Genomic DNA, 135,216 nt, shown 5'->3' on the forward strand with positions numbered 1-135,216 from the left:
CTGGAAGGTCCGTCCTGGTTCAGATGAGGCCGCGCGAGGCGGCGGCCCCGCCCCGGGACCCTGGCCCCGCCCCGTCACCGCCCGGCCCCGCCCATCACCGCCAGGCCCCGCCCATCACCGCCAGGCCCCGCCCATCACCGCCAGGCCCCGCCCCATCACCGCTCGGCCCCGCCCCAGCTCCCCTGGCCCCGCCCCATCACCGCCCGGCCCCGCCCATCACCGCCCGGCCCCGCCCCATCACCGCCCGGCCCCGCCCCATCACCGCCCGGCCCCGCCCCATCACCGCCCATCACCGCTCGGCCCCGCCCCAGCTCCCCTGGCCCCGCCCCATCACCGCCTGGCCCCGCCCCATCACCGCCCGGCCCCGCCCATCACCGCCCCGCCCCATCACCGCTCGGCCCCGCCCCAGCTCCCCTGGCCCCGCCCCATCACCTCCTGGCCCCCATCATCGCCTGGCCCCGCCCATCACCGCCTGGCCCCGCCCATCACCGCCCCGCCCCATCACCGCTCGGCCCCGCCCCAGCTCCCCTGGCCCCGCCCCATCACCTCCTGGCCCCCCATCACCTCCCGGCCCCCCATCACAGCCTGGCCCCGCCCCATCACCGCCCGGCCCCGCCCATCACCGCCCGGCCCCGCCCATCACCGCCTGGCCCCGCCCCATCACCTCCCGGCCCCCCATCACCGCCTGGCCCCGCCCCATCACCTCCCGGCCCCCCATCACCGCCTGGCCCCGCCCCATCACCTCCCGGCCCCGCCCATCACCGCCTGGCCCCGCCCATCACCGCCTGGCCCCGCCCCAGCTGCCCCGTCACCCCCAGAGCCCCTCCGGGAAGGTGCAGCCGGAGCCCCTGGGGCTGGCACGTGGCTGCAGCCCCTTCACCTTTGACCCGCGGAGTGGGTCGCCGGGAGCCCAGCCCTGAGGCGTCGGGGTGCCCCGGCCTGCGCCCCCACCGTCTTCCTGCCGCGCCCAGGCCCGAAGCCCGCGCCCGGCCCCGCGCGGGTGTGGACGCAGCGTCCGTGTCGGGCTGAGTCGCGACATCAGCCGTTTCAAAATGTGGGTTCGGGGGCGGCCTTCGGCGAGCGCCCGTGCGTGACCGTCGCCCCGAGCCCCGGCGCCCCGCCCGGCCTGGAAGCCGCGCCCGCGCGCTGGCCCCGCGCTGCGCCCCCCCCCCGCGTGCGAGCCCCCCCCGGGCCCCCGCCCCCCGCGCTGGCCCCCCCGCGTACGAGCCCCCCCGGCCCCCCGCGCTGCGCCCCCCCCCCGCGTGCGAGCCCCCCGGCCCCCCGCGCTGCGCCCCCCACCCGCGTGCGAGCCCCCCCGGGCCCCCCGCCCCCCGCGCTGGCCCCCCCGCGTGCGAGCCCCCCCGGCCCCCCGCCCCCCGCGCTGGCCCCCCCGCGTGCGAGCCCCCCCGCCCCCCGCCCCCCGCGTGCGAGCCCCCCCGCCCCCCGCCCCCCGCGCTGGCCCCCCCGCGTGCGAGCCCCCCCGGCCCCCCGCGCTGGCCCCCCCCGCGTGCGAGCCCCCCCGCCCCCCGCCCCCCGCGTGCGAGCCCCCCCGCCCCCCGCCCCCCGCGCTGGCCCCCCGGCCCCGCCCTGGCCCCGCCGCCGCCGCCGCTGGGTAGTCGGGCTCCCCCGCCCCCCAAACCCGCCGCCCCGCGCTGGCCCGCAGCACGCGGTCCCGCTCGACGCCGCGTCCCGTCCCGCGGGCGGCCACGTGCCGGCCAGACGCTGGGCGTGTGGGCGCGGGTTCCGCTTGGCGGGTCCCTGCGGCGGGGCCGCCGTGCGGTCGCGGGCTCCCCTCGGAGGACATGGCGGCTGCCCCCAGCGGCCCGCCGGCTCCCCGGCCTGCCCGCGCGGGCTGCCCCGACGGACTCTGGCCGGCGGTGTGAAGTGGCCTCGGGGCGGCCGTCCTCCCGTGGGCCCCTGTGTGCCCCTGTGTGCCCCTGTGTGCCCCTGTGTGCCCCTGTGTGCCCCTGTGTGCCCCCGTGTGTCCACTGTGTGCCCCTATGTGCCCCTGTGTGCCCCTGTGTCCCGCTGTGTGCCCCTGTGTGCCCGCTGTGTGCCGCTGTGTGCCCCTGTGTCCCGCTGTGTGCCCCTGTGTGCCCGCTGTGTGCCGCTGTGTGCCCCTGTGTGCCCGCTGTGTGCCCCTGTGTCCCGCTGTGTGCCCGCTGTGTGCCCCTGTGTGCCCCTGTGTGCCCCTGTGTGCCCGCTGTGTGCCCCTGTGTGCCCACTGTGTGCCCCTGTGTGCCCGCTGTGTGCCCCTGTGTGCCCCTGTGTGCCCCTGTGTGCCCGCTGTGTGCCCCTGTGTGCCCCTGTGTGCCCCTGTGTGCCCGCTGTGTGCCCCTGTGTGCCCCTGTGTGCCCCTGTGTGCCCGCTGTGTGCCGCTGTGTGCCCCTGTGTGCCCGCTGTGTGCCCCTGTGTCCCGCTGTGTGCCCCTGTGTGCCCCTGTGTGCCCCTGTGTGCCCGCTGTGTGCCCCTGTGTGCCCACTGTGTGCCCCTGTGTGCCCGCTGTGTGCCCCTGTGTGCCGCTGTGTGCCCGCTGTGTGCCCCTGTGTGCCCCTGTGTGCCCGCTGTGTGTCCCTGTGTGCCCGCTGTGTGCCCCTGTGTGCCCCTGTGTGCCCCTGTGTGCCCGCTGTGTGCCCGCTGTGTGCCCCTGTGTGCCCCTGTGTGCCCGCTGTGTGCCCCTGTGTGCCCGCTGTGTGCCCCTGTGTCCCGCTGTGTGCCCCTGTGTGCCCCTGTGTGCCCCTGTGTGCCCGCTGTGTGCCCCTGTGTGCCCACTGTGTGCCCCTGTGTGCCCGCTGTGTGCCCCTGTGTGCCGCTGTGTGCCCGCTGTGTGCCCCTGTGTGCCCCTGTGTGCCCGCTGTGTGTCCCTGTGTGCCCGCTGTGTGCCCCTGTGTGCCCCTGTGTGCCCCTGTGTGCCCGCTGTGTGCCGCTGTGTGCCCCTGTGTGCCCGCTGTGTGCCCCTGTGTGCCCCTGTGTGCCGCTGTGTGCCCGCTGTGTGCCCCTGTGTGCCCCTGTGTGCCCGCTGTGTGTCCCTGTGTGCCCGCTGTGTGCCCCTGTGTGCCCCTGTGTGCCCCTGTGTGCCCGCTGTGTGCCCCTGTGTGCCCCTGTGTGCCCGCTGTGTGCCCCTGTGTGCCCGCTGTGTGCCCCTGTGTGCCCCTGTGTGCCCCTGTGTGCCCGCTGTGTGCCGCTGTGTGCCCGCTGTGTGCCCCTGTGTGCCCCTGTGTGCCGCTGTGTGCCCCTGTGTGCCCGCTGTGTGCCCCTGTGTCCCGCTGTGTGCCCCTGTGTGCCCCTGTGTGCCCCTGTGTGCCCGCTGTGTGCCCCTGTGTGCCCACTGTGTGCCCCTGTGTGCCCGCTGTGTGCCCCTGTGTGCCGCTGTGTGCCCGCTGTGTGCCCCTGTGTGCCCCTGTGTGCCCGCTGTGTGTCCCTGTGTGCCCGCTGTGTGCCCCTGTGTGCCCCTGTGTGCCCCTGTGTGCCCGCTGTGTGCCCGCTGTGTGCCCCTGTGTGCCCCTGTGTGCCCGCTGTGTGCCCCTGTGTGCCCCTGTGTGCCCCTGTGTGCCCCTGTGTGCCGCTGTGTGCCCCTGTGTGCCCCTGTGTGCCCCTGTGTGCCCGCTGTGTGTCCCTGTGTGCCCGCTGTGTGCCCCTGTGTGCCCCTGTGTGCCCGCTGTGTGCCCCTGTGTGCCCGCTGTGTGCCCCTGTGTGCCCACTCTGTGCCCCTGTGTGCCCCTGTGTGCCCGCGTGTGCCCCTGTGTGCCCCTGTGTGCCCACTGTGTGCCCCTGTGTGCCTGCTGTGTGCCCGCTCTGTGCCCCTGTGTGCCCCCGTGTGTCCCCGTGTGTCCGCTGTGTGCCCCTGTGTGCCCCTGTGTGCCCACTGTGTGCCCCTGTGTGCCTGCTGTGTGCCCGCTGTGTGCCCCTGTGTGCCCCCGTGTGTCCCCGTGTGTCCGCTGTGTGCCCCAGTGTGCCCCTGTGTGCCCCCGTGTGCCCCCGTGTGCCCATGTGTGTCCGCTGTGTGCCCCTGTGTGCCCGGGAGCGGGGGAGGACTCACCAGAGTCAGAGTGGGGAACAGAACAGGCAGACTGACGAAGCACACTGCTGAGGGGAGCAGCGGGTGAGACAGGAGAGGTCTGCCTGCCATGTGGGTCGCTCCGAGGCTGGCGAGGATCGAACCGGCATTGCAGAGGCTGCGGACAGCCTCACAGCGCCGCGCTCAACCACCTGCGCCACCAGGGAGGCCCAAGTCTTTAATTTTAATAAAGTCCAACCACATCTTGTTTTTCTTTTCTTGAGTTTTTGGTGACATGAAGGGATAGCCCTCTGTTTTCTTAGAAAGTTTGATTTTCATTCAGTTTTTTTAGATTTTGGGGTTTTTTAATTGACGCACACAAGAACTGGGGTACAGGCCAGAGTTGCGGGGGTGGGAGGACTCCCCAGAGACAGAGTGGGGAGCAGAACAGGCAGATCTACTGAAATACACTGCTGAGGGGAGCAGCGGGGAGACAGGAGCGATCTGCTGCGCCCTGTGGGTCAGCCCCTGGCCGGGGATCGAACCCAGGCCACGGTGGTGACAGCCAGAGACTGACCCCAGGCCTCAGGGAGGCCCTTTGGCTCAGTTGGGAAGTGTGGTGTGAGCAGGGTCGAGCCCCGTCTTCACTGTGTTTGCTGGGGAGACTATGCCTTGACTGCAGGGCCTCCCTGGTGGTGCAGCGGGTTGAGCGCCGTGCGTCTGCAGCCTCTGCAGCGCGGGCTCGATTCCCGGCTAGCAGGCGAGAATCCCACATGGCGCAGCAGACCTCTCCTGTCTCCCCACTGCTCCCCTCAGCAGTGTCCTTGGTCTGTCTACCTGCTCTGTCTCTGGTGAATCCTCTCAACCTCCCGTGCCTCTGGCACCCCAGTTCTTGTATAAATAAAAATAAATCTAAAAAAAAAAACCCACTCCCTTGGCAGCAGTGTCTGTTCTCATGCCACATTTTCTCCCTTTAGTGCTTAAAAAAAAAAATCAATAAAACTTTATTATGGGAAATTTCAAATCTTTTACAAAAGTGGAGGGATTCATCCACCCAGACCGACCCAGCTTCACTTGAACCCCACTCTTCACCCTGCTCCCTGGATTGCGTGGAGCCTTTTTCTCTCTACAATGGACTTAGAAATCAGAAAAGATTCCAGAAGAAGGAAAGTAATATGTAGAAATTATGTGATGTAAGAAAGAGAAGTCTAAATTAATTATAAAATGGAATAGAGTGATAAAAGCTATGATGAAGAGAAACGTTTTGTTTGATTTATACTTAAAATGAAGTTTTTTATTGGTGACTTGGAAAACAGCATAAACGTTCACGCGTTAAATAAGAGTCTCAGGTCCTTGGCGGACGCAGCCAGCTTCTAACTCATCTGTATTCTTGACTCCATGCTTTGTCTGACTGGAGAGACTAGCAGGCGCAGCAGCGCTATCTGCAGCCGTGGAGCCCCGCACAGGAGGGGCGCGTGCCCGGAGCCTCACTGGAGAAGGCGCAGTTCAGGCCCGGACGGTGCAGCATTGCCTGAGCTGCTGGTCTCTCCATGGCGAGCAGGAGTGGGAGGAAGGAAGAGCCCCCGCCAGGGGACTTGCCTTACTCTTGCGCCCCCCTCCCCTGTGCTGGTGGCAGCTTCTAACTAAAGAGGAGACAGAGGCGGCGCTCAGGGGCCCGCCCGCCGCTGGGCAGGGGGCCTGGAGGTGGAGACGGCACCGCCGGCCTCAGGCCCCCTCACCTGCATGACCCCGCCCTGCGTGACCCCCACGGCACTTGGGACCACTGTCTGTTGAGGACGTGGGTACAAGGAAGCCCCTGTGCACACCTGCCCTCGGGGGCTGCTGGCTCTGCTGTGCCCTCCAGGTCGGCCCCGCGCCTCTGCCCGCCCCCCCTCCCCGCCCCACCAGCGCGCACACCTCAGGGCCGCCTCCCAGGACAGTGTCTCCGGGGCGAGAATTCCTGCTCTGGGCCCACAGTCGTGGCTGCCGGGCGGCCCTGTGCCCACGGGGAGCGGCGCCTCGGAGGCAGCCCCTCTGTCGAAGCAGAGAGTGGGCAGGAGGCCACGTGGGAGGACTCACCTGGTGCTCCAGAAGTGCCGAGCTGCCCCTGCTGTCCTGCTCGGGCCCAGCAGTGTCCGCCTGCTGCCCTCGCCGCCCTGCCTTGGCCCACGCCCGCCGCTCGTGCCGGACTGCAGAAATGCTGCTGGTTTTGCTTCCTTTCCCCGGGCCTGGCCTAGACGGGTGACTGGTCGCTGATCGCTGTCTATGTCCGGGTCCTTCCTGGCCCTGTCCTCTGCGGGTGGCCAAGCCTCCCGTCTGCCTCCCCCACGATGACGTGTCCCCTCTCCTGGCGCGTGCGGTCGATGCCCAGCGGGAGGGGCGCCGGCCTGGCCCCAACCTCCCTGCAGGTGCCCGCTGCCCGTGGGGCACTGCCGTTTGTCGGCGAGGGCCCCTCGCTGGATCTGTGGGCGCTTTCCCATCGGGATGGCCGTCCCCTCCGAACACAGCCCCAAGTCGGCAGATGGCCGTGGCAGCAGCCTGGCCCTTGGAAGTGCTGGACGGCCGCCCCGCGCTGGAGCCCGTTGGCTGACGTATAACGGAGGGCGCGTGTGTCCAGGGCTCGTGTCGGTGGTCGCTTCCTGAGGCTCTTGGGGCCCAGCGCCAGGCCTGCGCTGCGCTGACCGACGAGGGGGAGCTTTCTGTCTCTGCTGGTGGGTGCAGAGCACGGCCGGCTTCCTCGGCGGCAGGACTCGGCCCGGCCAGCGAGCACGGCTCCGTGTTTGGCTGTGGCGGGGACAGGCCTGGCCGGGGCATGGGACCCCCATCGTCTGTCTCTCGGGGAGCTGCTCCGTTTCCCCAGCTGTAGAGATTTGTGGGGACAGCGCTTGTTACAGACGTCGGCTTGGGCTGCCACAGGCGGGCTCGGGCCCCGGACGCTGGCGCCCCGGCTGGGGTCCCACGTCCAGAGGGGCTGCCTTTGGGGCTGGCAAGGGCGACAGGTGTGCTCCTCCCCCTGCCCCCTCCTGTGCTCGGGCCAGGGCCCTCGGGGTCGGAGGCGCCCCCAGGCGTTCATTCCCCAGCGCGGCAGGCGGGCAGGGGCGCCGGGCAGGGTGAGCAGTGGGGTGACGGGTGGGGGGGGCTTCTGTCCCCCCAGGGTCTGCCTGGGGACCTTCTCCTGCCCAAGCGCCCCCCGTGTCTGTTCTGTCTCCCCCAGTCCAGCTAGCGGCCAGTTCATCTTGTCCATCTTTTCAAAGAACCAGCTTTTGGCTTCATTGATTTCTCACTTTGTTCTGTTGGGGTTTCATACACGTTCCCGCTTCGTTATTTCCGTCCTTGTGCTTGATTTGGATTTATCTTACCTGTTGATAAGTTGTTGAAGTGGAAGCTTTGCTTCCTCACTGGCTGCCTGGCCCCTGGTGGCGCCCGCCCTGCCGGCCCCCGCCCTGCCGGCCCCCGCCCTGCCGGCCCGGCCCGCGGGCACCGCTCTCTCCATGCAGCTCAGGCGCCTCCGAACGTGGCTACGACGCTCTGACCGCGGCCTCACGCGCGGGCCGCTTTCCAAGCACCCGGGCTTTCCCGGCTTGTGGGCTCCCCGCGCCGCCGCCGCCGCAGGGGGGTTGCTGTGTGGGCGCCGGGTCTGCGGCTGCTGGTGCGTCGGGCGCGTGGGGAAGCCCTGAGGCGCGGGGCTGGCTGCCGGGTCTCCCTGCTGCCCAGTCTCCCTGCTGCCCAGTCTCCCTGCTGCAGCCACGTCTTTGCGGCTCGGTGGTCTGTGCACGCGAGGGCCATGTCTTCGGGGCGATCGGTCCATCTTCGTGACCTGACGTCCCTCTGTCCCTGGCGCCAGACTTTGACCGCTCACCGCGACTCCTGTTCCTGTCGGAGGAAGGAGGAGCCGCCCTCCGGCGCCACTGCCGGCGGGGTCTGCTCCTCTCCTTTCCCTAATCAAATTGTGCTTTTAAAACGCAAAAGTCAAAAGGAAAAGGAAGCTGCGTCTTTTCCTGTCCACCTGTCATCCACGTCTCGCCTGCACGCTGGGGGTGGCGGCGTGGACGCTCCGCACAACGGCCCTGTGCGGTCCCTGCTCCTGGCTGGTGAGCTCTGGCCGCCTCCCCTCTGGCACACGCCAGGCGCTCGGATCACTGCCTGTGCCTGCCGCACGAGGCCAAGGGCTCAGGGCCTTTAGGCCCCAGAGTAGGGACGGGGTGACAAGCCCGGGGCCTGCACAAGCCCGGGCTCGTGGCTGAGTCGTGGCCACAGTGGAAGCCATGGCCCAGAAGCCGGGATGGGAGGAGGGAAGTAGCATGGGAGGGCGGGTGCCCAGGTGCTGCCTCGGGGGTTGGCGCTGCCCACCAGCCTGCGCAGCTTCTGTCCCCAGCAGGCTCACCAACCGCGGGAGCCAGGCTGCCTCCCAGCGTCCCCGCAGAGCCGCTGGACACTGCCTCTCCACCCGGGAGTCCTGTGCCAGCTGCACCAACTCCCCTCTCACCCGCAGGTGCAGGGCCATGATCCCGCCGGGTGAGTGTACCTATGCTGGCCGGAAGAGGAGGAAGCCGGTGCAGAAACGGTAATGCCTGCCTGGGCACGCGCAGAAGGGTGGGTCTTCACGTTTCCCCTGAAAAAATGAAATTAGGAGCCCAGAGAGCCAAGTGACAGCTGGAGGGAGGGCCGGGGTGACTTGGGGCAAGCCTTTGGAGCCGCAGGGAAGCCCACCCCTCACTTGGGGTGGCTGGTCCCCTGGGTGCGCTCCAGCTGCGTAGGAAGGCGGGGCTGACCAGGGACCATCCCCTCGGACATAGGGAGGATGCCCCAGCCACTCCCCGTCTCTGAGCGAGGACCCTCGGGCTGCAGGCCTCTCTGAGCAAGGAGGCGGAGTTCCCCTGAGGCCGGGAGGGTCACCCCACTCCCGCCCTCTGCCGCCTGTGGACCTGGGCCTCTGCGTGGGGACCGGGCCGCCACACACCAGTGAGATGTATCCAGGCGCAAGCCTGTCTCTGCACACAGGTCCTGCAGCCTGTGGGAGTCCCTGCTGCAGGGGTCTGCACGTGCCGCTATCCTTGGGGTGTAGCTGAAGGGCACTCCCTACACAGATGACCCTAGCGAGCAGGGCCAAAATCCAGACAGACACAACCCCAGCCACTTTGTCCCCCTCCCCCCCAGCCTCGCCCCCCCAGCCACACCCTCCATCCCCCACTGATGTGTCCCCCCTGCCACTGTGCTGGTCCCTGGGGCAGAGCTGCCTTTGGCCCACCCAGGCCTGCACTCTCTGGGTCTTCTTGCTCTCACCACCCACCTGATGCATCAAGTGTGCCCAGTGTCTGGATATCACCTGCAGGTAGACACCAGGGCTGCCCCAGTGCGGCCCTCACAGAGATGCAGCTGCGGGGTCCCCATGAGCCCCTGGGGTGCAGGCCCCGCATCCCAGCAGGTGCGCTCACTCCTGGAGGATCCACCTGCCAATTCTGCCCGTTCAGCCCCAGGGCGCCTGTCAGTGTGGTAACATGTCCCTGCTGACAAGGGGCGAGGCTGGGCCCTGCTGCGCCTCTGTGGGGGCGTCCCCGGGCGTCACTCTTCCCTCCCAGGCGGGGAGTGCCTCCTGTGCCCTTCCCTGCCACGGGCTGTGCCCGCCCCTGCGCTGCGTCGCACCCTGCCCTGGGCTGCGCCCGCCTCTCCCCTCACACAGGCCATCGGAGGTGCTAGCTTAGCGGGGCTTGGAGCAGCTGCACTCGTGACCTTGGCTGTCTCCGAAGGGCAGTGCTGGGCCCCCCATGACTGCGTGGGTGTGGGAATCAGCTTGTCACTGTCCGCAGAGAGGTCTCTGGGTTTCGGTGGCGTTCCTGGGGCCTGGCGGCCAGTCTGGGCCATGCCCGCACCTGCGGATATGGAATTGGCACCCGCTCGGGTCCTCTCCTACAGGGCTGCGTGCGCCAGGTGTCCGGGGACTCCATGCAGGAGCCGAGACGGTCGCAGGTCTCCAGGCACGAGCCTGGGAACTGACCTGTGTGTCCGCCGGCACCACGAACGCTGCATGGGGGGACCTGCCCCTCCCAGGGCCAGGGACACAGGCGGTGGGGGGCGGGGGGGTGGCTCAGGGGGGTGGGCTCAGGGGGCAGGCACGGCGGGGGGCGCTAGGTGCAGGTGGCGGCCATGGGCGGAGCCAGCGTGGGGAAGTGCAGCGTCTTGGCTGTGGCACCGCTGTCACCCTGGCACCGGGCACTGCGTGTGCAGGTCGGGGCAGTTAGGGCCACGTCCCTGCCGGATCTCAGTGGAAGAGAGAAGCGGCTCTCAGCCCAGGAGGGCTCCCTGCAGAGCGGCAGTGTGGGGCCTGGTCAGCGCACTGACTCATGGGAGCAGCCAGCTGCAGAGCAGACCACTGGCCACTCCGGTGCCAGGACGCCCAGGCCAGGGCCCCGGGGCCAGGCCTCCATGCCACACCCAGGACTCCCGTGCCAGGACTGATACTGGGCACAAGGGGCACTAAACTGGCCAAGGACATGCCCAAATAGTTTACCAGTCACTGTGTGAGCTTTTCACCCACGCACAATTGCCAAGATCTCTCAGGCTCAGGGAACAACAACAATGGGATTTATTTAACAAAGCAGGGAAAAACAAAGAGTTATCGAGGCCAAAAAATGGCCGTTTACCTCACCCGAAGCTGTGCCCAGTGTTTTTCGATCCTAAACCAAAGCAGCTAAGATGGCGCCTTCCCACCACTGAGGATGCGCATAGCCGGATTACAGCTCACGAGACAATACGTGACACAACAGGAGATGCCCAGAGCTGCATGGGCGCCCCGCACCACTGACGAGGGACACTCAGGACAGTGGCCGCAGTGGCCAAGCCACCCACAGACGGCCCTACGCACGGCTCAGCGAGGCCCCGCCAGGCTCCCCCCGCCAGGCTGCCGCAGCAGCAGAACCCGGGGCAGCGTCAGTCGCTCGGCGGCTTGCAGAGCCCGGAAATTTCCCTCCCCCGGGGCTGGCGGCCGGAGCCTCTCCCGCCCCGCAGAGCCCGCGCCAGCCTCGGGGAGATCCGTGGGGGCCAGAGTCGCTGATGACCCAAAAATGCCGAATCCCGAAGAGTAAATGAATCTGTGCCCCCTTCTGCAGGCCCTTATATTACTTATCGGCCCCTCCCCCACCGATGCAATACTTTTTATCATTTTCCCTGGGGCGCTCTCCTCACCAGCACCCCCCCCAGGGGTCACCACCTGTGACAGTCTTATGGCTTCAGCCACCGTTACAAGACCAGGCCCCCTGTGCCAGGCCCCCCAGCTTTGTGGTCACGTGCACCCACATGTGCACATGTGGGGGGTGGGGGTGGGTCCTCCCACTGCAGAGGACGTGGGGGCTGGGGTGGAGGCCCTTGGACACGGGCTGCATCTCTCTGCACCCCCCACGTAGCCACGATGTCCAGGTTCCGTCTGGGTGTGGGCAGCCTCGGGGGGTTTCCCAGAGGTGGCCCCAGTCGGGCTTGGTGGGTGGGGGCGGCCGTGCTGAGTGAGGGTCGCTCCCCGCAGGAGGCCTGCCGTGGGGGCTGAGAAGTCCAACCCTTCCAAGCGCCACCGGGACCGTCTCAATGCCGAGCTGGACCACTTGGCCAGCCTGCTGCCCTTCCCCCCCGACGTCATCTCCAAGCTGGACAAGCTCTCCGTCCTGCGCCTCAGTGTCAGCTACTTCAGGGTGAGGAGCTTCTTCCAAGGTAGGCGTCGCCCAGGCCCCTCCACTTTGCTAGGCTGGCCAGTCTCGCCCACCTAGAGCTCTGCTGATGGCTCCAGAGTGCAGTGGAGGGGCCGGTGGTCCTCCTGCTGAGCCCCTCCCGGCTTGCAGGGAACAGCTGGGCTGCTTGGTGGGGGCAGGACTGAGCCACTCCTAGCTCTGAGCTGCCCAGTGCAGGGGCCCCTGTCCAGGGACACCCCAGCCCCTCTGCCGGCTGCCTGGCATGTCAGCCCCAGGAATGGGTTCTCCCACCTCCCACTTTGGCCGAGCCTCATTCTCCTGGCGGCTCCTGGGAAGAAATGGGGGTGTCGCTGCCCTGTTTCAAGGCTGTGACTGCCACCACCACTCCTGAATTCAGTCTGGACCCCTCACAAAAGCCTTAGCTGGTGATGTTTTGGGAGCAGGTTAGAAAAATGCCCGGGGGGCATCATGGGGGCCAGGACCCACCTGAAGGTGCGGCTCTCTTCCCACGGCCTCACCCTGCTGCGCCCAGGGGCCAGGGGGGGGGAGTCTGGACCCTGATGGAGCCCAAATGGGGGGCCCAAGGCTGCACTGCGCGTGGGTGCTGTGTGCACTTGGGGTGCCCTGCTGGAGCTGGTCACATCCCCATCCCAGCTGGGGGTGGGGTAGCGCTGCCCCAGGGCGGGCCCAGAATAGGCCTTTCCTGGGCGCCTGTGGCGCTGCCTGAGCTCGGGGCCATGTGGGCTCTGCAGCAGGGACTGGGCCAGCAGGCTGGCGGCCAGCTGCAGGGCCTGCTTCTCCCCAGGGGTCCAGTTTGCTTTGAGGCTGCTGTCCGCCTGGGACCAGCCACCAGGGACATATAGATGCTGTTCCCAATGCATCCAATGGAGATCCTGAGCCCATTGGACCCCTCCCCTGCACCCAGGGCCCCACACCACCTGGGCCCCACCCCACCTGGGCTCTCCACGCACCCCCAAGGCTCCACCTCTACTTCTGGGCTCCACCCCATGCCCAGGGCTGCTGGGCAGGTGTTGAGCTCATGCAGCAGGAGGCTCCGCAGTGCTCACACTGGGCAGGTGAGCGCGGCCCCAGCAGGGCTGTGATCTGATGCAAGGTTGGGCTGCCATCCAAAGTGTGGCTGTCGCCATCACTGTGTGAGATACAGGGTGGGAGCAGCCCCCACTTGTGCCCCACAGCCCACTGGGTCAGCTGTGCCGCCAGGCCCAGGGGGTGCCTCAGAACCCCTGATTCCTGCAGATGGACAGCTGCCTGGCCTCCACGGTAGCAAGGGCTGAGACTGCCTATCCTGCCAGGCCCCGGCCCGGGGAGCAGAGGCCGTGGTCCTGGGGCCTCGAGGGCAGGTGCTGCTACAGGTGGCTGCAAGCTCTCTGTCACACGAGCTTCCCAGGACCCCAAAGTGTGTGGCCCCAAGCTGTGTATTTCCTGAGGTCGTGTCCACTGTCGTCCAAAGTCGGGCTGTGAGGAGTGGGTCCTAATCCAGCGCCTCCTGCCTGAAGCGGGGGCTGAGTCCGTCAAGGCCTCAGCGAGTTGCTTTTTGAGGGGAGCTGGCCCAAGGCCTTCACTGCAGACGCCCCGGGTGCTGGGCAGGCGCTGGCCTGCATGTCTGTTGCACAAGCAAGGGCCCCTCTGTGTCTGCGTGTGGCTTCCCTCACGCATGTTCCTCAGAAGGCTGGGGTGCGAGCCCGCGGGGCGCTTGACAGGCCTGTGGCAGCGTGGACCTGGTCCTTCGAGCGAGAGGCCAGGGCACTGGCAGGGCCAGGGGCCCCTGCTCCAGCCCAGCGGTCAGCGGGGGTCACCGCAGAGTGGGCTCATCAGGAATACTCATGGTCAGAGGGCCACCTAACCTGAGAGGAGACCAGCTGCCCGCAGGTGACAGCAGAGGTGTCAATGTGGAGGTGCAGGGCCAGGGCCGCGAGCCTGGCGGGAGAGCACGACGTGGGCCTGCGGGGCCGTGACCCCGCACTCACGTGACCGGCCGCCCGCGTGAGGGCACAAGGGTGTGTGAGGACTTGAGGGTGAGGGTGTCGCCAAGCAAGAGCTTCCAGGCAGGGCAACGCGCGAGGTCACCACACAGAAGGGCAAGGTCCCGCCTGAGCGGCCGCCAGCCCAGCCCAGCTCAGGGGGGCACCTGCCTGCTCCCGCGGCTCTGCTGAGGCGTCACCCAGACCCTCAGCCGGCGCGTCCCTCCAGCGTGCCGAGACTCACAAGTGCCTCCACAGCTTGCCTGCTCGACGCCCCTCTGCGGGGGAGTGCGCCGTGGCGCTCCCAGCCCAGCCTGAGGGTGCGCCCCAGCTCCTGGGGCTGAAGGAAGCGGGGGTTCAGCTGCGGGGCTGGGTGGTGGAAGTGGGGTGCCTTCCAGGCGTTTGGAGCCCGGTCGCTTGTGGAGCTTCACGGCTGGAGTGGGGAGCGGGGGGCTGCAGCCTGGCCCTGAACCTGTTGTTGTTGAGGCACCTGCTTTTGTGGCCTGAGGTTCTTGGGGTCCACTGGTCCCTTCTCCCCACGGCTGCCTGCCAGCCCCACAGGCCCCTCTGCGTGCCGGGGCCTCTCCCGCCCGCCCCCACCCCCACGCCGGTGAGCCCTGGGCCCCTGGGGCCACCCGCCTCTGAGCAGCTCAGCTGGGGTCTCTGCGGCGCTGCCCCCAGAGGTCCCTTCCCGGCTGGGAGGCCTCGGCTGGTTTGTATAAAAACTGCCAAGGAGGCCGAGGACATAGTCGACGGGGAGCAGGGTCGCAGGCGGACCGGGTCGGGGGCCGGGTCTGCCCAGCGCTGGGGCTGGGTCCTCTGCACGGGCCTCCCCTGGATCCCCGCAGGCCGGCAGCCCTGGTGGGGGAGATCCGGACAGCCCTGCATCCCGCCCCCGGGCTTCCCTGGCCACGGAGGGCCCAGACTCAGCTCTGCCGGACTCCGGGGGCGGGGCGGCTCCCCGGGCTCCCCGTCTGGCCGCAGGCTGGGGGCGGGGCGCCCGCTCGCACGCGAGGCCCTGGCTGGGGTCCAGGCGGCTGTCACTGTGGCGCTGATGGCCCCATCGCGTGACAGGAGAGGAGGCGGCGGGCGTGCCCCCTCCGGAATGTGGCTGCAGAGGAGGGGAAGTGGGGTGCCCGCGGGGGGGTGCACGCGATGCTGGGGGGTCTGGTGTCCTGGTGCAGAGGTCGGCCTGGAGAGAAGTTGGGGGGTGGTGTGGGGGCCAGGCCGGGACTGGGGTGCCTGATGTCCCAGTGCAGACAAGTGGGAGAGGGGAAAAACGTGGCAGCTGGGGTTCCCCACTTGTGCCTTGTGTGGAGGTGGGCGGGGCCTGTGACCCCCGGGTCGGGGTCTGCAGGGAAGCAGAGCTCTGGGCCCCAAGCCTGCAGCCCTGGCTGAGGCTCTGCTGGGGAACTCTGGGGGGCGGGGCAGGAGGAAGGAGGCTGCTGTGCTGGAGGTGGGGGTGTCTGGGCTGCACGGGCACTGGCCCTCCCTGGACTGCTCGCTCCTGGACCCCAGTCTGCCTGGTGCCTCCCAGCCACGGAGGAGAGACGTGGCCTCCAGGCTGGACGGCAGCCTCTGGGTGGCCCGGGGTCCTCTGGAGGTCATGGGCCCCCCCCACTCCTGGGGGCACGATTGGGGGGAGGGGAGTTGGGAGGGGCGGGGAGTGGGGGGCTGGGAGTGGGGGGCGTGGGAGAGCATCTGTTTCTCCTATGCTGGCAGAGGCAGGAGTGGGGGTGTTTTTCTTTCTTTAGGTCCTGGGGACCCACAGCCTCTGGGCAGCCTGTGCCTGCCAGGCCCCCTGGGGCCTGGCACCCCTGGGCGCTGCCCCTTGGGGCCTCTGAGTGCAGCGTATTTATGACTTTTAATGCCCATCAGCTGCTGAGTAACGGAAAGGAAGACAAGCAGACACCACGATGTCCCTGCTCACGCGCTGTGTTACCTGTGGGGGGCTTCGGGCTCTGCGCAGGGAGGGAGGGACCTCGCTTTCTGCCGAGGGGCTGTGGGAGGTGGGTGAGGCAGCACCAACTCCCGAGGGAGGGTGGCCTGAGAGGCCTCTGCCCAGGCCCCGGCCGGCCTGCACGGGCCCCCACCCCGCCCGGGAACTGGGAGGCTAAGGAGGAGGCCAGTGTGGCCTCTGCAGGGGGTGGGGGGTGGAGGGTCCTGCAGCTCAGCTGTGCAGCTCAGTGGGGCGGGGTCTGGGGTCTCTGTCCCTGGTTGGCACGGGACAGGGAGAGGCGCTGGGCGCCTCAGGCCAGGGGTGCACCCCAGGCCCTGGTACAGCAGAAGCCGCCCTTGGGCTGGGGCCCGGGACCTGTGTCTCCCTGGTGGTGGAGGTGCCCTGCCTGTGCTCTCTCTAGCCTGTGTGCTCTCTCTCAAAGGCCTGTGCTCAAGAGCAAATGACCACGTCTGTCATCATGGGCCTTGCGCCCTCCCAGGAAGGCTGTGCTCCCTGATGGTGGCTGGGGGTGGCCGCAGGGGGTAGACAGGGTCGGTTGGTGCTGGGACTGCGTGGGCTGAAGCTCGCCATGTCACGGGAGATGCCTGTGACCCCGGGGGGGAGGGAGGCGCTGAGATGGCACCCCAAGGCCACCACCATGGGACGGTGAGCCCTTATAGGCCAGGTGAGGCTGCCTGCCTGCCCCCACTCCCCCCACAGCCTGGCCCCCCAACCCTATGCAGGGGCACATGGAGCAGGTCAGGTTCACCATGATGGGGAGGTGAGGCCAGACCTGGAGGTGGCCCAGGGGGTGGGGTTGTCCTGGTGGGGGCAGAGTCCGCCTATGTTTGGGTGTCTGGAGGGGATACCCTGAGGCCAGCAGGCTGAGCAGCTTCAGGTGGGGGGCTCCTGGGGTCCAGGCCCAGCCCTGATGCCCAGACCTCAGCTGGGCCGCCCCCTCCCTCCCCACTAGCCGGCACGGGGCTGCGGAGCTGGGAGGGCCGGTCAGCGCAGGGCAGGCAGGACCCTGGGCCCAGGGGTGCTGAGTCCTGTGCTCTGTGCCCTGACAGCCATGCAGGCGCCCAGCCCGCAGCCGGAGGCCGGTGCCCCCACACCAGGAGACAGATGTCCCCACGGGGGGCACCCCGTGCCGGAGGGGAGGCTGCTGCTGGAGGTGAGCCCGGGCTGGCGGGGGGCACCCTGAGTGGGGCGTGGGGTGGCCACGGGTGCCCTGGGTGGGGCGGGGGCTCAGACCCAGCTGGGCTCCCACGCAGTCACCACGGCCTCCACGCTCTGCCCCAGGGCTCTCTGGGCTCCACTCAAGCTGTGGCTCCTGGTCCCCGGGGCCCCTCTGTCCGTGGCACCTTCTGTCACCCTGCGCTGTGTCCAGCACTCACCACTCTGCCCCTGCACAGCACCAGTGGGCGCCCAGAGGGTGCGGGTGCACGGATGGACAGAAGGATCGGTCTGAGGGGAGCAGGAGATGTTTACAGCACGGAATCTGGGTGCTGGATGGGGCTTGGCGCCTGTGTCCTCAGCCCCCGCAGCCCCCGCAGCCCCCATGGCCCCCTACTTCTCTGGCCCCACTGAGGACTTGGGTGCTCTTCTGAGGATTAACGAGCCTATAGGTCATTTCCTTTGTAAAGAATCAAAGCCTGAGGGGCCTGCGTCTCCATTTCCAGGGCGCCTGGGGAACATGGGGATCCGCCATCTGCTCAGTGGGTCCGCTGGGGCCAGGTGGGCCGGGGCAGAGCCTAGGTCTGCAGACACTGCAGTCCGCCCGGGGAGCTCTTTGCAGAGTTTGTTATCTATCAACTCTTAAGGAAGCAAATTCTTAAGTACTCTTAATTATTTTTCCTTAAAACTGCCTTTTTCTGCCAGCTTTGTGAGTGAGCTGAGCAGGGACGGGGGCACCAGTCAGGACGTCACTGCTGGCGGGAGGCCCGGCTCTGCTCCACATCCTGCGCGCAGGATGAGGCTGGCTCTGAACTGCGGTGCAGGCCGAGGCGCCTGGGGTCAGCCGGGCCGCTCCCAGGTGGTGGCACCGTCAGCGCAGTACGAGGCCTCTGCTGGACCCCTGCCAGGGCACTGCCGCCCAGAGGATTTTCTGGCACCTACAAGTTTGTGCTGAGCCTCCTTCTTGGTCCAGTCCAGACCAGGCTGCGGTGCCCGCTGTCCCTGCTCCGGCTGGGCATCGCTGCTGCTAGGGGCCTGCTGCCTGAGCCCTGGGGCCTTTGGGGTCTGGCCTCTCGTCGCCGCCCACAGAGTCTCCCAGGCCTGAGGTCCAGCCTGGCAGGACACGGGTGCCTCCAGGGGCCACACATGTGGATGGGCCCGTCCAAACCTTGATCTGAATCCGCACGGAGGTCTTGTCCCGTCTGCTGACCCCGCACTGGGCCCTCTGACTCTGCTTCCCAGCGTCACTGGAAGGGGAACCACTCGCCAGGCTGCCGTGGGTGGGGCCGGCTGTGTGGCACCTGGGGACCCCGCCGGGGGCACCGTCACCAGACTCTGCGTCTTTTCTGTGGCAGTGCTGAGCCACTGATGGGAGTGTGCCTTGTGCTGTTGCCTCCGGGGGCCCCGGGAGCCTCGGGCCCCTGTAGGACGTTGGGCTCCCCTTGGGCCCACCCCCGTGTTCCCCTACAGCCTGCACTGGCTCACGCTATCCAGAGCCCTGTGGGGAGGCCTTCAGCAGAGTCCAGCATATCGGTGCATCATCTCTGAGAGCCGCGTCTTGAAGCTCTTCTCCCTCCAGCCCCGAGGCGCCCGCCACGCCCTGTCCGCCCCGCGCCCGGGGCACGCGTCTCCCGCGTGGCTTCCTCACGTTGATTTTCTTCAGAGGCACAGCCTTGGCTTCGGGCTGCCTGCCCCCTCATCTGTATTTTCAGGTCTGGGCAGATGCGGGGCCGTTGGAAGGTGCAGGTTACCTCAGTTCTGCTCCATCGGGGGTCCTTGTTCTGCCCCCATCTTCCCGGTGGTTGCTGCCCCCACGGCTCTTCCCGTGGAGTCTTTGGGAAGCGTCAGCACACGCTCGGCCTCGCAGGGTCGCCCAAGGACGGGCCACTGGGGTTCTGAGTGGAGGAGAGTGTCTCCACGGGCCCCGGGAGGCCCCCCCATGCTGCCCCCTGTGCTGGCTGCAGGCGCCCTTCCTGGCTTGGTCCCCACATGTCCTTCTTGCTGCGTCTGGTTCTCAGCCGAGACCCACTGCCTTTTCTCCCTCTCCTGAGAGGTGCCTCCCGGCCCCCACAGCCGGGCGGCCCAGCCCCTCAGAGTGGACGCTGCTCCCTGGGGCCAGGCTCAGCCCCGGTCCTGGTCCTGCGCGGAGGCCATCACCTGGCCGGCCAGGCGGGTTCAGAGCTGCCCACACCCCAAAGCTTGGGGCCCCTCGCCTACCTGGCCAGGGGTCTGGGTGAGATGGTGGCCGGCAGGCCCCGGTCTCACGAGGGAGAACCACTGGCTGCAGTCAGGGGCCTGCGTCTGCAGAAGCGCAGAGTGAGCCACTCGGTGGGCCCTGGGCACACCCGGAGCTGGCGGGGCTCGGAGGAGGGAGCCCCGCCCTTGCCAAGGCACAGGCTGCCACCCCCCGTGGCGGTGACTTCCCAGCTGGCCAGAGGCCCTGCTGGCCGGATTGTTCTGTGACCCACCAGCCATGGCCCACGCGGGCCAGCGGGCCGTTTCTGTCTCCTCCGCAAGCCTGGTCTGGCCAGCAGAGCCCTGCCTGCCCACAGTCTCCCTCCCCTGCCCACTGCAGCACCCGCACCGGATCGAGGCCCCCACTGCTGGGCGCCGTCCTCCAGCTCTGGCGAGTCATGGGTGTGGCGGTCAGTGAGGGGCCTCGGGGTGGCAGGGAGCTGGTGGGTGGCACCCCACCCCAGCCACCGTCGCCATCGTGGATGAACCTCACTGCCTCTGGTGCTGTCGGCCACCCAGTGCCCTCGCCCCACAGAGGTCCAGGCCTGGGGTCAGCCTCTGTGTCCTGGGGAGACCAGCAACCAGGGGGGTGATCCGGCCTGGCCTCAGCCCACTGGGCCCCGCAGGTGGCCAGGCTGCCAGGCGGGATGGTGTCCGGCGGAGGCTGGTCAACACAGAAGCTGGCAGAAGGCGGCATCCAGCAAGTGTTTCACGCGCGTGTGGCACCAGGAGCCAGGCTGCTTGCCCGGGCGGCCAGGCACTGGCGTGAGGTGGGGAGGCCGGTGACCCCCGGCTGGGGCACCCTGGGGCAGGGCACACGTGGCGCAAGCAAGCTCCCGGCCCGGCTGTCCTTGGCCATCAGGGGGCCCGTGACCATGCTGACGAGGCTCCAGGGCAGCCCAGTATGGGCCTTGGGGGCCAGGTAGAGAGGGCGGTGGCCAGCGGCTGAAAAGTGATTCTAGACGGAGGAAGCTGCGGCGTGTGGCCATAGCCGTGCGATTTCACACACGCCTTGGACCCGGGGAAGAGGCCATGGGCAGCGGTGAGGCCCCGCAGTGCAGGCCCAGGCCCCATCTCCCGAGGGGCCGCTTCAGGCGCCCAAGAGCCCCTGCGGGCAGCCAACGTGCCAGGAGCGGTGCAGAGGAGGGGCCGGCGGGGACGGGGCACAGGGGCTCCCAGCCTGCAGCCACACCTTCTGGAAGGAGGCAGAGGGACAGGAGCGAGCACAGCCGGACGCAGTGGGGACACTGGGGCCCGCCATCTGCACCCCTAGTCAGGACAGCTGCCGGGCACGGCCGGACGCAGCAGGGGATGCCGGGGCCCATCGTCTGCCCCACGGGACGGGACGGCTGCTGGGCCTGCAGGCTGGCGCGGACGCCTGGGAGGGGTTTCGCCAGTTCAGAGCCACCACCATCTGCTGCCCCTATGGACGGGCAGCCCCGTGTGGCTGAGAGGCCTGGGCAGCAGGCGTGGCCTGTGAAAGCCCCGCATGGCTCTGTCAGGGAGACCCTGGCAGCCACACCCACAGCTCTGACAGCCTGGACACCGGCCTCTCCCCGCTGGACGTCACATGACAGGAAGTCGCCTGGACGTTGGGTGAGGCCCCACCCCACCCCCGCAAGAAAGCCCCCCTATGGGGCCTTGCCTTGGCTTCTCCCCATGGCCCCTCGACGGCCGTGGCCCGGGAGGCTCCTGTGGGCGCCCAAGCCCAGGCCGTTGCTGGCGGTGTCCTGAGGGGCAAGAAGAGACTCACAAGCAAAACCAGGACAAGGAGCAACAGCAGCAAGCCAAGAGGAGATACATACAGTGCTGCCCGGGCCCAGCCCTCGGCGTCCGCTGTCACTGTTGGCCTTCACAGCCACATGCTAGGCCAGGAGGCAGCGTGACCCAGAGCACGCGGGACCACATCCAGCGCCCACACAGGACAGGCGGAGTGTCACGGTCAGACAGCTAATGCTCAGGCCATCCACAAGCATGGCCCCGGCTGCGAGCTGTCAGGCCAGGCCTCTTGTAGGGCAGCAGCCCAGGCTCCTGGCCTTCCTTAGAGGCTGGCTCAGGGGACCAGCATTGCCAAAGCCTGGCCCTAGGACTTTCCCTGAGAGCTCACAACCATCCACCTTCACCCCCCACCATCCGCCACCATCCACCACCAGCCCCGCCGTCCACCACCAGCCCCCGCCGTCCACCACCAGTTCCACCATCCACCACCATCTCCCACCATCCACCACCAGCCCCACCGTCCACCACCAGCCTTGGATGGCCTGTGGTCACTGAGCAGGCACACCGCTTTCCAGTTAGTGGAGATCACTCAGGCCTTGATCTGCTCTGGGCTCTCGCTGCCTGGGGCACATGTCCAGGCCCTGCCCCAGCCTAACTGCAGCCCCTGGAGGCAGCGGGTGGCTGCAACCCTGGTGAGGTTGCAGGTTCTAGGGCCTGGCCGGCCGTGCATGCGCCCCCATGGCCGGTGCAGCTCAATGCCCATTGCCCTGAAAGTCTCATCTGGGCTGCTGGGCACCCTGAGAGTCGGGCGGCACCCTGAGAGTCTGCTGGGCACCCCAAGAGCTGGGTGGCACGCTGTGCAGCCACCAGCCACACAGGGGGCCCTCGGATGCCTGCAGGACCCTCCCTGGCAGACGGTGGTGCGGGACCAGGCCCATGGCCGCCCCATGCGGGTGCACAGCTGGCCCTGAGGGCAGAGCCACGGCCCAGGAGGAGCTTCCTTCCCAAGCCTGCGGCCAGCACCCCCTCTCCTCCTGCGGTGAGGCAGCAGCCTCCTGGGAGTCACCGCCCACGTGCGGAGAAGCCGGAAGCGTGTCCAGGGCCAGAGTCTGTTCCAGAAGGGCTGGAGCGGCTCCCGGCTGCCAGGCAGAGGCTTGGCTGGGGGCGCTCAGGGGGCGCAGTCCCCGCCACTGGCCGCCTCCACGGGCGGCCAGGGTCTCACAGTCCACACGGCAGCACTGGGCTGAGGGCTTTGAACTGGCTGCGGGCAGGCGGGCTCGAGGCTCGGCTGGCTGCTGCAGCCCAGGCCTGACCCCGGCCCTCCCAGGTCTGAGCCCCAGCGGGAGGCCTGCTCCTGCCCGCGTGGCCCTGCCGCCTCCGAGGGCTCGGCCGCCGGGCAGGCCTTCGCCGGGTCCGCTGCCCTGGGGGCTGCAAACAGCCCGACGCTGCCCCACGCACGCAGGCCCTGCGGCGGCCACGAGTGATCCGACTCCAGCGGGCGGCAGCTGCCCGCCGCCGCCCAGTGCCCCTCGCGTGACTAGCCGGCTCGGCCTTGGCGTTGTTGCTCCGTTGCTGTGGCGACGGCTGGGGGGGTTGTGAGGGGGCGCTGGAGCTGCTGCTTTCTCCCTCTTTTTTTTTGCTCTGCCTTGACCTTGACGAAATGATCTTTGAAGTCCTCGCTGGCTGTTTTTTTTTGCCGTGGGACTGGAAGAGATGAGGAGGTTTTAAGAGTTTGCCAAAGGAAGTCCCGGCCGGGAGACACTTTTGGAGGGCCGGGGGAGGGGGTGTCTGGGGCGAGGGAGGCCGGGGTTGCCAGGGCTGAGGGGCTGGGGCGAGCGGGTGGCAGGTGCGCCCACCCTGGCTGCGGCTGGCCGAGGTGCTGCCGACAGACGTGCCGCCTGGTGCTCGGGGCCAGATCCTTTTTCCACTGGGAAAAGTGACCTCATTTTCCATGTACCATGTTGTGTGTGTGTGTGTTTTTAAAACTCTTGTAGGATTAAAAAGAGAAAGGCAGAACAAACACGCGTTCGCGATGCAAACTTGAAAGGCGGCCCACATGTGTGTGAGTGTCTGGCGTGGGGCTCGGCCCGCGTCAGCCGATATTGAATCCATATGACTCGGGAAGCAGCGTTCTATGGTCTTGAAAAAATTTTTGCCTTGTAGTTAAAATTAAGGTTGTTTTTGGTTGTGACTAATCTCATAAAATCTTTTTTAAGAAGGCATTTTATATACTCAAGCCTTGAAAATTTCCTTGGTCTTTGAACTATTATTAGCAGGACGTCATCTGTATGTGGCAGAGCGGACCTGGGGGCTGGGCGGGAGCTGGTGGCTCAGTGGCCCGCACTCACCTGGGCCTCTGGCCACACCTGCCCCCCCAGCAGAGGCCACCTGGCCCCGGCTCCGGCAGGGGCTGGGTCTCACCCTACGGGTGTGCGGGGCGGCACCGGCACTGAGTGAGCCCCAAGCCTGCAGCCCCAAGGCCCCACCCACCCCTGCCCAGATGCGGGCAGGGCTGCAGGGGCTAGGGAGGGGGAGCTGGCTGGGCTGCTCCCTCTCCTTGGGGCCGCCTGGGGGGCCCCAGCACGGCCTGAGAGGAAGGGCCAGAGCCGCCACCATGGAGCGCCCAGGGGCCAAGGGCCGAGCAGTGCAGCCTGTGAGCCTGTGGGTCCTGCGGGTGGATGCACATGACCCTCTTACAGGGATGCTGGGGTCCAGCGGTGAGGCCTGTTTTCATGGGCCTTGATCCCCTCAGGCTGGAGGGCCTCTGCCGGGCCTTAGGGGCTGTGTGCTGCTGGCGGCCCTCCCCACACCTGGCCGCCCAGCATGGCCGGGACACCAGTGCGCTCCCAGCAGCCCGGAGAGCACCCAGAGGAGACGGCAGGGAGAGTGGCAGCCGGCGGCGGTCCGCGGCGGTCCACGGCTTTGTGCCTGAGCCTGCCCGCTGTGCCCACCAGCTCAGGGGCTAGCCCTGGACCCAGCAGCCGCTGCTGGACGGACTGCTCCAGCCAGCGGCTCTGAGCACCGTCTGCGCGGGAATGAGGAAGGGGCCTGTCTGGGTGGTTGGTTGACACTGAACTTTGGGAACCTCGGGGAGATGAACACGGGGAGGCCGCGGGCCGCCCTGGAGCATGGAGGAAGCCGCGGGGGTCAGGGGGCCCTGCCCAGCGGCCTGAGGAAGCCCATGGGGGCTCACCCCTGTGGCCTGTGCCAGCAGAGGGGACCCCCAGAAGCAAGAAGGGAGGAGGGGCCCTGTCCCGAAGTGGGGCCTGGTGGCCGCCTTACACCAAAACTCCAGCACCAGGAAGGCGGGTTGCCGGCTCCCCACGGCACAGCCGCTGAGCTGCAGACTGAGCCCCGTAGGAAGAGGCCCTGAGTCCTGGCAGCTTGAGGCGAGTCCCCGACTTTCTCTGTTCTTGTGTCTGTCCCGGAGCCAGACTGGAATGTGGGCGCAGCCGGCATAGCCAGGGGTTATGACCACGCTGGGAGAGTGGGCCTGCAGAGGTCTACGGGCCGGGTGGGGGCGTGGCCGGGGTGTGGCCTGGTCACACCTGTGCACGGACACACACACACACACACACACACACGCACTGTGCCCCATGGGCCAGGACCGCATGTCTGGGCTCCCGCAAGCACTGTGTGGCCTTGACCACAGCCACGGAGGCTCTGACCAGGCTGTCCAGGCCTGGCCCCGGGCTCTCCCATGCCCTGCTGGTGCAAGGACCACCTTGGGCCCCTGGGGTGGGTGCCCACTGCCCAGGCCCTGTGTCCCATCCAGGCCGCCTCTCTGCGCCTGTCCATCTTCTGAGCTGTTTTTTGTTTTTAAAGATTTATTTATGCATACAAGAACTGGGGTACAGGCCAGAGGCACAGGAGGGTGAGAGAATTCACCAGAGACAGAGTGGGGAGCAGAACGGGCAGACAGACCAAAATAGACTGCCGAGGGGAGCAGTGGGGAGACAGGAGAGGTCTGCGCGCCATGTGAGTAGCTCCCTGGCCAGCCGGGATCGAACCGGCGCTGCAGAGGCTGCGGACAGCTTCTCAGCGCTGCGCTCAACCCGCTGCGCCACCAGGGAGGCCCCTATGCCTGCCATTCTTAATGCTGTCCCGCTACTCTCTTCATGCCTAGAGGGAGTCTTTTAAATTCCTATTGTCAGTAATTTGTGTTTTTCCTGACAGTCTTGCTAGAGGGTTGTCAATTTTTTTTCATCTTTTCAAAGAATCAAGATCTCACCATGGGTGATCTCTATAACCTGACTGCGTCAAAGAATTCTTGCTGCGTCTGCCTTAGGCCAGGTCGTGGGGGGTGGGTGGTGGCAGTTCGCGGGGGGCCTGTGGCTGTGCTGGCTCTCCCCGACCCTGCGCAGAGGCTGGAGGTGCTGGCGGTGCGAGTGTGTGTGGGCAGACCTCCCAGCCTGCGGGGAAGCACCACTGTGAGTGCCCTGGGAGACGGCCCTCCCCAGCCCCTGGAGAAGCCGGCAGGGATGCAGGGCAGCCACCGACCAATGTGAACTGGTTTCGGTCTTGCTAGTCCAACAAGTGAAAGCTAAACCAGCCACGACTTATCCACTATCAAACTGGTAAAGCTTTAAATACAAGGAAAGTGCCGTGGCGGCCAGGAATGGTGAGAAGCGGGCACTGCTGCGCTTCCTGCCTCCTGGCCCGCGCTGGCCCCGCGGGGGCACCTGCGCCCTTCCTGGGGATGCCATGATGTCAGGGCGGGGAGGGACCCCACAGGGGCCGGGCGCGCCCGGAGGGCTCTGGAGGCCACCGCAGGGGTCAGAGGGCAGCACCGGCCTCTTGCTTCCCGTGCGCACCCTGGGCCACACGCAGCAGCCCCAGGAAGGTGAAGGGGTGCGTGGCCAGGAGACCCTCGAAAGGGCCAGGAGGTGACCGTCGCAAGAGGCCTGAGCGCTGGCTCAGCCCACCCCCAGCCCCAGAGGGGGTCACGGGGTGGGGGAAACGGAGGCCAAGGTGGGGAGACCCGCTTGCAGGCTCTCCCCCGGCGCCCACGCGCCGCTCCGGAGGCCCGGGAAGGGCCGGCTGGCAGCCGTTGGGGTCATCTCCCGGTGTGGACATGGCAGTGGCGGGCCCTCCGCGCCCTCCGCGCAACCTTCGCCCTCCGGAGGGGAGGCAGAGCCTGGCGGGGGCGGCTCTCGGAGGGCAGCCCTGGGGGCGCCGGGCCGCGACGGGCGGGGCGGGGCCGGGGCAGCCCCCTGTGTGCCACCGCGGCCGCTTGCGTCTCTCCCAGTCCCTCAGCGGCTTCGCGCTGGTCGTGAGCGCGGACGGGATGATCTTCTACGCGTCGGCGACCATCCTGGACCACCTGGGCTTCCACCAGGTGAGCCGCGCGGGGCGGCGGGCGGGCGGGCGGGCAGGAGGGCCCTGGGCGCGCAGGCGGCTCGGCGGCCCCGCCGTGGGCTGCGGGCGGTGGCGTCCAGCTCGGCCCGCGTTGCAGACGGACGTGCTGCACCAGAGCGTGTTCGACTACATCCACGTGGACGACCGGCCCGACTTCCGCCGCCAGCTGCACTGGGCCATGGACCCGCCCCGCGCCGGGCCGCGCGCCGACCCCGGTGGGTGCCCCGAGCAGGGTGGGCCCGGCCCGGCCTGCTCCCCCGAGACCCGCGGGAGCCCGGGGACCCCCGCGCCCCCCCCAGACCGCCCCCCCCCCCCCGCGCCCGGGCCCGTCCGGCGGCGGCCCAAGGGCAGCGGCGCGGGCAGGTGGCCCGGCTCGTCCACCTGGGAGGCGGGGGACTCTCGCAGCCCCCCCCACGACTTTGCCGGAGGAAGGACAGGGGGGGACCCCAGCGTGGGAAGCTGCCCAAGCAGGGGTGGGGGCACAGGAGGGGGCGGGGCGTGGCCGGGGGCGGGCCCTGGAGGTGGGCCCTGGGGCAGGCCCTGGGGGCGGGGCCGGGGCGGGGCCGGGGCGGGCCCTGGGGGCGGGGCCGGGAGGAGGCGCGTCCTCTGCCCGGCCCGCGGCCTCACCTGCGTGCTCTCGGCTTCTCTTCGGCTCACCTGCGTGCTCTCGGCTTCTCTTCGGCTCACCTGCGGGCTCTGGGCTTCTCTTCGGCTCACCTGCGGGCTCTGGGCTTCTCTTCGGCTCACCTGCGGGCTCTCGGCTTCTCTTCGGCTCACCTGCGTGCTCTCGGCTTCTCTTCGGCTCACCTGCGGGCTCTGGGCTTCTCTTCGGCTCACCTGCGGGCTCTGGGCTTCTCTTCGGCTCACCTGCGGGCTCTGGGCTTCTCTTCGGCTCACCTGCGGGCTCTCGGCTTCTCTTCGGCTCACCTGCGTGCTCTCGGCTTCTCTTCGCGCGGGGCCGGCCGCTGCCCGCAGGGCCCGGAGAGGACGCCGTCCTGGGTCGGCTGCTCAGGGCGCAGCAGGAGGGCGCGGGCGGGCCCCCCGAGCTCTCGGCCTTCCTGACGCGCTGCTTCGTCTGCCGCGTGCGCTGCCTGCTGGACAGCACCTCCGGCTTCCTGGTGAGCGGCTCGCGCGCCCGGGGAGGCGCCGACCTGCGGGAGCGGGCGGCGGGAGGCCCGCGGGTGGGTTTGCTCCTCACCTCGCGCCTTGACGTCCACTGACGACTGCGCTTCCCGCGCTGTGCGGAGGGGCCTGCCCGGACCTGCCGCGCGCCTGGCTTCGGCCTTCAGGTGGGGTGTCCGGTCCCCCCGTTGGGCTCCTCACTGCTGGGGACGGGGGCTGGAGGGATATCCTCCTGGGGACTCTGCCTGCCCCACCGTGCCCCTGGGCCTCCCCCACCCACCCTGGCACTGTCTCCTCTGGGTCCCCACTCTGCCCTGTCCCTGGGCAGTAATTGAACCCCAGACCCTCAGACCCAGGGCCTAACATAGGCTTGAGCCAGCAGCACCGCTGGGAAGGCCTCAAGAGGGTGTGTGCAGAGCTGCCCCTGTGCTTTCTCCCCAGACCCCTAGACCGCTGGCCCTCGAGGGGTCCCCAGGGGTTTGCAGAAGCACCAGAGCTGGGCCAGGGCAGCCTGCACGCCCAGTAGGCGCTCAGGTGTGCATGAACTGCGGGGACTGAGGCTTGCACCTGCCCACCCACAGAGCCCCCCTTGGGCTGGGGTGCCTGCACCGTTGCCCACCAGCCTTTCCTTCTTGGTTGGTTGGTTTTGTTTTTGCATTAGTAGCTGACTTTGGATATTTTTTTTAATGAAAACATCACTTGTCCATAATAAAAATCAGTTGCTTCAGAAGAGAATGGAATGCCCTCCCTCCTTAGACCCACCCTGGCCCTTTCTCCAGGCATGACCCCGTTACATTCTCAAAGGGTTTGAAGCCCCAGCTCTCCACACCCCACTCCTCCCCACTGGGCCTGCCCTCTTGGGGACCCCCTTCCATTTCCAGACTCCTCCTCCCTAAGTGGCCCCTGGCTAGCCTCCCAGGGGTCCCCGCCCGAGATGCTGCACTGCCAGAGCCCCGCATCCGCCTCAGGTGCCGCCCTTGGTGCCCCGAAGTGCTGGGACAAGGGGGCATGCGCCTGCCATCTCCTCCTGACCATCTGGAGGGAAGTGGCAGCTTCCCAAGCCCTGGATCTTATTCTCTGGATCCAGGCGCAGCAGGGAGGTGGCTGGTGGGTGACTGTGGGTGCGTCCTGGAGCCAGTTCTGAGGCTGCAGGCCAGGCCCAGCTGGCGCTCTCAGGGGGAGCCAGGCTCTGCAGCAGGGGCCACCCCACCCACTTCCCTTGTTTGACCACAGAGTCTTTATGGGATACTATTTCATTCTGAAGCTTGTGGAAACTGAGTTATTGCTTCTTGACTGAAAAGAAATGTTCATTTTTAAAAATGAGGCAAGCAATTCCTGGTTAATCGGAAGGTCATTTCCAGACTCGGAGGCTGGTTCCTATATGGCCACACCGAGGTCAGATTAGGATGACGTGAGAGCACCCCGGGCGCGAGGCCAGCGGAGCGCTGCACTGTACTGGCCTGGCCGCTTGCCCACAGGTGCCTGCTTACACGCCGGATGGCCCGGGCCCTTGTGGGAAGCGGTGCTGCTGTGAGGGCCGCCAGGGTAGGCGGGCGCTGCATAGAGCCGGCTGCCCAGATTCCAGGCTGCAGGCCGGTCAGCAGTGGGCTGCCAGCTTGGAGCCAGTCACGGTGGGCACAGTCGCACCAAAGGTGCTGGTGGACGCCTCACACGAGCTCCTGGCCCAAGAGTCGGCATTAGGCCACCTCGCCTCAGACCCTCCACACCAGGCGTGACTGGCACACAGGTGCTTGCTCCTCCGTCAGCCCACAGGATAAATGTGCGGATGGGAGGGCGAAGGGAGGAGGGCGGAGCCACGGGGCCCTAGTCCCCTGAGGCACACGGCAACTAATGCAGCCACGTGTTTTCTCTGCCCTTTGGAGGACTTTCATTCTTTTGTCACAAGCGCCAGCTACTCGCTGGCTGTTGCATTTGTGCACGCTCCGGGTCGGCAAGCTCGTCAGGCCTGTTTCATCACTGTGATGAGGGGTGACCTGGGGGCACAGGGAGGGGGCGTGGAGCGGGCCCCGCACGTCATGTGTCCAGCAAACGCCAGCCCAGACCACACACACTGCACAGCCGGTGTCACACGTGGGAACCGCGGGTCAGACAGGGGGTGGTGGGCCGGGAGGAGGCCGGGGGCTGGGTCCCCAGGGGCAGCGTGGGGGTGCAGGAGCCCCAGCGGTGCCCCCGCACGTGGGCCACCCCTCTGTCCGGCCTGGGGCCCTCTTACTGGCTCGCTCTGTGAACACACCTTCGCCTCTGTCTTTGAAACCCAGACCATGCAGTTTCAAGGAAAACTGAAGTTCCTGTTTGGCCAGCAGCAGAAGGCGCCCTCGGGCACGGCGCTGCCCCCTCGGCTCTCGCTGTTCTGCGTCGTGGCCCCTGTCCTCCTCCCTTCTGTGGCAGAGGTGAAAATGAAGAGCACGTTCCTGAGGGCGAAGCCCAGGCTGGACACCGCGGGCGGGATGGCTGCCAAGTGAGTAGCCGCCTGGGCACTGGGTCCTGGGGTGACACAGGCCCTGTGGCCCCGCTTCTGGCCGCTCTTCTTCATTCCCAGGACAGCCGGTGGAGAAGTCTGCTGATATCAGGCCGGTAGAAGCAACTACCGGACAAGGGAATGCCCATCCTGAGGGCCCTCTAGTGCCCGAGGCTGCACACACCTGGGGGCACGCCCGGGGCAAGTGCCCAACAGACATCCCCGGGCCATGGGGACAGCTCTCCCGGCCTCCTCGGCTGGGACTGAGTCCTCTCTGGGGCCTGCCGAGCCTCTTGGCACCGGTCAGGCTGCCCGGCGTGGCCGTTTCGCGGGTGCAGCCTCAGTGCTGTGTGTGCAGACCTGGCAGAGGCCGGTCTGGGCCTGACTTAGTCTCTCCCCCATGAGGTAACAGACGCTGCACGTCTGCAGGGCAAAGGGGATGAGGACCCCTCATCCCCTCCCCGCCACTTCCGCTCTCCACAACGGGCCCAGGGCGCTTGCTCTGGGCCCACGGGTATGGAGCTGGCCGTCCAACCGTCCCTCATGCCTCCCCCAGGGCCGTCTGTGTCGCCTCATCTGCCCCTCTGATCCCCTTGGGCCCTGTTCTCAGGTGGCCCCGCCCAGCCCCCTCCTCCCGTAAGCAGTGTCCAGTCCCTTCCCAGAACCCTGCGGGCCCGGCCGGGGGTCTGGTCCAGTGCACCTGCCTGTCCGCGCACGGCCCCAGGGCTTTGGCAGCAGGCGGGGAGACAGCAGACACCCCCCCTTTCCCTTCCTCCTCTGCATTCTCACCCGTCACCCTGAAAACCCACACCCCAACCCCGGATTCACACATCAGGAGTCCTCCCCGCCGTGGGGCTGGGGGCTCTGTAACCCCACATGGTCCACACGTGTTCATCCGAGAGGCTTCCAGCCCCTCGAGTGCCCCCTGGAGGGGAGATGCCAGGGCAGTGCGGTGCCTGCCGGCACCTGGGGTCTCGCCGTGGGTGTTGCCGCTGTTTCTGAGACCGGTCAGGCAGGGCGGGAGTTGGTGCCCCTTCACTGCTGCCTGGGTGGGATCTTCCAGACCCCAACCTACCTGCACAGTGGCCAACACGCCAAGACAACTATTGTCCTGGGCACTTTAAAATTAAGTACATGTGCCTTGCTTTTAAAGATGCAAAATGTGAAATATGAGAGAGGAACCCTGGAATATGGGGGAAAGCTGCAGAAACAAGCGGCAACGCCCGCAGGGCTCCTGGGCCCGTCCCCACCCGCGCCGCACCTGGGCGGCCCGGCCCTGGCCCCGCGAGCAGACGGCTGCCCACGCGCGCCCCCTGGCGTCCGAGCCGGGCAGCACAGGCGGGCCAAGCCTGCAGGTGCGCGCAAGGGGGCTGGCTCAGGTGGGCTCCCGCCAGTCAGGTCGCTTCTGGCCTGCAAGCTCGCTGTCCCTCCCGTTGCGCCGGAGAGGATTAAAGTCTCCGCAGGGGGGGCAGTGAGAGTTCACGCCCCTGACGTTTTCAGAGGCAGCTTCCCACTTCCTGGGCCTCATGGACACGCCTGCCTGACCGTCCTCAGCTGACTGGGGTCCGCATGGAGCCCGCCCTGGGCGCGGGGCCCCCAGGGGCCAGCAGGGGCCAGCAGGGCCCCGGCTAAGCTGCCCCTGCGGCCGTGTTCAGGGTCAGCCCCACCCCTCTGCACTGCAGCACCACAGGGGTCGTGCCTGGACACCCTGGGGCCAGCCTGAAGGCAAGACCTGGCCGAGGTGCCCGCCACCCACCCGCCTCACCCCTGTGACTCCGCCCGCCTCTGTCTCTGCTTGGTGTGTCTGTCTGTGCCCCCGCCAGTGGGATGTGGGAGCCCAGGGGCCATGGGGTGCCTGGACGGTGGTGAGGGCAAGGCACTCAGCGCTCATGAGCCTCGTGCTTACTTTTTTTTTTTTTATTATTTATGTATTTATTTAAACAAGCACTGGGTACAGTCAGAAGCGCGGGAGGGTGAGAGGATTCACCAGAGCCAGAGCGGGGAGCAGAGCAGGCAGAAGGACCGAAGGACACAGCTGAGGGGAGCAGCGGGCGGCAGGAGGGGTCTGCGCGCCATGTGGGACCCTGGCCCGGCGGCCGGGGATGGAACCGGCGCTGCAGAGGCTGCGGGCAGCTTCGCAGCCCAGCGCTCAACCGCTGCGCCACCGGGGAGGCCCCCTCGTGCTCACTTTTGAGAAACAGTGAAGACACAGCCAGGCAGGACTGGGGGCAGGGCAGGGGCAAGCCCTGACGCGTATGGCGAGTGTGGGGTGAGCGTGGCACGAGGCACGCATGTGTGGGGTATGAGTGCACATGCGTGTGTGATGGCTGTGACTGTGTGTGTGTGTATGTGGTATGTGAGTGTGTGCACGCGAGTGTGTGCACACGCACAGGGAAGCCTTGAGTGTGGGTCTCTCTGACCCTCGGTGCTGGCCTGGGGGTCGTGGCGGGGCTGGGGACCCCAGATCCGAGGCCCCAGCCCAGGGCTGCCTCCCGCCAACCTCGGGGCCATGCGTGGTCCTGTCGCTTCTCTGCAGGGCAAGAGCCGTGGGCCTGTGTGCGTCCGAAGTGCCCATCAGGTCCAGCTGCTTTGCAGGTACAGAAGCCCCTCATTTGTCAGGTGCGGGCCCGCGGTGCTGCGCCTCCCCAGTGACGGCCACGTCCTCTCTGCGTCCATGCAGGCAGGGGTGACGAAGGAAACGTGCCGGTGTTCTGGCCACAGGCGGAGGCTGGACCTTGGGCCCGAGTCCCAGCCAGGGGCCCCTGCCCCTGCCTCAGGGCGGGCCCGGAGCCCGTCCTCGACCCTGACGTGGCCTCAGGGTAAGTGCCGCTGAGCCACAGGCCTTAAGAACGAGAGGGGCAGCCCAGCAGGCTCGGGGCCCTGATCGCGTCTCTGTGAGGGTGCACAGTCACCCCTGCACCCCAGCACTGGCCGGGGAGCAGCAGTGGGGGACATTGGGCTCAGCTGTGGCCACCAAGCTGGACGGGGCCTCTGCCCCGAGCCCACGTGACCGCCCTGTCCACGCCCTCCCCACCCATGTCTGCTGCCGGCCCCAGCCAGGCTCCACAGTCCCTGTCCCGACCAGGGTCCCAGTCCTGGGCTGGCCACAGCCTGGTACATGGCGGTGTCAGGGCCTGGCATGCAGGGGTTGCCAGGGGGGCTGGCCTGCCCCGTGGTATACAGAGGCACCTGCTCCCCGTCTGCCCCCATGCTGGCCTACACCGTGGCAGGGGCCTCCTGGGCACCGCCCTGGGGCAGGGTGGGCAGCGGACCCTGCTCTCTGCACCCCACCCTGGGCCCGCAGAGCCTGCCGAGCACCTAGGAGGCTGTGGGGGCTAGCGCGGGAGGGGGAACTGTTGGGGGGCTGGGGCCGGCAGGGTGGGGCGGGGGCACGTGGCAACCCTTGCAAATTCAGCCAGGAGCACCCCAGCACCCTCAGGGACCCCCAAGGACTAGCTGTGGTCGCCTGTGCCCCAGCTGACAGGCATCTCTCGTCCGCAGGGACCAAGGAGGGGAGGAGACCCGGACGGCGCCCGGCAGTTCCTGGGGACCGAGGGGGCGCAGGGAGCCTCAGGCATACAGCTGCCCCTTTGGGACACCCGGACCCACGAAGCACCCACACTTGACGGGAGGGAGACAGGGTCGGGGTGGTGCCCAGCAGAAGCTGGAGCAGGGAAGGACGGCCCCCTTCCCTGTGCACACCGTCGCCCGTGGTTCCTGCACCCCCTACCCAGGCGTCCGGCGTGCTGCACCCCCCAGCTGCCTTGCCGCCTTCCCAGATCCGCACGGCTCTCATCCGTTGAGCCGGCCCCCCGGAGCCTGTGCGGGCCACGTGGGCAGAGTTGGGCCAGGCGGCGGGCAGGGCCAGGGGCAGCCTCACCCCGGCTGCCCCTTCCCACAGGGGGCCCTGCAGAATGGGCTCCCAGAGCCCAGGGGGCAGTACCTCCCCGCAGGGGGCTACCCCTCAGAGGCGTCCGAGCTGCGTGGTGTGCTGCTGGCCCCAAGGGCCCCCTGCAGCCCCCTGCTGCCCCTGCCCATCAAGATGGAGAGCGACTTGGGGTCCGAGGACACGGCTGACTGCTACCCTGTGGCCCCGAGCCGGCTGTGGCTGGGAGCCAGTGATGTGGCCAAGAGACCACCGGGCTCCCTCCCGGCCAGGCTGCCCCTGAAGATGGAGCCCGAGTGCCGGCTACCCATCTGTGCCCCTCACCTAGGGCAGGGCATGATGGGTGGGCCCCCGGGGCGCAGCCGGGAGCCTCTACAGGGCCTCTGTGTGCAGGCCCACCAGCCCCGCACCCCAGGCTGCAGCTACAGGGCCCCTGGGGCCGCACCCGTCGTCAAACTCGAGCCGCTGGACGCCCAGGGGTGGGCTGCTCGCTGCCAGGGGGCGGTACCCGGGGCCTTCCCCAAGAGCGCCCTGGGGACCTTGGTGCCACCCCCGGCCTCCAGGGGCACCTTCCTGCCTTAGCGGGGAGGCCCGAGGCATTGAGTCTACGTCAGGCCGCCCTCTGTGCTGCTGCGGTCCCTGGGCCTCTGCGCACTGGCCTCTGCGCTGGCTGAGTAGCGCTGGGTGCGCGGGTAGGTCTAAGGCGCCACGTTTCTTTTTGAGGAATGGGGGCAATTCAGAAGCGGCAGGGTGGGCTAGCCCTAGGCTGGCAGTGCTCACACAAACCCCCCCGCCCCCCGCTGAGCCAGGAGTGAGCCCCGCCCCCGCGCCCTAGATGGCTGTCCAGAGAGCAGCCCGTCCAGCCGCCAGGACGTGAGTGAAGGGCACAACTGCCCCAGGGAAGGGGACCCCGATCCTTCTGGAACAGTGCAGAGAGCCCAGGCAGGGGCAGCGCCAAGCCTGCAGGAGGCCCCATCTGTGCCTTCCAGAAGCCTCCCCGGTTCGCCCCGCGGGCCTGTGAAGAACCTGTGCATGTCCAGCGGATGCGAGCAGAGCACCGGGCGGGTGGACGCAGGGAACACAGTGCAGAGGGAGGGCAGAGGGCACGCTGGCCCGGTGCCGGCCACCCTCAGGTGGTGAGACAGGCAGGTGCAGACGCAGCTCTGCTCCTGGGAGACCTGGAAGCCCAGGTGGAAGGTGCCTGGTAGGGGAGCCCCGCCTGCTCCAAGCTGGAGCCTCCCCCAGCACAGGGTACGCCCCAAGTGCCAGGACAACCCCCTGGCCAGGGCGGCACCCACCACCACCTCCGCCTTGGGCTCCGGCAGGGCTGGAGGGCACACGCCTGCGGGTTGCATGCTGGCACAGGACAGCTGTGGTTTTGGGGTGTCAGTGCTCAGCCCCACCCAGCTCAGCCCTGTGGCTGTGTGCTGAGGGCGCCTCTGCCTTGTCAACGCTCAGGGGCCTGGCAGGGCTAAGCTTCACCACTTAGCACTCAAGTGCCTGCCTCATGGGGGGACCCCCGTGGGGCACAGCTGAGCTGCAGGCCTGCTCCTGGGACTGGCAGGTGGTCACCCACTGACGCCCAGGACTCCAGGGCCTTCCTGGCAGCCCTCTGTGTCCGTCTCTGCGCTGCCCACAGGGCCTTCTGGAAAGTCCTCGCATCTCCCACTGCGAGGGCGTGGCCGGCTCCGCTGGCCGGCATCCTGCCCCCAGTGCTCACCTGCTGGGCACCGCAGGGTGGCCCCGGACAGGTGGGGTGTCAGACTCTCACCTTCACATCTGCCACCCGCAAGCCGCCACCGCCCGCCCGGGAGCCCCTCTGGTCTCAGGAGGCCGCGGGGGCTGGAGCCGGACCGGCCAGGGGTCGGCTCAGACGCCACTGCGTTTGCTTAGACTGTCCCCGCCGACGGCAGCTGGCCCTGCCCGCGGGCACACGCTGGGGCCACCCCCCTCGAGGGCTGCCCCCCCTCCCCCCCTCCAGGGCCGCAGCGCGATGGGGGTGCCGCCTGCAGCCTGTCTGGAAGGGGCCCCGGGACAGCTCTGGGGTCCGCCTCGCGGGGTGGGCGCGACAGACCTGCCCGGGCTGCCCTTCCCTGCGCGCGCGTCCCCGGGCGGGGCGGGTCCCGCAGCGCAGCCCCGGGCGGGCGGGGACGGTCGGGCGGACACGGAGCTCGCGCTGGGCGGTCCCGGGAGCGCAGCCGCGGCTTCGGGGCCCCCTCGCCGGAGCCCGGAAACCACACGCTCCGCCAGCCCCCCCCGCCCCCGTGTATCCCCGCCCCCCCGTGAATCCCCCCGTGAATCCCCCACCTCCGTGTATCCCCGGGAACCCCCGCCCCCCGGGTATCCCCGCGCTTCACAATAAAGGCCGCGCCCCGCGGGCGTCAAACCACCACGCGCCGCTGTCTTCCTCCGAGTCCGCGGCGCACCCCGGCAGGGACGGGGGGGGGGGGCGCGCCGGGTCCCTGCCCTGGGGCCTCGGCGCGCTGCCCGCGGGGGGCCCGGCTCGGGGCCTCGTCCCCGCTGCGACGTCCCCGCGGGCCGGCCCCCGCCCCCCCGCGCTCTCGGCGCCCCGCCCCGCCCCCGGGCCCCCCCCACCCGCTCTCGGCGCCCCGCCCCGCCCCCGGGCCCCCCCACCCCCCCCGCTCTCGGCGCCCCGCCCCGCCCCCGGGCCCCCCCCCCCCGCTCTCGGCGCCCCGCCCCGCCCCCGGCCCCCCCCGCTCTCGGCGCCCCGCCCCGCCCCCGGGCCCCCCCCCGCTCTCGGCGCCCCGCCCCGCCCCCGGCCCCCCCCGCTCTCGGCGCCCCGCCCCCCGGCCCCCCCCGCTCTCGGCGCCCTGGCCCCGCCCCCGCCACGCCCCCCCGCTCTCGGCGCCCCGCCCCGTCCCCGGAGCCCCGCTCACGGAGCCCCCGCCCCGCGCCCCGCCCCGCGCCCCGCTCCGCCCGGCCCCAGCCGCCCTTCCGGTCGCGGCGCCGGAAGCGGAAGCGGAAGTGCTGGGCGCGCACTTCCGGGCGGCGCAGGTGAGGCCCGGGCGGGGGTCGGGGCTCCTCCGCGGCCGTGGGGGGCGTCCGCGGGCCGTGGGGGGGTCCGCGGGCCGTCGGGGGGTCCGCGGGCCGTGGGGGGGTCCGCGGGCCGTCGGGGGGTCCGCGGGCCGTGGGGGGGTCCGCGGGCCGTGGGGGGCGTCCGCGGGCCGTGGGGGGGTCCGCGGGCCGTGGGGGGCGTCCGCGGCCGTCGTGGGCGGGGGCGCGCGCCGCGGGCGGGGTGTCCCCGGGGGCGCCCCGGCCCCGCCTCCGGGGGCGCCTTTCGCGGCCCGGGCGGCCCCGGCCCGAGGCTCAGCCCGCGCCCCCCGCGCCCGGCCTCTGCCCCGCAGGCGCCGCGTCCGCCCGGCCGCCATGCGGGAGACGGACCGCGAGGCCGTGGCCACGGCCGTGCAGCGGGTGGCCGGCATGCTGCAGCGCCCCGACCAGCTGGACAAGGTGGAGCAGTACCGCCGCCGCGAGGCGCGCAAGAAGGCCTCGGTGGAGGCCCGGCTGAAGGTGCGCGGGCGGGCGGCGGGGCGGCCGGAGACCCGGCCTCGGCGAGGCTCCGCCGCGGGCGCCCCACGGGCTCGGCCTCCGGTAGATGGGGGGGGGCGGCCTGAGTCGAGGGCCGGTCGGGGCTGTCGTGGAAACCGGAGGGCGCCCCGCGGAGGCCGAGGAGCGGGTGCTCAGGGCCTGCTCCCCCGACCGTGGCGTCCCCCAAGACGCTGCGGCCCCCGGGGCCAGCTGGAGCCAGGGGAGTGTCCAGACGCGGGCGACTGGCCACAAAGGGTCGCTCGGCCTGTGTGCCATCCCGCTGCGCGGCCGGCCAGCGCGGGCCCAGCCGCGCCGTCGCAGCCACAGGAACCCGCCGCGTGGGGTCGCAGGCCCCGACACCCTTCCCGGACCTGGCGCGTCCTTCCCCCCTTGCAGGCCGCCATCCAGTCGCAGCTGGACGGGGTGCGCACGGGCCTGAGCCAGCTGCACAGCGCGCTGGGCGACGTCAAGGACATCCAGCGCTCGCTGGCGGACGTCAGCACGGACTGGCGGCGGAGCATCAACACCGTGGAGAGCCTGCGGGGCGTGAAGGACGCCGTGGTCCGGCACAGCCAGCTGGCCGCCGCCGTGGAGAACCTCAAGAGCATCTTCTCAGGTGGGTGCAGCCGCGCGGCCAGACCCTGGGACTGGCCAACGGGCGCCTGTCAGCACATCAGCCGTCTCAGGCTGGGGCCGGCCACGGAGCCTGGTCCAGGCCGATGCGTTCAGGGATGCGCTTTCTGGCTTTGACCCTCCTCTGCCGTGTTCTGCCCTCCGTTGTCTCTTCCCACGCTGCCCTTGGCTTTTCCCGCGGCCATCATGGCATTGGCGCCCTGGTCCACGGGCCTGGCACCTCCGCTCTGAGGGAGCCATGCGGCTTGCCCACCCCTGCGCTGGCCCATCTCGCACCGTGCACTGTGCCGGCCTTCCTCTTGGGCGTCTTCCTCTCCCTGTCACGGCTCTCAGGCCCCAGGGGTTCCCGTCCACGCCTCTGCCCGGTCCCAGTCACTGGCTTCTGGCTTTGCTGTGGGCGGGGTGGGGGCACCTCACCACCTATGCCTGGCTTTCCTGTCCACGCCTAGCGAGGCCGCTGACGTGATCTGCTGCGGACATGCTCCTTCTGGCGTTTGTGCTTCTCACCTGTGGGCTTCTGCTCTTGGATTTTCCGCTCCTTTGGGGACGATCCCTGCGCGTCATTTCCTGATTTCCTTCGCATCCCTTCGGTTTTTGAGTGTCTGTAAGACCAGTTTTAGCGTCTTTCCTCGGGAGGCCCGGCGCCTGGTCTCTGCCGGCGCTTGTCTTTGGTTTCTTCCCCGGGAACCTCCGTGCTCCCTGCTGGTCTGTGCTTGAGAATCGGCGCACGCTGGGCATGGTCTCCCCTTTCCCGAGGACGTGCCGACTCCTGCGTTGCTCTGCCCTTTGGTGCCGCCGCTGGTTCTGTTGAGGGCTGAGGGGTGCGCTTCATTTCTTCAGGAGCCTTTGGGCACAGGGTATCTCTGGTCTCCCTGCACACAGGGCTTAGGGCTTGACATCTGGTTTCCAAAGGGGGGCCGGGAAGGTGAAGGGGGAAGTGCTCACCTGCGTTCCTGGGGTCACCCAGCTGGAGGGGGCAGGCTCGCGGCTGCCCCACGTGTGCCCTTCTCACAAGCAGCAGGCAGGCCGGGGTTTGTGTGTCTACCTTCCTCCCATGAGCCGTGTGCAGACCGCCCCCCAGGCCCGGCAACCACTGGGGTCTAGGCCGGGGCCACTGAGGGCCTGAGTCACTTGTGGTTGTGGTCCTGCTCCTACCCGGAAGTGATGGGTCTTCAGTGGACTCCGGAGTGGTCTGGCAGGGGCAGCTCCCGCAGTCTCCCCTGCTCCCGCTCGGACCCCGCTTCTCTGGGACGGCTCTGACCATGTCGTTTTTGCTGTGGTTTTTACAGTGCCTGAGATTGTGAGGGAGACGCAGGATCTCATCGAGCAGGGGGCGCTGCTGCAGGCCCACCGCAAGCTGATGGACCTGGAGTGCTCCCGGGATGGGCTGATGTGCGAGCAGTTCCGCATGGACAGTGGGAACACGCGCGACATGGCCCTCATCCACAGCTATTTCGGGAGCACGCAGGGGCTTTCGGATGAGCTGGCCAAGCAGCTGTGGATGGTGCTGCAGCGGGCCCTGGTCACTGTCCGGCGTGACCCCACCCTGCTGGTCTCTGTGGTCAGGATCATTGAAAGGGAAGAAAAAATTGACAGGCGCATTCTTGATCGAAAAAAGCAGACGGGCTTTGTACCCCCCGGGCGGCCCAAAAGCTGGAAGGAGAAGATGTTTGCCATCCTGGACAAAACCGTGACGACCAGGATTGAGGGCACGCAGGCGGACACCAGGGAATCCGACAAGATGTGGCTCGTCCGACACTTGGAGATCATCAGGAAGTACGTCCTGGACGACCTCGTCGTGGCCAAAACCCTGATGGTGCAGTGCTTCCCGCCCCACTACGAGATCCTGGGCGCCCTCCTGCACATGTACCAGCAGGCTCTGCGCGCCCGCATGCAGGAGCTGGCGGCCGAGGACCTGGAGGCCAGCGAGATAGTGAGCTTGCTGACCTGGGTCCTCAACACCTACACCAGGTGAGCCCACGCCGCTTGCCTGCTCTCCATGGGCACCCTGCCGCTGCCCCCAGCGGCTGCCCGCTGCCCAGCGACATTTCCCTCAGGCCTCCGAGTTGGCCTTTGAGCGGTGCGGGGCTTGTTTCTGACGTCACGTCTTCCCACTGCGCTTGCCTGGTCCTCGCGGCCGCAGCCCGGCTCCCCCTCGGACGGGGGCAGCCACACCACCTCGGGCTTCAGTGACCGGCCGATTTTCCCTCCGGCACAGTCTGCTAGAAACAGGGTTCCCCTTTCTGCCTTCGGCCGCGAGGTTTTGCCTCGTCTCGGGGTGTGGGAGTCGTGTCTTCGCGCTCTTTGGGTGCTGCAAGGACTCCGAGACCAAGAGGCTGGCCGCTGAGGGGGATGCCCTCCCAGTCCTGTGTGGTGTGGCCAGGCCCCGCTGAGGGCCGGGCTGGGTCTTAGCACTTGTCCCGTGGCTGCTGCAGAGTCAGCTGGCGCCCGTCAGCAGTGAGGGCTAGGCTGCAGCTGGACAGGACAGGGCGGAGCAGCACAAGAAGGCGGCAAGCCACCGCACCGGCCCTGGTGGCCTTTCTCGTGGGGACACTGAGTGGCCGTGAAGCAGGCCGTGGGCTCCATGCGCCGGGCTCCGTGGGCCGCGTGTCTGTGCAGACAGCGTGCTCCGTGCAGGCGTCGGCCATCGCCTGGTGGCCGCCAGAAGGTCTTTTTGAAAGACGCTCCCCTCCGTTGGCACCAACTGGAAGCCGCGCATGCCTGGCCATCCTGACCTGGGTGCTGGTGCCCCCCATCCGTGCCCCCCTTGGCCAGGCCAGCTGCCCAGTCCCTGGCTGCCTGGCTGGGCCAAGGAGACGGCCCCTGTGCTGAGCGCACCGTGCGCGGGGAGCTGGCCCCGATAAGGCGTCTTCCTGTCTGGCTCTTGGCCACAGCGCAGAGATGATGGGGAACGTGGAGCTGGCCCCAGAGGTGGACGTCGGTGCCCTGGAGCCTCTGCTTGCCCCCAACGTGATCTCGAAGCTGCTGGACACGTACATGTCGACACTCACTGTGAGTGCGCCTGTGCAGAGGCCTGTCCGCACGGCCCCTGGGGGCTGCGGGCTCCAGGAATGCCGCGTCCTGGCTAGGGGGGGCGGGCGGAGTCTGTCCGGTGGCTGTGTGCCCTCCTGGGTGGGAGTGGGCCTGTCCTCCCCACAGGCCAGAGGACCCTGGATACCCTGAGGTGCAGAGGCACCTGCCCCTGGAGCCCTGAGCTCAGGTGTGGGGGATGGTGGTTTGTGGCTACCCCGTGGCCTCTGGGTTGAGGCCCTGCCACGGTGAGCCTGAGGCCAGAAGGTGGGGGCCGCCGCATGGCCCTGTTGGGAACAGGAGCCGGAGCTCTCTGGCCTGGGCTGTGCCCAGGGCTCACCAGGGTGGCCGAGGCCACATCCTCCACCAGGCCCGGCCTTGTCCTCCGCTCAGTGGCTGCCCAGTGCTCGGCCTGCGGGCTGGTGGGCTCCACCACGTTGTCGCCTCTGAGGGGCTCGGGCCGCCCCAGCTGTGCTGGCCGCTGCAGCTGCCCGGTGATGCGCATGCAGCTGGACTCAGGGCCCACCTCCCCTCCTTCCCGCACCTCTGGGCGCCCGTAGTCCAACATCATCGCCTGGCTGAGGAAAGCGCTAGAAACGGACAAGAAAGACTGGGTCAGGGAGACGGAGCCGGAAGCCGACCAGGATGGGTACTACCAGACCACGCTCCCCGCCATCGTGTTCCAGGTACCTCCGCGGCTGGGTGGGGCGGCGCGCAGGGGGGGAGGACACGGCTGTCTCTGGCCTGAGGGGCCCAAGGGCCTCCTGGCCCCACAGTTGGCCCAAGCTCACTTCAGTTTTCTTGTCTTTTTTGCTGGTAATTGTGTTATTTGTGTGACGCTCGCGTCAATCTGGTGTCGGGGAGTGGTGAGCGCTCCCGGTGGAGTCCAGTCTGCTGGGCGCGGGGGCCTTCCGGGCTCGCGACGCTCCCGAGCTCTGCTGGGCCTCGTTCCCGCGCTCCTGCTCCGTTGGGGGCCGGCCCCGCCTCGTGGCACTGAGCAGGACCCGCGGGCCACGTGGGTCCAGCCCCAGGGGCAGAAGCGGCCCATTTCAGGGCCACCAACTCCAGTGACATGCCGTCCTCACCCTTTCCTTTACCTGGAAACTGGCGTCCCGTCAGAGTGCTTGTCGGGACCACGGCCAGCACCGCCCTCGCCCTGGTCGGCCAGCTCTGGCACGAGGCCCCTGCCTCCTGCAAGCCCCCGCACAGCCTCCCAGCTCCGCTGCCCAGGGTCACTTCCCAGAGCGGCCTGGCCCGGCGGCTCCGCGAGAGCGCGCCCTCCCCTCAGGCGCCTGAGACGGTGCCCGAGACGGGTCCCCGGGCGTCGTGTGGCGAGTCAGGTGTTTGGACTGTTCCTTTGCAGATGGTTGTGTGCGTTTTCTGTGAGCTTGGACCGTCGTGATTACCAGTCGGCAGGAGGGCGCCCCGCTTTCTTGTGAGCTGGTGCGAGAATTTATAAGCCGTTTAATTTTTAGATGTTTGAACAGAACCTTCAAGTGGCTGCTCAGATAAGTGAAGATTTGAAAACGAAGGTGCTGGTTTTGTGCCTGCAGCAGATGAATTCGTTCTTAAATAGGTACGGGCTTTCCCAGCATGCTGATCGAGAGAGTGTGTGTCTGTTAAGCTTAAAAACAAACATTTCTGACCTGTAATATTTTTGGCACTGCTGTCCCTGCAGTTCAAGCCAGGAGAGTCACCTTGTCCCTAGAACCAGGCGGTGGCGTGGGCCGTCTCCTGCTGCTCCTCGCTGGCGGGCGGGCAGTACCGCGGGCTGTGGACACGGCCTTTTTTCTCAGACCCGCCTCTGCTTGCTGAGGTTCCTGGGTCACCTGCGTTCTCACCCCTGGGCGGGTGCCCTGAGCGCCCCCCTTCCCCCCGGGCTCAGGGTTGTGCCTCTGGAGTGTTCTCAGGGAGGCCAGCACGCAGACCTCACCATCGCCACAGTCCCCGTCCGCCCTCCCTGGGCCGGCCCCAGCACCTCGGCTCTGGCCTCTCCGGGGCTGCCTGCTGGATGGTGCTGCCCCTCAGCACTGGCCCCTTCCTGCCTTGCTGCATGTCAAGAGCCCAGTCAGGGCGCACGGGGAAGCTTCCCAGGGCCTTACCCACCCCTGCCCTGCTGCCCTCCCTCAGGGCCTCCAGCCCCAGGTCCCCCCAGTCCTCCACCCCTGGCGCTGAGCTGGTCCTTTCACTGGGGGGAGGGGGGTCTTCTGTAAAGGGGACCTTGTCCTCAGCATTCTCAGCGGCTCGGGGTCCTGGCCAGCGCAGGTCATCGTGGTCACCTTGCTGAGTTGGTCAGCGCCCCCGCCCGCCGGAGCGATTCCGGGTCGGTGTAAAGGGACGCGCGGTTGTCTCAACTGTCTGTTTTGTTGACATCCAAAGAGTTGGCCTTATTTTTTTTCTTAAAGATTTATTTTATTTATGCATACAAGAGCTGGGGTGCAAGCCAGAGGTTTTGGGGGTGAGAGGATTCACCAGAGACAGAGTGGGGAACAGAACAGGTAGATCTACTGAAACACACTGCTGAGGGGAGCAGCGGGGAGACAGGAGGGGTCTGCTGCGCCCTGTGGGTAGCTCCCTGGCCGGGGATCACACTCGTGCTGCAGCTTCAGAGATGAGACTTTATCCCTGTGCCCCCAGGGAGGCTGAGAGTTGGACTTATTTTTAGTTTGATTTTTTTAGACAGAATTTCAAAGGGGGCTTTCTCTCTGACGTCGATACCCCAGGTCGTGTGGAGTTCCTAGGCAAAGTGCGTGTCAGAAAGCGAGACGCACGTACCTCCCCGCGCCGCGGGGTATCTCGTAGGTAGAAACCAATTCCGTTCCGAAGCTCGGATTTACCAGACCCCTGGGAATGGCCAGCTTCTCTGTTTCTGTCCACGTGGACCCTCCAGGGTGCGGTCAGAGCCCCTCAGGTGCTCTCCTTGACCCGGCGATGCCAGCTGCACCGACACCTGTGCACCCACCCCGCCCCAGGTACAAAGAGGAGGCTCAGGCATACAAGGAGGAGCACCTGCGGAACCGCCAGCACCCGCCCTGCTACGTGCAGTACATGGTTGCCATCATCAACAACTGCCAGACCTTCCAGTGAGTGCCCGCCCGCCTGCACCCGCCCACCCACGTGCCTGCCCACGCGCCCTGAGCCGGCCTCGCCTTGCAGGGAGTCCATAGTCAGCTTGAAGAGGAAGCACCTCAAGCAGGATGTGGAAGAGGGCGCGGCCCTGGGCCAGCTCAGCATGGACGGGGTTCTGGACGCCATCGCCACGGAGGGCTGCGGCGGCCTGCTGGAGGAGGTCTTCTTGGACCTGGAGGTGCGAGCCGCGCGGGCCGGGGTCCACTGGGCGCTGAGCAGGGGCCGCGCGGCGGCAGCTCAGGTCCAGCCTTGCTGGAGCCAACTGGCCCCAAGCGGGGCCCGGAAGAGAACAGCAGGCAGCAGGCCAGTCAGACCTACCCCAGACCTCAACACTGACCCGGGCCAGGCACTCATGTGCCGCACGGCGGCTGCAGTTGGAGCAAAGGCTTGGGTTAGGTGTCCACCCAGCAGCGGGTCTGCACAAGCGCGGGGGTTTGCACCAGGGAGCGGGCAGGAGCTCGAGGACCGAGTACCCCATGGGGCCCACAAGCAGAAACTGCCCTCGGAGGCCTGGTTGTCTGCGAGGTTCTCAAAATGATTTAGGAGACAAATGATGTGCGTGCGCCTGAGAAACATGTCAAGGTTTAAGAAATGACAAAAGGTAGATAAACGTGAGTGGCCGTTTCGCAGAAAAAGAAATCGTGACTCCCTGAGTGTGCAGCAAAAGCCTGACCTTGCTGGCCTCGCCACCCTCCCGGCCTTGCCGCTCTCTCCAGCCGGGTCAGGCAGGCGGGTCTCGCGGGTTCACATTAGGAGACTCCCCGTGGAGACGCTCGCCACAGCGTTTCTCATAAACGTGGCGCCAGCAAACGTCCGGCAGAGCCGGGCGAGAGCAGCCGGGCCCGCTGGGCCGGCCTCAGGTGAGTCTCCGCTTTCTAGCAACATCTCAACGAGCTGATGACGAAGAAGTGGCTGTCGGGCTCCAACGCTGTGGACATCATCTGCGTCACCGTGGAGGACTACTTCAACGACTTCGCCAGGATCAAGAAGCCGTACAAGAAGGTCGGCGAGGGGCAGCCAGCGGGGCGGGCCCCGGGGCGGTCTGGAGCTTGCTGCTGTGCGGGTTTCGGGTCTGCTGCTGTTTCTGAGCTGCTCGCATGCTGAGGCCCTCAGTGGGGGGGGCGCCTGGGCTCTCCACCTGCTGCTCTCCGCCCTCGGCTGCCACCCCGTGGGCTCCTGGCCTCCGCCTGCTGGTCGCTGTCCAGCTTTGTCTGCCTTGGGGCCCCTCACACTGGCCAGGGCCACGTCCTTGGCCCCCAGCACAGCTCCCGCCCCTGAGCAGACAAGGCTGCGGTGTGGCCGGGTCCAGCAGGTCCTCACACTGCATGGTGCCCCTTCCTCGCACGCCCTGGTGCCACCCTTCGAGACGGCGGCTGCAGCCCCATCTCCCCATGCGCCCACACGCAGCCCTGGGGGGTCTTGGCGTGGAGGGCAGGCCCAGCCGCATGGGATGGCACCGGCAGCTGCTCTCTGGGGCACCATGGGGGCACCGTCAGTGGGGTCCCACGACGCTTCCTTTGACCTGCAGTTGTCAGGAAACAGGGAGCTCCGGATGGGGTCTTCAGGGGAGACCTGAGCGCCTGCCCGACCGCCTTGCACGCACACAGGGAGGGGGCGCTGGCTGCAGGGGGAGGGGCTGGCTGCAGTGGGGTGCTGGCCTCACACCCACTGCCCCCCCAGCGCCTGACAGCTGAGGCGCACCGGCGCGTGGTGGTGGAGTACCTGCGGGCCCTGCTGCTGAAGCGCATCTCCTTCCGGGGCGCCGAGGAACGCAAGGAGGGCGCCGAGCGGATGGTCCGTGAGGCCGAGCAGCTCCGCTTCCTATTCCGCAGGCTGGCTTCGGTGAGTGCTTGCCCTGCTGTGCCGGCCAGGTTCCCTGGCGGGGCCCGTGCAACAGGCCTGTGGGCCCAGGCAGCTAGCCCGGGGTACCTCTGTCGATGCTTGGACTCCCCAGCTCCGCCCCGGGGGCTGGGCTCCCGCCACCTTGCCCAGCCCTGGGGAGAGGGGCATCGCTTGGGGCCTGCGACGGCCGTGACAGAGGGCGCCACCCTGCACTCCTGCCCCCAGGGCTCTGGCGAGGACGCAGTCGAACACTGCGACACGATTGTGGCCGTCGCTGAGGTCATCAAGCTGACTGACCCTTCTCTGCTGTACCTGGAGGTCTCAACTCTGGTCAGCAAGTACCCCGACATCAGGTGAGGGCGCCCTCCTCCTGGCCGCGCGGGGGAGGCGGCTGGGAGCCCCAGGTGACACCCCTGTGCCCCAGGGACGAGCATGTGGGGGCGCTGCTGGCCGTGCGCGGCGACACCAGCCGGGACATGAAGCAGACCATCCTCGAGTCACTGGACCAGGGCTCGGCGCAGGCCAGCCCCAACTACGTGCCCCTCTTCAAGGACATCGCTGTCCCCAGCCTGAACGTGCCCAAGCTCCTCAAGTAGCTGTGCCTGCAGCCGCCCGGGAAGTGGACACTGACCAGTGCCTCGGACACCGCTGCCCAGCGTGCCTGCGTCTGCAGAGCCGAGACTCGGGGAGGCCCCGCTGCAGTGGCCCTGCGGAGCCTGGGGCCTCAGCCATCAGGAAGCCTCCCCTCAGCCATGGTCAGCAGCAGGAGCCTTGGGCTTTCTGAAGCGGCAGGGGACCCCGACTTCGTGACCGTTGCCCCGTTTGCACTGTTCCCCCTCCTCCCCAGCAAGTCAGTGGAGAGCGGCCCCTGGAATAAACAGGGGCCCTGTGCCTGCACCTGTGTCTTCCTGGCGCGGCTCCTCAGAGTCCCCTTCTCGGGACGTTGCCAGGGTCGGGGGCCCCTTTCGTGTTGGGCACTTCCTGGACCCGGAAAGCAGGGGTGAGAGTGCATCAGAGAGGGAACCCCAGACAGCCTGAGGTCACGGAGACCTCTGTCCAGAAGGGTTCCCCAGGGTGGTTGGAGGCTCCTGGGCTGCCTGGCAGGCACCCACTCCCGGGACATGACTTGGCTGGGTGGCCCCAGGACTTGGCTCCCTCCCGCCCACCCAGTGGCCATCTGCGCAGCGACTGGGCAGGGCAGCAGGCCTGTTGGGGGACGGGGACCACGCCAAGCAGCTGCACTTCTGTCTGTCAGAGCCCAGAATACGCTGTCCTGTGCCTGGACACCCTCGGCAGCCCCGACCGAAGGCCTTGTGAGCATGTGTGGTGCTCGGTGTGCCAAGCGGTCTCCGTGAGGGGCGCTTACAGCTCCCCTGTTTGAGGTGTCTGTTTGGGCAACTGGGACCCCAGGTGCTGCAGTTGGTGCAACTGGGTGGGGGGCGGGGTCCACCTGGGAGCCAGACTCCATCTGGGGACACCCCTGGGAGGTGTAGGGGCAGGCACGAGGCTCTACCACACTTTGGCCCCCCGCCAGCAGGTCTGGCCCTGCCAAGGCCCCCCACTTCCTCCAGCAGGGCCACCTCCTCTGGACACGTGGGTGCCTCCTGCCTGTCCGGGCACCGCCTGCCTGCAGAGCTGTGAACACGCTGCACACTCTGGGCTGGCGGGAGCAGCCGTGGCAGGTCTGGCAGCTCTGCAGCGGCCCCCCGGGGACGCTAAGGCACAGTTCCGTGATCAGGTCACGAGATTCATGGGCGGAAAGCCCGCCACTCGCCGCTTAGAATGCACTTCAATTCCGGTCTCCGCAGAATCGCCACTTTGTCGCCTCCCCCGCGTCTCAGACCCCAGACACCTGTGCTCCAGGCTGCCACAGAGTGGGCCCAAGTCCAGTGTTAAATAAATAGGAATTCTTCCCCAATAGGAAATTTTACAAGAGTTTTCCTAAGGAAATACATTCATAGGCCTTGGTGGACATTGTGTTTTACAACAACGAGGTTCTCGTTTATGGCACGTGCCCCAGGCCTGCCACCCGGCTGCTCGCAGGGCAGGAGGCAGCGCCGGCCGAGTCCCCTGCCTGTGGCAGGGCCGGCGACCTCCAGCCGCACGTCCAGTCCCGTCGGCAGACGCGGGGGCGACTGCCTTGGCCATCACTCGTCTCCTCGACAGCAGGGCTGGGCGGTGGGTTGCAGGAAGGCTCTCGCCCAGGGCGCCCGCAGGCCCTCGGGAACGTGACCGCAGCGCAGCCTGCGTCCTGGGCCGAGAGCCGGCACGGACCTCTTCCGAAAGTTTACAGGAGTGTCTGGAAGCCCGCTGCCTTCCCCCCACGTCAGCTTCACGCAAGGCCCTATGTCTGAGGGTAGCCTCGGCGGACACGGCCTTGGGGCCTCCCCACTAACCACAGACCCCCTATGCCCTGGGGACGGCTGGACCACGGTCTCCCTCCGGCGGCCTCCAGCCTGGCGGCCTCAGAGGAGCCCAGGTGGGGGTCTGAACTCTGCCAAGGCCCCGCAGACCAGCCCCGCCCCTGCCGTGGCCAGGAGGCCGCAGTGACCCCCTGGCCGGGACGGGACGCCGAACCGCGGGCGCTCGCTGCATTGAGTCCCCGCAGAGCGGGAGCCGCGCCAGGAGGGCGGCCGGGAGGCCCGGGGGTAGGGTGGGCGGCCCGGGGCCCAGAGGCCGCCGAGGGCCGGGCCGGCGCCGGAGCAGGGAGCGGCCGCGGAGGTGTCCGCGGTGCTGCCGGAGCGCGGCCCGCGGCGGGCGGGAGCTGGTCGGGGGCGCGGCTCGGGGGCGCGGGTCGGCGGCCCGGGCGGGGGCGGGCGGGTCACAGCGGCGTCTCCTCCTGCTCCAGCGCGAGCGGCGCGGGGCCGGGCGGCTGCAGCGACGCGAGCTTGAGCAGCGCGGGGCGGCGGCGCGCGCGGGGCCGCTGGAACGAGCGCCGGCTGTGCACGCGGCGCGCGGCCGCCGACCTCGCGTGGGCGCCCGGCGGCCCCCGGCGCTCCGGCCCCGGCCCGGGCTCGGGCTCCGCGGGGGGCGCGGGGGGCGCGGGGGGCGGCGCCGGGGGCGGCGCCGGGGCGCGCGGGCGCGGGACCCGCGCGGGCGGCGGGGGCCGGGCGGGGGCGCGGGGCCCCGCGCGCGGGGACGAGCGTCCGGTCAGCGGCGTGTCCGAGCCCGGGTCACCTGCGGGAGAAGCCGGCGTGAGCGGGCGGCCCCGGCCCCGCGCCCAGGGGTGCGGCTCCCACGCCCGCCGGCCGCGCCCCCACGGCCTCGCCTTGGCCGCCCCGGGACCGCGCGGCAGGGGCGGCGGGGGGAGGCGCCACGTGCGGGCGCGCGAGTGGGCGACGGTCGCGACCTCCTCCGGGACCGTCTCGCGGCCCCTCCTTTCCAGCCGCCACCTGGGTCCCGGGAGCGAGCCCGGCTGGCGAGGCCAGCAGCGCCCCTGGGCCCCCTGGGGGGACGGCTGCACCCCCACCTGGGCCGAGCCCACAGAAGGGGCACCGGCCGGGAACTGCCCGCGGAAAGCAGGTGTCCTGTGTCCTGCCACCACCCCCTGGCGCGAAACCCCAAACCCTGCTCCTCCGCCCTTTGAAGGTGAAATGGGCACCACCTCCCAGGGCCCTGAGAGCACCCCCCAACCCTGCCCGGGTCAGGGGGCAGCACGGCAGCTGGGGAGCGGCGCACCCCTGCCCTGGGTCCTCCCTGCACACCCCTCGTAGGGCCCAGGCACCCCCGGCGCCCTCTGGGCTCCCGGGCCCTGGGGAAGCAGACAAGACCCTGCCCGGGCTGCCGAGCCAGCCAGTCCCGCCGCCCTGAGCCGAGGGCAGGGAAGAGCTGGCCGCTAGACACAGGCCCCCCAGCTCCGGCCCCAGCCCGACGCCCGCCCGGCAGAAGCGAGGCCCGCCCGCGGCGACCCGGTCAGGCGAGCCAGAAGGAGAGCAGCGTGGAGCGGAGACCGGCCTGGGGAGAGGAGCGGGAGACAGGTTAGGGTGTTACATGTGCGTGGACTCGGGGCGCGCGGCACGGGGCTCCTGCAGGCTCGAGTCCACCGACTTGCTGCTGAGGCGGAAGGGCGCCAGGCGGTGCAGGGTGCCGGGCGAGCAGGGCAGCTGCACACGGGCCCTCTGGGAGGGCACCACTGTCTCCCCGGGGGACAGCCAGGGGGGCACCCTGGCGAGGATGCCCAGGTCCTCGTCGGGGGAGAACACGGGGTTGTCAATCCCTAGGAGAGAGGGCGGCAGCGCGTCACCTCCCGGCCGCGCAGCGCAGATGGGCCGCCGAGCTCGCCCGGAGCTCACCTGGAAGGTCAGGCCGGCCTGGGAGGCGTCGTCCTCCCCCCGCGCCTGCCCGCCGGCCACGCAGCCTGGCCGCCGGCCCCCGCGTCCGGCCATGGGGCCGGGAGGGCTCGCGGCCGGATGCCCCTCCCGGCGGCAGCAGCGTCGGCGGGGGTGGTCTCGGCGCCTGCTCCTGGAGTCCAGCACGGGGGCAGGTCCGTCCCTTCCACTCACCTGAGGGGGAGTCGGCCGCCGTGTCCTGTGTGACGCTGGCCAGGAACTCGATGCCCCCGGTCATCTCCTCGGCCGTGTCATCGGGGGCCTCTTCGGGCTCCGAGAGCTCCGTATCTGGGCAAGGTTGGGCAGCGGGAAAGTGGCCTGGACGTCGCGCCCACCCGCCGCCTGGCCCGCCTGAGTGAGCCCTGGTGGACTTCGGCGGCAGCGGTAGCTTGGTGGACGCTGGAGCCCAGATGGCCGTGGGGACAGGACCGGGCTAGGCAGACCCCCAGGAGCCCCTGCGCCCCTCTCCACCCACACCTGGCCTCTTGGGAGGGGCGCGCTGGGGAAGTGGGGGCTGACCACAGGGCAGCAGGCGCCTGTGAATGAGGGACACAGCCCTGGGGCGCTATGGGCTGCGGCCGGCCGGCAGGACAAGCAGCCGGTGGCGCAGGGTCCCCCGGGGCACCGGCCCGAGCCCGACGGTACCTTTCTCCGTGATGGTGAGGCTGTGCGCCGGGCTCTCCAGCGGCAGCTTCCCGTTGGGGATACTGCTGTTCCTCTGGGGACACAGAGAGCCCTTGCAGGAGGCCCGGCGCTCGGCCACACCCTGGGGCCCGCCCACGGGGGCCCCCCCGCCCCAGCCCCGCACCCCACCCCCCAGCTGGCTGCTCCCGGGACCCGGCCCCCGCCCATGGGACCCCGCTGCCCCTCACCCGCTTCTGGGCGCGCTCCCTCTTGTACATCTTGGCCGCCTTCTTGCTCTGGTGCAGCCCCAGCTTGGCTGACTTGAAGGACTCCAGGCGCTTGCGCATCGTGCGGTGGAAGATCTCCTTGTCCTGCTTCTCGTCGTCGTTGGGCGTCAGCTCGTGGCGGCTGTACAGGTGCTTGTACTGGGGGGGCGGGACATCATGGGGGCGCTCCTGGGCCCACCGCCGACCCGGCTCTCCGCGCCCGGAGAGGGTCCGCTTGTCCCGGGCCGGGGCGCCCCTCCCGGGCCGTGGGGGCGGCCCCAGCGCCCACCTCCTGCCGCGGCTTGTACAGGTACTGCTGCAGCGTGTGGTGGGCGACCGTGTCCTCCGTGTCGCGGATGCTCCGCCGCCGCTGCTCCAGGGACTGCATGTCCAGGCACACGGCGCTGACGTTCTCCCTCCTGTGGGGCCAGGACCACGGGGCTGTCTCCGGCGCCCGCCCAGGCGACGGGCCTGCCCTCCTCTGTGCTGACCCCACGCACAGAGCACCTGCCTCCGGGTCAGACCTCAGCCCCCGCCGGCGCCCCGGCGCCTGTCCCTGCGCCTGGCCCAGAACAGCCTGCTGCGGCCACAGCCTTAGGCCCCCGCGCCCCGGTGTGCGCACCCCGGGGACGCCGGCAGACTCGCTGGGAGGTGGAGGCGGATCTGTCTGTGCCGGGGACACCGGGCACTTGTTTCTTGCACCCCCGTCCTCTCCGCCCAGCTGCTGTGACACCCCCAGCTGCCGCCTGCCGGAGGACCTGGTAGCTGTGCCATGGGGACGCCCTGTGGCCCCAGGGGCACGTGGAGGGGACAGGAGGACGGACACCTACAGGAGGTAGGACACGGAGGCCTCCACAGTGGACGGGCGCGGCGTGTTGAAGTCCACGTTGACCATGTTGTCAGTGCTGGGGGAGCGGATGAAGGCCAGGGACCCGCGGCGCTCGCCCTGGGGGACGCCAATGTCAGGCCTCTGTGCAGGCGCTCAGGGGACACCCGGGGCCGGCCACAGGCCCTGCTCTCGCTGTTGCCGGCCGCACCCCCACCCCGGAGGCCTTGGGGCCCCTCAAGCAAGAAAAGACCAGCCTGGGTGGGCGCTGGTGAGCGGTCGCCTGCAGACGTCCCTCCTCCCCTCCCAGGAAGCACCGGGGCCTCCCGCTGGGCTAACCAGCTGCGCTGCCCTGGACAGGGCCCCGGGAGGGGGTGGAGCCCAGGAAGAGGTGGGCAGCTGAGAAGGACGGAGGTCACAGCTGAACCCTGACCTCACAGAGGGGGATGGGGCCCTGGCCTGTTCCAAAGAGGGGCACTGGCGTCCCCGGTCAGGGCGCCAAGGGCAGCCCCTCCCCCAGCCTAAGCCGCCCCTCCTCGGGCTGCGGGCTGCGGGGTCGCCAGGCAAGATGGCCGCTGGCAAGGCTGCGGGAATGAGGCTGTTCTTCTGGACACTGTGCGTGTGCAGGCGTGTGCAGGCATGTGGTGTGTGCAAAGACACGTGCACGGGGCAGCTGCGTGACACAGATGCATGTGTCTGTGTGTGTAACGTGTGCCTGGGGGCAAACACGCAGCTGTGCACGCGCATGCACTGGGGCAGCGCCTGTGTGCATGTGTGCATGCGTGTGCCCTGCGACTTGGTGCGGCACACACCGGCACGGGTGTGGCCGGTGGGCGTGTGAGCACGTGCGTGCATGTGGGCCGGGCCCACAACTTGCATGCAGCCCGGGCATGCCACGGCGTCGGGGTCGGGCGCCTCCGTCTCCCCAGAGGGCCGGGGCTGCCGCCTGCCCGCGCCCTGCCGAGGCGGGTACCTCGGCCACGTAGCTGATGGCGTCCTTCAGGTTGAGCTCGTGGAACACGTTCAGGATGCGGTCGCGGGACTTCTGCGCCGACCGCCGCATGAGCACTTTGCTGAGGACCTTCCTGTCGAAGTTGGACCACCTGGGGGGCCGGGCTGTCAGCGGGGCGCGGGGCACGCGGGGCCCCTCGAGCCCGCGCCTGTGCGCGCTGCCTCCCCACAGCCCGGCCACAGCGGGGAGGGCACGGGGCGGGCACGGGGCGGGCACGGGGCGGGCACGGGGAGGGCAGGGGGCGGGCACGGGGCGGGCACGGGGAGGGCAGGGGGCGGGCAGGGGGCGGGCACGGGGAGGGCACGGGGCAGGCACGGGGAGAGCACGTGTCGGGCATGGGGCGGGCACGGGGAGGGCACGGGGCGGGCACGGGGAGGGCAGGGGGCGGGCACGGGGAGGGCACGGGGCGGGCACGGGGAGGGCAGGGGGCGGGCACGGGGAGGGCGCGGGGAGGGCAGGGGGCGGGCACGGGGAGGGCACGGGGCGGGCACGGGGCGGGCACGGGGAGGGCAGGGGGCGGGCACGGGGCGGGCACGGGGAGGGCAGGGGGCGGGCACGGGGAGGGCAGGTGGCGGGCATGGGGAGGGCACGGGGCGGGCACGGGGAGGGCACGGGGCGGGCAGGGGGCGGGCACGGGGAGGGCACGGGGCGGGCAGGGGGCGGGCACGGGGAGGGCACGGGGCGGGCAGGGGGCGGGCACGGGGAGGGCACGGGGAGGGCAGGGGGCGGGCAGGTGGCGGGCAGGGGGCGGGCACGGGGAGGGCACGGGGAGGGCAGGGGGCGGGCATGGGGCGGGCACGGGGAGGGCATGGGGCGGGCACGGGGCGGGCACGGGGAGGGCAGGGGGCGGGCACGGGGAGGGCACGGGGAGGGCAGGTGGCGGGCAGGGGGCGGGCACGGGGAGGGCAGGGGGCGGGCACGGGGCGGGCACGGGGCGGGCAGGAGGCGGGCAGGAGGCGGGCAGGGGGCGGGCACAGGCGGCGGCGGCCCCGCGAGAGCCCGGCCGTCGGCACTGACCGCAAGGGCGTCCAGCCCAATCCAGACTGGGGGTGCGGGGTCCCTGGGGGGTTCCCTAGCGGGGGGCGCCTGGGGAGCCGGAGCCGCCGCGGCGCTGCCCCTCCCGGCCGCGCACAGCCCGGGAGCTCCGCCCGCAGCGCCTCGCGGCTCGAGGCGGCGGGAGGCCGGGCGCTGTGTCCGGCGGCGGCCGCTTACTTGTCTCTGAGGTAATTGTGCCCGATCTGCCCGGAGATGTCCTCGATGGCGGACAGGATGTGATCGAAGGCCTGGGGGGCGGGGCGGGGCGGGGCGGGGCGGGGCGGGGGTGAGCCTGTGGGGCCCGCCCACGCCCCGCCCACACCCGGCCCCGCCCACGGCCCCGCCCTGCTCCCCACGGCCCCGCCCACGGCCCCGCCCGGCTCCCCCAGGTCGCGCCCACATACCCGGGCCCGGCCCGCCACGGCCCCGCCCACATCCGGCCCCGCCCCCTACACGGCCCCGCCCCGCGACCACGGCCCCGCCCACACCCGGCCCCGCCCCTACCCGGCCGTGCAGCTTCTCGTTGAGCTTGGGCTCGCGGTGCTCGCTCCGCTTCACCTTCAGCCACTGCACCAGGGGCTTGATGGTCAGGCCCTGAGACACAGGCAGGTGACCACAGGCAGGGGCGCCTCCCGCTCGGCCGGCCCGCCGGCGGAGCCTGACCCCGCCCCTCTGCCCGGCGCTGGCCAGCCTGGCGCGCCCCCGCGCGGCCCCCCGCGGTCAGCAGCGCCGCGCCCGCCAGGTGCCCGCCAGGTGCCCGCCAGGTGCCCGCCAGGCCGGCCGGGAAGAGGCTCGGGCTGAACGGTGCTGCGTCCCCTGTGGGGCCACGTGGAGACCTACAAAGCGGCTGCCAGTTACTAAAATTACAAAAGGCAATTAGGGCCGAGCGGGGCCGTGGCCCGCGGGGCTACCTGGAAGATGACGGTGAAGTAGATGACCACGATGGTGGTGCTGACGAACAGGTTCTTCTCCTTGACCTTCCTCTCGTCCAGGAGGACCACCAGGGCGAAGGCCACGGCCCCGCGCAGGCCGCCATAGGACATGACCACCTGGTCGATGATCTCCAGCTGCACCATCCGGTACCGGTTCAGGACCCAGGTCTGCAGCACGACCCCTGCGGGCGGCCCGGCTCAGCCCGGGGCCCGCCAACCCACCGCCCGCCCCGCCGCCCAGGACGAGGGCCCTGCTCGCTCTCGCGGGGTCCCTGGGCGCGGGGGGCTTCCAGCCTGGGCGGGCTCCCTCCGAAGGGCCCAGTCAGCGGGCACCACTGGCCTCGCGCCCGCCCCTCGCCCCCGCCGTGCACCTGAGCATGGGCCGCGCCCCGCACCCCGCAGACCCCAGCGCCGCGCTCCCGCCCGCACCAATGGCCCGGTACACGGAGATGAAGACCAGCGTCAGCAGCACAAAGGCCGTGTTCCACTTCCAGATGAGGGGGTCCACGGCGGAGATGCCCAGGAACATGAAGATGATGGTCTCGGCCCCGCTGGCCAGCATCTTCATGGTGTACCGCACCGTGGTGGCCGACTGCTCCGAGATGTTGGCCTTCACGTACTTCTGGCAGCAGATGCCGCAGAAGGTGATGCTGGGGGGGGGGGCAGGGCTGTGAGCCCGGCACCTGCAGCAGGGGCCCCCACAGCGCCTGGGACAGCTCCCCCACACCAGCCTGGCCCTCAGCCCAGGGGGACAGGGCTTGGCCAGGCCCAGCAGGGGGCACCGAAGTCCCCACCCCAGGACAACCTGCACCGTGCACCCCTCCTCCGAGCCAGGCCTCTTGGAGAACACGACAGAGGTCAGGCACCGGACACTCGGAGCCGCGGCCGGCCCGGGGAGGGTGGCAGAGCCGAGGGGGTTTGGGGGCCGGTTGGGGGTGGGACAGGGATGGGGTGGGAAACGCGAGGGGGTGGGCAGAGAGATGGGGGCGGGCAGGAGGGGGCCGGCGCGGGCTGGGGCAGGGGCCGACTCAGACTCACGCCAGGATGGCCGACAGGGACAGCATCTCGGACGTGAGGTAGGACAGGTAGGAGATGACGAACACGAAGCCGGGCTCGATGACGCGCACGTGCTTGGTGAAGCGCGTCACCAGCGAGAGCAGGAAGGCGAAGACGACCCCCACCAGCGTGCCCCCCAGGCTCACCACGAAGAAGGACACTGCGGGCGGGGCGGGGTCTGAGCCTGAAGGGCCCTTTGTGCGGCCGCCCGCGCTGGCCTCCCGGCCGCTCCCGACACCCCGCGGGCGCCGAGGCTCGGGAACAAGCGCCCATTCTTCAGAAAGGCAGGCGGCCTCGGCCTCCGAGCACACGGCAGGGTCGGGCGCGCTGGGCCCCAAGACAGGTCCCTCACTCCCACCGCCCCCCAGGAGACCCAACCAGCAGCCGGACCCGCCCAGCTCCAGCCAGCATTCGCAGTCAGAGGGGCCCGGCCCTGACCTAGGGCGGCCTGGGCTGAGAAACTGGGGAGCAGGCTGGGACAGGAGGGCCCTAGCACCCAGACTCTGGTGGCGCTTCCGGCACAGCCCCCGCCCCCCCCACCGCCCACCACATACCGATGCCCTTCACACAGTCCACGCCGGTCACATTGTCACCGCCCAGGGCCACAAAGGACTCAAACACGTTGTACAGGACCTGAGAGACAGGGTGGCGGGACGGCAGCCTGAGCGAAGTGGGGGGTGGTCACTGGCACTGGTGCCGCCAGGCGCGGGCCAGGCAGAGGAGCGTCTGGAAGGGGCCAGAAGCCTCAGGAGCCCAGCTGGCCTCCCACCCCGGAGCCAAGCCAGCCCCGTGGCCCGTCCTCGGTCACATGCCATGATGGTGTCACTCGCACTGCTGCTGCGGCCCGGGGTGGGCTCGCCCGTCCCATCCCGTAAGGCACTCAGGTCAAAGCCGAAACCTGAGCAGGACGGTTGGGGAGCCTCCTGGGGGGCTGAGGGTCAGCCCCGGGGGAACCCCCAGTGCATCCTGTGAGCTCCGGGGTCTGTGGGGAGAGCCGTGGCCGGGCGTGGGGCAGCCGGAAGGGCGGGCCGAGGACGCACAGGCAGGGCCGCGGGCCAGGCAGGGGCCAGCGGCCGGGGCAGCGGGGCGGGAGCTGGTGGGGAAGCCGGGCTGGGGCAGCGGCTCAGGCTTTCCAGCGTCCAAGCCCGCGGCAGGCACCACCGGCGGAGGGGCTGTGCAGGCGTTTCCGATTAATTCTCAAACCTCAAATTTCCCAAGAAAGTATCTTATCTGCTGCATAATACCCCGGGGCCACAGTGTGGGGGTACCCTGCTACCCTGGGGCACCAGGAAGAGTTTCTGGGGCCACAGCCCCTTTCAGGGCGACAGACCCACTGCTGCAAGTCTGTAGGACTGGGGCGGGGCCCGGGCGGCTCAGCCAGGGTCCCCCACACTCCCATTTCTCTCCCTGGAGCACTGACCAGGCAGTGGACGCCCTCAGTGGTGTGCCCCTGGGCTCACTACAGAGCTGACCTGACCACGGGCCCAGCGCTGCCCACACGGACTGCCGAGCCCGGAGCCTCCTGGGGAGCCCCTCACGCCATGTTCGCGGCCACCCCCTTGATGAGCTTCTGCAGAAAGTCAGTGTGCGTGGCACCCGTGGACCCTGGAGGGGCTGCCACACAGCATGAGCGGCCGTGGCCAAGCAAGGCTGGCGTCGGGGAGGCACAGCCAGAGATGGATGCTGGGGCCCCAGCCCCCGCACGGCAGGTCACAGCCAGGCACTTGCAGGTGACACACCTTGCTTGATCTCCTGGGGACGCTGCCCCGGGGGCCCCGCAGCCCCACAAGGCGTCTCCCGGGACCCACACCCCCGCTCACCACAGTGACGGCATCATTGAGGAGGGACTCCCCAAAGACGATGATGAACAGCACCTCGTTGACGTGCACCTCCTCGAACACGGCCAAGACGGCCACCGGGTCCACGGCGGCAATCAGGCTGCCGAACAGCAGGAAGTCCAGCAGCCCGATGTCCAGGTCCCCTGCAGACGTGGTCTTGGTCAGGGCTGCGCGGCCTCCAGAGGCAGGTCTCCCACCTCCCAGGCCTGCGGGCCCAGCGTGAGCGCAGTGTGGGGACCCCGGGCTGCACCCCAGGGTGGGGACTCTTCCTGCCTCTGCTCTTCCTGGCCCAGCCCTCCAGGAAAGCTGGTCTGGCTGAGAGGGGAGCCAGCCCACCCTCCGGAGGCCCACCCTGCCCTCTTGCTGCCCGGACCAGCCTGCCAGAGTGTACGAGGCTGGCGGTGGGGGTGCCAGGAGGAAGGGGGTCTGGGAGGCCGCGGCGCCTGCTGGGCCTGGTCGGGGGAAGGCCTGGCCAGGGCCTCCCTGACCTTGAAGTGGGCTGGGGGGCAGTCAGACCTCAAGGGGGCTCGGGCTGCCTGGGGAGTGGAAGTTGGGGGGAGCCAACTTCCCCAGCCCCCGGGAAAAGCTTCACGACCCATCGCGTCTGGCTCCTGGCCGCACAGCAGGTGCTGTGGAGAAGCCGAAGGCCCCAGGGCTCCTCTAGCTGGACACGGTGGGGCTGTCCCTGCTGGGTCAGACCCAGCCTCTGAGGACATGGCACCACCCGCGGCGTCCCCTGACGGCAGGCCTGTGGCCGGGCAGGCTCACAAGGCCTCGTGTGGGTGCCAGCTGTGCCACTCTCTCTGCGGGCCCCTCCGGCCTCCCAAGCTGGCTGGGCAGACCCCGCCGAGGGGCGTGCCCCAGCTGGGGGCTCAGCTGGCCAAGGTGCTGTCCTGCACTGACCTCAGTTATGGCCGAACGTGACAGTCACATCCTGGGGGTTGAGCACAGGCCCTAGACGGTGGATTCCCTTTGTGGGGTAACCCTGCTCGTCCCCCACGTGCCTGGTGCTGTCTTGGGTTTGTTCGGCTGACCCCGAGGACGGGGGGGGGGGGGTGGGCAGCTGTGCAACCTGGGCACAGCCTTGCTTTGAGGCCCAGGGCCATCTGCAGGCCAGGCTGTGTGCCGCTTAGAGCCCGGCCTCACCTGCCCCAGTTTCCTGGCGGACGGTGGCGCTCCCGCTGGGCGGCCACCAGGAGCAGAGCTGGGCCCTGTCCGGAAGCCCAGGCTGCAGGAGAGGCGGGCAGGAGGGCCGGGCGGGGCAGAAAGGACACCCACGCGCTCTGGGGCCCTCACCGCCCCGCCCGCCCCCACAGAAGGCACTGCGCCCGCCCACCACCCGCCAACCTGGTCAGGCAGGAATCCTTTCTCAGGCAGGACACGGGCTGGCCCATGGTGACAGGGAGGGGCCGTGCATGGTTGTCGTCAGCCAGGTGAGCCAGCAGGTAGAGGCCCGCACCCCGGCAGCTCCCGGCCTTCCTGACGCTGGATGAGGTGGCGCCCACTCACCCATCAGGCCGCTGCGGAAGACCCCGTAGAGGGACAGGCCAGTGGTGGCCGCATTCCACACGGTGCCGATGACCGCGTACAGCAGGATGCTGCCCATGTTGCCAAAGAAGAGCCTGTTGGGCATGAAGTAGCCGGCGTCCAGCACGATGGGGGGCAGCAGGTAGAAGAAGAAGACCGTGGGCGTGAGCGTGAAGGAGGCGATGTGGTCGGCGGCCCAGACAACACCACCCAGCACCAGGCCCAGCACGATCAGCAGGGCGCTCTCGGGGACCACACTGGTGACCTTGTGGGACAGGTGGAAGCCTGCGGGGGCAGGGCAGGTGGTCAGGGCTGGGCTCGCTCCCCGCGGACACCTAGTGCGTTTCCAGCCCTGCACAGCCCGATCCAGCGTGACCCCCAGGCTGGGGTCCCCCAAGGCCAGGGCCACGCCAGCCTCAGCCCACCAGCCCTGGGAGGAACTCGGGCTCCAGGGGCGCGCACACCCCACCTGTCCTGGGTCAGCAGAGCGAAGTCGCCGCCCAGTTTGGCTGGTTTCAAAACAGCTGGAATGTCGGGAGCCACATGTGGGCCGTCCCATCTCACTCAGCTGTTATGGAGACTCCGTCCAGAGCCCTCGGGCCATGGCCTCTGCCCGGAGCAGCGGGCAGGGGCCGGCGCCGGGAGGACGGAGGCTGGCGGGCACAAGGGTGGGGGGCCAAGGCGTACCCGCAGCCCCACCCTCCCTCCTGACCCGCCCGGCCCGGGTGGTTCCTGCCCTGGTAATCCAGGGTAATGGGGGGATTAGTGCCGACTCCGCAATGCCGTGGCCTCCGCCCCAGAGGGCGGCTGCAGCACAGGGAGCATGGGGGAGCCCCGCCAGCCCGCCGGCCGCATGTCTCATGTCCCCCCTGGACGTTGCCCGCCGAGCACAGTGCCCCCGGGCCAAGCATAGGGCCTGACTGTGGGCTCAGGCGCCACAGTCCCTGCAGCGCCGGCTTGGACCCGTGTGAACAAGCGCCCGGCGTGCAGGACACAGAGCTGGCGGCGGCGGGGAGCCAAAGCCCTGGGCACTCAGGAGCAGAAGGGACCCACCCAGGCCTTGGAGGGAGGCCTGCGAGGGGGTGCCCTGCCCTGGCTATTGGCACTGGGCCCACCTGTCCTGCCAGCCATCACCATGCTCCTCTTACTTGGTGTGGGCAGCTGTCCTGACGCTGCCCAAGGCTGCCAGCTGGTCTGCAAAACGTGCCTTCCCTGCAGGCTGCCCGGGCAGAGGACCAGAGGGGAGCAGCAGGCCTGTGGCGGTGCGCCCCACTAGTGCAGCAGCTGGCCACGGGGCAGCACCGAGTAGTCTGGCTGGTGAGCAGCGGCCCCCAGCGAGTCCCCCACCACGACCTCTCCCCGTTCAGCCTCGCAGCGGGTTGGTGCCTGCGGGGGCGCAAGCGGGCCGGGCAGCCCCGGGGCACCTGGAGTTCCCGTGTGGGTGCCCGCCGCGTGGCTGCGGGGGAGGAGAGTGGACTGACCTTCGCTGGGCGGCAAGCCCGGGAGACCCGCGGGGACGTGCCCCCCCAGTCCATGCCTGCAGAGGCGGCTGCTCCCGCTGCCCTCGGGGCGCGCATCTTGCTGGGAGCCCCGCGCCTCGGCCTCCCCGGCCTCCCCACGCGGGGCTGCGCCGCGGGGTCACGAGCCTGCACCTCGCGCGGCGTTTGCTGCACGCGGACAGCTGTGTCGGAGCTGCGTTTGCTGGTCTTGTCTTGTTATGACTTTGGGTTTGTTACACCTGAGAAAGCGCCCCCTCGCCTGCGCTTTCTTCTAAACTTAACATTCATTTAACTTCATTTGAATTTAACAAAAAAAATTTTAAATCGCTGCCAGGAAGAAGGACCCACCCAGCTGCAGAGCAAGTCTCCCCACGAGACTGCGCGTCCCCCACGCGGGAGATGGCGGGGACCACCTGCGGGGACCACCTGCGGGGACCCAGGTGTGCGCACGTGCGCCCCGCCCCATCCTGGCCCCGCCCCTGCCCGGCCATGGCCCCGCCCTGGCCCCGCCCTGGCCCCGCCCCTCTGCCCTCCCGCCCCAGCCGCTCTCCCGGCTTCCAGGCTGGTCTCTGTTCAGACGCTCGGTGGCCCGATGCCTGGGTCGAAACCCGAGCCGCCGAGGCCCACTCTGGGTCCCGGGCCCCGGCCCATGAAGGCCGCCGGCTTCCCGCCCGCTGTCCTCGGCCTCTGGCCGCGCGGGCGAGGGGGGGCCGGAGGGGCCGCGCTCTGGCTCCCCGCGGCCGCTGCCCACCGGCCGGGTTCGGGTTCGGGTTCGGGTGCGGGGAGGCCACGTCGCCCCGCACGTCCACCCTCTCCAGAGCCGGGCCCTGGCGGCGGAGGTCTGTCCCTCCTGGGCCCGGCCGGCCTGCAGGGGGCTGAGTCTCCGCTCTGTCCACCCTTCACTGGGCAGCAAATGGCACTGAGCTGGCGAAACTGAAGACTCGGTTCGTCTAAAGGGCTGCCAGTTAGCGGTCCAGCAACTGGACACAGCGTGGGCGTGGCCAGAGCTGGTGCGTCTGTGCCCCAAGGCCCCGGCCGACCTGCTGTGTGCTCAACTGGGACCAGCAGCGTGTCCACCTCAAGGCGCAGGCCCAGGGGCCAGCTGGCCTTCTGGGGAAGCTTGAAGGGCGGTCTGGACAGAGCGGGAAGCTGGGGGCCGGGGCCGCTCCCCCCACAGTCCCTGCTGCCAGACCCAGGGCTGCAGGTGGGGCCACAGCCTTGGCCACCAAAACTCGGTGCAGTGGCCAGCCCTGGCCTCCATCTCCTCCTCTGGAGACCGGTGCCCCGCGGGCACTAGTGGCTCCTCCGCCAGGTCCACAAGTGCCGGGGTCCAGGGCCAGAGCACAGGCGCGGACCCCGGGCTCATGGTCCGGAGGCCAACCTGTGGGTGATGGGGCGGGGGGAGGACAGTCCAGAGCACTGAGGGTCTGGCCGCCTGTGTGCCAACGCCTTCACGGGGTGCCCAGAGCCGAGGCCCGGGGCGGGGCTTGCTGTCCCACCAAGAACCTCCACCCACAAGCGAAGCCCACACAGGACGGTGTAGCTGCTGCCGGCCGGCCAGGACGCCGCTCTTGGGCACAGACTGGGCACCAAGGGAGGCAGAGGGACTGCGGCCTCCAGCCGGGACGCCACCAGGGTAACCTGTGGACAGCGGCAGTGGAGTGCCAGTCGGCCGGGGTCACAGCTAATTAAGCACAGAGCAGCTGGTCGCAGGGGCTAACGACAGGGCAACACGCGCTTTAGCCCTAATTACAAAGCCCTGGCCGGGGCCAAAGGCCGGAGCCCGCGGCTGGTTCCGGAGGCGCCGGGCAGAGGCACCCTCCACGGCCTCCTCAGAGTCAGCTGAGTCCACACGTTGGGCAGCTCAGCAGATCCCGGTTTTACTTTAACGCGCCCACAATTAACCCTCCTGACGCGAGAACTAGGCCGAGGCTCCCGAGGCCGGCGCCGGCACGGCCTGCAGGTGCGGGACAAGTGGGTCAGCACAGGACCGGCTGCGCAGCATGCAGGGCTGGCCCCAGCCCGGGCCTGGCCCAGCCCCTGCAGGTCACGTGGGTCACACTGGCCGCACCACCTGAGGACGGCGTACATGTGCCCCCCGCGGGCAGGCAGGGGGGATGCTGCTGGGCGTATCCCCCAGGAATACCCCACTGACCACAGCCTCCTGCCTGCGGGCGGGCAGAGGTGTGGGGAGGCCACACAGGGTGGACTCCCAAGCGGGGAGGGGCAGGGGCGAGGCCGCCGGCGCCCCCTCCCGCCCGCAGCGGCGGGGACACCCCAGCCCACAGCCTCGCGCGCACGGTACATTTTCAAGTTAAAAATGAAAATCAGGGATGGTGTCCCCGGGAAGTCGCCGGTTTTCCAACCAGGTCATGGCAAGGCCGGGCGTGAGGAAGCGCCAAGGCTGGGACTCCGGGGCGCCCCTCCCGGGCGTCTCCCTGTGTCCGAGGCTGATGCCCAGCAAGCCCTGGCCTGCGCGGGAAAGGGCACGAGGGGCCCCCCGAGGGTGAGGTGCACACTCGCTGGCCATGCGGCTCTAAAAGGCCTCGGAGTCCGCCTCTCCTCCCCCGCACGTGCCTGCCCCCGCATGGGCAGCAGACCCCATGGGCGCCCACGCGGCTTCCCTGAGGCCCACACGGCCGGCAGACGCGCCCCAACCTGGCGGGAAACCAGGCAGCCGGCGGAGGCCCCAGGGGCAGGCGGAGGCCCAGGGCCTGGTCAGGTCGGGGCCCCAAGAGGAGCAGTGAGAGAGAAGAAGGGTGTCCGGAGCGGCCTGGGGGTGCTGGTGTTGACCAGGACCGTCGCCCCGCCCCACTCCACACCGAGGGGCTGAAAGCTGCTCCCGAGAGTCCTGGGAGTTAGTCTTCCGTTTGCAGCACATGAAGGGCGCGGGAGGGCGAGCGGAGTGCAGGGGGGGGTGGAGGGCGGCCCAGTGTGCGGCCACCTCAGCTGGGCCCACAGCAGGGGCCACCACAGGTGCCCCAGGGCATCCACCTCGCGACCTTCAGCCTGAAGGTGACCCCCAGCCCTCCAGACCGGCCACTGATAAGGCGGCAGGTGCTGCCATCCCCCCGCCCCCCGCCCCGGGCGCAGGCTCCTGACCGCCCGCAGGACTGTTGACTCTTGATACGCGCGGGGTGCCGCGGGGACAAGGGCCCGCCAAGGTGGCCGCCGGGTGGCGGGCACACAGGATGGCGGCGAGTCCTGGGCCATGGCTGCTGTTCCTTGAGCCGAGGGCCTGTCTGGGCCTGGCCACCGCCGGCAGGGACTGCCCCTTCCCCGCCCGTAGGCACTGCACCGGACCTGCCGGGCTGCTGCAAAGGGGAGCACCGGGGCGGGCCGGCGGGGCCCCGCGCAGTGGACGGCGGGCGGCTCCCCAGTGCCTCCAAGTTGGGCCTGCAGGGAGGGGTGCTCCTGCCACGGGCAGCCACCACGCTGGCGAGGGAGGGGGCACCGTCTAGATGCATCAGAGGGGCAGCCAGGAGGTGGGCGGGAATCAGCAGGGCAGAAGGCAGAGCGGACAGACAGACAGACGCAGGCTAAACCTGGGGAGGAAGACACAGCACAGGGCTTCAGAGGACAGGCCAGACGGCACAGCGTCTCCAGATGAGGCGCGTGACTCTAGGGCCTTAGCGCCACGGGTACGATCAGATTTGCCCTCAGCACTTCATGGGGAGGGTGCGAGGGGGGAGGGAGGAGGCGGAGGGAGGAGGGCGGGGGCGCGGTGGGGAGGGCAGTGAACTGAGCCCACAGAAGACCGGGGCGGAAGGCCTAGGGCCCGGGTCCCCGGCGGCAGGCAGGGCCTCCTGCGGAAGGTCGTGTCGGGGCGCCCGGCCGCTCCTGCTGGGCACAGGTGTGCGCTGTGGGGAAGCAGGTGTGCGCAGCAAGTCCTGAGGGCCCGGAGAAGCCCCCGACAGAAGCGCGGAGGCAGGCGGGGCAGGGGGTTGGTCGGGGCGGGAGAGGCCCCGGGAGGGAGAGGCAGGGACGTGCCGGCACCTCGTAATGATTAACCGACTTCGGGCGAAGCAGAAAGTGGCCCTGGAAACGGAGAAGCGGCGCGGGCTGGCTGGGCCCTGCGGCCGCCGCGGCTAACCTGGGGTGGACGGCCCGGTGGGGCCGCACAGGGGTCTGCTGTTCCCGGGTGACACGATGTGTAGAGAATCCCAGAGAAGCAGCAGAGCCCCTAGAGGCACAAGGCCCGGCTGGCCGCGGGACAGCCCGCTGCTTCCCTGTGCGAAACGCTGGCGGCCCCGCCCAGAGCCCCTCGGGCGCTGACCTGGGGGGCTCCGAGGGCTGCCCAAGCACAGGGCCGAACCGTGGGGGGATATCAACACTCCAAGGAGTGGAGCCGCGTGTCCTATCCCAGGCCAGAAGCCCACCCGTGGGGCGGCCAACACCCCAGGGGACGCCCCGCACAAAGCTCCAGGCCCACGAACCTGAGCTTTATGACCGTGGAGGTTCAGGAGCTCCCCACTCAGCCCCAGAGGCACGGGGCAGATAGACAGCCCGGCCGCGCCCCAGCCCCCCGCACAGGTGCAAGGCCTGGGAGCGGGCGGCCATGGGGGCTGGGCGGCCAGGCCAGAGGAGGCTGCGGTGCAGACGCCGGGCGAGGACGCCCCTCCGGAGGGACGGTGGGGAGAAGCCACGGACGGGAGAAAACGTGCAAAACGTGCAGCTGCTGAATCCAAAGCACACCGCGCTCTTGGGTCCGCCAAGAAAACGCAAGCGGGCCGAGGGGTGAACGTGCCTGGCCCCTGGAGGAGCGCAGGCCAGGCTGGGGGAGATGCTCCTTGTCCATCGGAGCGACCCTGCTGAGCTGGAAGACACAGTGCCGGCAGCCACTGGGGGGACAGCTCGGAGGCTTCCTGCGAAGGCCAACCTCTCCCCGCTGCCAGAGCCCACCAGGCTGAGCCCCAGGTGGGCACAGAGCCTGTCCCAGCCCCAGCTTGCCGGGCCCAGGAGGCGGCAGAGGCCCCGGCCCAGCCAGCCAGACCTGGGAGAGGGTCCTGGAGGTACAGGAGGGCTCCACCTGCCCCAAGGGCACCACACGCGGCTCCAACCTCGAGGCTTCGGGAAGAGGCACCGCTGTGGAGATGGTGAAGGATCGGGGGTCACCAGGGCTGAGGTTGCTGAGGGTCCGCAGCCTGGAGCACAGAAGGGGGCGCCCCGGGGTGCACGGACAGGCACAGCCCGAGTGCCAGGCACAGGGGCTGGGGCAGGCCACGTGGTGTGCGTGTGTCCACACTGCACGGAACCGCTGTCGCCCTTTCTGGAAGAGCCACGGCCGTCGGCGGCCCCGGGTGAGGCCCCAGAGGTGGACAGGGGTGAGGTAGGGGCCGTGGCCAGCGCAGCCTGAGCCAGGAGCCGGGGCCAGTGCTTGTGCCTGCAGAGTGCGCGAGGGCGCACAGGCACCACAGGGTGAGAGTGAGCGTGCACATGCTGGTGTGCACAGGTCTGTACGGCATGCAGGTGAGTGGTGTGGGCGTGCAAGCACCAGGGTGTGTCAGGGTGTGAGTTCAGGGTGTCAGCGTCAGTGCAAGGAGAGCCGGGTGTGGCAGGATGTGGACATGTGTGGTGTGCAGAGGCGTGGTGCTCCCACGCTGCTGAGTGTGCCGTGGCACAACCATGGCAGGGACGGGTGAGTGTGAGCGATGTGCAGTGTGAGGTGGTGCTTTGTGCAGGTGTGAGTGGCTGGGCGCATGGGGCCTGGGCTGCAGGCAGTGGCTGGCATGAGGCGGCACCTGCCAGCATGGCCTCGCGTCACCCCACGCCTCCTCGGGGGCAGGGACAGAGAGGGAGCGGGAGCCCCACCACCCGGCCGGGGTGCGTGGCCTCGTCCTGCCTGCTCGCTCACGCTCCTGCACGCCAACCAGCCTCTGACCCAGGAAAACCAGGAGGTGCGGCCGTGGGGGGCCTGAGCAGCGCAGGCCCCCCACCCCTCACCGGCCAGCTAAGGACTGGGGGGGTCTTGAGGGCAGAGCTGGGCTCTCTGCCACCTCCTCTCCAGGCGCCCCAGAGTACTTACTGCCTGGGCCCCACGGCCCGACCCCTTCTTCTCCCCTATCTTCTCCAGGCGTGGACGGCCCCCCTGGCAGCACCCGAGGGTCCCCAGTCACTGGAGGGGAGAGCAGGAGTGGGCGGCAGCCTGGGGGCCGCCCCCCTAGGGGCGTGGAGAGTGGGTTCCAAGCCCTCTTGAGGCGCCCGCCTCGGTGGCCAGGGGCAGCTCTGCAGGCCCCATCTCAGCGGGGAGGCTGGTGAGGGCCAAGTTTAGGGGAGCCTCGGGGGCAGGTGGCCTCTGCACCCACCCTAATGTCCAGAGCTTGCTACTCCAGGAAGAACAGCACCAGCCTGCCGGTGGGCGGTGGGGCCTCAGAGGCCTCCAGGGAGAGCCCCAAACCTGCTGGACTTTGGCACGGCCGCAGCGGGCGGTGGGGCCTCGGAGGCTTCCTGATTTGCCGGAAGAGGAGAACCTGAACCTGACCCCAGCCTCCCCACCCGCGGTCCTGCCCCGTCCTCCCCCCCACAGAGGCGGGGGGTGGGGCCCGGGCCCGCAGGGCGCCTTCTGAGGTCAGCACTGGTCTCCCTGCAAGGCCACAGGCCTTGGCTCCCCTCTCAGCAGCCCTGCCCTGGACCCTGAATTTCCCGCCCCTGCCCTTCCTTTGTGGCCCATCCCGGTGGCCCAGACCCGAGCCTGACCCTCCCCTGGGCCTCCTGCGTCCAGCAAGCCCGGGGCCAGAACCCTGGATGAACACACGGGCTCCAGACATGGCCAGCCGCAGGGACAGCCAGAGTTGGGGTTCGGCCTCCATCTGCAGCCCCTGGGCCCCGGGGTGCCCGGTGCACGCTCAGCCTGGTGGGCCCCAGGACCGTGCGGAGGCCCAGCCCATCTCCGGGGAGGAGACGCGCCCCGGGCCCCGGCCTCCTCCCTCACAGCCCCAGGGACGGCCTCTGCCTCCGAGGCCAGGATTCTGCACGGTTACCGGGAGAATCTCGTGAAGTCAGTGAGCGCCCACAGGCCCCCCGGCCCCGCCCTCCCGGCCCAGGCCCTGCCCAGCACTCAGCGCGGCCTGCAGCCCCCGGCTGGCCCCTGGCCTGCGCCCCCTGCGCTGGCCGTCCTGGCAGGAAGGGCCTCCCTCCCCGGGGCTCCTCAGGCCTCGGCTTTGCCACCTCGGGGGCACGAAAGCCCCCCGAGGGGACTCTGCCCCCAGATTGGAGCTGCGTGGACAGGCCGTGAGTCATGGACTCCGCCCGGGGCTCCGTCCTGTGCCAGAGGCGCCCGCCCGGCCCCGCCGATGTCAGTGTCTGGGACCGTCAGGCCCAGCCACCAGGGCCTGGGGACCGCCACGCCCGGTCCGCTCGCCCGGCTGCCGTGGTGGCCACCCTCCCCGGGCGCGGTCAGCGGCCGGCCCAGGCGGCGTGTGGCAATGGAGGAAGGATCTGACGAAGGCGCTTAGGCGCCTGGTCCCGCCCGGCTCAGAAGGCCCAGCCCAGCCCACGCTCGCCGGCCAGCGAGGCCCACGCCCGCCCGCACGCACGCCCTGCGTCCACGACCCTCCCGCCCCCGCATGTCACCTGCCCGCCCTGTCCCTCGGCCCTCGCTCCCTCACCCCTCCTCACCCCTCCTGGCTCCCCTCACCCCTCACCCCCTCACCTCCTCACCCCTCCTCACCCCTCCTGGCTCCCCTCACTCCTCACCCCTTCACCCCTCACCTCCTCACCCCCTCACCCCTCCTCACCCCTCCTGGCTCCCCTCACTCCTCACCCCTCCTGACCCCCCTCACCCCCTCACCCCTCCTTACCCCCTCATCCCCTCACCCCTCCTTGCCCCTCCTCACCCCTCCTCACTCCTCACCCCCTCACCTCCTCATCCCTCCTTACCCCCTCACCCCTTCACCCCTCCTCACCCCTCCTCACTCCTCCTGGCGCCCCCTCACTCCTCACCCCCTCACCCTTCCTTACCCCCTCATCCCCTCACCCCTCCTTGCCCCTCCTCACCCCTCCTCACTCCTCACCCCCTCACCTCCTCATCCCTCCTTACCCCATCACCCCTTCACCCCTCCTCACCCCTCCTCACTCCTCCTGGCTCCCCCTCACTCCTCACCCCCTCACCCTTCCTTACCCCCCTCACCCCTCCTTACCCCCTCACCCCTTACCCCCTCACCCCTCCTCACCCTTCACCCCTCCTCACCCTTCCTCACCCCTCCTGGCTCCCCCTCACTCCTCACCCCTCACCCCTCCTTACCCCCCTCACCCCTCCTTACCCCCTCACCCCTCCTTACCCCCTCACCCCTCCTCACTCCTCCTGGCTCCCCCTCACTCCTCACCCCCCTCACCCCCACCCCTCCTCACCCCTCCTCGCCGCTCCACACCCCTCCTCACCCCTCTTCACTCCTCTTGGCTCCCCCTCACTCCTCACCCCCACCCCTCCTCACCCCTCCTCACCCCCCTCACCCCCCTCACCCCTCCTCACTCCTCCTGGCTCCCCCTCACTCCCCCTCACTCCACACCCCTCCTCACTCCCCTCCTCACCCCCCTCACCCCTGGCTCCCCTCACTCCCCCCTTGTCCTCTGTCTGAGCTGAGCCCAGAGCTCAGGAGCTTCCTGGGGGGCAGGGCCAAGCAGGGGACCCTGGGAACAAGGGGACAGCCAAGCCACTGGCCTGGCACCTGGGGGCCACGGGCTGGCTGGAGGGTCCGGAGCTGTGGGGGGAGGCAGGAGAGGTGGGGGTGGGGCTGGGGATGGAATCCGGGCCTGCGTGTAGGGGCCCTGGTCCTGGGCTCCCTGCTCCCCCAGCCCCAGCCTGCACCCCAGCTCAGGGCCAGGGGCCCCCCACAGTGAGGGGTGCCCAGCAAAGGGAAGAGCAGTGAGTGAGGGGAGGAGGAAGCCTGGGGGGAGGGCGCGGGGAGCGGGAAGGGGTGGGGGGAGGGGGGCAGGGGAGAGGGAAGGGGGTGGGGGGTAGGCCAGGCGGGGTGGGCAGCGGTGACTGACTGGGGACACTCAGACCGTCTGCCCGGGGCCCCGCCCTGGAGGCTCAGCAGCCTGGGGAACCCCCACACCCCGTGCAGAGGAACAACAAAAAGAGCTGGCCTGGGGCAGCCCTGAGTGTGGGGCGCAGCCCCCCACACTCCCCGCAGCCCCCACAGCTCAAGGGGTGGCACGCCAGACACTGAAGGAGGTGCACCCTAACTCTCAAGGCACCCCCCTCTTCGGCCTGGGAGCCCACAGCCAGGAGGGGCACAGGACACTGGGCGCAGGAGACCGGGCGCAGGGCTGCGGCGGGCGGGTGTGCAGGGAAGTGGCTGCGGAGCGCAAGGTGGGCCGGGAGCAGAGGGCTGCGGGCTCCCAACCTTTGCCCCCCTTCCTCGGATGGCGAGCGGGGTGCCCGGGGCCTGTTTTACAGCCGCGGCTCCTCCAGGCAGTTCCTGAAAAATGAGACTTTACTCCTTCAGCCTCGGCAGAGCCTGGCTGGGGAGGCCCCACCTGTCCTGCCGCCTCCGGCAGGCCACGCTCCTCGAAGCCCCGGCTCCGGCCCCTGTCCCGGCCTCCCGGGCCACCTCGGCCCCACAGCCTCTCGCCCACGGGCTCCTTTGGGGGCGCGGGGATGGGTGGGAGCGGCAGAGGGCCCAGGAAAGGCAGCAGGGCAGTGGGGAGCCCCGGGGCTGGTTTCCACCCTGGGGTCAAGCCCCAGACACCTGCCCAGAGAGACTCACCAGGCCCTCAGGGAACCACAGAGGGTGCGTGCGGTGGCCGGAGGTCCCCCACTTGCGGGGGCTACAGGAGAGGGTGGGGAGGGCGGGACAGCAAGGGCAGGAGACCCCAGACCCCAGAGCCCTCTGCTGGGCCCCCGGGCCTCCTCCTCCCAGGCCCACGAGGAGGGACGCTGCCCTGGCGCAGGAGCCTGCACCCTGACACTGGGGCCAGGGACTGGGAGTGGGGAGCTGCATGGGGGCGTCCCCTGGACCCGGCAGGTCAGCCCGGGATGAGGCCTGGGTGTCCCTGCAGTGCGGGGGACAGCGGCCCCCCAAGGGGCAGAGAGGGTCGTGGAGGTGGCAGCACGGGACTGAGGCCCGCGCGGGACCCCACTGCCAGCCCATGGGGCCAGCTGCTGCACCCTGCCCCCACCCCCACACAGCGGCTAGGCTGCCAGAGCCGTCCCCAAGCCGGGGGCTGGCAGGGATGCCCCCACACCCCTCCAGCCCACTCTGCCTGCGCCTCCATCTACTCTGCCTGGGCAGCGACACCAGGGGGCAACCCCTCTCCTCCCTCCAGCAGCCTCCCCGCTCAGGGCTGAGGCCCTCCATGCCCCGCTGTCTGGGGCGGCCTCCAGGAGGGAGCTCCCCAGGGTGTGGGCAGGGGCGGGCTCAGCACCCCAGGGTCCAGATGGCCCGAGAAGGGCCCCACAGGCTGCAGGGTCAGTCCTTGAGCTGGGGACAGGGAGCTGGCTGGCCCCACAGGGACCCCTGAATGTCCTAAAGGTGCAGTAACAGGCAGGGGACCCCTAGACCACCCGAGGAGCATGTGGCCAGTCCGTGCCCACAGTCATGCCTGCCCCTCTCCTGCCCAAGCAGGCCGGAGCCGGCGTCTGCCCAGGGGGCCTGCACTGAGCAGCCGTCACCTTATTTCCGGGCATCTGCCTCTATTTCCCAGCCGATGGCAGGGCCGGGAGACCTGCCTCCTCCAGGCGCTGGCGCGCGCTCCACGGGGGTGAGGCAGCAGGCGTGGGAACCCCAGGAGGCAGCTCTGTCCCCAGTAACCCGAGACTGACTGCATCTACACGGGCCGGTTCCAGCCCTGGGAGGGGCCCCACAGCCTCCGGGTGGACCCGCTCAGGGCCTGGCAGTGCCCTCCTCCCCGGCTTTGGCCCCCCGCCCTGTGTGACCTGGGCTGTGCAGCTGCGGGGAGAGGGGGCCGGTCCTGGGGGCCCTGACAGTGGGTGAGGGGTGCGGGTGGGCAGGGCAGGGGGCAAGCAGCGGGACCCTGGGGGCACCAGCCCTGCCAGGCCGGCTGGGCTATTCGCTGCAGGTGGCTGAGCTCCTTGGCTTTTTTTGTTGTTGTTTGTTTGTTTTTGAGACTGGGGGGGGGGGGGAGCAGGGGCCATCTGAGGGGTGGGGACGTGTCCATGGAGAGGACTTGACGGCCAGACCCACTTTCAGGGAGCCTGGGGTGTTGAGTGTGGGGGCCGTGCGGGGGCGGGGAAGGGGCTTGGGGGGGGGGGGCTGGAGCAGGGTCAAGGGGTGGCCGGTGAGCACAGGGCTGTGGGGGGACCCTGGGCGGCACGTGAGGACCATGCTGAGCAGCCGGAGGGCTTGGGCCCCGCAGGGTCAGCCAGGTGGATCCGGGGACAGGAGTGAAGGGTGGGCCCAGGCCTGGCCAGGGGGTGGCCCGGACCACTGTGGGGAGCAGGCAGGCGCCGGCCGGGGGTGCCTCCCGAGAACAGGACAGTCCCAGGCCCGAGGGGCTGCCGCTGTCCCCGTGAGAAGGAGGTCGGGAAGAGGCGAGTACTCGCTCCCGCCCGGCTGGCCCCTAGCGCTGCTGGACTTTCGGACGCCAGGCGTCAGTCCAGCTGGACCCCCGGAGTCCAGCCTGCACAGGGCACCACGCGGCAGGTTCGGGGGGAGAGAAGGTGGCAGAGGGGACCCTGGGGGGCAGGTTCCGGGGCGGGTTCGCCTGCTGGGGAAGGGACTGGGGGCCAGTGCGGGCCCTGCCCACTGACATGAGACCCCGCCCGCGCTGGCCTCATCGCAGCCCCCAAAGGCCGGGGGACAGACTGAGTATGGCCACTGGCAGGAGGCCAAGGGCGAAGCAGGCCCGGGGGAGGGCAGGGAGGGAGGGGCTGTGGCCCGAAGGGCAGCCCCAGGGGGGCGGCAGGGTCAGGCTGCCCAGCACTCCAGGTACCCCAAACCGGCGGGGCCAAAGTCCCCTCCCTGGCTCGCCCAGCGCCTTTCCCTTCTGTCCCGCTCAGGACATCAGGGGCCCGTCCTCTGGCCTCGCCCCTCCCCTTGCTGCCCCCCATGGCCCGGGCCGGCCCCACCCAGCGGGTCACGTGCGGCCACAGCCCCGCCCCGCAAAGACCCTCCCCGGGCGGCCGGCGCGGGGCTCCGCCGAGGAGCGAGCGGCGGGTCAGGCTGACCTTCCTCTCACCTTGCGGCCCGACCCGCGCCCCGCGCCCCGCGCCCCGCGCCCCTCCCTGGGGGCTGCGGGGAGCCCTGGCCCGGCCTCCCGCGCCGCGGCTCGGTCGTGGGCGCCCCCCTTCCCTTGGCGACCGGAACAACTGCCCGGGGCGCGGGCCGTGTCCTCCCTGCGGCCCCCGCCCGAGGCAGCGCGTCGCGGGTCCGCGGCGCCCAGAGACCCGACCTCGGAGCCGGGCGGGGGCTTCGGAGGCGGCGGGGCCCGCGGGGTCGCTCCGGGCCCGGCCGGGCTCGCGGCCCCGGACCGTGCGCCGCCCGACCCTGTGCCCCGCCGGGCGCTGGCCCTGCCCCCCGGGGCCGCGGACGCAGATGCGCCCCCGACCCCAAGACCGCGGACCGGCGCGGACCCGAGGAGGGCGCGCCCCAGGCTGCCGCGCCCGCGCCCCGCGCCCGCCCCCCGCGCCCCGCGCCCCCGCCCCGCGCCCCGCGCCCGCGCCCCGCGCCCCCGCCCCCCGCCCCGCGCCCCGAGCCCCGCGCCCGCGCCCCGCGCCCCGCGCCCCGCGCCCCCGCCCCGCGCCCCGCGCCCCGCGCCCCGCGCCCGCGCCCCGCGCCCCCGCCCCCCGCCCCGCGCCCCGAGCCCCGCGCCCGCGCCCCGCGCCCCGCGCCCCGCGCCCGCGCCCCGCGCCCCCGCCCCCCGCCCCGCGCCCCGCGCCCGCGCCCCGCGCCCCGCGCCCCGCGCCCCGCGCCCCGCGCCCGCGCCCCGCGCCTACCGATCTTGGCCAGGCTGGCCACGAGGATCCAGAGCGCGATGATGTACGGGTCCTGGACGTGGTGCCACTTGAAGGTGACCACCTGGAAGCCCTGGCTCGGGCCGTGCGCGCCGCCGGGCGCCTCCTCGACGGCCCGCGCCCGCGGCAGCGCGCCCAGCGCCAGCAGCAGCAGCAGCGCCGGCGGCAGCCCCGGCCCGGGGCCCCGCGCCCCGCGCCCCGACATCGCGGACGCGCTCAGCACCCGGCCGCCGCGCGCATGTCCCGGGAGGCCGGCGCGGGGCCGCGGACGGCGCGGGCAGCTGGAGCGGAGCGAGCGCGGGTGCGGGCTGCTGTCCCGGACCCCGCCCGCCCGGTGGCCTTTAATCGGGCGGCCCCGGGGCGGGGCCTGCCCGCCCCCGCCGCGCGCACGCGAGGAGCCGGCACCGCCGCACGCTCCCGGCACGCCCCCGCCCGCCCACCCGCGCGCCCGGCCCGCCCGGCCCGCGCCCCCCGCGCCCCCCCCCGCGCCCCGCCCGCCCGGCCCACGCCCCCCGCGCCCCCTGCGCCCCGCCCGAGCCCGCGTCCCCCCGCGCCCCCGCGCCCCGCCCGCCCGGCCCACGCCCCCCGCGCCCCCTGCGCCCCGCCCGAGCCCGCGCCCCCCGCGCCCCTCCCCGGCCCGCCAGGCCCACGCCCCCCCGCGCCCCCCGCGCCCCCGCCCGGCCTGCACCGCTCTCCGCTCTCGGCCGCGGGACAGCTGTGGACAGCAGCCCAAGAGCTCCTTGTCCAGCACGAACCTTTGCTCTTTCCCTCCGGAACCTGCGTCTCCCAACTGGGCCGACAGCCTGTCGGGGAGCCCGGCCTCCCGCCGTCCCGCCCGCTGGCCCCTCTCCTGTCGCGGCGGGGCCCTGGCGACGCGCCCAGGGGTCTGCTCAGCGGCGTGGCCAGACCGCAGTGTCCACTCCAGCCGGGAGGCTCCGCGCACGGCCCTGCCCAGCCCTCTCCGGCCAGCGGTGCGGGGGCTGACCCCGGCCCACTTCCTCCCCGTCGCCTGGGGCCAGCTCGGGGGCAGCTCCCAGAAGACGCCAGGCCGGCCGCCCCTCACTGCTTCAGCCCCGCGTCTCCCGGCTCAGCAGACCCGCCTGGCACACCCAACTGCAGAGGCCGTCCAGCCCTGGCCACCACTGCCCATGCCCTCCAGGCCCCCCGCTGAGCCCTGCGGAGGGGGACGCCCCTCGGCCTCCCCCAGGCTCCCCTGCCCACGCCGGGCCCTGCCCCACGAGTGACCTCACTGGCCCCCCCAGGCCCCTCCAGCACCTCCTCGCTGGCTTTCCTGGGCTAGGGCGCTGCCCAGCTCCTCTCCCTGCTGCTCCCCGCTCCCTCCCAGAGGTGCCTGCTCCTGGGTGCTGCTGTGGGGTGGCCATGCAGGAGTGCCTCACGAAGAGGACTGCCCCCCAGCAGGCCCCTGCACCCCTCCCCGTAGCCAGCGGCCCCTCACCTCACGCTGGACCTCGAGAGGGAGGCCCTCGGAGCTGCCTGGGTCCCGGGAGCCCAAGGTGCTGGGCAGGGCCGGGGACCTCACCCCCTGGGCCTGGGCCCTGTCTGAGGCCGGCCCGCCAGAGGCTGGACGCCCGGCTCTCACACGGCTCTGTGGTGGGCTGGGGCGGGGCATGGCAGGGCCTAGGAGCTGAGTGAGCGGGGCCAGGGCTGCGTGGGGGGGACAGTGGCCAGCAGTCAGGATTTTGGGGGCCAGGGCACCTCTCTGCCACTGCAGGACCCACAGCATTGCCACCGGCCATGCTGGTCTTGCCCCAGGCCCTGACCGTATGCCTCCCATGCACCCCCACCTGCCCTCCCGTGCCCTGGGGGAACCGGGGCCTCTGTGACAGGGACTCCCAATCCTACTGGGTCCCAGAGCGTCTCCCCCACAAAGGTCCTGGGCCTCGTGGCCTGGCAGGCAAGGGATCCAGAGGGGCCTCCTGAGCTCTGCCCCTCCCACCAGGCGGCCTTGTGCTGAGGTGGGCAGCACATGCTCGGGATGCTCAGGGGCTTTCCTGCCAGTGACCAGCGATCCCTGGTCCACACAGACCCACCTCTGTCAGCAGAATCGGAAACACTTGCAGCCCCAGCATCCCTCAGCTCCGCCGGGGGAGCTCGGGCTGCCGTTGGGGGTGCAGAGAGCTGGGCTGGCGGGGAGTATAGTTCTGTCAGAGGCAGCAGGGCCGCGGCCTGTAGCCAGTGGGGGCTGCACACGGCAGGGCAAAGAGGAGACGGCAGGGCTGTCCCTGAGGCCCCCAGGCCGTGGGTGGGCAACGCATAGGCTGGACAGAAATGAAAGAGCACGAACCAGAGCAGGGGCACAGCAGCGGTCAGAGGGACTCCCATGGGCGACGGTTGTCCGCTAGTGCGGGGTCTCGAGGGCGGCCACAGCCGGGCTTCCCAGCCCATCCCATTTCCACGCACAGCGACATGCTTTCTAGAAGCCGATCGGAACTGCTGCACAGCACTGAGCCGCCTGCAGATGTGCAGGCACAGCTGGATGGTCCTCTGCCAGCGGGGGCCCAAGGCGGGGCCTCCCAGCCCACAGGCCTGCCAGCCCAGCCCCAGGCCCCCATCACCCCGCCCCCAGGGCCTGTCCACTCCCAGGGCCGGGTCGCCCTGCCCCCAGGGCCCCACCCCTGACCCCCACCCCACCCCAGGGCCTTGCCCGCTTTTCAGACCCTGTTGTGAGGAGGGCACCTGTTCCCTCGCTCCCCACCCCCTACCAGGCATCTGCTTGGCCAGATGCCCCTGTGGTCCACACTGGGAAGTGGACCCTGGGGGAGGGCACAGTCCTTGCCCAGGCCCCCTGCTGGCCGGCTCCCGGCCCTGCTGCACCCCAAGCCACTGTCCCCACCGAATTCACCTTCCTTGGTCACACCCCAGTGACGATCAGGGCTGCTCTTGGAGCCCAGCCCCACCCCGAAGGCCCGGGGACTCCGCTGTGTCCCCCACGTGGCTGGGTCTGCTGACCAGGCCCCTCAGTCTCTGCGTTTACCTGTTACCTGGGGGCTTGCTCCTGGGCTCCCTCCTGGACACCCTCTGGGAGACCCTTTCAGCAAGAGGTGCTTAAGCCCTCCCCAGGACCTCACATCCCCAGGTGTGGGGACCAGCAGGGCCCCGGCTGAGTGCCCCCCTGCTCAGCCCCTTCCGGCTGTGGCTGCCCAGGCAGGAGCTGGGCCCCAGCCCCTCGCTCTGCCTCAGGAGAAAGGACTTGACCTTCTGCACCTGTTCACGCACCTCGCCCTCTGCTCCCGGCAGAGCTGGGCCCGGGCACCTCTGCTGGACACCAACATGGGGTGGAGCTCGGAGCCCCCAGGGGCGGTCTTTGTGGAGCACGGAGGTGACCAGGGCTGTGGGCGGCCTGCAGAGCCCGCCCCCCACCTCAGCCGGCACCCCTACCCATAGCCGTGGGCTGACGGGGGCCCCTCGGGGGCCCTGGCTGTGTGAGAATGAGCTGGCGGAGGCCATCCTGGCTGCTGGAGTGGGCAGGGCCTGCCAGCCCTGGACCCGCGCTCTCCTGGCCTGCCTGGTCAACGGGGTCAGCCGGGTCCAGAGCAAACACGGCTAGAAGGCAGGACAATGGCCGGCGGGCGGGGCAGCTTTGTCTCGGGCTGATAGGGGCAGGCCAAGTGTCCGGAGGACCTGGGAGGCTCTCGGGCCTTGCAGCCGGCACCCCGGGGGTCAGGGAGCCTCCGCTCCTGGAGAGGGGCGGTCACTCAGCACTGTGGGGAGGGGCCTGGGGGCTCGGCTGAGCCCTGGTCCAGGGTGCACATGGCTTCGCCAACATGCTGGCTCCTGGCAGTGGCTCCAGCAGGTCTCTCTGAGAACGGCTGCCCTGGGGGGGACGCGCAGCCCTGCTCACCGCGGGGCTGGCCGCCAGCCATGCACACAGTCGCCGTGCCACCCACACTCTAAGGGCGGGCAAAGGTGGAAGCCGCCGTCAGCCTCCAGTTCCACGCAGAACTGGTGGCCTCAGCGCGAAGCCTGGGCCAGAGACAACTGGGGGCAGGCAGGGCCATGGGGGCCTGGGAGGCCTCCCTGAGGTGTTCAGCGCTGGGCAGCTCAGCCCTGTCACATCCATGCCCAGCTAGGCTGTGTCCCCCGCAGACCAAGCAGCACGGTCCACGGGGGCCCGGCTGGGGCCACCCCAGGGTGCACTCACGCTACACAGGGTCCCCTGTGGGTGCTCTTTGCAGGGGGCTCACGCGGGCCAGTCCCGAGGCCGCTCAGCACACTGGGAGGAGCTGGCCTTTCACGGAGGCTGCCCGCACCCAGAGGCGGCAGCCCAGGGGTCCCGGAAGGACAAGCGTGTGGGCGCCTCCCGGCCAGCAGCTCCAGCAGAGGAAAGTTTCCACAGAGAGGAATTTCTGCGGCCGGGGGGGGGGCGCGGATCGCGGCCGAGCTCATTAGCACACATTAGCCTTTCAGATGGGCGCTGCTCATGCAGGACGGCTGGCACGGCCGCTGGGGCTGGACGCCCGTCCCGCCCGGGTCAAGGTCCCGCCCAGGGGGCCCGGCGCCCTCCTGCCTGCGAAGCCCCCCGAGCCTACAGAGGGATGCACTGTCCCTGCCCTCGACCCCGGGGCCCTTGACCTCAGCCCCGGCTGACGGAGCCACATGGTCACTTGCCCAGGGCTGGGGAGAGGGCACCTCAGCCAGGGCCGCCCCTGTGGGTCACACAGGGGCTTGCCCGCAGGGGACACGGGCCTGGGCCCGGCTCCTGGCCTCTGGGCCCTGCTGCCCACCATGGGGCGAGCATGGGTGCAGGTCTGCGGAGGGTGAAGTGAAGTGGGAAGACTCCGTCCCCCTGCAGGAGGCGGGCGGAGGCAGAGCCTGGCGGTCGCACACCCACAGCAGCCCCACCCCACAGAGCTGGGGCTGGCCAGCCCGTCCGCGTCCTCCGGGGACCCCATGGCAGGGCTGGTGCCCGTGAGGCAGACACTGCGCAGGGTCTGGCTCACAGAGGACCTGGGGCCAGGCGCTGCAGCTCCGCGGGGGCTTCCGAGGGACCGCAGCCCCTCCTTGCCTGCTCCATCCTGGGCCTCCCCGGACGCGCAGGACAGAGGCTGCGGCACAGGCTGTCCCAGGCTGTCCCGGGCTGGGCCAAGGTCGAATGGGCGCAGAGGAGGCGTGTGGGACATGAACTGTGACTTCTTCCCATAAACCCCAGCCTCGACCTTGCAGGCACAGCCCGAGGAAGCCCGGAGGTGTCGGGTCACAGCTGTGGCCGCCGCAGCCTAGCTCCACTCTGGGGTCCTAGGGCCGGTTGTGGGGCTGCATCCAGGACCCTGGGGCCCAGCGGCCCTGGGACAGCAAGGGAGTCCGAGCCGGCGCGGTTGGGGCCCGGCCCTGCCATCGGCCGGTGTTTTCCTTGGCTCCTTCTCACCCGCCCCCTTCGCCTGGTGGCCACCCAGGGGGCCGGCGAGTCGGGGCCGGAGTGCTCCCCCCTCTGCGGCCCTGGCAGGCGGCGGGAGGCCAGAGCCGCGGAGGCCAGGCCGGGTAGTGGGCCGGGGCCACACAGCACCCTCGGCCGCGGGCGTCCTGCTCCCTGGCACATGAATGTGCTCCTTGTTCTGCCCCAACTTCCCTGTTTGGAGCCGGGTGTCACGGACACAGAAAACAACAGCGGCCCGCCACTCCCCCACCGCCCACCGGTCATCCGATCCCCCTGGGAAGGCCGCAGCCCTCCGGGCCAGCTCCCCTTGGTCCTTGGCAAAGCAGGAAGCTGAGGCCTCCACTGGGCCGCCTCCTGCGATCCCCCACTTAGCACACGGCCCCCGCTGCCCCGCCCCCACCCCAGCTACACCCCTTTGCCGCCACAGCTCCCCTCCCAGATCCCTCCCCTCCACCTCACCCCACCCCAGGCCCCCGCCACCCCCTACTGCGGCCGCTCACTCCCGGCTGACCCCCAGGACACTCTACCTGAGAGTCCACACCCGTGTTGGGTGGCCCTGCGCTGGCCCCAGGACTTGGGTCCTGCCCTCTGGCTGTGTGGCCTTTGGGGAGTCACTGGACATCCCTTTGCAAATCCCTCACCTGTCAGGGGCCGAGCAGCCAGCCAGCTCCCGGAGGCCAGCACTGGGTCAGCAGGGCAGCGCACCCCTGAGCAGAAGAGTCGAGTGCCCACTACCACCTGGCCGGGGGGGCCGTCCATGCTGGGGACGAGCGTGCTGCCGGCCACCTGGACGCCCCGGGGTGCTGAGCCGGCCGGCACCCGGATAGCCGGGGTCCAGGGGAGGGTCAGGGCGAGAGCGGAGGGCTGGGGGGCGGCAGCCCGGGGTTCTGACAGACAGGCAAGGTCCCCGCTGACCGGGCCGGCCTGCGTGCCCAGCCTCTGCAAGGGGGTCCTGTGGGATGCGGACACTGCCCACGTCGGCCAACCCCGAGGCGCCCTGGGCCGCCTCTGCTGACAGCTCCAGCCTCGGCTGCCGGTGACTATTTGTTGATGAGCGGGGCGCCTCTCTGATGAAAGCCGCCGACCCACGTGCTGGGGGCCCGCAGCCGGGTGGGGAGAGGCCCACAGGCTGCCCCTCGCCTCGGCCACGCCTCCCCAGGGCTCCCTGGCTGTGGCATCGGGCACCACCCGCCCACCCGGGGCGCAGGGGACGCAGGCAGGAGGGTGGGGCGACCCGGCTGGGCGTCCATGTAGGGAGCCACCCCTGAGCCTGGCCTTGTCAGACAGGCTGCGTGTGCGTGTGTGTGCATGTGTGTGCGTGCATGGGTATGTGCACATGTGTGCAGGTGTGCATGTGTGCGTGTGTGCGTGTGCATGGGTCAGCACCCGGCTGTGCCTGCTGGGGTGCCCCACCCGGGGCCCCCTGCTCAGCCTGGGCCCTGCTGGGGGCGAGCTCTTGGGGGGCTGGCACCCTTGTTCTCTAGGGGGGCCACACCTGGCGGCCACCCCTGGGCCCACCCTGCCCCCACACGCTGGCGCTCGCCGGGGCTGGCTGGCGCGGGGCCAGTGGTGACAGGCTGTGCTCTCTCCTCCAGCCCGAGGTCCTGCCCGGCCGCCACCCTCACCTGCTGCAGGAAGGGAACTGCCTGTCCCAGGACGGTGACTTCACCAGCCCTGGCTCGACCTTGCTCCAGGGCTGGAGCCTGGGCCAAGAGGGAAGCGCCGGGAGCCCCCACCCCGCCCCCGCCACCCATTGCGCAGCCCCGCCCGGGCCTGGGGCCTCGCCCAATGACTGGGCCGGGTGGGCGCTGGCTGGGGGGCCGCGGGCAGGCGTTACGGAGACAGAGACGGTGCCGGCCCCCTTCCCGTTGGGCCTGGCACAGCAGCGAAGGCGGGCCAGGTGCTGGGAGCAGTCACTCCCGCTCAGGCCCATCTGAGTGCCCCCAACCCGCGCGGGAGCCCCTGGGCCAGCCCTTCCGGAACAGCACACGTGAGGGGGGGACGGTCTCTCCTGGTCTCAGAGGGAGAGGAAGCTCCTGCCCCTCCGAGGCTCCACCCAGCCGCTCAGGTCCCCTCACCACGCCGCAGCCTTCTCCTCTGAACCCCTGCCTCGCCACCCTCCCTGACCCCCGAGTCTGCTCTCCAGGCCCCTTGTCCTGCCCGCAGGCCCTCAGGACCAACAGTGCAGGCCTGGGCACGGCAGGGGCTGCCCAGGGGGGCCTCCTTGAGGCGCTATCCCTGGAGGGCTGCCCGAGCAGCCGGGGCCAGTGCCCAGGAGGATGGGAGGGGCACGGGAACCTCCCGGGGGCGGGGCGTGGGGGCTGCCTCGGGACCAGGGCCGCCATCACTACTGGCTGCTGACTGACAGCTGAGCCCTCGTGCCCAATGGCCTCGGTCCCTGCTCCTGCCCGCCTGCACGGTGCTAGAGCCGGTGCGTTCATGTCGCCCAAGCCGGTTCATGTCGCCCTCGGGGCCAACGGGCGTGGCGCGTGGGCACTACAGGCCGCAGGCACGGTGGGGGACGCGGCCTGGAGAGGAGCCTGGTGGGGCTGCAGCCTCGGGGACGGGCCCCCAGGCGGTGCTATTCTGGCAGAGCCGTGACTGGGCCTGCCCAGGCCCCAGGTGTGGTCCCTGGGGGGCCGCTGGCGTCCGCCTGGGCAGCCGGGGCCTGTGCGTGTGTGGGGTCAGAGGTCACTGGGAAACCGCTGAAACTTTTCCTTGATTTTGCTGTGGACCTGAACCTGCTCTAAAAACGAAGTCTTTATTTTTTTTTTTTAATTTTTTTTTTTTAGGATTTATTTATGTATACATGCACTGGGTACAGTCAGAAGCGCGGGAGGGTGAGAGAATCCACCAGAGCCAGAGCGGGGAGCAGAGCAGGCAGAAGGACCGAAGGACACTGCTGAGGGGAGCAGCGGGCGGCAGGAGAGGTCTGCGCGCCATGTGGGACCCTCCTCCAGGGGCCGGGGAGCAGCCGGGGATCGAACCGGCGCCGTAGAGGCTGCGGGCAGCTTCGCAACCCAGCGCTCAACCGCTGCGCCACCGGGGAGGCCCTAAAAACGAAGTCTTTAAAAAATGGGAAACGCGGACGAGATAGCACACCTGGAGGCGGGAGCCAGCTGGCGGGGGCGGAACTTGGGGGGAGGGCCTCCCCAGAGGACGCAGGTCGTGCGCATGGCCGCGGGACCCCTGAGGCCACCCAGGCGAGTCCGCAGGGGCAGCCAGGCCCTGTCCCTCGAGGTCCCGGCCCACTGGAGGAAAGGGCAGGGACAGGCATGTCTGTCCAGGCGGCCCCCCGGAATCTGAGGGTGGACGAGTGGCCCTGAGGGAACTCAGCCTCTTTCACACAAGTGCCTCTTTGGAGGGGCTCCAGGGGGCCGCTGCCCAAGGCTGCGCCTCCTGGCCGCCTCTGACCCGACAGGCAAACGCCGCCGCAGGGCCTCAGAGTGGGCCGGCCCGAGAGCCGCAGCCGAGCAGCCTCACCTTCAGCCGATGGCCCGGGTGGGTGTCGGGCTGGGATGTGGGGTGGGCACTGGCCCTGACAGCACCAGGGTCCCACCCGGGAGAGCCTCTGCCTGGCCGAGCAGGGTGGCCTCACCTGCGCTGGTGGGACGGACCCTGGCGCTCTGCAAGGGCCCCACCCGCTGGGGCCTCCCCTTGCATGGGGTCTTTGCTTGCTCAGCACACAGAGTCCTTGGCGCCCCTTGGCTGCCCAGCCACCCTTCACCAGCCCGCAGGGCCCAGCGTGGGAGACCTGGGGACGCCGTGCCCAGCAGCGGGCAGCTGCCAGGAGGCCAGCGACACTGCATCAGGCCAGGCCAACAGCAGCCGGGGGCCTATGGGGAGGAAGGTCTCGCCAGGTGCTGTGGGGCCAGGGTGGCAGGGGGCTGGCCCTCGGGGACTCTGGTCGCCAGCATGACAGGAGGGTTACCGGGCCGACCCCACTGGCTGCCCTGTCGCGAGTGCCTCCCTGGGGTCTTCCAGGCCCTGCTGTCCTTTGCCCTTTAATTCCGGGAGCCCGGCCAGCCCTGCTCTGGCCGGGACACCACGGTGGGACGAGGCAAGCAGGGCGGCAGCCCCTCCCGCCAATAAAGTCCTGGAGCCGCAGCCCTGGACTTTGTGACCTGCTGGCTTCCTGTGCCCCAAGGAGCCGGCACAGTGCGGGGGGCGGGGGCAGCCGGGCACAGAGCTCACGGCCCTCCTGGCAGAGCCAGCAGTCGCCCCAGCCTTTGAGCCAGTGCCTGGGAGCCAGGCCCTGAGCCGCTCCCGTGGGCCCTTGGTGCCTGGAGTCCCCTTCCTGGTCAGCACACTTGGGGCCTGCTCCAGGCTCCACTGCAATGCAGGGGTGCTGGCCAGCCACCCAGCCAGTGCTTGAGGCCCGAGGGCTTCCTGCAGGCACAGCTGGGGCCAGGGCCAGGGCGTGAGCGGGTCTGCAGCTGGCGAGGCTGGGGATGGAGCCAAGCACCTAAAGTTTGGGCCTGGGGCATCCTCAGCCCAGGGTGCGCCCCAGCCTGGCTGTGGGGGCTCAGCCAGGCACAGCGGAGCTGGGCGGAGGGGCAGGTGGGTGGGCCAGGATCGGGCGGGTCTGTCTGGGAGTCCCTGCAAGGGGCGGCTCCCTGGGGCAGTGGGCAGTGAAGTCTTGCTTCTCCTGGGGGAGCATCCATTCTACGCCAACTAGCTCCAGCACGCGGCTCTCCCGTAGGGTTGGGGGCCATCAGGCTGTGATGACGGGTTCTCTCCACGTCCTGGGTAGCTCCACCCACCATGGGGCCAGGAGGGCACCCCTTGTGCGAAAGATGAGACACCCTTAACTGTGCTTGGGAGATAGCTGCCCCCATCCAGTGTCCTGGGGAGCTTCTTGCCAGAGGCCAGCTGGGTGCAGGAGGCTGGATCTGGAGGCTGGAGGCAGGAGGCAGGAGGATGGAGGCTGGATCTGAAGGATGGAGGCAGGGGGGCTGGAGACTGGAGGCAGGGGGCTGGAGGCGGGAGGCAGGGGGCTGGAGACTGGAGGCAGGGGGCTGGAGGCAGGAGGCAGGGGGCTGGAGGCGGGAGGCAGGGGGCTGGAGGCGGGCGGCAGGGGCCCCTAGAGGCAGGGGCTGGAGGCTGGGGCAGGAGGCTGCAGTTCGCCTGCAGGGGCTGGAGATGCAGAGGTGAACTAAGGTTGTCTCTTAGGGCTTCAGACACGTCAGGTTTGGTGCAGCAGCCCCCAAAATGGACCTTGAGAACAGCCAACGCAAGATCGCCAGCCAGAGCCCGGGAGGAGATGAAATGCGTCATTAAAAACCCCACGTAAACTGGAAGAAAACCAAAAAAGAAAAGGAAAAGCGCAAAGAGCAGACGGGACGAACGGCACGCGTTCCGGCCCCCGTCCTTCTGGCCCCAGATCCAGCCTCCAGATCCAGACTCCAGCCTCCTGCCCCCAGCGGGCCTCTGGCAAGGAGCCTCCCGGGACTCGGGGCACAGCACATTGCCGACCACACTGCGTATAAGTGGGCCACACACCCCAATCAGAAAGCAAAGGCTGGGGCCCCCCTGGAGGCACGAGGAGCTAAGCACAGCGCTGTGAAGCTGGCCGCAGCCTCTGCAGCAGGAGTTCAAGCCCCGGCCGGCCAGGGAGCTACCCGCACGGCGTGGCAGACCTCTCCTGTCTCCCCGCTGCTCCCCTCAGCAGTGGATTTCAGTGGATCTGCCTGTTCTGCTCCCTACTGTCTCTGGTGAACCCTCTCACCCCCAGCCTCCGGCCTGCACCCCATTTCTTGTATGCATCAATAAATAAAATAAATTAAAAAAAAAAAGCAAAGGCCAGCACGTTGAGGGGTCCCGGGCCCCAGCCCTTGGGCCTGCAGGGAAGCCGCTTCACTGCAAGGACAGCATGAATGTGCGGAGCTGGGGCGGGAGCAGCACCCCCAAAGGGGGTCGCACGCAGGCATGGGGGGCCTGGTGGAGTGGCCAGCAGGGAGAGCAGCCCCTCAGACAGGGAGGCGCAGCGGTGGGGGGCTGCGGCGGGAGGGTGGGGCGCTCCTGCCGAGGTGGTGTCGCGGGTGTTGTCAGAATGTGTCGAGTTGACACTTTGGAATGTTCATCGTGTGCCGATTGCACCTCCATAAAGCCGCTAAATAAAGCGTGACCTCCGCCAGGGGACCTCCGCCTGCCGCGGCGCCACGGCAGCCCAGAGCAGGGCCAGTGCCGGCCGTCCTGCGTGGGCCGGTGGGCAGAGCGTGGGCTCCGGCGGGACGGGGTGGTGGGCGGGCAGCCCCCAAGCGGCTGGGCGTCTACGTGGCAGAGGCCCCGTGCAGAGTGGTCCCCGGAAGGAAGGGACACGCAGCAGCGGCCGAGTCTGCTGCCTGTCGGGCTCCTGCAGTGTCAGCAGAACTTTTACGACGGGGAAATGGCCCCATTTTGTTTGTTCAGGGCGCACACCCTCCCTGCCGCCCAGAGGAACCTTGGGCGCCTCTGGAATTGCCTCGGCCCAGAACAAGACGCTATAAATAGAAAGCACAGTGCGGGCCGGGTGCACCCGTGGGAGCAGAGGTTGTGGGGCTCGCCCTGCCTGTCGGCACGGCACCCCCAAGGGCACACTCCCCACCCGTGAGGGCATCTGGGCGAGTCCTCACTGCAGGCGCCGCGCCACGGTCCCCTTCGGGCTGTCCCAAAGCCCACAGGGCGCCTCATGCTGGGGCGGGGGCAGGGGCTGCCCGTGGGGGGCCGAGTGCCTGTCCACGGCCTCCAGCGGGTGGCCGCCCTGGACACCTCCGGCCTGCACCCGGCCCACTCAGAACACAGCCCCCGCGTGGCACAGCGGCCACAAGCCTGGGTGCCGGCACTGGACGCGAGAGCCCCCCGAGAAGGGCGGGTGTGAAGGTGGGAGCAGGTCCCAAGGTCTGCAGGGAGCACCAGGCCAGGAGGAAGCAGCCCGAGGCCAGGGGCTGGGGGGCGGGTCCGCGGGGGGTGGGTCTCTGTGGCAGGGCCAGAAGCAGGTGAGGCAGAGGGAAGCCCCAACCCTTGGAGTCTGACAGGCAGGATGGGAAGGGGTCGCCCGCAGGGCGGTGGGGCACAGGTGTGGGCATCGTGCCACAGCCCAAGGCCATGCGCTGGCCACACAGCAGACCCAGCCGGCTGGACAGCGCAGGCGCAGGGCCTCCACTGCTACTGCAGGTCGGGCCTGAGATGGCCCCTCCCCGACGGCCCTCAGGAAGAGGGCCTGGGAAAATGGACAATTGGGGGGACAGCAGTGAGGGGGCGAGGCCCCCTTCCCCCATCTACACCCCAACCTGGAGCATCTCCCCGACAGACTGGAGAGGGCGAGGGGAGTAGTGCTGGGACCAGGGGCCTGGCTGCGAGCCCCAAACTGGCAGGGTCGGGCGTGGGCAGGGCAAGTGGCCTGCCCAGCTCAGGTGTCCACAGTGGGCCCCCTCCCTTGGGCCCCTCACTGGCCTCCAGTCCCCGCCCCTCCCTTGCTCCTTGCCCAGCCTGGCCTCTCCTGCTGAAGCAAAGTCACGCTTTGGACCCAGCAGGAAGGAGAGGGGCTGGGACCGGCCTGCTCTGGGCCCTGCGAGGAAGTGACCGGCTGCCACCTGCTGGACAGCCAGCCTCCTGCAGCCCCGGCCACGGGCGTGAGGAGACAGCAGGCCTACACCAGGGCTGCCGCCCAAGGGGAGATAGCTGAGGTCTGCCAGCTTGCTCGGGAGGCCCTCCACACTGGACGCCAGGCACGGGCACCTGCCGCTCAGCCTCCCGCACACCCCCACAGGACCTGCGGGGCTGTCTCTGCCGGGAAGGGGCGCTGCTGTTGCTCCTCAGGCAGGACAGGCCGTCCTGGCCGCCTAGGCAGCAGTGGGCCTGGGCTGCCGTCCTGAGCTCTGCGGGACAACACCTGCTGGCCCTGGGCTGGGAGGGACGGGAGGTGGGGAGCTGGATGCAGTCCAGGCTCCTCCCGCCTTGGCTGACGAGAACTGGGGTGTTTCCCAGGGACAGAGCCCCAAAGGCTGAGTGGGGGCACCTGCGCCCTGTCAGCCCCTCTGCACCTGGCATCTCTGGTCGCCCTGCCCCTCGGCCCCACTCCTGCAGAGCCCAGACCCTCACTCTGGACCGAACGCAAGCGGTCAGCAGAACTGGGGGGCGGTGGGGAAGTGTGGCCGTGAGAGCTATTCCTGGGAGATTATCCATCTTGTATACGCGTGCACACACACGTGCATGCCCGCCACACACATCCTTACAAGACACACATGTGTACCGCACACGTGTGTGCATGCAGTACACAGGCGCAAACACACACCGCACTGCACATGTGCTCACTGCACGTGCACCGGCTCCAGCACACGCGCCCCCTCCCGTGGCCAGAGACCCTCCCACGACCCTGAACCCCAGAGCCACTGGGCGGCCAGGCACAGAGCTGGGAGGAAAACCCAACACTTCGCAGATGTCCCAAGCGCCATGGCAGGTGGGCCGCCCGGTAGGCCCGGCTGGCCGGCCCAGTCACGCCTCCACTCTCTAGAAAGGTCAGTGCCAGAGACCCATCATGGCATCTGACCCAACGCGGTGGCCGCGAGAAGGGGAGACCCCGCTGCTGCTCGAGGAGGCTGTCTCGGGGCCACGGGCGCCCTGCTCACCTGGTCGCCTTGGAGCCCGACGCCGCACCGCCCGCACTGCACCGAGGGCAGTGGTGTCAGGACACAGGCTGGCCTGGAGCACAGAGAGCACGAGAAGTGCTGCGTGCTCAGGGACGCCCCTGGGGCCTGGGCAGCACCCCAAAATCCAACACCAACGAGGGTCACCACAGGAGAGTAGAGACAAGGCCAGGCTGCGCCCACGTGGGCCTCCTGCAGGGCTGGCCGCCCAGGAGAGGAAGGCTGGCCTGTGCGCAGGCCCTGCATGCTGCGGCCACTGCCCGGCTGAGGAACTGCCTGGAGCTGCGGGGGGGCGGCCCTGGCGTCTGGGGCAGCCCTGGGGGCACAGGCTGGGACGCAGCCCCGCACCTCGCCGCCCCCCCGCCGCCGCAGTCTGCCAGCTGCCAGCCAGTCAGCCTTTGGGGGCCGTGGACCTGGCGCCCACGACCGGCGCCAGGGCCTGTGTCCAGATGGGCCCCGCGGGAGCAGGCGGGCAGCAGGTCCTGGTCTCTGCAGCTGGCCCTGCCTGCATCTCTGGGTGCCGCTGCCCCACCTTCCTCCCCCGAGGCAGGGCCAGCTCAGCAGGGCCGCCCGGCCAGACAGTCCCCGGCCCCTCATGGGGGGGCGACGGGGGGTTGGTGTCACCTTTTCGTGCCCAAATCGGGGAGGGGCGCGTCCGGGAGCTGGGGCAGCACCTCCAGCACAGCCCTGGGAGCCCCAGGTCGTGTCGCCCCCACACTTCCGGGCTTGCCTCCCTCCTCCCTGCAGGCGCAGAGTGACGGCGCTGTGAGCACCGGGGCCGTGGAGGCCTCTGGCCACTCCGGGGCCACCACTGCACGAAACTAGACAGGGCCCACTGGCCCAGCCAGCACAGAGCTGCCCGAGACAGCCACGGGTGGTGTGAGGCCTCGCACAGAGGCACGGCTTACCCAGGAGGGATGACAGAGCCACCAGCGTCCACAGTGTGACGAGGAGGGGGCCCCGCACGGACAGCCAGTGCAGACTGGCCACCGGCACCCCGCTGCTGTTCCGGAGGGCCCTGGGCTCGGGCCCTGGGTCCCAGGCCTCCAGCCACTGTGAGCGGACAGCGGCCACCAGCCAGGCCATCAGTGCCAAGGCACAGAGGCCAGCCCTCCAGGTCCGCATGCTGGATGGACACAAGCCCCGACAGCCCCAGTACCCCCTGCGTGAGGCTTTACAATGGGCAGGGACCGGTTCACATTTGGAACGGCCTGCCTGAGCAGCACCTGGCCCAAGCCCCCGCCCACCATGTCCCACGGTCTCCCCTGGCTGGCCCAGCCTCATCCTGGGCAGTCCCGTGGGCCCAGATAAGCGCCCTTTTCCTTCCTTGCCGCGTCCTGGCAGCCAGGCCCTCCTTGGCAGGCACCCATGGTTCAAAGCCCTTGCCGAGAAGGGCTGCAGCTCCCTGTGCCAGGAGATAAGGAGACGACTGCCACCCTGCCGCACGCCTGCCCTCAAGACCCAGCGGGCACAGGGCCCAGCCGATGGCGCTTTCCGGGCACCTCGCCTTGGACATCGTGGTGGGCCAGCGGGACCCTGGGGTCTGCCGCAAGCTGGGGCTTCCCTGAGGCCCCACCCCCACCTCAGCCCTGCTGGCTCCCGGCCCCCCAACTTGGCCCTCCAGGCTCCCTCCCTCCCTCCAGTCCAGCTAGGGCTGGGCGGGACCGTCCCACCTACTTGTGCCCATGTGACCTTGGCCAAGGAGCTGAAGACCCCAGACTCAAGGGCTAGGGGAGAGGGCAACGAGCGCGCCTGGGCCAGTTGCTGGGACCAGAGTGACCTGTGCTGTTCCTGACACGGCTTCGAAATAAAACTGGAAGAGTTGCTTTTAGAGCTGTACAGGTAAACAAATTTATGTAAAAGGTTCACGTTTAACTTCTGCTTCAACTGTGATGTAGAAAGGGGCCTCCCTGGGGCCTGGGGTCAGTCCCAGCCTGTCACCACCGTGGCCTGAGTCCATCCCTCCCAGGAGTGACCCACAGGGCGCAGCAGACCTCTCCTGTCCCCGCTGCTCCCCCCAGCAGTGTGTTTCGGTCCGTTTGCCTGTTCTGCTCCCCACTCTGTCTCTGGTGAATCCTGCCACCCCCGCCCCGCACCTCTGGCCTGTACCCCAGTTCTTGTAGCATAAATAAATAAAATAAATAAATATTTATTTTTAAAAAGTAAAAAAGAAAGTAACAAGAGACTGTTTTCACCTAACAGCCTATATAGGCCAGTTAAGTCATTAACTCACAGTTAAAAAACAAAAAACAAAGACATCAAGTTGCTGGAGACACAAGGAAACCTACGAGAATTGAGCCACAAGAACCAGAAGCCCCTCGAAAGACAGGCCCTGGGGGGGGGCAGGCACGGGAGGGGGCTGGGGGGGCGCACCCCCACAGCTGCCTCCACTCAGCTCAAAGCTGTAGCCTCTCTGGTTTGGTAATCAGGGGTTGAAGCCAAAGACTGTTGCCCCCCGGGGGTGCTGGTGAGGATGGCGCCCCAGGGAACGCGCACAGAGTGTCGCGTCTGCGGCGAGACGCAGCCCCAGCATCGGTCTTCGGGATGCAGCGTTTTCGGGTCTTCAGCGACTCCGGCCCCCGCGGATCTCCCCGGGGCTGGCGCGGGCTCTGCGGGGCGGGAGAGGCTCCGGCCGCCAGCCCCGGGGAGGGAAAGTTCCGGGCTCTGCAAGCCGCCGAGCGACTGACGCTGCCCCGGGTTCTGCTGCTGCGGCAGCCTGGCGGGGGGAGCCCCTGGCGGGGCCTCGCTGAGCCGTGCGTGGGGCCTTCTGTGGGCCGCCGCCCGCTGTGGCTGCTCTCCTGAGTGTCCCTCGTCGGTGGCGTGGGGCGCCCATGTGGCTCTGGGGTCTCCTGCCACCTCCTGTCACCCGGCTGCCGCGGGCTCCGTGTCCTGGGGGCGGGGTGGGGGGCTCCATCTTTGGGGCGTGCGTGCTCAGGACTTTAAAACACCGGACACGGCTTCCGGGAGGTAAACGGCCATTTTTGGCCTCAGTAACTCCTGGTTTGCCAAATAAATCCCATTGTTGTTGTTCCCTGAGCCTGAGAGGCCTTGCAACTGTGCACACAGGTGAAGAGCTCAGACAGTGACCAGTAAACTGGGCAGTTTAGTGCCCCTTGCTGCCTGGTATCAGTTCGAAGGGTCAGATGTCGGGAAACGAAGGTCACACCCCAAAGAGGGAGCCACAGCGGAGGCCCCTAACTCCCTCTGCGCCCCACCATGCCAAAACCAACTGCCGGGTAGGGGTCCCCAGGGAGGCCACGGGCGCCTCTGGAGAGCCAGGGCGGCTCCTGGACGGGGAGCCAGGGGGCTGCGGACTGGGAGCCGGGGCGCTGACGGTGGCCTGGGAGGACAGTCCGGGGAAGCTGCCGGGCAGTCAGGCCGCCCAGAGGCACATCCCCAGGATGCCCACGCGCGCATTTGACAAAACCACCCTGGGGGTGACGGGAGTCAGCAGAGAAAGGGAAGCAGCTTTCAAAGGACCACGGGAGCCCGTGACCCCAGGCGAGGGGGGCCTGAGCTGCTTATGGGGTGACATCTTAGAGGGGATCCTCTGATGACTCTAGCATCTACTAGAGAGATCGTTCCCGGCCAAAGCTTTCCCACAGAGGGCTCCTGAGCTCAGCAATTTCAAAGGTGAATTCTCCCGGCGACCAGCTCAGCCGATGCCAAGGCCCGGCAGGGACATCTGGAGCCGGTGGAAACGCAGGCGGCCGTCTGCAGGGGACGAGGCTCAGGAAGTCAGACAGCAGCAGCGCCTCGGCCCGCGGGCCTGAGCCCGGCAGCGGGGCCTTCATGGGTGAAAAGGCGATAAGCGGATTCACCACATTTGCAAGATCAGGAGAAGGCCTTGGGGGCATCGCAAAGGCCTCAGCCTGGAGTGGACGGGAGGCTGGCCCGGGAGCGGCCAGCGGTGGCCGGGCTTCCCCCCAGACCTGCAAAGCAATGGAGGCTCTGCCCCTCATCTCTCCACAGGTCTTGGTGCACAAGGGCAGAAGGAAATAGAAGGAACACGTTGTGGTCGAGAAAAAGCAAAGCAACCTCTATCTCTACTCACTGATGCAATTATTAACCCGAAAAATGTCACGCGGTCTTTACTGCTGGAATCAGTGAGCGAGCCTGGCGGTGTCGGGGAACAATGATACGCCTGCACGGAGTAGCGAGTAGCGGCGAACTTGAAATGAAAGGTTTTGAGTATTCAGTGTATGATAACACCCACCTGTAAAATACTCAGAACTAAATGCAACAGGCAGGTGCTGTGCTTGCTAGCCGACCACAACCCTCCACAAAACCTCCCCAAGAAATCTGGTGAAATGCCTGATTGTTGCGACGGGAGCAATCCGTCAGCGGGCGTCGCGACGGAGCTTCTGACTTTCGCCAGGCCCCAGCCCACGGGTGGGGTGAGGGTCTGATTCTCTCCCGGGGGCGCCTTCCAGGAGCCACCTGCGTCAGCCTCAGGGTGAAAAGGCTGTGGGGGGCTGCGGGGAGGCTGTGGCCCCAGCCAGCCGTCCTCTGCCCCTGCCCCCGCAGCAGCCCTGGCCAGCGCCCCTAAGTCGCACCCCTGTGCCTCCGCCGGGCTGCCCTGGTTAGTCCTGGGGCCCTCGGCACATGCTCACGTCTTCTGCGTCTCCCCTGGCACCTCTGCCGAGGCAGAGCCTCTGCAGCCGTTTCCCACCCAAAAGGCATCCACCCCCTTCCTTTCCTTCCAGAACTGCCTACAGAGCTGTCCACGCTTTACGCTCCGAGGCCAGCAGGCCATCTGACGGCAGGCCCCTCAGCAAGCCCCGACAGTGGGCATGGCTAGACCCAGGTGCCCGGCATGGAGCTGGCGAGGCTGCCCCGTGGGCTCTGTGCCTCTCCTCGCGTGGGTGCCCGGGCAGCAGCACCGACCCGACAGCGGCTCCAGCTGCCCTTCACCCCCCACCCCCATGGCCTGACCACATGGGGAAGCACCCCCAGAGGAAGAGCAAGGTGTGGGGCCAGAGAGAGAGGCGGAGGGGGGAGGCCCGGCATGGAGTTGGGGCCTCCCTGGAGGTGGGAACGGGGGCACGTAGGGATGGGGTTAGGCCTTCACTGCAGGAATTTGGGGAACCCAATCCAGGCAAGAACAACTCTCGGCAAGAGAAAAGTTGGCAGAGACCAGCCAGGTATGGGGGCGGCCGCCAAGGCAGACTGCGTCTTGGCTCACACAGAGTACCCCGACAGACTCAAATGAAACAAAGCCCATAATGAACTCAAACTAGAAATCAGTAACAGAAAAGTATCTAGAAAATTCTCCAAATATGTGGAAATCAGACAATAAACTTCTAGACAATCCATGTGTCAAGGAAGGTCTCTCAAAAAAGAGGAAATCATCTGAACTGAATGAAAATAAGAATATGATTTATCAAAATTAAGCAGTGTTTAGAGGGAAATTTATAGAATTGACTATAGTGGTTACATAAGAAGCATTTAATTGGAAAGAGTACAGAAATGCTTATATTTAAAGGAAGAAAGTTAAAATCAACAAACCATCTTAAGAAATCTGAAAAGGAAGATCAAATTAAACTAAAAACAAGCAGAAGGAAAGGAATGACAAAGACATGAGAAATCAGCGCTTCCCTGGTGGCACAAGGGGTGAAGACACAACCTATGAAGCTGTCGCAGCCCCTGCAGCGCGAGGTCCATCCCCAGCCAGGGAGCGACCCACAGGGCGCAGCAGACTCTCCTGTCTCCCGCTGCTCCCCTCAGCAGAGGATTTCAGTCAGTCTGCCTGGTCTGCTCCCCACTCTGTCTCTGGGGAGTCCTCTCACCCCCACACCTCTGGCCTGCACCCCAGCTCTTGTATGCATACATAAGTTTTTTTAAAAAGATACGAGAAATCAATAAAATTAAACAGAAACACGTTAAAGAAAAATCAATGCAACTAAAACCTGGTTCTTTGAAAAGATCAACAAAAATTGATCAATTTTTAACCAGACTGATCAAAGAGAGAGCAGGAGGGAAGAAAGGGGGGGAGGGAGGGGGAGGATCCTCCCACCACACCCAGGGACCCCCCTCCCACCCATGCCTGAGGAACCCCTCCCCCCACACACGCAAAGGGGTCCCCCCCACCGAGGCCATGCGGGGTGCGCGCTGCAGGGTGACAGCCTGGCAGCTTCTTTCACTTCAGAGCAGGCCCTGCCCGCGTGACCTGCCGTCCAGTGCCCGGGCGTTCCCCAGAGACACAGTGGGTCTGGCCACGACCGCCTGACCCCCCAGGGCTGGGGCCAGGGGCGAGAGCCAGTCTCTGCACACAGGCAGAGGGGCATGGCTGGGCATGCATCCTGGGGGCCTGGGGCAGGGTGGCCCGATGGACGTGCTGTGAGGTTGGGGTGCGAGACAGAGCAGGAGGGGCGGACGTGCGGTTCTGGGGCTCGTGTGCTGCGGTCGTGCGGCCCACACTTGGGGTTCTCACTGAGGACCCTCCCCTGGGTCAGCTTATAGGTCCCAACCTCTGTGCTCCACACCCCGCTCCCCACCAGGCTCCAGGTTCCACGCCCATCTCCTGACCGCTCCCGCGAGGCCAGTGCAGTGCCGAAAGCAGCCAGACACAGCGGAGCCCCACAGTCATGCAACCCCTTGGTCTGTCCCCACCGCCCTGCCCTCCGGCCTCCCCCGCCACCCCCCCCACCCCCACCCCCGCCCTGGCCCTGGCCTCAGGCCCTGGCCTCATTCTCCGCCCTAGATTAGCTGGACGTGTCCCTCCATCACCTTCCGGCACAAAGACTGGGCTCCCTCCCCTTGATAAGCTGCTGGGTCCTTTGTCTCAGGACAAGTCATTCCCCTTCTGAGCAAACAGCTCGATGTCTGTTAATAAGTGCCCCTGCCGCCCGACTTCTCCACGCAAAGGTGTTTTCAAGGTGACCTTTCTCCCAAGAAAGATCTTGAACTGCCCGGCTCCCCGGAGGTCCGGCCGCCTGGGTCTCCTGCTGCCTCCTGGGCTCCTCTGCCCAGGCTTGGTCCCAAAGTTGTCCCCACCCGGGCCTCTGTGGCGAGGCCCAAAGGTCTCCACGTGCCTGCCCTGCCCCGCGCTGTCTCCGGACCACCCGCTCCTGCATCCACCGCTGCCTCCCCTGTGGTCACCTCGGCTGCGTTGTTCTGTGTTAAACCACCTCGTCTTGGCAGCTCCTACTATTCTGCTGCTTCTCTTTACGCCTTTTGCAATAGCAGGTCGCGGCTCCCACCTTTCTCTAGGGGTCTTTCTGATGCACTAAGTTTAAAACACTGGGTGAGCATGAGCCGCGCAATTCGGGGAGCCTGTCTGCTGCGCCGCCACTTGCACCTCAGTCGTCAGCGCCACAGCAGCCCAGCTGAGGGGGTCCAGGCAGCCCTCTGGCCTTGGAAACGCTGGTGTGACACTCACAAAGGCGTCTGGCTGCAGAGGCCAGCGCTGGCCCTGAGGGCACAGGCCTGCTGCCCTGTGGCCTGGGCCCACAGGCCTCCCCACCCACCCTTCCTCGCAGGGTGCTGGCCCAGCCTGCTAGGCCCCGCCCGTCTGAGCAGCTCCGTCCTGCCCACTTGTGCCCCTCAGGCTCCCCGTTCATGTCCACGGACTGGCACCTGCAGGCCATGGGGACAGGGGCGCCCCTCCTACGCCTGCCGTGACCCAGCAGTGGCCTCCATCAGCACCTGGGGGTGGGGGCGAGGCTCTGTTGCCGGGGGCCTTGGCGTCCCCCCACGCTCAGCCGGCCACCTGACTCCGCGGGCCGCAGCCCTGCATGGCAGGGAGGGGTGCAGCAGAGGCGGCCGCAGCCTGTGGAGCAGGAGCACTTGGCACGGGGTCCCAGGGAGCGAAGCAGCCGGGCTGCAGGGACGGCCACCCACCCAGGCCGCAAGGGTCGGGGGAAAGTGCCGAGCTGGGCGTGAGTCAGCGCCCTTTGTTCCTCTATCTGAAAAATCGTTTGGGTCCAAAGTAAAAGTATTTATTTAATGAGCAAAAATGTGTGGCTAATTGGTTTTTAAAAGGCTATTGCTTCCTGCTCCTTGAGACTGAAAGGGCCTTTGAAAAATCATTTGGAGGAACTGAGCTCTGAAAACGGTCATCCGCGGTTAAATAAACACAAAAAATACGTCCCTCCTGGGGCATGGCGGGCAGGGCCGCCCCTCAAAGGGACGCACCTCCAGCCCTTCCGTGGGGACAACCTGGTCCTGCCCCAGGGACTGAGGCCCAGGGCCCAGAGCACCAGGTGGGGCAGCACCTCGCGCCCCCAAGGACCAAGGACCGGGCCGCTGGGCGAGGTCCCGCTGAGCGGCCACCTCCGGGAGGAGGGCCGAGGGCCCCCGCTGAAGCCGCACCCAGAGGGCGGGTAGGGCCCAGCATCCTCCTGCCCAGCAGCTGAGGCTTCGGGTGAGGCTCAGCGCGCGGCTGGTGCCTGGCCTTGCTCACTGGGCCAGGGAGCCCCAGCCCCACGGCATGGAGACCCGTGGCCACGGAAGGTCCCCGGGCCACGGCCAGGGCTCGTGGGGCCCGAGCTGCACACAGCGGCCGGGGTGGGGGCGGGGGGGACAGGGGCGCCCGTGAGCCCCACTCAGGGCCCCGCTCGCCCCGTCTGGGCTCATCCAGCTGCCCCTTTAAGATGGGGAACGTGGCAAGGGGCACTGTGACCCCTTCTAATGCAGTGTTAGATGGCTTAGTTAGAGCAATCGGACGAGACAGAAAAGAGAGGCACACGAAGGGATTCCAGGCGGGAAGGCAGAAGTGAAACCGTCGTTCTGCCAGGCGAGCACCTACGCGCAGACAGCCCCGAAGGCCCCGGGAGAAAGCTTTCAGAAACAGTGACCGACACGGCCAAGTGTCCACTCGAGGCCAGCACGCAAAATCCAATGCATCTTTGTAAACAAACAATGGGTGAGAAGAAACGAAAATGAAAGAATCTGTGCCTCGGGGTTAACGCAGCCACGGAGAGGAAGGGCTCACACTCGGAGACCACGACGCGTTATGGAAGCACGTGGACCGTGACAAAGGAGCTCTGCTGCTCGTAGGTGAGGGCGGCTCCAGTCACAGTGACAAACCCACCAACACGTCCTGTCGGACATGAATTTAATGCCACCCCCATTAAAATACCTGCAATGCTATCCTGCTATAATAAATGGAATAAAAGGATATTTAAATTTATGTGGACCCAGGAGAGACCTTGATTAGTGAAAGCAACCCCAGGAAAAAGAGAAAGGGAGGCATCATATTACTTGACTTGAAACTACGCTGCAAAGCAGCAGTAATTGAAACAGTGGGCGTCGGCACGAAAACAGACACTTTCTTCATGACAAAGAGGCCACAACTGTCCAGTGGGAAAAGCAGGGTCCTCTTAACAAACTGTCCTGGGAAAACTGGGGGGCACATGGAAAAGGATGACGCTGGGCCCCTCAAACTCCACACACAGCAGGCCCTGGGCGAGTCAAAGATGGCGCCGTGGAGCTGCATGACGAGCACGGGAGAGCGTGCGTGTCCCCAGACCCACGCCACCGGCAGCCCCCGGTTTGGAAGACCTGACCCTGTGGTAAGGGAAATAAGAGCAGAAATAAACAATTGGCATCATTTCAAATTACAGACTTTTATACAGTGAAAGAAAATACAAGAAGATTAAAAATATCCTACTGCATGAGAGAGAACAATTCACATCGCACAGGTGACAAGTGTTAATATGGATTAATAGCCAAGATATATAAAAAATTTATGTAATTTAACAGTTAAACAAAAACCAATTAATTCAGGGGCAGCAGATTTGAAGTCGATGCACCAACAAGGAGACCCAAAGGCCGGCAGGTGGAGAACGTTCTCTGCCCGCTCTTCCAGGGGACAGCAGGTGGAGCCGCAGCCGGGCGGTCTCACCCACGAGAGGGGCGCTTACAAACAGGCCCCGAGGACAAGCCCCGGGGCGGGAAGGGGCACCCCATGGCATGGCGCGGCCGGCGGGCCGGGAACGGGCAGCCATTTTGGAAATCAATTTGAATTTCCCTTAAAAAACTTTAAATAGAAATAGGGAGTGACCCAGCCACCCCACTCCTGGCATCCATCCTCAGCACCGGGAGGCATCAGCTCTCGGGGCAAACCCCCGCGCACCCCTCTCACAGGACACCCCCGCACCTTCTCACAGGGCACCCCCATGCCCTTCTCACAGGACACCCCATGCCCTTCTCACAGGACACCCCCGCGCACCCCTCTCACCGGGCACCCCCGCACCTTCTCACAGGGCACCCCATGCCCTTCTCACAGGACACCCCCGCGCGCCCCTCTCACTGGGCACCCCCGCACCTTCTCACAGGGCACCCCATGCCCTTCTCACAGGACACCCCCGCGCGCCCCTCTCACTGGGCACCCCCGCACCTTCTCACAGGGCACCCCATGCCCTTCTCACAGGACACCCCCGCGCGCCCCTCTCACAGGACACCCCCGCACCTTCTCACAGGGCACCCCCATGCCCTTCTCACAGGACACCCCATGCCCTTCTCACAGGACACCCCCGCGCACCCCTCTCACCGGGCACCCCCGCACCTTCTCACAGGGCACCCCATGCCCTTCTCACAGGACACCCCCGCGCGCCCCTCTCACCGGGCACCCCCGACAGGGCACCCCGCGCCCTTCTCACAGGGCACCCCCCACCCCCCTCTGACAGGGCACCCCCGCACCCCTGCGCGCGGGCTCGGTCGCCCTGATCTGCGCCTTCGGGGGGGGGAAGCGCCCCGTTTCCAGGCGCGGGGGCACCAGGGCAGCGGGCGGAGGCGACACTGGGCGTCCAGCGCGTCCAGCGCGGGCACGGCGGGCGCGAGCCGGGGCGCCGTCTGAGGCTGGGGCGCGGCGCGACGCCCGCCCCGCGTCCTGGACGGCACGGCCGTTCGGGCTCGTTTCGTTTGCCGTACTGCACCCCGAGCGCCGTCCCGCACAGCCCCCCGGACTGCGGCCAGCAGCGGCCCCCGCGCTCGTCCCCTGCGCGCCGGGCCACGTGGGGGCGCTCGGCCGGGGCGGGGCTGGGGGGCGCCCGGTTGGGGGCGCTCGGCCGGGGCGGGCGCTCGTGGGGCGCCTGCGGGGGCGCAGACCCGGGCCCCGCGCCCTCCGCAAGGGGCGCGGCACCGGCAGAGACGGGCGCGGGCTCGCGGGCACCTGAGAACGGGGCGGGGGAGCCCCGCGAGGGCGAGAGCCCGGCGGCGCCCGGGCCCCGGGTCGCGGGGCGTCGGGGCCCCCGGGAGGGGCGGGGCGGGGCCCGGGGACGGCGTCTGAGGGGGGCGGGGCGGGGCCGGGGCGCTCTGGGCCCCGCCCCCACGGAGTCTCGCCCCCCGGGCCCCGCCCCGGGCCCCGCCCCGGGCCCCGCCCCGGGCCCCGCCCCGGGCCCCGCCCCGGGCCCCGCCCCGGGCCCCGCCCCGGGCCCCGCCCCGGGCCCCGCCCCGGGCCCCGCCCGCGGGCGCCGGCGGGTCTCGCGCAGGCGCAGGCGCCTGCAGCCCGGCCTCACTGCGCAGGCGCGCGCGCGAGCTGGCCGTTTGAAAACATGGCGCCGGCGGGCCCGCGGCTGGTGCTCTGTGAGGAGAGGATCCGGGAGAAGAGCGGCCTGCCGCCTCACCGTGACCTGGGTGCGCGCCCGCGGGAGGGCGGGCGGGGCAGGCCGGGTGCCGGCCCCGGGCCGCACGGTTCCGGAGGAGGGCGCTGGGCCCGGGGGCTGGGAAGGGGGCGTGCCGGGGGGCGGGGCGTGTCCTGCGGCGGGGGCGGGCACAGGGGCGGGACAGGGAGGCGGGGCTTGTCCTGCGGCGGGGGGCGGGGCCGGGAGGCGGGGCGTGTCCTGCGGTGGGGGCGGGGCCGGGGGCGGGGCCTGCGGCGGGGGCGGGGCCTGCGGGGCAGGCGGGTGGGTGCCCCTTCCTGTGGGGTGACCTGCGGCAGCCCCAGCCCACCCTGCCCCACTGCGCCGCTGCACCCCAGTCGCACCTCTGTGCGGCCCCCCGGGGCTGTCGTGGCCTGTGTCGTGGCTCCAGGGCGCTGCGGCCCGGGAGGGGGTGGGGAGCGCGCGCCGGCCCGGGAGCGCCGCGGGTCTCGGGTGGACGCCCCGATGGGGCTTGAGGCCGGGAAGCGCCTGTCCCAGTGTCCACTGCCAGTGTGTCCACTGCCGGGTCAGCCACTTCATCCCGGCCGGCCCAGGTGTCTGCCTTGAGGAGATTGTTTCGTGTGCGCAGGTGGTTAGATTCATGTAGCGCAGCGCGGCTCCGTCCCCTCGCCGGCCTAGAGCCCTGGGGTCCGTGTTGTTGCCCTCTCCGGCCCGGCACTGCCAGTGAAGCGGGTACAACAGGCTAGAGGGCAGGAGGCCAGATGGGAGGTCAGAACGACCGCTCACCTGCCTGGGCTCCGAGACCAGGCCCCCAGAGCCCCAAAAGGCCAAAAATCAAAACCAAGGGCCACAGCAATACACACCCACACAGTAGGGGCCGTGGCGAGGGCCACAAGGGCCGGGGCCCCACGGAGGACAGACGCCGTCTGTGGGTCTCGCCCGCGCAGCCGCGTGACCCCGGCTCCAGGACAACACGGGGCGCGTCTTACAAACAGGGGACAAAGAGCTCCCAGAGGCCACGCGTGGCGGCCGCCTCCCCCAGCGCGTCCGTGGTGGTCGCTGCGGGTCCCGCAGAGGCGGGTCCGAGGGCCGGGTGTCTCCACCGTGAGAGGCCGGGCAACGCCAGCCTCTGGGCTCCCTCGGCCACATCAGAGGCAGGACGGGCCGACCCCCCCAGGCCGGCTGCCGGAGCTGCTCTTCCTCTTTCCCCGGAGGATGGAACCTTCTCTCCTCTTCAGGGGCTGGTGTCGTCTGTCCAGCTCCCTCCAACCCTGGCTTACGTCCTCTCGGGGACCCCCCACCCACGAGTCTGATTGGACCATTTGGCAGTGGATGCTGTGCTGGTGGGTGCGTGTTGAGACTGTCGTGCCATCTTGTCAGTGGTCTTGTAGCTCGTGCTCCTCCTGTCCATTTTTCCATGGGCACCTGCTTCGCCTGACATCAGGGCGTCCACCCCACTTCCCGGGCTGCCGGGTGTTGGACAGATCTTGCCCACCTGTTTGCCTTGAGCTTTGACCATCCGGGTGGTGGTGCTTGAGGCGCGTTCCTTACGCATGCGTGGAGCTGCAGGGTTCTCCCCGCTCTGCCCTACTCCAGCATCTGGTCCACTCACCCCAGCATGGCCATTCGTGGGGCGATGCAGGCCATGTGGTGGGGCTCGACTGCCCTTGTTTGTTTTCCGTTTCCTCTTGGTTTTGTCTCTTTTGTCCCTTTCCTGCCACCTTGCAGTTTACAGGCGCGTCTGGGCTTGCGCGTGGCTGCCCGACAGGCCCAGGGTGCCTGGGTCGCTGGCCGCCGCTGTGGGCGCTCAAGCAGGGCAGCGTGCAGCCTCGCCCTGTGACGCCGCAGCGCCCGCGCCTGCCTGGCCTGGGCCCCCTGCTCCTGCCCGGGCCCCCCGCTCTTCCTTGGCGTCTGAGGGCAGGCAGTTGGTCCCTGTGTCCCTTCGCGGGAGTGTGTCTCCTCTCGCCTCCGATCCCAAGGCCGGTTCAGGGGGACGGGCGTTCTGGCGTACTGCTGCTGTTTCATCGCTGGAAGAACTGCGGCCGCGTGGTTTCTGCAGGGCCCCCGAGGCGTCTCCCTCTGGGGCTTTCTCCCCGCAGCCAGCCCTGCATCTCTGCGTCTGCAGGGCTGTGTCTGCCGGGTGTCCTGGCCGTGTTCTGTGTGGGTTTTCTCAGCTTTGTGACAAGTTGCTTCCGGCGTAAATCGCACCCGTGGTGTCCACTGGGCGCTGTAGGTCGCCGGGCTCCTGTCCCTCCCCTGCCTCACAGGTGCCTGGGACCGGGTGGGGCCGCCCCCAGGACACCAGGCGGACGGTGGCGAGGTCCCATGGCTGCTCTGCAGGGCCAGCGTGCGGGCAGGTCTTCCTCGTGGTGTTGGGTGAATGGGGCCGGCGGAGTCAGGGACTGCCCTTTGACCCTTATTTTGGTCAGCACCCCTTGGTGTTTCCGCGGCGCCACCCCCTTTGGCTCTTATATTGGGAGACACAAGCGCAAACAGAAGCCCCAGACGACTCAGGGCCTCCCTGCTTGGCTTTCTGAACCCCCGACAGTCCCCTCAGTGCTCCGTGTGTGTTTGTGCAGGTTTTACGTCACGTAAGTGGGGGGACGGTGACCTGTCTACTCTGTCTGGTCTGGAATGGGAGGGAAACCCGAACCCCAGCTTTGATTCAGGGCATGCTCCCTACATGCCTGCTGCTGGGAGGTGCTGGCATGTCTGCCCCGGCAGCTGGCGTCACAGAAGCGTGCTCCTGCAGCGCTGTGTGCAGGCGGCGCCCTCTGCCCTACCGGGCGGAGCCAGCAGTGTGCCAAGCCTGCCGCCGCCACCCCACTTTGGTGACTTCTTCAGGGGAGAAGCATCTGGGGGGAGCAGAGCATTGTGGAGGTAAACGTAAGCTCAGCCCAGTAACCAGCTCCTGTTTCTGAATCCGTGTTAATTTTGTGACTCAGGCGGTGAGGAGACTGTGTCTCGCCGCGATGCTTTATTACAGCGACTTATTTAGCCTGCTGAAACTACGCGCTGATGCTGTGACAGTAGTTTTATTGCAGTGACTTGTGTTCAATGAAGAGTAAGAGTGAAACCTCATCATTTTCTATCTTTAGCTGAACTTCGGACGTTATCTGTTCCCGGAACTTACCAAGAAAAGATCACGCACCTGGGGAACGCCTTGATGCACCTGACAGGCCTGACATCCTTGGATCTCTCACGCAACGCCTTGGTCAGCCTGGAGGTCAGTGTCTGAGTTTGTTCCGGAAGCGTCCCTGCTCCTCTGTCGCAGCGGCAGCTCCTGGTGCGGTGAGGGGTTGGCTGCCCGGGCCTGCCGCCGCGATGGGCCGCGAGGTGAGCGCCGCTCTCTGTCCGCCGGCAGGGCATCCAGTACCTGGCGGCCCTGCAGAGCCTCAACCTGTACTACAACTGCATCTCCTCGCTGGCGGAGGTGCTGCGGCTGCGCGCCCTGGCGCGGCTCTCGGACCTGGACCTCCGGCTGAACCCCGTGGTGCAGTGCGAGCCCGATAGCCGGCTGCTCGTGCTGCATGTGCTGCCACAGCTCAGGCGGCTGGGTAGGGCCCGGGGCTGGGGACCGTGGGGGAGCTGCTGGGAGGTAGCACAGGCAAACGGGCAGCAGGGGCAGCACCATGGCGGCGGAGTCCGCCCTGAGGAACGGTCCCTGTTCTCGCCCGCGGCCCTTCCGGTGCCCCCGCCATGGAGAGCGGAGCCCGAGCCAGGCACGTGACTTTGGGGGCCCGGGGCAGGGGAGGACGTGGGGCACCCCTTGACCCTTCTGCGAGTGGGCGTGGTGGTGCCAGGCGGGGGTGGCCGGGCGTGGCCCTTCGCCCCAGGAGCAGAGCACACCCTCTACCCCCGGGCCCGTCGGCTGCTCGGCGGGGGTCACTCGGGGCACCCATCTCCTGGGGCTGACCAGGGGAAGCTGGAGCGAGACCCCGCCCCAGCAGCTTCACCAGGAGAGACGCGCCCCGGCACTCCCCAACCCTCCCCGTGGCTGGGCTGAGGCTGCGGACCGACCGCGGCTGCTGTGCGATGTCTCCGGGTTCTCTCCGGCGTCTCCGCCCCGCACCTGTGGCCCCGCGGCCCCTCTGCACGTGGGCTGTGACTCCGGGCCCGGGTGGGAGCGCGTGGGGCGTGGTGACCCCTGAAGGTGCGCTTTTGTTTCATACCTGCTTTAAATTTCAGTGTGTAATGTTTAGATGTTCGGGTGGAATGGGTCCATCTGATTTCTTGTCGTCGTTTAATCAAGTAACTTACAAACAGTTGGTCTTGACTCTTCAGAAGCGTCATGGTCCTCACTGTGGGGGATTTTTGCAGCCTCAGCCCAGGTTGCCGCTCCCTGCCGGGGAAGTCTGGGCCCGGGCTCCTGTGGCATCACGGGAGCAGCAGCCCCGGCCCTGCTGGCCACAGGAGCCCCAGGAGGTCAGACCTGCTGGTCCCCAGTGGACATCTAAAGGCGCTGGGGCAGTGGGGCAGGAGCAGAGAGGTGCGTGGGCACGCGCACAGGGTTTTCCAGGGTCAGGAGCTTTGGGGAGAACGTGAGTCGGCATTTGGTTCTAACCTCGCCGTGGAAGGGCCGTTCCCAGGGCGCGGCTCGGGCGGCAGGCAGCGGTGCAAGGCCCAGGGAGTGCAGAGCCGCAGTCAGCAGAGGGGCGCCCTGGCCGGTGCTGGCCTGGGGAGGCCGGTGGCCGGGCACCCTAGGCGGTGTGCCCCGGGGGTCCCCAAAGAGATGGAGGAGGCAGGACAACGTGTGTTTGAGGGTACTCAGGGGTCCTGGGGAGCCCCCCTCTGGCCATCTCAGCTGTGGCGCTTCTGTGTGTCTTCCTCATCCTGTCTGTCCCCCACCTCTGGCAGCGCCGCGCCTGCCCATTTGTGACTGGCGCCGGAAACTGAGCCGGGCAGGCCAGAGTGCTGGCCCTGGAGCCCTGGCAGCCCCCCAGGGCACATGGGCATCACCTGCTTGTGTCCAAAGCTGCTGCACCCACCCGCCGTCAGGGAGGAAGCGAACAGCTGTCCTTCTGAGCCTGTGGGACCCTGTCGGGTGTGCAGGAGGAGCCAGAAGGGCAGCGCGTGCGAGTCTCGTGTGGCCTGCAGAGGGCGCTCTGGCCGCCTGCCTGGTGCGGGGGTGCTGGGTGAGGTCAGCCCAAGGGGGAGGCCCAAGAGGCTGGGGCTGGTCCCGGGCCGTGCCGGGCCAATGAGGGGCGCCGTTTACACTCGGGAAGATGCCTCCTGCCCTGCTACTGCAGGGCACCTGGGGCTGGGCACCATGTCCACAGGCACACTGGTCCCCACGGCCTTTCCTCCCTAGATGACCGCCCTGTGAGAGAGAGCGAGCGGACAGCCTCCCGGCTGCACTTTGCATCCGAGGACTCCCTGGACTCCCCACAGAGCTCCCCAGCGTTTCTCAGGGTCAGCAGGTAGGAGCGAGGCGGCTTCCACACCCCTTGCTGGGCTCTGGTGGGGGCCCCCGGTCTGCAGTCCTGGGCCTCCTGCTGCCCACACCCTCTCCCGCTGGCTTCCTTGGGCTGTTCTGGGGCCTGGCGTGTCCTCCTGGTGCTGCCAGTGCTCGTGGCGCTCGTGTTTTAATTCAAGGTATTTGTGCAACACACTTGTCTTTTGCACGATGACACTGTAGTTTCCGGGGTCCGTGCCCCCGAGTGCCAGGGTGGTGGCTTGGGACTGGCTTCCTCCTGCCTGCTGATGCCGGGCCCCTCCCGCCCTTCGGGCCGTCTCCTCCAGCGTCGCCCACAGGCACCGCCCTCCCCTGCTTGTGTCTGCGGCTGCAGACTGGGTCTCCCCTTTCAGATGGGTGCCCGCCCGGGGGCCTCCCTGAGCTGGGCACTCTGCTGACACCTTATTTCCCAGGAGGCTGCACTCTGGAGCATGGGGCTCCAGGACGGGGATGGAGGCCCGAGGCACCCTGGCCGCCGCCTTGCCCGGCCTCCCGTCGCTGCCCTGTGTCCAGGGAGCGTGGGTGCCTCCGCCATCCCGGGCGTCCCAGTGTGAGGAGTGGCCATCCTGGCGCTGCCGTCCTTGGCCCCAGGGCAGCTGCTGTCCTCTGGCCTCCTGCCTCCCCCGAGGTCTGCACTCCAGGGGCAGCTGTGCCTGTCTCCTGGCTCTCCCGAGGCGCCCACCGGCGTGGTCTATGGTTCTTGGGTTTCATCCTGGTGGGGTTTGTGTCTTTTTTTCCTCTTGCTTTTCAGTTTTGGTGGTTTCAGCTGAGAATCTCTCCTCACAAACCCAGCCTCTTACGGCCCTGCCCAGGCCTGCACAGTCTGCCGCTGCTCTGGCACCTTTTCTTCTCCTTAAAGTTCCCATCTCTCTGCTTGTACTCCCCTCGCCCTCTTAGCACGCCCCTCGGAGCTTCAGAGCCTGTTCTGAAACTTCCAGCCCTGGTGCCAGAGCCGAGTCTGGCTCTATCACTGTCGCTCGTGACCGTGTCTCTAAAAAATATTCCACTGTGGAGGAACCCACGAGGTCTACCGTCGAGCTGTCGTGAAGCGTCCAGTCTTGTGGTGGCGCATGTCCTCAGAATGCTCTGGAACGGAGCTGCGCGATCGTCTGCCAATTCCACTTCTGCCTTTTCTGGAGAGATCCGCTTGGGCGCGCAGCTGAGCTTGCACTTCCCGCCAGCCCATGAGGGCCCTGCTCCCCACGCCCTCACTGGCACTGGTGTCCGGCCGGTCACCGCGAGGCTGGCCGTGTTTGGTCCCCTTGGAGGTCGGTGTGCTGAGCACCACCCTGTGCTTGTCGGCCCTTGCGTGTCTCTGGGGAAAGAGCTGCTCCGGACCTTGGCCCATTTTTTTGTTGAGCTTTAGGAGTTGTCTGTATATTCTGGATGTTGCGAGATATGTGAGCTCTGTAAGCATCATCTTCTGTTTCTACGGGTTAGGTTTTGATGCACAGAATTTAAACATTTTGGCGCCATCTAAACTGTTTCGTCTTCTGTTGCATGCGCTGCTGGCGGCGCACCAGGAAGTCGCTCCGCAAGCCTGGCGCGAGACGCTTCTGTCCCATGTGTTCTTCTCGGAGCTTTATATTTTAGGCCTTTGGTCCACTTGGAGTCAGTTTCCGTGTCTGGCAGGAGTGAGGACCACCTTGTCCTGCGCACATGGGCCCCAGCCCCGGCCAGCGTCCCCCGTGGGCAGTCCTGGCTGTGTGGTGTGGGCGTCGGGCCCACCTGCAGGCACCACACGCCCGGGCGCTGCAGCTCTCTAGTTAGTTTTCTCGAGATTTTCCTGAGTATTCAAAATCACACGAGAGTCCTGTGTTTTAGGATGGTTTTCTCCGAGTCTGCACGGTGTGTGCTTGAGGTTAGCTGGAGCTTGCTCCGATGCTATAGCTCGCTCCGCAGAACTGATGTTCCGGTGAGGTTTGGTCTGCGGCCTCGGACATGCAGGGCTGTCCCATCCGCTGCTCCAGCTTGTCTGGTTGTCTTGAGGCGGAAGAAACACAGCTCAGGGCTGGTGACCTGGCGCCCAGAGTGGCGGCCGGCCCCACAGAGGCCGGGACGCGCCAGCTGTCAGGATTTCATGGGAGACCCCCAGGAAGACCCACGCCCCCTTCTGCAGGAGCCTGAGAGTAATGAGGAAACAGCGACTCCTGTCGGCTCGTCCCGCCAGCCAGCAGTCCCCACCCCCGCCGTGCCCACCGCCTGCATCACTCTTGGGCCTGCTGGGGTCGCCGCGCTGAGGCCTCTGTGGACCCACTTTCCTCAAACACAGCCAGGGAGGTTCTGTGAGGGCGGCCCCTGGGCCCTGTCGTGGCGGTCTTCCGGGGTTCTCTGCGCCACGCGGGGCATCCAGCCTGACCCTGGCGGGGCCCGAGCACCGAGTCTGCTTCTCCTCGCAGGCCGCGCCTCTGCAGGGCCAGGCGCAAGGACCCGGCGGCCAAGAAGGGCCTGGCCCTGGACGCCGACGATGAGGCGGTGCTGAACCTCATCGCCGAGTGCGAGTGGGGTCTGAGCACGCCCCCTGGGAGCGCCAGCTCCGGCCAGAAGGAGCGAGAGGTGGACCTCCGTGGTCCCCAAGGTGCGGCCAGCCTGTGGACGTGCCCAGGGCGGGACCGGGGTGGCCAATGCACGGGCTGCAGGGACGAGCCGGGGAGCCTGCTGTGTCGGTGCCCCGGGTGCCGCACAACCGGACGACCTGCCTCCGCTGCACGGGTTGGGGCTCGGCCTGTTGCTCTCATTCCTGAGGCTTCACTGGGGCCCAGGGGCGCCTGCCTGGGCCTGCCCAGCGCGGTCTGTGAGCCCCCTCGCTCCCGCAGTCCAGGTGGTGCCCAAACCCGGTGTGCTCGCGAGCTGCCCGGAACCGCAGCGTGGCGGGTGCTGAGGGCCCGGCATGTCTGTTACAGGCCCCACGGACTCTGGGGACTCGGGTGCCTCTTCACAGAGGCCGAGTCTGTCAGCACAGACGCTGCTGGAGCCTCCGCCTGTGCCTGGGAAGTGCAGGAAGCGAAGGGTGCTGGGCGGGCGGGCCCAGGCCCCTGTGGAGCAGGAGTGTCTGAGCTGCCTGGAGCTGCCCGAGGGGCCTGCCAGCCCCGCCAGCCCCGGGGAGGGCCTGAGCAGCTCCGAGGGCCAGCATGAGCAGACCTTCCCTCCAAAAGAGGTGTCGGAGCCGGGGGAGCCCAGGACCCCCAGCTGGGGCAGCGCCAGACAGGTGAGGCTGCGGGGGAGCCCTGTGCACGCAGGGTGGCCAGAGGGCGGCTGTCCTGGGGGCACCTCTTGCCTTCAGTGCAGCTGTGACCCGGACAGTACGGCCGGGAGCGCTCCTGCCGCGGCCTCCTCGTGGGGGCGCCTGCCCCCCGCTCAGCTCCAGCTAACCTCAAGGAGTTTGGCGAGAGACGCTCCCCGCCGCCTCCAGGAAGGCTGCTGCCTGGTTCCTGGCTCTCCTGCCCTCCAAGGGGCAGGTCCGCCTTGGGCGTCTTGTCCCAGCCCGGTGGGGGCGGGAGCTGAGCCCCAGGCATAGCCGCCAAGGGCCAGCCAGTCCCAGCCCCTGGTGAGGGGGGCACAGGAGCGGCTCAGTGGGGTCCGGATGGCTGGGAGCCGCCTTTGGGCCCTGGGTGGAGGCAGCAGCCCCTGCCCACCAGGATGGGGCGTGGGGTGGATGCCAGGAGCCCTGTGAGCCGCCCGCGGTGGAGGGGAGGAAGCCCGCAGGGTCAGCCGTCGCCTGGGAGGCTAGGGCCCTGTGGGCTGGCACTGCCCAGGAGCTGCCGGGGGAGGGCAGAAACCCAGGACCACTCAGGGTGGTGTCAGCAGCACGCCCTGATGAAGAAGAGACAGGCCCCGGAGAGGCTGCAGGACGCAGGGCGCTGACCTGAGCGAGATCCCGGCCTTATTACTGTCAGAGGAAGGGGCGCGTCCACTGACATACTCCCGCTCCCGCCCATGGCTCCCATCTTCTTAACAAGGCGCCCCCTGACCAGGCCCTGGCGTGCAAAGAACATCAGAAAGCAGCCCCAGGGCATTCCCGGTCACACCTTGGGATGCGACCCCTTGCCCAGGGACGTCAAGTGTCCTGTTCCCATCCAGCTTGGAAGGAGCCCTGTCCACCCACAGCCCGGGGCCGTGGCCGTCGCTGTGCTGGGGCGTGGTGTGGGCGGGAGCCTGAGCATGCAGGGGCGATGCCCACTCGGACAATGCCCTGTTCCTCCCTCCAGGCGTCTCCCAGGTTGCCCGTGGCCCCAGCGCCCAAGAGGAAGGCTGCCCTGGAGCTGGCGCGGCTGGAGGCACTGCTGGACCTGGTGGACCGCCACTGGAGCGGCCGCAGGTCTCTGCACAGCCACGAGGCCTTCCTGGGTAAGCGGGTGCCTGCTCGGCCCTCAGGCCACTCTCGGTTGCAGGCGCCGGTCCCAACCCGGCCCTTCACGTCCCCTCGGACGTCGCTGCTCACTCTGCTGCGGGGAGTGCCTGACCCCAGGGCTGACTGCCCTGAAGCGGCTCCCGGGTGGCTGGGCGGGAGGCCCTGCTTCGTGGCTGCTGGTGCCGCTGGGCCTGGCTTCCCCGGGACTCTGGTCGCCAGTGTCTGGGTCTGCTGTTTCCACGTGGTGGCGAGACGGAGTGCCACTGCTGATGCCCCAAACCCCCTAGAGACGTGACCGTGCCCCGGGCTTGGGCTCTCGTGGCCGTGACTCCCAGAGGCCATGTCCTTTGGCGGGGGCCCAGGGGCCCCGTCACAGGGCCTGGTTGCGGGAGGCCCTGGGTGCCAGCCGGTGTGCACGGCTGTGGCTCAGCACCCGTGTGACCCTGCTCCCAGCTCAGGCGAGACGCGTGCTGTCATCCACTGAGGAACTGACAAGCCCGGACAGTTCGGCTGCTGAGCGTGAAGAGATGAGCTGCCTGGCTCTGGAGAACAGGGCTCTGAGGAGTCAGCTCGCCCAGCAGCAGCAGCAGCACAGCGCCAAGATGAGGGAGGTGGTGTCGGCGCTCGGCAGCGCGCGCCAGGAGATGGTGAGGGGCCTGCTCTGCTGCCCCCCTGGCCCTCAGTGAGGGGCTCTGACTCACGGGCCTCCCGTCTCGCACTCCCCTGCGGCCTCCCTCCCCCCCCGAGGTCCAGCTGCTCCTCAGGGGCCTCCCCTGTCTCTGTTACTCTCAGGCCCAGGTGCCAGTGACCTGCAGCTGGTGGTGTCCCCGGTTGCCCCATCTCTGCACCCCCCTCCCCCCCGCCGCAGCTGCCTTCTCTTCTGGGGGAGACAGGAAGAGGATGAGGCTGGGCTTTAGACAGTCCCTGTGGCCCCCTGTCACCTGGCCCAGGACCCCAGACCACTGGCCAGGGCCCCGGCAGCTGGCCGAGCACCGGCCAGGGTCTCCGCTGCTCTCTGGCCGGGCTACGGTGTCCCGTCTGACCCGTGGGGGCCTCCACCTCCAGGTGGCGCTCAAGGGCAGCCGGCGCTGCACTGCACAGCCCCGCCCGCTGGCCCAGGAGGCCCTCGCACACGCCCCTCCTCTGCCGCCGCCGCGTCCACCCGCACAGGGAGGCGCGCAGCCAGAGCTGCAGTGAGCAGAAGGAAGCAAACGGCAGAGCCGGAGCGGGGAGGAGCCAAGGAAAAGGGAAAACCACCGGGAAAATCAGCAAGCTGGGCTGGGCCTTTGACTAAATGTGCAAAATCAACAAATCCTTCCCTGGACTAAGGAATAAGGTTCAAATAAAATCAGAACTTTAGAGGAGACGTTGACATGGGTGCGCAGCACTGCAGGGACAGCCGGGGCTGCTGCGGACACCCGTGGGCGCCCGGAGAAGAAAGGGGGACCCCACAGCGCCTCCCACCAAGAAGGCGCCCGGGAGAGACTCGCCGCCGCCGGGCGAGAGAGCGGAAGGCAGGGCCGGGAACAGCCGAGCAGCCGTCGTCGTGGCCGACATCTGCTGGACGTGCAGACCTGGGGGGTCGCACCGACCCTCTGGGGCTCTCCCGAGGAGGGGTGGAGGCGCCTCTGTTCCCACGTGGCAGCTGCATCCCGGTGGCGTCAGCAGCACCCGCAGGGGCGTCCGGCCGTTGTGTCGAGTCACGGTAAACGCAAGGGCCTCTGAAGAAGCACCAGCCGGCTGGACCCAGCAGTCCGTGGCCTAGCGCGCGCCCATGTGGCAGACTCGGGGCTCCAGGCACTCGGGCCACTCCTGGGCAAAGCTCAGAGATTGGGGTCAAGTGCCCGTCACGGGGTCCACCGGCAGAGCGCCCCCCGCCGCGTTCAGCATGGCGCCGGCCCAGCCGCAGCACGCGAGGGCCGGGGCCGGTGTGGCTGCATCTCCTCCCCCCAGTTTATCCCAGAGGAGCCGGAAAACAGCCCTGCTTGAGGGCATCAGGGAGATCAGAACATTTAGGGGCAAACTTAACAGGGGGGTGAAGATTGTTCCCCAAAATGGGGAAAGCTGGACCCGTGATGAGCCAGGCTGGTGGAGGGACGCCGCCGCGGCGCCGCCTCCCCGGCCCTCTGTCGGCTGAGCCTGAGCCCAGCGCCCGTCCCCTGCGGCTGGTGCCCCTTCCTGGTTCCACAAGAACCCTGCGCAGCCCAGGCTTCAGGGACTCAGGCGCTGCCCTTCCTGACGGCACCTCATGCTGAACTGCGGCCGGCGCGGGGCGCAGCTCAGGGCAGCAGCAGCAAGGCCCTGGCCGTGTGGCCAGCCGAGTGTCGGCGCAGGGTCCCCCCAGAAGCAGCGGAAGAGACGGAGCCCCGCGCCGCACGGAGTTGGCTGGATCAGACACACCGTGAGACTGGGCCGGACAGGAGGAGACACGCCCTGGCGGAGCCCCAGCCCGAGGGCAGCAGGGGGTGGGCAGGAGCCCCACGGGCCAGGGCAGCGGCCGGGAGCCCTGTGGGACTGGGTTAGGGTGGCGGCTCGGATGGCCCTGGGCCCTCGCCCCCTGTCAGGGCCCCGTCCACAGGCTGAGGAGCGGGAGCAAGCAGCTTCCCCAGGGAGTACCATGCCCCCGGTTGGTCTGTGCTGCTGCCACCACGAGCGTCTGCAGGGGCCCGGGCCCCGACCTGGAGGGAGAGGGTGGCAGTCCCGGCACCCACGGGGCTCGTCCTGGAGGGCAGGGGCCAGGCAGTCACCTGGCCGCTGTCCTGGCTCCAGGCCGCGGCGCCTGCTGGAGCACACCCCTTGCGGAGCCAGGGACGGTGGGAGCCCCGCGCTGCCCCCGCCGGCCTGGGCCTTGGCCCATCACCACACCTGCGCGCGGTGGAAAGGCTGCGTTGGGTGTCTAGTGCGTGACTCGACTGTTTCAAGTTTCTTGTTGTGTCCTTAGGACGACTTGAAGCAACACCTGGACAAATCTTTGCAGGAGAACAGCAGCTTAAAATTGCTTTTGTCCACCATGAAGCGAGAAGTAAGAGATGCAGACGCGTCGGCTGCGCTGGGCGTGCAGGTCTCGGGTGAGTCGGGCTCTCCAGCCGACGCCGGGCAGCGGGCACTGAGGCTGTGGCGATGGGGGCGCGGGGGACTGGCCTCGCAGCTGGAGGCCGGACCTGTGGGCCTTCTGGGCAACCCCGAGGGCGCCAGTGGCCGTGGAGCTGGCCCGTGCACGCCAGGCGCCCCCACCCCCAGGTACAAGGCCCTCTCTCCGGCCCGTGCCCTCCAGACCCGGGTCGCTGCCACCCTCTCTCCGCTTCCTCCCGCGCGTTTTGCCATTTTTAAAAGTGGACTTTGTATTTCACATGCTGGGCTTTGAAGGAAGGGGTTTGGGGGCTGTTTGTTTCCCACGTGCCCTTGGGGGGGAGCTGGGGTCTCACGGAGGCTGCATCTGTCCCCCCTCCTACCTCCCAGGCCCAGACGCGGCCTCGCCTGGCGGGAAGTGATGCTGGCCCCGGGCGTGTCTGCTGGGGCCCGCCCGCCCGCGGGTTCTCTCCAGTCACTGTACTGAGGTGGCGAGCCCCGTGTTCTCAGCGGGTTCGCTCCATTACAAAGCCCCCCGCCCCGGGCACCCAGTGCTGCTTTCACCTCTTGCCTCTCCCTTTCTGCGGCTGGTTTGAAGCAGCCGCCATGGCCTCCGCCTGCTCTAGGCAGCCTGGGGGGCAGCTGCCTCTTCAGGTGGACTCGGTCCAGGTCCCCGGAGGGGCAGGCGCAGAGGATGGCCCTTCCCTTGGGGCCTTCCCGTCCTACCCCCTCTGGTGCCCCACCCAGGGCTCCCCACCAGCTGTGCGTTCGCCATTGACCCCGTCGTTGAGGGGGGACTGGTGGCCAGCCCCGAGGTGCCCAAGCAGCCCCAGCTGCAGCCGCACCCGAGCCTGGCGAGCCCCTCAGCCTGGGTGCGGTCTGGCCGCTTTCTGGGGAGCAGAAACACGGGGCTCGGGCGCTGGCCGCTTCTAGCGGGTGCTGCGCCGCCGCCGGCTCTCTCTGCCTGCCCGGTGCTTGACGAGCGTGGGCATCAGGGCCCCCCCGCGCCGCCTCTGCCCTCCTCGGAACCCCCGGCTGGCGCCCTCGCAGCCTGGGTCCTGCCCCGCCGCCACTGCTTGCCCTGTGACCTCTGGCCCGCCCGGGCCGTGCCAGTGCTGGACTTGGGGGCCGGAGGCTTCTTCCCCCTGGGCGGACACAGCCGGAGGACACGCAGGGCAGCAACGTCAGGGGGCACCCAGGGGCCCCAGCCACATAGGCTGCTCTTTTTAGAGGCCGCAGCTCCCGCCTGAGTGGCGCCTGGGGGGACAGGCGGGCCAGCAGAGGGGCCTAGGCGTCCCGGCCAGCGGCTGCGGCTCTGACGCAAACCGTCCTCGGCCGGGAAGTGAGGCTGCCGTGGGCCCTTCCCCTTCAGGGCTTCAGACCAGCGTGAAGAGGCTCTCGGCCGAGATTGTGGAGCTGAAGGAGCTCCTGGAGCATGGCGGCATGGCCCGGGAGCTCACGCATATGCTGCAGGAGAGCCACAGGTGCGCGGGGGGTGCATGTTGGGGAGCCCGAGGAGTGGGGCTGGGAGCCACAGGAGGTGCACAGGGCAGGGGCTGGGGAAGACCCTGGGGGAGAGGAGGGGTGCACGGGGCGGGGGAGGGGTTGGCAAGTGTTGCTGTCCAGGCCGGCTGGGCGGTCAGGTCCGGACCTGGGGTCACTGTTGCCTTGGAAACCCCCAGAGCTCCCTTAGCTAATGAGAAGCAGGTCCCTCCGCTGTGACGGGGCCCTGCAGCAGGGCTGTGCTGGGGGGAGCTGTCTCCAGGGCGACGGGCGGGCAGGTGGCTGGGAGCTGGGAGGAGGTGCGGCTATCCCCGTTCCGGGTCAGCAGAGAGCGTGGGAGCCACAGAGGGGCTCGGGGTGAGGGAGCGGCGGGGGCCGGCTGTGTGGACGGGCACCGGGCCACCTGCGTGGGTGTGTCTGTGGGAGACGGGCCGCCCACACCCTTCTCCAGCTCGGGCGGCGACAGCCTCAGGTGCAGCTTCCAGCGGCTGCTGTCGGCCGGCACCAGGGTCAGGCACACCTTTTGGGGGACATTGGGGCAGACCCCCTGTATGTGGCTTCCCCCACCCCGTCCGGGGCGGGGCGGGGCACCGGCGCCTCCGAGCTGGGCTCCAGGTAGATGCCCGTCGAGGTCGCGGCTGGGGCCGGTGCAGCGCGAGCCCGGCTGAGGCTGCCCGTGTCCTCCAGCTCCCTGGTCAGCACCAACGAGCGCCTCCTGCAGGAGCTGAGCAAGCTGCAGGCGCAGCACCAGGCCGAGGTGGAGCAGCTGCACTGGAGCTACAGGCAGCTCAAGAAGACTCTGGCGCTGGCCCCCCATGGCCCCCCCGCCGGCGGCGCCAGCCTGGGAGGCCGCTCGTGAGATGTGGAGGTGGGGTCCAGCCTGTGCGGCCATCTCCAGGGGGCTTGGTGAGCTGTGCTCAGCCCGTGGCTGTTTTCTGAACCCGCGCGAAGACGGGGCTAATCCCAGGCTCCCTCGTGAGACGAACGCGCCGACTGTTCTGAGACAAACAGCCTTTTTCATGACTGTCGAGTGACGGGGCTGAGGTGGCCCTTCTGCCGCCGACTCTGGTGGGGGAGGAGTCGTAGCCAATAAACTCATACGTTGTTCCCAGAGGTGCCTCTTCAGGCTCCAGCTGCGTCTCTCCCGTGACGCTGCTGTGCCTCGTGCGGGGAGCGGGCCGGGCCGCGCTGGTGGTGGGAGGCTGTGTGGACAGCTGGGCGCCGGGCAGGCGGGGGCCGGGGGGCCTCCCAGCCCCTCGAATCTTTACTCCTCCTCTGAGGTCGCCCTGGCTGTCTCGTGGCCTCACCTCTGGTTGCCGCTCCACTTGGCCGTCTCTGCGCGACGCCGCCCTGTGTCCCGCCCCAGGCCCGGGGTGCCCACTCGCGCGCGCCCACACCCACCCCAGGTGTCCACCGTCAGGCGCGGTGCCTGCACCCACACGCCTCCTGCAGCCGCAGGCCGGCCCTGAAGACGATGGCCTTGCGGGGCATAAAGTGGGGTTTTTGGTTTGGAAGCTTCCTGTCTCGGGTCCTGCTTGCTTGCGGAGGGGAAGCATTTAATTTCCTAGTTGATTTCATGTTTGCAGTCGGTTGGCTGATTCAGGAGCGAGCAGGCCCGGGGGCCAGGCTCCCCTGCGGGAGGGTCTGAGGCCCCAGCCCTTCCTCCTGTCTGGTGGTGGCTTTTGGGGGGCCGTGTCACCAAACGTGGCGCCTCCACTTCAGAACACCCTCTTGGTTCTTGAAAGACCCTGGTTCGGCCCGTTCTGTGCTCCAGCCCCACGCGGTCAGCGCCTCGTGTGGACGCTGCTGCCCTCGTGGGCCCGTGGGCCATTCTGCTGCTCGAGCTGGAAAAGCTTTGGTTGCCATTTCTCCCGATTTCTTGTCCGACCCAAACTCTCCCCCCACGCCCAGGAGTCAGCCCCTTGACCCCTGACACTGCCCCACAGACGCGAGACTGCCTTGCCCTCTGGCGCCCGGCCGGGACCGGCTCTGCCGTGGAGGCCCTGGCCTGTCCTGCCCCCGACCAACCTCGGGTCGGCCTGGGCCTGATGGTTAAGTTCCAGTTGGCTCTTTTTCATGAAGGTTTTATTTCCAGTATGTCCGTTTCGTTAACTCCGTCACCTCATTCCTACCGTCTGCTGCCAGAGTGGCGGTGCCCACCCCGTGAGCCCGCGCTTCCCACCCGCCAGTGGGTCTGCAGCCTCCACATGCATGGCAGGCGCCCCGGCCCCGGCCCTGCCGGGAGAACCGTTTCTGACGCAGAGGACGCTGCGCGGCCCTGAGCCTCTGCCTCACGCCCGGCGTCAGCTCTGGAGTCCGCTCAAGACCGCCCTGTCGGCCTTGGGGCCACGACACCCAGGCTCGGAGTGGCGTTTGGGTGGAGCTGTCTCCTGAGGTGGCGACGTCGCGCCATCTGGGGGCGGGGAGGAGCCAGGACGGCCCCGCCCCACTGACCACAGCACGGGTACCCACTGCCCCTCAGCCGGACGGTGGGGGCGCCTGGACGGCCCCGGCCCGTGGTTTCACTGCAGTATCTGCATTTGCCCCTCCTGAGTCATGGGGGGTTTGCTGCCCTGCGGGGCTTCCTGCCGTCCCCCTGCACCCCAGCTGGCCTCTTAGTGGTCAGATCGCCCCTGGCCACGCTTCCGGCCACCCGTTGTTTCTCCTGTGATGGCTGCTGCCGCCGTGGACGCGCGCAGCATCTGCCAGGCCCACGTTCCCTGCTCGCAGGGCTGTGGCTGTCAGAGGCCCCCCTCGGTGCTCCTCACCCCGCAGGGCGCTCCGCCCTCACCTCTTTCTTTCCGTATTTGGGGTTCTTGTGACGTAACCCCAGGGAGCCCCGTTAGGGACTAAAACACCTTTATTTTGGGCAGCGCAATCGCTAGGGCAGGGCTAGGCAGGTGTCCGCTGGACGAGTCGCGCCCACAGGGCCTGAGCCCACCGCAGAGACGAGACCAGCCCAGGCTTCACGACACCTTATTTGTCACCTTTATTGTCACGTTGCCGGCTGGCGCGGTTAACACGAGGGCGGGGCGGGCGCAGCACACACGCGCTCTTTCACCCAAGGCTTGCGGGCCGGGGCTGGCAGCGGCCCTCGGCCACCCCAGGAACCAGTGTAAAAATATATTGCATCTGCGTATAAACCATGTCCCTTTCCTGAAAAACGTGGACAAACCAGTAGGAATGATCCCTTCAAGTTTCCGCGGAGTCGCGGTCGCGCTACCGCTCGGCTCTGCCTCAGTAGTGGGTCAGCGCGGCCGCGGGCAGTGCTGGGGCGGCGCCTCCGCGTCACCTGGGCCGTGCGAGGCGACCCCGGTGCGGCGGGGGCGGGCAGTGGCTTGCTTGTGCGGGAGCAGCCCGGAGACGGGGGCCGGCACCTCCAGCTCCGGGCGGTGCGCTGAGGCGGCGCCTCCAGGACAAACACTGTCTTGAGTAACCTGCGCTCTGGCCGCAGGGCTGGCTTGGCTGGCACCGCCTCCGGCCCACCCGCTGGCGTTAAATAAATAAATAAGCGTCCTGCGGCCAGTGTCCTGGGGTGGCCGCCCCGCGGTGCGGCTCCTGCCTTCTCAGGTAGACGTTAGTCGCTGTCGCCGGGTTAGTAGAAGCTGGTGGCGCGGGAGCATGCGGGAGTCGCCGCCGGGACAGCACGACGGGGGCGGGCGGGCGGCTCGCAGGTCAGTCTGGTGGGACGTGCAGGCCTCCCTGCCCAGGGCCCCCGCTGGGGAAGGGCGGCTCCGCCCGCCATGGCACAGCCCCCCCCCCCCCCGAGGGGAGCCAGGAGGGGAGTGGCCGAGGCGGGTGCCACCCGCAGGCTGGGGAGGAGGTGCCGGGCAGGGAAGCGTGGGGGGGGGGGCTGGGCCCAGGGGCGGGCAGCCTCAGCCGGTGAGGGCTCTGCTGGGGCCAGCCTCGTGCCCAGCTGCCGGGACCCAGCAAGATGCTTTGGAGCCCCCGCTTTTCACCCCCGTGCGCAGAAGCTGCTGTGCACCCAGGACCGGCAGGCTGTGCCCGGCAGGAGGGCCAGGCCCGCGTCCAGGGAGGGGCTGCACACGCCCTGTGCCACAGCTGGCCTGAGGATGCTCATGGCAGAGGATACGGTGTCTTGGTGACCGCTATGGTCCCTAGGATCTGGGAGCCCCCCGCGGAGGACAGGTGGGGACAGGGACAGGCCAGAGGCCCAGACACAGGTCATTCCAAACCTTCCCGGCCCGCCACGGCCTCTTCCCCTGGAGGAGAGGGGTGAGCCCGCCTCCCAGTGACCGCGGGGCCAGTGTGCAGGCCGAGCGTGCGCAGGCCGAGTGTGCACACGTGTGCACGCGCAGGAGTGCATGCACGTGCACGAGCGTGCATGTGCACGGGCGTAGGGTGGGCACGGGAGTGGGGTGTGCACGCCTGCATGTGCAGGGGCCGGGCTGGGTGCACCCTTGGAAAGCTCGCTGGTGGGCGGGTGGTGGCCCCTGTGGCTCCGGGGGCCTCATCCCCACTGCCCACCAGCTCCTCGAACCAGGTGGCCTTGCGGGGTCGAGAGGGGGCGCTGGGGAGGTCAGGGGTCACGCGGGTTGGAGGGGAGCCGGGCGTCGCCCCACAGCACCGGCTGCTGAGGTCCAAGTTCTGCCCAGGCGAGCACAGGAATGTGACGAAGTGGGGGGCGGGGGGGGTGCTACTTGCCCCCCTGCACCTTCTGGTCGTAGGTGCCCGCGTGCTTGTAGCCGGGCACGTAGCCCGACTCGTCCACCAGGTCCACGCGGCCCGCCTTGCCCTTGCCCCGGCCCGACGGGTCGAAGCGCTCCTTGTGGGAGCCCGTGAACTTGGTGGTGTCCGTGAGCCGCGACACCGTGGGCGAGGAGACGGCTTTCTGCGGGAGAGGGGGGTGGGTCGCGTGCGCCCAGGGTGCAGCCCCCCCCCCCCCGCCCGGCCCGCGCCGCCTACCGTCACCCCCGAGATGATGGGCGCCTTGCCCTCCACCAGCCGGTGCACCTCCCGCACAGCCTCCTCGCGGCCCTTGTCCTTGAACCTCTTGCGGGACAGCTCCTCCAGCGCCTCCCGGAACTGCTCGAAGGTGATGGTGCGGCAGCCCTTGCCCCTGCGGAGAGCGCGTCAGGCCCCGCCCGCGCCCGCCCGCCCGCCCGCCCGCCCGCCGCCTCCCGTTGCCCCGGCAATGGCCGCAAATATAAACTGTCTTGGAAAAAGGCTTGGAGGAAGCACATCCTGTGAGCAAGCGGGCGTCACTCGGGCGGGCCGGCCAGACCCCGGCCAGGGGCCCAGCCCGGTGGGGACCCCCAGGACCCCCAACGCCCCCCACCCTCCCAGGGCCGCCCCCTCCGCCCCTTCCCACGGGACCCCCCAGCACCCTCCCAGGGCCGCCCCTTCGCCCTCCCATGGCCCCCCCGTATCCTCCCCGCCACCCTCCCGGGGGACCCGCCACAGCACCTCCCACGGGGCACCCCCAGGCGCCCCACGCCACCAGAGCCACAGCCCCCAAGGCCATCACGGTGTGGCCGGCCTCCGCGGGGCACTGACAACCCGGCGGGTCTGCGCCATTTCATGATCTCAGCTGAGCAGCGGCTCCCAGTGGCCCTGGGTATGCGACCCGCGCCTGGGCAGGGCGGCTGGCGGGCCGGAGCCATGAGCTGACCACAGCCTGCACCCGCTGCTGGGCCGGGCCGGACCGGGTCGGGCCGGACCGGGTCGGCGCACAGCAAGGGCAGCAGAGGGGTCCAGGGAGACCCTGAGGACCACGAGGAGCGGCCAGGCAGGGCACTGGTACCCCCCAAGGGCGCACCCACGTCTGCCCCCACAGCCCCGCCCGCTAGCCGCCCAGCAGGTGGGGGGGCTCAGCCCTGGGTGCACACGTCCCTCCGGGGTCAAGGACGGCCATCCCTCCAGGTGCCTGGGGCAGCACAGGCAGGCCCTGTGCCCCTCAGAGCCCTGCCAGGCCCATCCCCCGCCCAGGCCTCTCTGTCCATCCGGGCTGTCAAAGGCACTCTGTCCCTGTCCACAGCCCGGCCTAGCGTGTGTGGAGGCCAGGCCTGATGGCCAGCCCGGCCCGGCTGCCGGGCACCAGGCGCCACCAGTGTGAGTCACTCAGCCGGGGGAAGGGACCCGCCTGGCCGGGTGTCCCCGTGTGTCCCCCTGTGACCGCCGGGCGCCTGGCTGCGGAGGGCAGTCCCGGCCCTAGATGACAATGCTGGCCTCTTCCCGGGACACCTGCTCAGATGACGCGGCCCTGGGACGCGGCCTCCCTGCCCCCCTCCAGCGCAGCGCCCGGCTGACCAGGGCCCTGCCGGAAAGCCGGCCACCGGGTCACAGCCAGGCACAGGCCCGGCACTCCCAGGGTCCCCCAGGAGCACTGAGGCCCAGCGAGGGGTACCTCAGGGCTGGACATGGCCCGACAGGCCCCAGAACCTGTCCGAGCCTTAGGGCCAGCGGCTCAGGGACTCCCACACACTGGCACGGGCCTCAGGCTGCTCTGAGGCAGGGCCAGCGAGCCGGGCGCCCAAGGACCTGGGGTGGAGGTGGCGCCCGGCCTCCCCTGGCCGGCAGCAGCCAAAGCTGCAGGCCTGTCCAAGAGCAGCCCGCGGGCCAGCACGCAGCAGGGGCGGGCACCGTCCAGGGCCGGAGAGCGGCGGCCTCAGGTCACTCGGAGGTCCTGGGCCTGGGGTGTGGTCCAGGGACCCGGAATGGAGTCCGGCTGCACGGACAGTGGGGGGCTGGGGGCCTGGGACAGGGACAGCCATAACCTCTAATCACCGCCCACTTGGGCAGGGCCTGGGTGTCCATGAGGCTCAGGACGCCGCCCACCACCCGTCCTCTTTGGACAAGGGGCCAGTGGCCAGTGCGAGCAGCCGGCTCCTGGCGCCTGACTGGCCGGCAGACACACCGGACCCCACGCCAGCGAGCTCAGTGGGACCCACCGAGGCCGGGCAGAGCCCTGCCGCTCTGGGGATGCTGACCGCACGCCCGCTTGGGGGTCCTCACCCTGCCTGCGGGCCGCGCAGACCACACCCCACGGCTGTGTCCCCAGAACTCGGGCAGGACACGGGGTGCACTCCTGGGCCACCCAGACCCCAGAGCAGGCCCGGGGCGCTCCCCGCAGCCTCGCAGGATGTGGGGCCCCAGGTGGCTGCGGGACCCGCCCGTGCCCAGACCGGCCCGCGGTGACCGGCAGGGAGGGGCAGGCTCAGGCCCGGGGCAGCGACTTGTTTAAACTGTAACGCGGGTAACATCACAACAAACAGCGCTGCCATGGCAACCCCCCAAACAAGGGCTGCTGATAGGGGCCTGGCGGGGCGCCCGCCGCCGCCCCTGGCAACAAGCAAACACGGGCCTGGTCTGTCCAGCCGGCTTCAGGCTTCCGCGGCCCTTGCAGGACACTCCCGCGGCCCCCACCAGCGTCCGGCCCCCACCTGGCACCTCACCCAGCGCAGACTCGCTCGGCCACGGCCCGGGGCCCCCCAGGGCTCCCTCTCCCAGAGGAGCTGCCCGGGCCACCCAGCACCCCCCTCCCGCCTGCACCCCTTCTCCTCCCACCCCTTCACCAGCCTGCACCCCACCCCCTCCTGCACCCACCCCTCCCGCACCCCACCTCCCCCCCGCACCTCCCTTCTCCCGCCTGCACCCCCCCTGTGGGCATCCCACTGCCCCGCCTGCACCCCTGCATTCCTGGGGTAACAGCAGTGACCAGTGGGCTTCGCTGGGCAACTGGGGGGGCATGGGTGGCCACCCGGGGACTCGGGGAGACCTCACCACCACACACAGGTTTCCACAGAGCAAAGAGGTGACATGGTCACCGTCTCGGGAAGCCCCAGGGACACCATGTCCACGCCACGGCCAGAGCCGGGTGTGCGGAGGGACCCGGGCCGCCGTGCACGGCCTCCGCTCACGGGGCTCGCCAACACCTGAAGGAAGGGCCGCCCCCGGGCGGGGCGGGGGCCAGGCGCAGGCGGGGCACCCATTCCTCGCGCCCCAGCTCGGGCGGGGCGCGGTCCCCCGCTCACTTGATCTTGCTGAAGACGATGTCCACGTCGGTGACGGTCACGTTCCTGCCGTCGATCACCTGGCAGTCGCGGCACAGCTTGGACCAGTTCTTGCCGTGCATCTCCCGGCCGCTGGCCCTGGTGTCCCCGTGCACCGCGAAGCGCCGGAAGGCGGCCTCCAGCGCGCTGAGCTCCGGCCCCGCGGCCGCGGCCTCGCTGCTGCCCTCCGACTCCAGCGACAGCCTCTTGGCCGCCCTGTCCTTCGCGGGGTCCCCTGGGGACTTGGGGGGCGTCTTGTTGGCGGGCTTGGCCTTGCCGTCGGCCATGGCGCTGCAGGGGAAGGGCGAGGGTCCGTCGGCCGCCGTGCGCGCCAGCCCCGTGGGCACCAGCGGCCGGGACCCGACCCCAGGAGAGCCGGGGGGGGGGCTGCCACGGGAAGCCCGAGCCTGGGATCCCCGGCCGCGCGGGGGCAGCGCTGGGCTCCCGGGGCGGGAGGGGGGGCCTAGCCGTCGCGGACACCGCTTCTCTGGAATCAGCCGCGGCATGGGGCGTCCCCAGCATCGGGCGGCCCTGGAAGCGCCCACGGCGCGGAGGGAAGGTGCGGAGCGTCGCAGGCGTCAGAGCCACCGCGCCCGGGCCACCGGGACGAGAGAGGGGGCAACGCGAGCCGAGCCGCCCCGGCCTCTCTGGACGGTCAGGAACGCCCTGGGGGCCCCAAAACACCAGACTGGGCGGGCGGCCCCTGGGTGAGGGGCTCTCCGCTACAGGGAGTGCCCACAAACAGGGCCCTAGGGCCACAGAACCACCCGCTTGCGCCTGGAGGCCGCCTTCCGGGAGCCACGGAGGGGCCGGCACCGGACACGCATCACCGCCGCGCAGGGGAGACCATGTGGGGACGCGGAGGCAGGTCACACGCAGGCGGGGCAGCGGGACTGCAGCTGTGGGGGGCCCTCGCGGGCACCACGCAGCCGGGGTCTGGCGCGTCCTCCCGAGCCCAAGCCTGAGGGCGGGGCCGGAGCAAGCAGCAGAGGGCAGCTGCAGGGTCCCGGAGGCCAGCAGAGGGCCAGCGGGCGGGAAGGCACCAGTAGGCACCTCCAGAGCCCACCAACTGCCCACAACTGGGGGCCTCGGGCTCCCCCGGCAGGGGCGCAGGGTCTGGGTGGAAGGACACCCGGAGAAGGCGGGGGCGTGAGCAGCAGGGCCCCTTGGCCAGCAAGGCCCAGCACCAGTGTCCGGCCCGCTGGGGTCCTCACCGGGCATTGGGAGGCCGGGCACAGAGCGCCCGGCGCGGGCTCTGGCCTGGCAGTCAGCCTGGGCCCCATCCGTGTTACTGCGAGCACCGGTCACCTCGGGAACAGGCCACTGGTCAGCCCACAGCGGGCCAGGTGGCGGCAGGGGCCCCCGCTCCAGGAACAGAAAGGGGCACAGACGGGGTGCCCGGCCGGGCAGGGGCTGACTGCTGCCCCCACCGCCTGGGCTGTCCAGGGGCTCAGCCAGCCCCTGCAAGACTCTGCACCCACCAGTCTGGAGGGCCCGAGACCGAACCCCAAAGGCACAGATCTTCCTGCCCGTCCCACCCATGCTGCCCCAGTCCAAGGGCCAGGTCACCATGGAGCGGCCACTGAGGACAAGGCACCAGCCCACAGGGCGCCCTTAAAGGGCCCCGGGGACCCCAGGCAGGAGGGTGAGGGGTGCAGCCTCCCTGTCCCAGCCATGCTGACCCAGCAGCCCCCTGCAATGCCCCCAGGGTGTGGGGCTAGCAGGGGGGAAGCCAGGAGACGGAGGGCACTGAGGTGGCCCCCTGGGGCATCACCCCGGGTCAGGTGAGGGGAGAGCGGACACCAGGGACAGGCTGGGTCACTGGGTTTGCATTTTCAAAACAGGGCTGGGGGCAGGAGGTGGAATTACAGACGCAGGAGGAGCCGTGGGGAGGCCCTTGGCACCGGCGCTGCCTGGGGACACAGCCCGGGCAGCCCTGCCCAGCCCTGCAGGCTGCTCCCAGGGCCCTTGCAGAAGGACCGTCCCTGCCCCTCCTGGGACTCGCGGCCAGAGCCAAGGGGCCACGGAGCCGGGACCCCGCAGTCCGGCCGCACACCTGGCCCAAGTGATGTGCGCGTGAAGGGCCAGGTGCGCCTGTGAGGGGAACCAGGTGTGCATGAGGGGGACCAGGTGCGCCTGTGAGGGGAACCAGGTGTGCATGAGGGAGACCAGGTATGTGTGAAGGACCAGGTACTCACATGAGGGGAGCCAGGTGCGCGTGTCAGGGACACCAGGCGTGCGCAAGGGGGGCCAGGTGTGTCTCAAAGGCAGCAAGAACAGCAGCTCCCTTCCTGGGGCGAGGCCGCATGGTGCCCGCATGACGGTGGGGCATCTGGCTCTAGCCCCTTCAGGTCCCCCAAGGCCTCCACAGCCCCCTCAACCTGGCCTGAACCACTCCCTGCAGGTGCTTCGTGACACCTGGCAGCAGGGGCTGGCCCTCTCCTCTTGCTGGCCAGGTGCCCTTCACCCCAGCCCCCACGGCCCTGGCACCGCCTATGCCCCCTGGACATCCCCAGGCTAACCAGGGAGCCCCAGGCCCACTGCAGGACCCCCTTCCCTGCTCCCCCTCTTTCTGGAGACTCCCTGGGCTGGCCCTGAAGGGGCCTCTCCAGAGGAGGCCGTGGCTGAGCTGGGCCAGCCCAGCAAGACAGGATGGGCCTTTCTGGACACTGCAGGCCGCCCCGCTGGCCCCATCAGGGCTGCGCAGGACGCCCACACAGGAGGGAGGGGCAGGGAGCAGTCCCAGGCTGGGGCCGCCTGCAGGCCACTCACCTGGCCAGCTGGCCCATGGCCCCCACATGGCCTCCCGGACACTGCCGAGGCCACCGTGCCCGAGATCCTCTGAGCGCAAAGGGTGGGGAGTCTGGGTCCAGCACAGCCGCGGCCAGCGGCCGGAGGAGGGACAGATGGCGGCCACCTGGCTCTGCCGTGCTCTCCCCTCCGCCCCACCAGGGCGATCCCAGGCCCAGGCCTGCATCAGGGCTTCAATGGCCCCCGCATGGCCACCCAGGGACACAGCCCAGGATGGACATGGCTCCTGGGATGGACATGGCTGGGGGGCAGGGGAGGGGAGGCAGCTTGAACAAAGGCCATCTCAGCCAGAGGCCCCTTCGTGCCCCCGGGACCTGAGCGCTAGGCCCTCAGGCAGCCACTGGCGGCGCGATCCCCGCGCCTGCCCGCTCGGCGCTGGCCACCCAGGACACGCATCTCCCCGAGGATGCCAGGGAGCTGCCCGGGACCCTCAGAGCCTTCCTTGGCCCCACGCCCACCCCAAGCTGCGGCCCAGCTGGGGTCCGGCTCCTCCCCAAGCCCCCCACCTCCAGCCACCCCAGGGTCCCACCCCTAAGGGCCTCCTGAGCTGTCTTTCCGAGAAAGTGGGGTGCTACAGTTGGGGCCCCCGGGACAAAGGGCTCCCGTGAGGCGGTCCGGTTACCCCAGCCCTGAGGAGGAGGGTTTGAGGGACAGTGCTGCACCCCCGTTGACCCTGGCAGCCATGACAGTGGGGAGGCGTTGGGGAGCACATGCGCACTGAAGCGTGGGGGGCCGGGGGCAGGGGCTGCACAGGCACCCCAGTCCTGAGAGGGCGCACGCTGTGCCCATGACCACAGCCCCAGGGCCCGGCCGCGGCCAGCAGGGGTGCCCACGCCTGCCCGGGACGCAGCAGCTGCAGCGGTCCCTGTGGGTGTCCTCGGCCAGCGGTGGAGGCGGCTGCCCAGGCTGGGCTGGTCGGGTGTCCCCCAAGAGGCTGGAGCCCCGCAACTGGGAAGGCAGGAAGGCCTCCCTGAGGTGCTCCCTGAGGGTGCCTGCCCATGTTGCCACAGGCGTGTGCACGCGCGCCACGCCCTGCACGTGTTGTGGTGTGTGGTGCACACTCATGTGCCTGCAGTGTCCTGGGTGCAGACGCTGCGTCCCACATGCGGGCCCTGGGCACACGTGCCAGGGGCAGAGGATGGGTGCGCGCAGCCGCATCCCACGAGGGCATCTCCTGCGGCGAGAGGAGGCCAGGTCCATCTCCAAGTCCATCTCCGTGGCCCCACGGGGGCCACTCAGCGCCCCTGGCCCCAACCCCTGCAGAGCGCCTGCCCCCCACGGAACAGGGGCCACCCTCGGGGCCAGCTCCCGGGGACCATCGGGTGGTGGCCCGGAGGCGCAGCGGGTGTCAGGGAGTGGGCGGGCGGCCCCCAGAATGCAGCAGCTGGCACTGCCCCCAGGTCCAGGGAAGGAAGGGGCTCCGGGCCGGAGGGGACAGCCGGGATCCAGAACCGGGGGCCAGCGGCACCCGCACAGGAGGCAGCTCGGGGGAGCGGGTGGGGCGGGGGCCGGGGCAGCGGGAGGGGGCTGGTCAGGCAGGGGCCCCAGGCCCTAGCGGGGGAACGTGGAGCAGACCCCAGACGACAGACTGCCCGACTGCCCGTCTGCCTGGCGCCCGGAGGGTTGGGGTCCTGCCAGCCAGGGGTCCGGCCCGGGGTCCTGCCGAAGCATCGAGAAAAAGCAGAAGCCGGGACCCTGACCCAGGCAGCAAGAGGGGACGCGACCGCTGGGTCTCAGGTCAGGGGTGACCCCACGGGCCTGGTTTTCTCATCACCAGGCAGGGGCGGGGGGCCACTCCCTGGGGTCCCACATGGGGCCCGCAGCCCAGCCAGGAGAGACGCTGGACGTGCCGGACACACGCCCCGGCGGGCGCGGGCTAGCGGAGAAGGCCCCGACCCTGCCCAGACCTCACTCAAGAAAGAAAAGGGCAAGAGCCCCCCCAGCTCAGTGCCAGCTGGTGGGGAGCGCAGGGAGCCCCTCTTCATAAGGGCCTGCGCAGCTGCCCGGACACCAAGGGGCGGCGCCGCCAAACCAGGAGGCTGCAGGGGCGGCCCCTGGGCCCCCAAAGAGCCTGTCCCTCCCCGCTGGAGGGGTCGCTGCGCCCCCGGGTGTTCCCAGCGCCCAGCAGCGGGAGGGGACCCCTCGTCCAGCGGCCTGAGGCGGGGCCTGCGCGCCACCGCCCCGCGCAGCTCAGGGGCGCCAGCCGCGCCCGCACCTGCCCGTCCCAGCGGAGGCGGCGGCGGGCGTCAGGGGGCGTCTCCTGCGGGGTCCCCTGGGCTGCGGTGTCTCTCCAGCCTCGGGGCCGCGACTGCACGCGCCGGGGCGGCCCTGGTCACGCGCGCACGGGCGGAGCGGGGAGCGCGCCCCGGCCCCGGGCCCCACAGCCCTGCGCGGCGCCTGCCCCCCCAGGGGCCCCCTCGGGCCAGCTCCCGGGGAGCACTCCCGGGCCCAGCGTGGGAGCCGCGTCCTGCGAGGCCCGCAGCCCCCGCCGCCCGCGCCCCCCGGATGTGGCCCCGGGGTTCAGGCCGGCGCTTACTGGGGCCCGGGCCGTGTGGGCTGCGGGGGCGCCCGCACCCCCAGCTCCGCGCCGGAGCTGTCAGCCCCGCGCCCCGGGCTCCTCCGGCCTCTCGGGGCGCCGGTCCCCGCCCCCCGCGTCCAGGCGCCTTTACATAACCGAGGCCGGGCTGCGGGGCCTCCGCCAAGGACACCCCCGCCGGCCCTCGCCGCCTCCCCGCGACGGCGGGGGACACACCGGGAGCCCCTGCGTCTGCCCGCGCCGGGCGGCGGCACCCGGGCGCAGGGGCGGGCGAGGGCGCGGGCCGGGCCGCAGGGCGCGCGGGCTCCGGCTCCCCCCGACGCCGCGGGCTCGCCGGCCGCGGACCGGGCTGGGCGGGCGGGGCCCCTGGCGAGGCGGGCGGGGGCGCCGGGCAGGAGGGAGGGCGCGTCGGCACCTGCGCCCGCCCGGCCCAAGGCTGCGCCGCCGCGAGAGCGCGCGGGGCTCAGGGGCGGCCGGGACCGCGGGACCCTGCGCACCGCGGCCCGACCCGACCCGGCCCTGCCCGCCCGCCCGCCCGCGCCGCTCGGCGCCTACCTCCGAGCAGCCTCGCTCCGCGGCGCCTCCGCGACTGCGCCGCGCGCCCCTGCGCCGGGAAGCGCTCGCGCCGCCGCCGCCCGCCCCGCCCCGGCCCGGCCCGGCCCGGCCCGGCCCCCGCGCGCTCGTTGGCCGCGGCCCCGCGCGCCCCGCCCCGCGCGCCCCGCCCCGCGCGCCCCGCCCCGCCCGCCCCGCCCCGCCCCGCGCGCCCCGCCCCGCCCCGCGCGCCCCGCCCGCCCCGCGCGCCCCGCCCGCCCCGCCCGCCCCACGCGCCCCGCCCGCCCCGCCCGCCCCACGCGCCCCGCCCGCCCCGCCCGCCCCACGCGCCCCGCGCGCCCCACGCGCCCCGCCCGCCCCGCCCGCCCCACGCGCCCCGCCCGCCCCGCCCGCCCCACGCGCCCCGCGCGCCCCACGCGCCCCGCCCGCCCCACGCGCCCCGCGCGCCCCACGCGCCCCGCCCGCCCCACGCGCCCCGGCACCCGCTCGCGGTCTCCGGGCGGGGCGCGGGTGCAGGGCCTGGGGAGCGGAGGGAAGGGGTCCGCCCTGACGCCCCTCCGGCCCCCAACATCCCGCCCGAAAGACAAGGCATCAAAACGCGGCGAGACCGACTTCCTGGCCTGTGCGCTCATCTATTTCCTGCAAAGCTGCGGAACTTTCTGGCCAACAACGAAAACTGGCGCGCGCCGGCCTCGCCTCCAGCGCGCGGCTTCGAAGCGGCGCGTCCCTCATCGCGCCCTGCGGCGACCGGGGCCTCGGGGGCCTGAACCCGCGCTCGGGGCGCGCCTCTGGGCTCCCGAAGAGCAGAGGCTGTGGGCGCAGGGCCCGCGCGTGCACTGAGGGTGCCCGGGCCCCCAGGCTGCAGGTGCACCTGCGGGGGGTGGCCGAGGGGCAGCGGCACCTCCGAGCCCCGCTCAGGTCACCCGCAGAAGCACAGGGTGACGCCCACGGCCGGTCCGGAGGCCAGCTGGAGGGCAGGAGGCCCGCGGTCCCGGCGGCCCAGAGGGATGGGCCCGCCGAGCAGGCAGAGACGGGCCGGCGGCTCCAGTGCGGCGCAGGAGCCGGGAACAGTGCCCAGTGATCCAGAAAGCAGGCCCAGGCCATCCCCGAACTTCCACCACCCGAATTGTCCTCGGCTCCGATGTCCACACCCACAGTCACCTAGGGCCAGGCGTGGGCTGCGCAGGGGCCGCCCGTCAAGGGCTGCAGCAGAGCAGCCGCTCCAGGCCGAATGGCTGCCGCCGAGGGGGCGCCACCTTGTCCGCAGGGCCCAGGGCCCAGGCCATGTCGATCACGGCGTCCCCCTGAGCAGATGGGTCCGCAGCGTCCTGGCGGGACGGCGCAGGGATGCACACGGCTGCCTCCTTGGAAGGCTGTGGCAGTTTGTGCTGGAGAGGGTGCGTCTCCTGGAGGCCCGACTCCTCCCCCGACAACTCCCCGGACGAGGACTCCGACTCCTCCGTTATGTAGATGGTGGTGGACTCCGCGCCGGGGCTCCCTGGCGGGGCGTCCGGGGGCCTCAGGGGCAGAACCTTCTGGCTGTGGTGCTGCAGCAGCTGCCCCAGCCTCTCCGGCAGAGCCTGGCAGAGCTTCTGGGAGAGGGACAGCGCCAGCTGGGGCCCCTGGGTTCCTGCAGGGAAGCGAGGCCCCTGTGAGCCCTGACGAGCGCCCACACGCAGCGCCGGGCAGCACCGGGACAGGCCTGGGTCCAGCGCGGGGCCCTCCCAGCAGGCTCCCCACCCCCGCCCTGCCCAGAGGGCCCAGGCTAGGAAGGGGGTTTCTGTGGTGTGTGTGCGCGGTGCACCCTGCGTGTGCGGTGGGTGTGCAGGTGGGGGCTGCCCGGCCCCCCTCTGCCACAGGGCGGGCATCCTGGGCCCCCTGGCCCGTGGCCTCAGAAGCTCGGCATAGCATGGGCTGTGGGCATGACTAGGCTGGGGTTCTGCCGTGTGGGGGTGAGTGGGAGGTTGGCACCCGAGGTCCCCACACCCAGGGTCATCTGCAAGACATGCCTCGGGTGGACACATGGTGGCCCTGGCACCACGCTGCCTCGGGACAGCACAGTCACTCAACACACGTGTCCTCACCCTCGCCGCCCCCTCGGCCCCTCAGCAAGTATCTAGGTCTCGAGGAGCCAAAGCCGGAGAGACCCGAGCACGACCAGGTTGCACAGCCCTGACCTGCAGCCCCTGACCTGCAGCCCCTGACCTGCAGCCCTGACCTGGAGCCCTGACCTGCAGCCCCTGACCTGCAGCCCCTGACCTGCAGCCCTGACCTGGAGCCCCTGACCTGGAGCCCCTGACCTGCAGCCCTGACCTGCAGCCCCTGACCTGCAGCCCCTGACCTGGAGCCCCTGACCTGCAGCCCTGATCTGCAGCCCCTGACCTGCAGCCCTGACCAGCAGCCCCTGACCTGCAGCCCTGACCTGCAGCCCTGACCTGGAGCCCTGACCTGGAGCCCTGACCTGCAGCCCCTGACCTGGAGCCCTGACCTGGAGCCCTGACCTGGAGCCCCTGACCTGGAGCCCCTGACCTGGAGCCCTGACCTGCAGCCCCTGACCTGGAGCCCTGACCTGGAGCCCTGACCTGCAGCCCCTGACCTGGAGCCCTGACCTGGAGCCCTGACCTGGAGCCCCTGACCTGGAGCCCTGACCTGGAGCCCTGACCTGCAGCCCTGACCTGGAGCCCGGACCTGCAGCCCCTGACCTGGAGCCCTGACCTGGAGCCCTGACCTGCAGCCCCTGACCTGGAGCCCTGACCTGGAGCCCCTGACCTGGAGCCCTGACCTGGAGCCCTGACCTGGAGCCCTGACCTGGAGCCCCTGACCTGGAGCCCTGACCTGCAGCCCCTGACCTGGAGCCCTGACCTGGAGCCCTGACCTGCAGCCCCTGACCTGGAGCCCTGACCTGGAGCCCTGACCTGGAGCCCCTGACCTGGAGCCCTGACCTGGAGCCCTGACCTGCAGCCCTGACCTGGAGCCCGGACCTGCAGCCCCTGACCTGGAGCCCTGACCTGGAGCCCTGACCTGCAGCCCCTGACCTGGAGCCCTGACCTGGAGCCCCTGACCTGGAGCCCTGACCTGGAGCCCTGACCTGGAGCCCCTGACCTGGAGCCCCTGACCTGGAGCCCTGACCTGCAGCCCCTGACCTGGAGCCCTGACCTGGAGCCCTGACCTGCAGCCCCTGACCTGGAGCCCTGACCTGGAGCCCCTGACCTGCAGCCCTGACCTGCAGCCCCTGACCTGCAGCCCCTGACCTGGAGCCCCTGACCTGGAGCCCCTGACCTGCAGCCCTGATCTGCAGCCCCTGACCTGCAGCCCTGACCAGCAGCCCCTGACCTGCAGCCCTGACCTGGAGCCCTGACCTGCAGCCCTGACCTGGAGCCCTGACCTGCAGCCCCTGACCTGCAGCCCTGACCTGGAGCCCCTGACCTGGAGCCCCTGACCTGCAGCCCTGACCTGCAGCCCCTGACCTGCAGCCCCTGACCTGGAGCCCCTGACCTGCAGCCCTGATCTGCAGCCCCTGACCTGCAGCCCTGACCAGCAGCCCCTGACCTGCAGCCCTGACCTGGAGCCCTGACCTGCAGCCCTGACCTGGAGCCCTGACCTGCAGCCCCTGACCTGGAGCCCTGACCTGGAGCCCTGACCTGGAGCCCCTGACCTGGAGCCCCTGACCTGCAGCCCTGACCTGGAGCCCTGACCTGCAGCCCCTGACCTGGAGCCCCTGACCTGGAGCCCCTGACCTGCAGCCCTGACCTGGAGCCCTGACCTGCAGCCCCTGACCTGGAGCCCTGACCTGGAGCCCTGACCTGGAGCCCCTGACCTGGAGCCCTGACCTGGAGCCCCTGACCTGGAGCCCTGACCTGCAGCCCCTGACCTGGAGCCCTGACCTGGAGCCCCTGACCTGGAGCCCTGACCTGCAGCCCCTGACCTGGAGCCCTGACCTGCAGCCCTAACCTGGAGCCCTGACCTGCAGCCCCTGACCTGCAGCCCTGACCTGCAGCCCCTGACCTGCAGCCCCTGACCTGGAGCCCCTGACCTGCAGCCCTGATCTGCAGCCCCTGACCTGCAGCCCTGACCTGCAGCCCTGACCTGGAGCCCTGACCTGCAGCCCTGACCTGGAGCCCTGACCTGCAGCCCCTGACCTGGAGCCCTGACCTGGAGCCCTGACCTGGAGCCCTGACCTGGAGCCCCTGACCTGGAGCCCTGACCTGCAGCCCTGACCTGCAGCCCCTGACCTGGAGCCCTGACCTGGAGCCCTGACCTGGAGCCCCTGACCTGCAGCCCCTGACCTGGAGCCCTGACCTGGAGCCCTGACCTGCAGCCCCTGACCTGGAGCCCTGACCTGCAGCCCTAACCTGGAGCCCTGACCTGCAGCCCCTGACCTGGAGCCCTGACCTGGAGCCCCTGACCTGGAGCCCTGACCTGCAGCCCCTGACCTGGAGCCCTGACCTGCAGCCCTAACCTGGAGCCCCTGACCTGGAGCCCTGACCTGGAGCCCTGACCTGGAGCCCCTGACCTGGAGCCCTGACCTGCAGCCCTGACCTGCAGCCCCTGACCTGGAGCCCTGACCTGGAGCCCTGACCTGGAGCCCCTGACCTGCAGCCCCTGACCTGGAGCCCTGACCTGGAGCCCTGACCTGCAGCCCCTGACCTGGAGCCCTGACCTGCAGCCCTAACCTGGAGCCCTGACCTGCAGCCCCTGACCTGGAGCCCTGACCTGGAGCCCCTGACCTGGAGCCCTGACCTGCAGCCCCTGACCTGGAGCCCTGACCTGCAGCCCTGACCTGGAGCCCCTGACCTGGAGCCCTGACCTGGAGCCCCTGACCTGGAGCCCCTGACCTGGAGCCCCTGACCTGGAGCCCTGACCTGCAGCCCCTGACCTGGAGCCCTGACCTGCAGCCCTGACCTGGAGCCCGGACCTGCAGCCCCTGACCTGGAGCCCTGACCTGGAGCCCTGACCTGCAGCCCCTGACCTGGAGCCCTGACCTGGAGCCCCTGACCTGGAGCCCTGACCTGGAGCCCTGACCTGGAGCCCCTGACCTGGAGCCCCTGACCTGGAGCCCTGACCTGCAGCCCCTGACCTGGAGCCCTGACCTGGAGCCCTGACCTGCAGCCCCTGACCTGGAGCCCTGACCTGGAGCCCCTGACCTGGAGCCCCTGACCTGCAGCCCTGACCTGCAGCCCCTGACCTGCAGCCCCTGACCTGGAGCCCCTGACCTGCAGCCCTGATCTGCAGCCCCTGACCTGCAGCCCTGACCAGCAGCCCCTGACCTGCAGCCCTGACCTGGAGCCCTGACCTGCAGCCCTGACCTGGAGCCCTGACCTGCAGCCCCTGACCTGCAGCCCCTGACCTGCAGCCCTGACCTGGAGCCCCTGACCTGGAGCCCCTGACCTGCAGCCCTGACCTGCAGCCCCTGACCTGCAGCCCCTGACCTGGAGCCCCTGACCTGCAGCCCTGATCTGCAGCCCCTGACCTGCAGCCCTGACCAGCAGCCCCTGACCTGCAGCCCTGACCTGGAGCCCTGACCTGCAGCCCTGACCTGGAGCCCTGACCTGCAGCCCCTGACCTGGAGCCCTGACCTGGAGCCCTGACCTGGAGCCCCTGACCTGGAGCCCCTGACCTGCAGCCCTGACCTGGAGCCCTGACCTGCAGCCCCTGACCTGGAGCCCCTGACCTGGAGCCCCTGACCTGCAGCCCTGACCTGGAGCCCTGACCTGCAGCCCCTGACCTGGAGCCCTGACCTGGAGCCCTGACCTGGAGCCCCTGACCTGGAGCCCTGACCTGGAGCCCCTGACCTGGAGCCCTGACCTGCAGCCCCTGACCTGGAGCCCTGACCTGCAGCCCTAACCTGGAGCCCTGACCTGCAGCCCCTGACCTGCAGCCCTGACCTGCAGCCCCTGACCTGCAGCCCCTGACCTGGAGCCCCTGACCTGCAGCCCTGATCTGCAGCCCCTGACCTGCAGCCCTGACCTGCAGCCCTGACCTGGAGCCCTGACCTGCAGCCCTGACCTGGAGCCCTGACCTGCAGCCCCTGACCTGGAGCCCTGACCTGGAGCCCTGACCTGGAGCCCTGACCTGGAGCCCCTGACCTGGAGCCCTGACCTGCAGCCCTGACCTGCAGCCCCTGACCTGGAGCCCTGACCTGGAGCCCTGACCTGGAGCCCCTGACCTGCAGCCCCTGACCTGGAGCCCTGACCTGGAGCCCTGACCTGCAGCCCCTGACCTGGAGCCCTGACCTGCAGCCCTAACCTGGAGCCCTGACCTGCAGCCCCTGACCTGGAGCCCTGACCTGGAGCCCCTGACCTGGAGCCCTGACCTGCAGCCCCTGACCTGGAGCCCTGACCTGCAGCCCTAACCTGGAGCCCCTGACCTGGAGCCCTGACCTGGAGCCCTGACCTGGAGCCCCTGACCTGGAGCCCTGACCTGCAGCCCTGACCTGCAGCCCCTGACCTGGAGCCCTGACCTGGAGCCCTGACCTGGAGCCCCTGACCTGCAGCCCCTGACCTGGAGCCCTGACCTGGAGCCCTGACCTGCAGCCCCTGACCTGGAGCCCTGACCTGCAGCCCTAACCTGGAGCCCTGACCTGCAGCCCCTGACCTGGAGCCCTGACCTGGAGCCCCTGACCTGGAGCCCTGACCTGCAGCCCCTGACCTGGAGCCCTGACCTGCAGCCCTGACCTGGAGCCCCTGACCTGGAGCCCTGACCTGGAGCCCTGACCTGGAGCCCCTGACCTGGAGCCCTGACCTGCAGCCCTGACCTGCAGCCCCTGACCTGGAGCCCTGACCTGGAGCCCTGACCTGGAGCCCCTGACCTGCAGCCCCTGACCTGGAGCCCTGACCTGGAGCCCTGACCTGCAGCCCCTGACCTGCAGCCCTAACCTGGAGCCCTGACCTGCAGCCCCTGACCTGGAGCCCTGACCTGCAGCCCCTGACCTGGAGCCCTGACCTGCAGCCCTAACCTGGAGCCCTGACCTGCAGCCCTGACCTGGAGCCCCTGACCTGCAGCCCTGACCTGCAGCCGAGTCCTGGTGTCCAGCCCTGCCTCCTCCTGCAGGACATGTTGCCTCTCGGTGGCGACTCTCTGCGACCTAAGGCAGAGAGGCGGCAGGGGACGCGCCGTGCGGCTCTGCTCTGCCGAAGGGCAAAGGGCGCGGCGCAGGCGGGGACAGCAGCGTCCTGCGCCGGCCCCGAGCGCGCGGGTCAGCCGGCGGGAGGCGCCGCGGGCCGTGCGGCCCCGAAGGGCCAGGGCGGCGCGCGCCGCGGTCCGGACGCAGCGCGGCCGTCGGAGGCTCGGGCGGGCCGCGGGGTGCGGGGCGGCGCCGGGACGGAGACCGTCACAGCCCCGCGAAGGGGCCCTGCTGGCCAGAGGGGTCACGCCCGTGGCCCCACACCCTCTGCGGCGCCTCCGGGGGTGCCCGAGGGGCTCCTCGCTTCAGCCTCCCCAGGGAGGGACGCCAGGCCCCGCCCACTGCGCCCCAGGCCCCGCCCCGCCGCCCAGGCCCCGCCCCGCCGCCCAGGCCCGCCCCCTCCGCCCAGGCACCGCCCCTCCGCCCAGGCCCGCCCCCTCCGCCCGCCCAGGCCCCGCCCCGCCGCCCAGGCCCGCCCCCAGGCCCCGCCCCTCCGCCCAGGCCCGCCGCCCCGGCCCCGCCCCGCCGCCCAGGCCCGGCCCCGCCCCGCCGCCCAGGCCCGGCCCCGCCCCGCCGCCCAGGCCCGGCCCCGCCCCGCCGTCCAGGCCCGGCCCCGCCCCGCCGC

At 69.4% G+C, this 135,216-nt stretch overlaps 5 protein-coding genes across 5 annotated transcripts; 3 read left to right on the forward strand and 2 right to left on the reverse strand.

The window, feature by feature from the left end:
- Positions 1-8,499: 8,499 nt before the first annotated feature.
- On the forward strand, positions 8,500-34,151 carry AHRR (aryl hydrocarbon receptor repressor; the record flags this gene model as incomplete). Its single annotated transcript, XM_084233875.1, has 10 exons — positions 8,500-8,561; positions 11,514-11,695; positions 16,665-16,768; positions 25,973-26,062; positions 26,180-26,297; positions 27,058-27,200; positions 29,484-29,683; positions 32,220-32,278; positions 32,364-32,502; positions 33,185-34,151. 10 exons carry the CDS (start codon positions 8,500-8,502, stop codon positions 34,149-34,151), a joined length of 2,064 nt encoding a protein of 687 aa, XP_084090001.1.
- A 2,805-nt stretch (positions 34,152-36,956) lies between these two features.
- Positions 36,957-46,649, forward strand: EXOC3 (exocyst complex component 3; the record flags this gene model as incomplete). The annotated part of the gene is made up of 12 exons (XM_084233771.1): positions 36,957-37,100; positions 37,515-37,734; positions 39,041-39,722; positions 40,646-40,763; positions 41,342-41,467; positions 42,257-42,357; positions 43,754-43,864; positions 43,938-44,088; positions 44,790-44,912; positions 45,591-45,752; positions 45,978-46,105; positions 46,177-46,649. The coding sequence occupies 12 exons, from the start codon at positions 36,957-36,959 to the stop codon at positions 46,346-46,348; spliced, it is 2,238 nt and encodes a 745-aa protein (XP_084089897.1). The 3' UTR covers positions 46,349-46,649.
- A 1,924-nt stretch (positions 46,650-48,573) lies between these two features.
- SLC9A3 (solute carrier family 9 member A3) lies at positions 48,574-73,816 on the reverse strand (the record flags this gene model as incomplete). The annotated part of the gene is made up of 18 exons (XM_084233876.1): positions 48,574-48,771; positions 49,021-49,144; positions 49,743-49,968; positions 50,255-50,368; positions 50,726-50,798; positions 50,953-51,129; positions 51,260-51,389; positions 51,801-51,916; positions 52,770-52,899; positions 54,021-54,091; positions 54,348-54,437; positions 54,755-54,957; positions 55,205-55,425; positions 55,814-55,991; positions 56,386-56,464; positions 57,652-57,812; positions 59,179-59,481; positions 73,594-73,816. 18 exons carry the CDS (start codon positions 73,814-73,816, stop codon positions 48,574-48,576), a joined length of 2,817 nt encoding a protein of 938 aa, XP_084090002.1.
- Positions 73,817-99,131: 25,315 nt separating this feature from the next.
- Positions 99,132-114,551, forward strand: CEP72 (centrosomal protein 72; the record flags this gene model as incomplete). Its single annotated transcript, XM_084233877.1, has 11 exons — positions 99,132-99,213; positions 102,278-102,405; positions 102,544-102,736; positions 104,491-104,599; positions 107,034-107,212; positions 107,538-107,842; positions 108,843-108,981; positions 109,439-109,632; positions 111,927-112,053; positions 113,427-113,538; positions 114,245-114,551. The coding sequence occupies 11 exons, from the start codon at positions 99,132-99,134 to the stop codon at positions 114,414-114,416; spliced, it is 1,740 nt and encodes a 579-aa protein (XP_084090003.1). The 3' UTR covers positions 114,417-114,551.
- A 3,663-nt stretch (positions 114,552-118,214) lies between these two features.
- TPPP (tubulin polymerization promoting protein) lies at positions 118,215-121,856 on the reverse strand (the record flags this gene model as incomplete). The annotated part of the gene is made up of 3 exons (XM_084233910.1): positions 118,215-118,409; positions 118,484-118,637; positions 121,552-121,856. 3 exons carry the CDS (start codon positions 121,854-121,856, stop codon positions 118,215-118,217), a joined length of 654 nt encoding a protein of 217 aa, XP_084090036.1.
- Between the last annotated feature and the right edge of the window lie 13,360 nt (positions 121,857-135,216).

This window comes from Talpa europaea (genome assembly GCF_964194135.1).
Source record: "Talpa europaea genome assembly, chromosome: 5".
Taxonomy (NCBI): Eukaryota; Metazoa; Chordata; class Mammalia; order Eulipotyphla; family Talpidae; genus Talpa; species Talpa europaea.